This window comes from Xiphophorus hellerii, chromosome 9, assembly GCF_003331165.1.
Source record: "Xiphophorus hellerii strain 12219 chromosome 9, Xiphophorus_hellerii-4.1, whole genome shotgun sequence".
Taxonomy (NCBI): domain Eukaryota; kingdom Metazoa; phylum Chordata; class Actinopteri; order Cyprinodontiformes; family Poeciliidae; genus Xiphophorus; species Xiphophorus hellerii.
This window is the reverse complement of record NC_045680.1, coordinates 23,211,309-23,353,621: the sequence shown is the minus strand read 5'-3', so window position 1 is coordinate 23,353,621 and position 142,313 is coordinate 23,211,309. Positions and strand designations below refer to the sequence as shown.

The 142,313-nt window shown below is 41.6% G+C and overlaps 1 protein-coding gene across 2 annotated transcripts; it reads right to left on the bottom strand.

The window, feature by feature from the left end:
* Positions 1–76,338: 76,338 nt before the first annotated feature.
* On the bottom strand, positions 76,339–131,198 carry prdm5 (PR domain containing 5). Of its 2 annotated transcripts, none has more exons than XM_032573064.1 (16): positions 130,716–131,198; positions 130,008–130,091; positions 127,503–127,625; positions 123,060–123,231; positions 122,787–122,964; positions 122,435–122,527; positions 122,227–122,348; positions 121,514–121,593; positions 115,019–115,103; positions 113,796–113,953; positions 113,210–113,303; positions 108,316–108,476; positions 102,305–102,398; positions 90,256–90,341; positions 84,029–84,133; positions 76,339–78,633 (listed from the first exon to the last, which is right to left on the bottom strand). In XM_032573064.1, the coding sequence occupies exons 1-16, from the start codon at positions 130,812–130,814 to the stop codon at positions 78,469–78,471; spliced, it is 1,899 nt and encodes a 632-aa protein (XP_032428955.1). In that variant the 5' UTR covers positions 130,815–131,198; the 3' UTR covers positions 76,339–78,468. The 2 variants fall into 2 exon arrangements, with proteins under 2 accessions (XP_032428955.1, XP_032428956.1); XM_032573065.1 differs by having other exon boundaries at positions 130,802–131,197.
* Positions 131,199–142,313: the final 11,115 nt, after the last annotated feature.

Genomic DNA, 142,313 nt, shown 5'->3' with positions numbered 1-142,313 from the left:
AAGGGAAATTGTCTGCTAATGGAGCAAGTATACGTTTTTAAAAACCAATTTTGAGTTAAGAAAAATTTCTTGTAGTTTTGTCATATTTCGAGTGTACTGAGACAACTCAGCTAGAAACTAAACCAAAGATTTTGTATTTCTGCAGCGTAACAAAAAGCTTTATTGCAGACACTAACCCCCCCCTGATCCCTCTCAAAAAAAAAAAAAAAACAAGATAAAATATATTGCACATTAGTAGACATTGGAAAAACGATTTATAGCTGTGACTGCAGGGAAAGGTCGAAGACTGAAACATTTTAAAGCCTTTCTAAACTTTTCCTTCCATTTTACTGCTGCAAGGTGGTCTGGCTTTTTTTTTTCTTTTTTTCTTTTGGAGGCAGTGAGTTATCCTTTATTATATTTGCCAAAATGTCTTCATATTTAGCTCTGTTCATGGCATTCGGCGTGTCATCTTTTCTCCAACCGGTACATCCTCCAGAAACAACAACCAAAGACGTGGCGCGGCAATGTCATGGAGGAGGGTGAAATAATGGAAGCCTTTGTCAATGTGACTTCACATAAATCGTGGCGAAACATGATGTAATGCTAAAGTCAAAGTTTTATTAATATTACACTTGGTGACACAAATTCATGCCGAATCACTGTTTACCGCAAACAATGTCGAGGCGTGTGTTGACCGCCGCCTTCCCATGCAGCGTTGGGAACGTGACACAGTTTGTCCGAGATCAAAATAGATGTTCATGTGTGTTATTTTATTTTAATTTTCACTGTACATATAACGGATTTCGCTGTGAGTGGATTGGAGCTGCACAATGTCAGGTAGAAATTAATAACATAACCTGGTAAATAGAGATATAACTAACAAATGCGATGTTTTGGTGAATCGCAGACATAGAAGGCGGCCTCTGGGAGAAAAATAAAATAAAAAAAAATTCTATGTGGCCAAAGCTTTAAAAGCTGTAACAGTAGCAGGGGGGAGTGCCACACAAGATTGTGATTGACAGCGTTAAGACCCGCCTCCTGGCTCTGATTGGTTGTTTCTAGTTAGTGCTGGGAGAAGGCAGAAGAGCTCAGCTTTTTTCAGACGATCTGTCTCGTACCACGCAGTTACGACATGGTGACGGCTTCAAAAAGGGTGTCAATTTTTTTAGATGATAAAATTATGAGTCGTTATGAGAGTAAATAAGCACCGTCTTCACAGAGCAATACGAACGTTAACATTTTCAGGCGAAATGTTACCGCCTGACCTTTTTGTATGTGGATGCCTCAGAGTTTCACGCTGCTTGATGTTCGGATCCGTCTAGTTGACCTCTAACAGCAGCAACTCCTACTGATCCAGGTCCTAATTAGGAGTAAATGTCCTGCTTTATGACGATAACATAATTTATCAAAGTAACAGCAACAGTTTACGTGGTTTTGATGCGGAACAAAAACCTTGAGATGAAAGATTTTAGAGGCTCCTGCAACGTTGTTTTTTATTTTTTTTCAATACAAACAACTAAAGAAGCCAGAGGAAACTGAAGAAAACTAAATCTCAAGAATATTTATTTTTTTTATCAATGTTCTGATCGTCGTATGGTGTGTGTGAATGCGAGTCTGTGTACACAGGGTTGCAACAACGGCAGCAGGATTGTTTCCAGAAGGCCACGGTGAAACACAGATCATTTCAGCGCGTCGTAAACTAATAAAGGAAGACAAACAACGGCTCACGAATGTAATCAAACCCGACGACAAGTGACAGGCTTGGCTTTCGCTGCGTTTAAAAGGAAGAAGAAAAAAAAAGAAAGTGCTTTTTACCTCTCTGGCAGGGCTAAAAGTCACATTTGAAGGGTCTTTGAGTAGTTCATGGAAGCGATTATGATGCCGGCCTGTGGTCCGGTGAAGACCCCAACAGAAACATGAGGTCAGAGGTCACGCAGACCATTAGCAGTCTCATTATGGGGGAGTGGGAAGGGCTTGGTTGCCTGGCATTTACAGCTGGGATAAAGAAAGACGCACAATTAGAGCTGTCAAAGCCGTCGGAAACGCTCAGCGATCGTGTCTGTCTGCGTGCGTGCTCTACACACACACATGCACGCGAACACACACCAATAAAGTTTAAATCTGCAGGGAAGGAGCTTTATGAGGCAGCTGAACACACCACAGTCTTAGATGGACCATAATCCAGCTGATCTCTGCGATGCTTGCGGAGCATTAGTGAGCTCGATTTCACTGATAACCCACTTTCTGGAGGCTTAGATGTGCAGCAGAATGTGTTGGAAAGTGATCTCAGGGAACAAAAAGCTCCGTGAAATGGACGGTTTAAGGAGTTCAGGGCCGAGTGACGTCCATCAAACCAAACGATCGCCTAATGTAATTACATGATCTCCGGTTGATCTCCTGGTAAGTTCACAGGAACGAGCGGTGCGTTTGGTCTCGCTCTAGGAGCTTGCTAGAAGAGTCTGACTCCCAACGACCTTTCCTCTCAGGGCGCGCTTTTGATTGTGTGGTCATCGTCTCTATGCTCCGACTGTCACAGTCAATAAAGCCACATTAGAGAAGGCATTAGGTGAGGGGTGAGGGGGCCGACACAAGGGGTTAGGACCTTGGCGTGGAGGGAATATAAAGCGCCTAACCCCCTCCCAGAGTGGCATTCTGCTGCTATCTCCAGAGCCCCGGCTGTCACTGTGGCCCTTTGTGAGCGCCAATGACTCATTCTTAACTCGGGGACCAGCCTTAAAAGAGTCCCAAGGATCTGAAAAGTTGTGGGGGCGGAGAAAAAAACCCCTCCAGGATCAGCTTCAGCTGATGTGTGTGTGTGCGTATTTGCATGTGTGTGGAGCCATTTTGAATTAGAAAAGGCTAAGCTCCGGCAAACTTCACCACGTCCTTCGTCGGATATCACTTACCTCGTCCAAGGCCCCTTCGTTGTCAGGTAGAGTTCGCTAATGTGTTCAGAACCCACACAAAGAGCGAACCGGGAAGAGACGTGACGTGGCTCACACGCAGCACTAAAAGGGTCTTTACACGCGTGACTGCGGCTCTTATTTTACGCAACTTGCCGCTTTCGAGCCACCCGTCAGCGATAGTCACAACATGTCACCGGAACCAGGCGAGGCGCGCGATCTCCGCGGCGATAACCTCAGAGCCTCGGCCGCCCTCAGAGAGAGAGAGAGACCCGGCTCTCAGCCGTCACTCTCTCTGCATCTGGAGACCACCGGGCTTGTCCCGCTGACCTCTGCGTGACCCTGCTCCACCTCACTGTCACTGACCCCCGCTCAACACAAATCCACCCATCGCTCCACTCGCTTTAAAGAAAAAGAACAATTTCCCAGCATGAGCCTTTATATATATATATATTGAATAAATAAAATGGGGATTCATTTTGGTTAAACGTCCCGTTTTGCCTACAGGCTCAACTGTCAAAACAACGACGCAACGTTTATTGCTCCAACATGACATCTTTTGCTACGCTATGAAATTTTTTGGCAGATGAATCTGGGTAATAAACTAAGTGCATGCACCCACAGCCAGATATGAAGTCACCTACGTCTAGGCATCTGTAATTTAGCTAATAAAATAATTTTTTTTTAAAAGCTAACAGAATAAAAACATTGTATAATGCAATGGCACTCCAAACTATGACACTTAACCGTAGAGGAGCGGGGTTATGTGTTTTCCTGGCACATAGTGACATTTTATAGCAGAATCAAGTAACTATGTTGCCTTAAAATGTGACTTATAACATCTGACTTTGCAATGTAACACTTTGACATTGGGCCTCTGTCTCTTTAAGAACGTCCTAATTCTGTCCAATTCCAACGTTTTTTATTACGTCCCCAAATTTTACCACTGCAGTGTTTGTTCCTTCTTCGTTTCCGTTTGGTCATCACTTTGAATCGCATTGTTGCAAATATGTGCTATGTAAATAAACTGGTCAAAGTCAAATAGCGCCCTTTAGCTGGCAAAGGAGGATAAAATACACAATTATGTTGTTAGACCAACTTGCTGGGGCCTGTGGAGTTTTGACAGAAACCTGACCAAAGCAAATAATCACCTTTTTTTTCAACCTGCCATCATGACAATCCCTGACTTTTGAGGTTTGGTGTTGTTCATTCGCACGCAGAAAAGCCACAGTGTTTCACTTGGGCAGTAATAATTCAATGTCTCTGCTGTCTGATCAAAATTCCTCTTGCTTTATATTTTTCCTCCATACTTTACATGCAAATTCAGCTCAGTTTCGCTAAGTTAGAACAGCGACCAGCGCGATCCTTAATCTTGTCTCGCATCCGACCTGAAGGTTGTTTGTAAATTCAAAGGAACAAAATAAAACCTGGAACAGCTAAACACGAGCCAGATTATAGAAGTTTATTGCTGCCCCTCCCTGCTTTGTGACCGAGAACAAGCCTCCGCTGGACACATAACTCAGAAGTGGTTCTGGACATACTGTTCACTCCATATAAATCCTGTTCATTTTATGAGCCCCTGGCTTCTAAAAGCTGTCCCACTCTCCCACACTGAAACATATGCGCGCGTACACCCACACACACACACACACACACACGAAACTAGAAAACTCTTTGCGGGGTCACTGGCTGATATAAACTACGCCGTGTGGCAGCCTACCTTAACCATCACCTCTAGAAATCAGACTTATCTGAATAATTAACGCCAGCATGTTCTGATGATGTTAACCCAGAAAAACAAGCCCTCTGTTTTTGTTTTTTGTTTGTTTTTTGTCCTGTTGATGACAGCAGTGTTGGTGGGCAAGCTTATGCTGTAGGGTTAGCGTTCCAAACAAGCCACACACACACACACACCCGCACGCCCACGCATTCACCCACGAAAATACAAGTTGAAGGAAATCATCTTTCGCCAAAAACCTCACTCTTCCTACATCTCTAGGGTTACGATTACTCCAAAAATATAACTTGAGTAATCAAACCATAGCCCAAAACCCAACCACCTGGAATACAAACTATATTATTTGTTAAAAGTTAATCCCCCCTCTCCCCCAATTTTCCAAATCTTCCTCTAAGCCACAGAAACAAACAGACAACAGCACTGCTCAGAAAGCCCACTGGACAAAGAACCACCCAACAAGTCATCTTTCCTCGAAATCCTCATTCCCTGACATGTTTGGCTTAAAATCATAACAGCCATAGAAAGCAGCCTAAAATCTTAAGTTTTAGCTCACAGGCTTAGGGACACCAAGCTACCGCCCTGCACAGACACAAACAAATATTCTGCTTGGTTCCTACCTGAACAGTGTGCCGGCACCCGCTGGAACACGACCAGTAAATTCCTAACCAGTGGACGCACCGATCCACATTTTTATTCTTTCCGATACGAAACCGATATCTGAGGTTTGGCTGACACAGAGGAGCAGTGCTGGACTGACTCAAGGCGGTTCTTTTTTTTTTGAACAGAAATGAACCGAGTGGCAAATTTATTTGAGTGCGTCACACTTAAATGCACCAACAGCTTCACAAGCTGTGTCAAATATGTAAAAAAAAAAAACAACCCACAACTTTAAGAGTCAATGTAAAGTAAATAATAAAGAAACTGAAACTGATAGATGAAGTTTGATTTCTTTGGTCAAACACGTAAAAATTGAACAGCAACATAAGCCTTGTTTCAAATGGTTCATGACGTCGCTCAGAGCACAAAGCATAGAATTAGACTGAATAGATCCGCCCTTACGGCCAGGGGCACATTGTCACCGATACCAGATGAAGAATTATTTTTTTCAATATTTGAACCGATACAGATATTAACGTTGGATCGGCGCATTTCTACTGCCTAACACCGACCTCTCTCTAAATTTAGGTCATGCCACCTTGTTGGAGAAATTGTATATATTTATCAGACATTTGCTTAAACATTGTATATTCTCAATTGCTTTAACTATATTTCTGCGTGTGTTTAAGGAGGCCTCACGGCTGGGAGCAGTCGACATGAATGTTTTGCAGAAGGATGCGGTTTCAACTGGTTTCAACAGATAATCGCCCAGCAGAAACGTCCTGACACACTAGATTGCTGTGAAGCTGCCGTTGTGAAGACGTACAACTCGTTTTGCTTAGCTAGATATGTACTGTAGATGTGTTATGAACAGAGTGTTTCAGAATAGATATTGTGTGACTCTGATTCACGTTGCAGCTGCGTGACCAGTTTATCGCCCTTAGAGCTGAAAAGTGCATGTTTAGGGATGTCTTTTTCAATAAAAGGAGGGGTGCGGCAGGGTGTGTTTTCAGAGCGGTGGAAGCACATCTCTGTCCGTTCTCCTCGCGAGTAAAAAAAAAAATCTAACTTGTCTTTTTCTGTGTCTTGTATTTTGATGTTCTAGGTGATTTAAACCTGACACACCTCTTTAGACCACATTAGGTTTCCATAAGGTTCACTGGTCTTCAGAAGGTTGCTGAATATACTAGTATAGCAACATAAACCAGTCCACATGAACACATATATATTACCCAAAGGTAAAGCTGCACTTATTCTCAGTTTCCAACAGTTAATGCAGGATCTGATCTCACCTGAACATAATAACTGCTGTTTACGAGAAGAAATGTCTAAACGAGGTAACAAAAAACCCAACATTTCCTCTCTGTTTTTTACTGCATGGGTTCCATTTGTGTCAAAAAGTCATATGTAGAAGTCATATGTGTAGACGTTGTTGGTCTGTGTTGTTGCTATGTGTCTTTGGTTGATGTCTATGGTCTTAGTGCTTTATGGATGTGTCGGTGTTGCATGTAGATATTGCATATGTACGTATGTGATGCATATGTCTACGTTGCATATGTAGGTGTTGCATATGTCATGTCTCTAGCTGTGTTGTGGTTATTACTCACTGTCATCTTGTCAATTCATTTGCAGTAAAGCAGTGAACCCTTCGCAGTTGTTTTTTGCTGTAACTTCTGTGATTGGTCAATGTCGTTGGTCCTTGTCGTTGGTCAGTGTTGCTGTTGCCCGTTCTCTTCGCCATTAACGAGTGTTGAAGTAGGTCATGCCTGATCAAAGTGTTTATTCGATATTACAAAAATAGTGGTCTTTCAATATTAGGGTTTTCAAAATGCTTAGATTTCTATCTTGTATTTCCTTCGGGCATTCATCTATCGCTCCCTCCTCAAGTGCTCGGAGGTTGACTTGGGGACTGTCAACAACCAAACACACATATTTCATTGCATTTCGGGTGTTTTATTCTTTTGATTTAAGTCTTTTCTCTCTGAGAGAAAACCAAGCGGTTCTGAAAGAACAATAAAGTCCGATTTGTCAAACACACTCTGCTGTGCTATCGAGCGCTAAATAAAAGAGTGAGAATGAAGTTGAGAGACAACCGTCTGCTGACGGGCACAATACAGAGCCCAGAACTTGTCCACAAGCAGACTGACCAGGCCTGGATCAACTTTATTAAGAATTGACTGCATTGTTCTACCCACTGTAACAGTTAAATTTTTTTTTTTGCGTTGCAGCCTGACTTCCAAAGAAAAGGAGCAGAAAAAACACCCAGAATGAGAACAAGTTCACCAGGAGGACAGAGAATGTGTGAATCATTCTGTCTGACTGATGACACTTTCCAGCCGAAAGTGACAAAGAACCCGGAGTTGAACTGAAATCAAGCCGAGATATTTATCAGAAAACCTACATATCCATTCAATAGTTTTTTGTGTTTTCTTTTAGAATATTTTGTTAATTTATTATTATACCACCCCAATTCCAATGAAGTTGGGACCTTGTGTAAAACATAAACGACATCCTTTTCAAGCTACATTGAATTGAATACGCTACAAAGATCAAATATTTAATGTTCAAAGGAATAAACTTTATTGTGGTTTTGCAATTATTCACTCATTTGGCATTATTCACTATTCACTGCGAGTAGCACACTAAGAATTGAATGAAATGTTAAGATGGGTTCAAGTTAAGTTGAGATCTAAGAAAAAAGCTCAGAGGTAAAAAAAAATTAACACATAGAAAGAAAAATACAGAATTTGTGTGAGCGTGATTTTCTTCCTTTCAAATTCCCACATCATGTAAATCTGGAACAGATAACGGACATTTTGTCTTCAGATTGATTAATCCCCCCCCAACATGTAAAGTGGAAATTAAAAGGTCACCTACTTTTCTTATGAAAACGTAGAAAATATTTTTTTAAATAAATCGACTGACAGGTCAGAACAGACCGAGTTTTCTGGGGATTGTAGTTGCTTCACTGTTTATGACAGAAGACAGTCTGATAAAAAAAAAAAAGGTCTTCTGAAGGTCAAATAAGTAAATCCACTCCAGCAGACCCAGAAATTAAATTAAGCTCATGCAGTTTTTCTTGTCTTCACGTGGACACCTAAATCGGCACTCCTGGTCTTTCCATTGTGGTTAACCTTCAACGAATGAACCGGTCTGACTTGTGAAAATGCTCTGGAAAGTTATGGCCACGTTATGTGTTTATTGGTAGAGGCCAATTCTCAGTCTGAGCCTTTTGTCTTGTGTGGCCCTCAATGTAGAGCCCACCTGCCAGAATAATTTACAACCCAGTGATGGGAAACACTGCCCAGGCTCTTGAAGGCTAACTTTCTGGCCCAGGCGCTGCTACAGTATTTCACGATTATCGGGGCCATCCCCTGACGGTGTCATAAAACACCTCATATTACCGCACTTCCACGTCTGTCTCTGCTCGGGTCTTTTTAACGCCCTCTCTGCGGTTCGGTCACAGCTTAGGTCATATTTTCTTGCAAAAGCCAAAAATTGGCAAATGTCGGGGATCATTAAAAAAGGAGGAGTTGGTTAAATAATATTTTTTTAAAAACCCTCCTTTTGTCATTATTTGTTGTAGTTTTAAGAGTCGACTCTCGTGGAGGTTTTTTTTCCTGACAGTCACGCCGACGCAGGAAGAGGTCGCAAAGGGTCAGCCCACAAAAGACTTCCTCTCAGAAGAGTCGTACTGGAAGGCCTTGCACTCAGCTGCACAATACTGGTGTTGACTTTAGCTGTTTGTGGGGGGGAATTAGCCGGCAAATGGTCGCCGCTCAAGGTCTCTCAATCATCCTGTGAAAGCAGAGCTTCAGCTATACCTCATAAAGCTGCCCACATGGCAACACCAGCCGAGGCTGCCTTTCCCACAAGCCGAAAGCAGATACAGGAGCAGGCAGCCAATTTCAATTCAAGTATGTTTTTTCCTCCACCCCCCATCAATGACAACACATTAAGCAACAGTATGTGTAGTAGGTAGGTAGAAGGTTTTCTAGCCAGCTGCAAAGTTCTTGGTTGGACCTTTTTTAACCTGTCTAGGCTGAACGTTGTCGGCGACGACGTAGCCGAAGTTGCAGTACCGTAATTCCGCCACACGTTGCGCTGTCTGAAAAATTCCAACGGTTTTCGAAAGGGCTGTCCAGCAGACATCGGGTTACTACGGTAATTTCACTCCTGCCGTGGCAGGAAGTGAAATTAATCTGATGGTCGCTCTTTTACTAGACGGTAAACTGCAAAAATAACTTGCTAGATATCCAAAGTTCCTGTTGTTATGCATAAATGGGTAAATATATTTACTCACGGGACATTTAAAGAACTGCGTACAATTTAAAGATGCAAAAATATCCAGGCGGAGATTTGAAACTTGAATCTTAGAGGGTTAAGAGGCAGCAAAATTAAAAAGCTACATTCACTGTAAAGTTTTAAAGAAATGTTTAAAACTCTTATGGGTTCCCCCCCCCCCATCTGATTAATAACAGCCAGCATTGTTCACCAGATTAAGAAGTGTTTTATCTTTTTCACCGCAACTCCAGCAGAAGCCTTAAAGTTCTGACCTTATTATGGTAATTGCTTTAGGATGTGGCCCCCTGAATCACGTTAATATGATTTGGCTCAGAGATGAAAATCAAATCAAATAATAATTTTTTTAAAAAGACATAAAGTGAAGAGCTGAATTAAAACCTAAAGACTTGAGATGAATCACAGAGCAGAGGGGATTTAAACTGAGAGTGCTGCACTGGAGGAGTCATTCTGTTGATGTTCCTGTTTTCTTTTGTCACACTTTTATGTTTCAGATCCTCGATAAACGTTAAAAACACACACAGATAAAAGCTGAATCCAAACAATGGTGGAATTCATCAAGGGAAAATGATGTTGCTCCAGTTTCCTGAGTGGAAACCCAGAAAGAACAAAAAGACAAACATTTGACACACAAAATGGTTTGACTTATTATTGTATTATTTATCATGTATCGTGATCATTTTTTGTGAGAATTTTTGATTTATTGTTGTCACGATAAATTCCAGTTAATGATGCTCAAGCTGTCTGTGATGTCGGCTTTACTATTTTCCTCCACTGATTGTTCAACCTGAGCAATAATGCACATCAGCACATTTGAAAGTGTCATTAAATGCAATTACTTTGTGCAGTTTAATAATAAAAATCGCACTTCTTTGTGTGACTGGCTTCCTAAAGAAGTGCATTAGAAATGAACATGTTTTTCAAAGACAGTATTTGTGCTTGTGGGGTTATAATCGCTGTGCCACGAAGTCACAGTAAATACAATCACCCAAAAAACAAAGTAATAAATAGTTGTCTCTTTTGTCATTATGCAACAAAAATATTGTGACAAAACATTTTAAGTCCATTTCGCCCACCCCTACCGATAAGTTTCAGACTGTTGAGACAAAGTTAGTTTTTAACACCCGATGTACTGAAAGGCATTTTCAGCACATTCGGAGTAAAACGACCAACTTTCTAAACCGGATCGAATACGGCGGTGAAACAAGATGGTGGCAATGTCAGGGATTCGGTTTGCCATTTACGCACCTGGAAGACTTGCAGAAGTTGAGGGAACCATGGCTTCATTTTAAATGGGCCCAAATCCGACTACAATGAAGTGGAATGACCATGAAACATGGTTTTAATTCTCAAAAAGCCTCCAATGTGGCAAAATGACAACTTTGTAGCGAAGACTGGGCTGAATTTGATCCACAGACATGAAAAAAAAGACTTTTTGTTGGTTATTGGTGAGAGATTGATGGAAACTATTGCTGCTAAAGGCTCTTTAGAGAGCAATTACTTTAAAACACATGGCCGGTTGCTTTTTAAAGAGGTTTCAGTAAATGAAATATTCCATAGAAAACAGCCTCTTAGATTGGCCTGTCACGATAACTAATTCTGATGGACGATAAATTGCCACAGACGTTATTGCAATAAACGATAATATTGAGACCGAATTCAAGTAAAAATGTTGTTAATGGCATAATAATGCAAGAACACATTCTCAAAGCTCAATAAACTTTAAATGATAATGAGCATTTAACACTGGAACTGGAAGACATTTTGAAGTAAAATAAATAAAACAAGAAATAACAAATAAAATGAATTATAAAGTCTCTATAAGCAAAGTCGTCCTTTTAAAAAAAAGGACAAGTTGAGGCCAAAGCACCAGACAGAAGACTTTTATCATCTGATTTTTGGTAGAAAGAGAAATGATTGAGTCCGTTCTAATTGATCGTCCGATCGATTAATTGATTCATCGGTTATTGTGAGAGGCCTGACTTTTAATCTTATTTTAGTTTATCGTGGTCTGATATTAAAATTTCTTTTGATGATCTTGAACATTCAAGTGTGACAGAAACAGAAGAGATTGCTAACGGAGAAAGTCAGGGTCGTTCTTCTCACATTCTAGCCTTTCTGAACGACCAGATCCTGTCATGTGAAGCGGTAGGAACAGCTGACGAGACCCCGGGACCCCCGGGACCCCCGGGCTGGGAACCTCTGCCTCTGCTTACAGTCAGAATTGCTACAAGTTAAGAAGAGAAAGGAGATCGACTGAAATGTATTATTCTAGTGTCAATCAGGTAAGCATTCCCAAGAAGAAGAGAGAAAAAAAGATGCTTGGGTGCAGATTCCCACCAGGACGGCATACAAACCCAACCCAGGAAGCCAAAGGAAGGGGGAAAAAAAAGAAAAAAAGAGAAACTCATTTTACTGGAAAATTGTTCAATCGAGAAATCTATGAAGCACAAAGTCTGCAGTCGAATGGACAACAAATAAGGCACACAAATGGGGGTCAGAGGTTTTTTGTTTCCTGCTGTGAATGGAGGAACGGTGACCGAGGAATGAAGACAGAGGAGCATTTAAGGGCCCACAAAGCTGCGCTTTTAAATAAACAGAGTTACGTCGTTTTCCTTTGGGCCCAATGAAGTCCATCAAAGAACATGGTAATGCTCCACTGAATGGACGCACGGACTCCCAAACTCCTGCCTTTTCACTACGTGTGAAAGAATGTGACATAATAAACACACACGCATGCACCCCCACACACCCACACACGCCCACACCCCCCCCACACACACACACAACATCTCCGTCAAAACTAACATTAACTGAGCTTTAAATATTTTCAGCCCTAGTTACAGCTTTAAACCGGGGGTTGCCGTGCGGGTCGCTCTGCACCCTGCAGATGTCATTATTTGCTGGAAGCTGAAGAAGCGAAACCCTCAGGTAGTAAAAAAACGATCACTCACGAACCGGAAACTACTGCTGCGGGGAGCCAGATGCGTGCCCGATAATGAGACGTCAGCCCGTAAAGTTGAGTCCATCAATATGTTCTCCTCAACTATTTCTTTTTTTTTTTTAACCGTCACCACTAAAACTCTGGAAACGTCATCCCAAAGTGTTCAGGAACTCATTCTTCTTTTTGGAGCGTTTAATGGTTGTTAACGGTGTTGATGGTGACGTGGGTCTATTAAAGCGTTTTCAGGCAAGAAACAACACCCATTACAAATCCAATAAACCCAAAATAGGAAACCTCAGTGGCAAATTTAATCAGAATTTTTATCCACATTTCCACTGACTGTGGAAATGTGGATACTTCACAATGTGGAGTTTTGCACATCTGGAGATCGTATTGTTTTTTTTCCCCCCTCTCCCCCCTTCTTCTGTGTCAACAGGTGAAGCTCAGCCAGACTGGAACATCAGTTCTCCAGTCTTTCCACAGATTTTCATTCGGGGTTTAGGTCTGGACTTTGACTAGACCATTCTAGCACATGAATATTCTTTGATCTAGCTCCAGAGACAAAAAGGAAATGTTTTTGATTGTGGATGCAAAAAAGAAATGGTCATTTTAGGCGTTTCTCTGTTAGTAGAGGTGGACGAATTGATCCAAAAATATCGACGATATCAGTGTCTGTATCGGATTCAATAGAACTAGCACGCAAGACAGATATTTCAACCTTTAAAATTTTATTTCACTTTTGTATCGTTTCTCAGCTCGACCTCAAAAAAAAATTTGATTCGACTTGCTCTCAAACAATTTGTGTTTTTTGCGCTCTAATTAGAAATAAAATGCACACAAATCATGTTTATACGGCATTAAAGTATTTTGTAAACGGCGTGAAAATTCTGTTCTAGGTTTGAACAAAAATAATTCAGAGGAACAAAACCCCCGAAACACCTAAAAAGGCAAAAGGTTTGACGATATAATCAACTTAAATAAAAAGTATCAGCATCAGCAAAACCGGTAAAAATTAGGTCAATATCAAAATTTGCAGTATTGCACACCTTTACCAAGAAGTTCTTTTGCAAAACAATTTTAATATCTGCAACAGGCTTTTAGAAGGAACTGGCTTCAAACTATGCTACATATCTTTTCTCATTTTCTATATTTGGAGGAAATGCTCACCTCATTCTAGAAAATGGTGTTTCTTTTGCAGCGGAAGCTTGATTTTGTTCTAATATCTGAAAAAGGAAGTACATTTAAGCAAAATTTTGTTAGCTTTTCAATAAAATTGAAAATAAAATTGAATTGAAAATGTTGCTGACAAATGGAATTTTTGTTCAACTATTTGTTGTTTGCTTGTAAAAAAACGGAAAAACCAACATCAGAAAAACAATATCTATGTAAGAAAATAAAAATGGGAATAAGAATCAGACATTATAAACAAAATTATGTTTTATAGTCAGATAAAAAGGGGAGGGGAGAAGCGTGTTAAACGCTCCGATCGACTCGTCGGGGCTTTAAGTTGAACTGCGGCGCTCATGTTGGTGGACTGAGGAAGTTCAGTGGTCTGAAAATGAGACATCATTCTCACAGAACATCGGACCAACTTAATCCTTCACACCAAAACAAGCCAAAAAACTAAGAACAAGTGAAGATTACATGATCCTGAACAGATGTTTTGTTTTTTTCCTCCCCCTTTTTAACCGTTTAGTTGGGTTTAGCTGAGCGCATACGTACGCATTCTGGAAATCTTGTTTACGACGTGGGCTCAGAAGGATTGCGGGGCCCGCTCGGTCCGGTGACAGGTGCGACCCGGCAGGCCCCGGCCGAGACCCAGCTTTCTCATCCACATTCCAACTGCTTTCAATTTTTTACTAGAGCCCAGGGGCCACTGGAGCCGCTCCGACTCGGGGTCTGGGCCCGGATTCTCAGGGCCGAGCAGGGGCCAAATTGGGTGGCAGTGTGCCGCTTCGCTTCCCACTCAAGACATCTGCTCTTTCAGCCGCTATCTGCCATCGTGGCCTCAGGTCTTCTGGCTCGGTTTACGGCAGAGGGGCCGATGAAACTGAGTGTTTTGATCCCGGTTAAAACTCAGCAAAGAAGCCTGGAAGGACAGACAGCGTTTGCTCTCGCTGTAGGTGAAAGGTCAAGGCTAATCTGTCTTCATAAACAGGATGGAGTCAGATGAATTCTTTTGGCTTGTTTTTTGGAAATGCCGCATGCTCCCTGCCTTCTCTCTAGGAGATTTTCCTTTCTGCACACTATTCATTTCATGCCACTGTTTGCAACATTACTAGCGCTGATGCTGGACAGGTCTATGAGAAAGCTGGGGAAGTTTGAAGATGTAATTTCGTTAAGTTATGTAACAACTCTAGACTATGGAGGCCACGTAAAGAGAGGCTTTCAGATAAACAGTTGTGTGCTTAAATATTATTTTATCAATAAAAACCAAAGCAGGTTTTGTCTACATCAATGTGAAAAGATGTTTGGTATTATTGAATACAGAGACAGATAATTATAAATATTTTAACAGGTTGTTAATGGGTAGTTTTATCAATGCATTCTGCCACAACCGGCCATGTTGAAGACATCTGTGACATGGATGAGGCCCAACATGAAAATGAGTTTTGACACCCCCTGGTTTCGGATCAAAGCATGTTCTGCGTTACAACGGCCCAGTCAAAGTAAAGTTGTGAGAACTGGTGTTCAGAGGTCCTCACCGGCTGAGATTCGCAAAGACGAGAAAATTCCTACGTCTATATGACTGAAACCGGTAAAGTCAAAACCCAAAATTCAACTTGAATCGCTGCAAAATATGTTTCTGCAAGGAGGAGAAGTTTATATTTACCAAAGTGCTACTAAATATAAATGCACACCACACTTTTTAGATTTGTTTTCTGTAAAAAGTAGACATTTTATTTATTTTTCTTTCCCCTTTTTATGCACTACTTTGTAGTGGTCTGTCAGATCAAATCTGAATAAAATACACCCAGGTTTTGCGTGGAATGACAAAAATGCATTCCAAAGGTGTCATGGGTTTGTATGAACACTTCTGCCATAAATGAACGTAATACCTACAGGTGACGCACGCAGAAACATCCAATGGTCGAACGGGCTGAACGAAAAGGTGCAAATCGAAACTGGGAACAAAAACCCAATGAAAGGAGCCATAGGAAGCAATTTAAGAGGGGAAAAAACCCAAATAGATGGCTAGAAGCAAGAGGGTGTGTCGATGATGGCAGCGAAACAGCAACGGGGAGGGGATGATGGATTGATTGAGCAGATTTGAAAGTCCCACATGGGAAGACAGCTGTGTCTTATTCAGAAATACGGCGCTGAGGCCAGAAAGGAATTAGTGATCTGTAACGTTTCCCATGCACGTGTTAATTAGACGTGTTTGTGTATCGAGAGCAGAAAGAGGCTCCTGTAACATAGAGCAGAGCCGAGGGTTGCGTTTCTGCAGATGTGAATTGTTACAGAGTCGTCGGTAATCCACTTCAAATGACTCTCGATTATGAGCGAAGCCGTTCCCCTGAGAGCAGGAGCAGACGCCCTCCACACGGCTTCATTCGTCAGAGAAGGGAGCTAGAGTATTCCGCAAAAACGCTCTTTTCGAAATAAAACCTCGTAAAGTTGGGATTTTAACCTGCGTGTGTATGGGTGTGCGTGTGTTTGCTTGTGTGCATGTGTTGCCCACACACCCCCACTCCCCTTCCCCCTCTCATAAAAACAGATGTTACAGCACAGCAAAAATACAAAAGCGCTACAAGTTGATCTAAGTCAATGATTTACGGCTGAGCTGCGTTCAGGAGCCCGGCTCCTGCCATCGCCTGCCATCTTTGGCTCCGACAGTCAACAGCATTTATCTACTTCTGGCCAATAACACCTAAGTGCTGGACACAGTTCCAAGTCCCTGTGGTGATAAGATTAAAAAGTAAATTAAGTCAAAACAAAAAGCTACCAAGAATGACAGACTCGTCGGTTCTGCCGACTTCAACTGGAATATCGGATTGTTCCCAACAGTGATGCACATCATTATTGTTGGCAGGCTAGCAATTGCTGACCTAGAGGGCGATTTGGCTGATATCTAGAGCAACACATCTGAAAACAACAGTAGCTTACAGCGCCTTTGTTTTCACATTACATCACGGATTTTTTATCGTGCATTAGGATTTTAGGCGGTAAACACCTAGTGGTGAATATTTGTAGCGAGGTCATTGCTTTCCTGTGGAGTTCTGCCGGATTCTCGTCTCCCTTCACTTCTCCGTAGGCGATTTCTGCCATTGAAGTGAATTCCTCTGGTCCAATCAGCAGTTTACACTCCAGACCAGATGGTGGCGGTAATGCACACTCAGTTCAGCTGGTGGTAAGTTTGCTTCAAAATGCTAATTAGCTTCGTTTAATTATAAACAGTGCACTACACGTATTAAACCAACTTACAGGCCTCCTGCCTCTGATTGGTTGTTTCTAGTTGGCACTGGGAGAAGGGGGGGGAGCTTGATTTTTTTTCACACATTGTTCGTCTCATACCATACTGTCACGACATAGTGTTTCCACAAATATGTAAAACAAAAAAAAAAGATTTAAGAAAGTTACATACTGCAACTTTAAAGTATGTCCTGCATTTACGTCAGTTGTTGCAGACAAAAAAAAAACCCTCATGGCATCATTATCCAGCTTGTTATGTAAGACTGAAGCTATAAGTCAGTAAGCTGTGGATAAGGGCATTCAGGACACTCTGAGTCAAAGGCCCGCCTCTCCCTGCTTGCTTGTCACAGCTGGGCTGCCAGCGTTGACGAACGGCTGGAAAGTCTTGCTCGGCTCCGCGCTGAACCCTGACCCCGTGACTTCACAGAGCGTCCTGCTACGTGTAACTCTGGTGGATTACTGCAGCCTGTTGATAGTTCCTCCGTGTCCACCGGTCACAGGCAGCGGCTAATGTGTTAACAGTCCCAGAGAAGTAGTGAATGTCCAACGGCATGGCCCGCCGTGGACATTCCCGCCTCTTTCTCTCAGCCCGGAGAGAAAGAGGCGAACGATGGGCGATGCAATCTGAAACGTGCAGAGTGAGCAATTTCCCAGTCCTTCATTTTTAACAAAGGAAACCAATTAACAGCCGGAGGGGGCGCTAATTCTCCTCATTACAGACGCTTGACAGCCGTGGTGGGGCACCACACAAAGGAGGAGATTACACTGGGGTTGAAGAAGAAAAGCAATAATTTTGACTCTGTTGCTATTTCTGAACTGTATTAAGTATTGGTAATTAACTTCAGTGTGGTTGTGTCAAAGCAATAATTTTAAACTTTTATGGACTTTAATAATACAGAGCGGTGCTTTCTTTTTCTTTTCTTTTTTTTGAAGCTGTAGTATTGTTATTGTATTGTTATTGTATTGTTATTGTATTGTAATTGCGTTCCTGTTTGCAAGCAATTCACGATAAATTCCCTAGAAGGTTAGAAAAACACTAGGAATTGGGAGAGCCAAATAATAGGACTTACAGTGTTTCATCCTTATCCTTTACTTATTATTTATTCTGTATATATTATTAGTATATATTATTATATATACTTTTTTTTATTTATTCTTTGTTTGCTTACCTCCTTCTTTTTTCTTCCCTCCCTTCTCCCATTTTTTCCAAAATATCTGTGATGCTTGATTAATTAGAGAATAGAAAAATAATTCAAATTAGAAAATAACTGCCAAGATCAAAAGAAAAATAAAAAGCATATCCTAATTCACATATTAATCAGTTTCATTTTTGTTGTGACACCAACCAGGGGCGCTGCCAGGAATCTTGGGCCCCCTGACAAAAAATTAGACTCAACCTCCTCCCTGAACTACTGTTACTGGCTAAAGTACTGCAACGTTCCGACCAAAACAACCAATCAGAACCAGGAGGAGGGTCTTAGTGCTGTCAGTCAACCTCATTCATTCACTGCTAAATGTGCTAATGGTGGAGGAACAACATATCATTACAGGAAACCGTTTATCTCCCAGTCATTGGTAGTTATGATAACTAGACTGAGCATTCACAACAGGCTGCGCTAGCTACAGCATAGCACAGAGCGAGGGGAAGGAGGATGAGCAGCATCACATGAGATTGTGATTGACAGCACTGAAACTCTCCTGCCACTGACTGGCTGTTTCTAGATAACACTGGGAGAAGGCAGACGAAATAGTTTTTCACAGATTATCTCTCATACCATACTGTCACAAATCTTTGTCTCTATTCTGCTTATGTCGAAAAAACACAATCTCGCAATTGCTGTGTTTGTAATAAATGAATGAAATTAACATCAGATGTGAGTCACTAAAAAAAACAAGGTAGTGATGCCTATCACTATGCGGCATTTTGGGGAAAATGTAGTTGGCGATTTCACAGAAGAGCACGTTCTGCTGAATCCATCAGCTGTTGCACATTATATGGGAAAAAACAAACCATTGTCCTCCTACTACCACTTCCTGTTATCTTCTTTGTCATTTTCGCCAGTAGCAACTTTGGGTTGTTGCGGATGACTCATATGAAGCGAAAAAGTGTTTCCACCGCAGTTTTGCGAAATACACCTATTTTGAAACGGCCAAAAAACAAAAAAAACCCCACCATTTCTGAACTGTGCCTTGATTCAGCCCATCATCCTGATCAAGGATGGGGTGACAGTAGGACGGAACGTCTCCGTTTTAACAAGAAGAAACCTGCAGCGAAACTGGACTCAAAGTGTCCTTAAAAATGGACCTCGTAGACAAAACACTGGTTCCACAAGAGAAGAGCCTGATAACTGGAGTTTGTACCGTCCATTCTTTAGGAACAGCAACAGAATTGTTGTGAAAATATGGCACTGTGAGATAAGATGGCGCTCTGTGATTTAGAAGTCGTTAAACAATTGCAGGCAGAAAGAAGGCCTCTTAGACTCAACTCCGAATTGTTTTGTAGAAGGAGCTAAAAGAGATAGCGAAAGATTCAGTAAAGAAGTGAACACACTATTAAACTAACTAACTAACTAACTAACTAACTAACTAACTAACTAACTAACTAGCTAATTTTGATACAGCAGAAAAGCCACCTCATCCTAGCGGAAAAACTATAGATTTCTTTTTAAGTTGGTGTATTTCTATTGAATTTATTTTTGTAATTCCAATTTGTGCAACTTTAAGGTCAATAGAAAGACAAAAAAAAAACCCCTTAAGGATGCCATCAACCTGTTGTTGGTTTAAAGTTATTTCAGAGACAGTGGTGGGTTTTTTGCTTGTTTATTGTAATTGGAACCAACAAAATTGTCAGCGTCTGCATGTCTCCTTCTCACGGACACTAATGAACGCGGAGTGAAAAAGAAGTCTCCAGGGAACAATTGTCCAACCTAAGCAACGAGATAGTAAAGAGGAAGTTTAGAAGTGCTCTGAAACGCAGTCCTACATCGAACTCTTGGTCTAACACAACATTTAACCACTTCCTGTTGAGACACACCCAATTGTTTGCTCAAGCTTAATGACGACTGCAAGTGGCGAGAAGCTTTAAATAGTTTCGTGAGGACAGTCGAGTCGAGCGTCAGAAACAGAGAGGCTAACACTTTTCTTCTCCTGCTGACCCGACCTGTCTGGTTTCACCTTTCCTGCCTCGGCTCTCCGAGGCTTTTTTTGGACTCCTGTCAAACTTCATAAGCCGGATCCAGAGTTATTTCCACGGGCCTCTCACAACCCAATGCTCATCCATCACTGTGATCTCTATTATGGCGCGAACTTCCCGCTGCGGTCATGGACCGTGATAACTAGACAGCGTGGAAACAGATGTGCGCGAAGGTGACCCGAGCGCGCGCCGAAAATGAAAAAGGTGAGCAAACACCTTTGTTAATTATCCAGGGTTTTTTTGCGGAGGAAATCACTCATGAAGTCCAGGGTTCACGGAGGGGAGGGGGCCGGCCGCTGGTCGCGATGAATTCTCGGCGTGTTATTATTATTATTATTCCCAGCCTTCCTCAGCTGCCTCCCCATCCCCCCCCCAGGGTTTGACTTCTGGTGCTTACAGTGTTTAGTCACAGAGCGATGACCCTCGAGTCGTCTGTCATCTTCAGTCGGCCACGGTCCCGCTTTAAAAGGCCGCCTCACAGTGGCATATTGCTGCCTCACCTCTTCACCCTTCGGTTAATCCATCAGCTTACCCTGAGAGATCGGGACATCTTTAACTCAACGAGCATCGACTTTTCCTGATTGATGCTTTGCAGAGATCCGCGAGCTCTTGAGTGGAGCCCGCTCTGGTTGTTGAGGGGGCAGCGTTATGCGTTTTCCAGGCACTAAGTGAAATGTTACGGCATAATCAAGTAACTATGTTCAGTTGTTAAATAAAAATGCTATGTATGTTAAGTATGACTTAAAAGAAATGTCTCTAAAAACTCCTGCTCTTTCTGAAACTCCGTCTTCAGGACGTCATCACAAGTGGCTCCTCTATTAACCCTTTAATGACATTTTTACTTGCTATAATGAGCTCAGCAGACGCACCGCTCCACCAGGTGTTTGCTACGTGCTGCTGGCTAGTCTGAAGGAGCCGACCGGGGGAGAGCTGCTCTGTGAGGCAGAAGCTTGGAGACTTCAGCTCAAAGGAGGAGCTGCGTCCCGAAGGCGGAGCTAGGCCCACGCAGGTGTTTTGCACAGCTGAATGGTTGCTATGAGAGACGAAAGGATTTCTCATACATGCATGAAAGAATCAGGGAAACACTTTGGGTACATTTTTTGATGAAGGAACAACATAACATGATGCAAAGCTCCAAAAAGTCAATTTTATATAATACTGCCCCTTTCGTCCCCATTGTCTCCGGTTTGTTTTCACTGCCGTCCTGGAGGGAAGTGTGATACAGTTGCCTTTTCTTTGCCCGTCTATGTTTAACCGTCGGGCTCCACCTGCTTACGCGGGACTTCGGGCACCCGGGCGATTGTTTTACACGAGGTTACAGGAAGGTCAGACTCGGGATCGATGGGGAAACGGCTCTGCTGCTCTGAACTCTTTATTTTTGCCGAGCAGGATCCACTCAAGGGAGCCGGGATATCGGAAGCCCCAAATGTGAGGATCGTTAACATGACTGGTGGAGGAGGAAGAGGGGGGACAAGAGGAAGAAGAGAAGGAAGTGAAATGAATAAGGGGGAAAAAAAGAGAGCTGTTACTAGTGAAATTTGAATCAGACCGGTGGAAAAGGCTCTAAAGGGCTTTTTGTAAGATGTTGCTCGAGCTAAGCAGAATATTATCCTGCAGATCCGATTCACAACTCAAATGACAAAATACTGACTAGCCTGTCATTTAAGTAAAGGGATAGTTCATGATTTTTGAAATGAAAATCTGCTAAAAAGTTGTAGTAAAGTTTATTTGTGTAGCACATTTTAGCAACAAGCCAGTTCAAAGTGTTTTACATAATAATAATAAAAAAATCATATGGTAAATTATGAAGCAAGCAAAGTGAGTAAAATTGATTAAAGGATGCCAGTGTTTTGATTCAAAAGTGAAACATTTCAGGGTTTAAATTTTAAAAGAAAAAGGTCAAGATAAGCTAGAATTCTGAGTCAGAAAGATGGAGATTTCTCTCTAAATTTGACTTTAAGATCCAGTATAGTTGTCATATGTATTAACTTTGCTGAAAGCGGAAGTAAAATTGAAAAACGTTTCTTTCCACTTCTGACAATCCGTACCTCATCAAGCCCACCATACGCTGAACTATACAATCTCCAGTTGCAACAATGTTGCTCCGGTATTTGAAAGTACAAAACAATTATATTGTTACTTACACATATCATAGTCACCCTGGTTACTTAACATATTAATTATTAAGTCCTCTGCAGTTTCTTTAAGCCTGGAACTTGACCACAGTTAAAGAAGAAACAACGTTATCTCCAATATTATTGAAGTTTTCAGAGGCAAGCAGAAGCAGCTGCTTCTGTTTCAGTTACTTTTAATATGTTCATATCTTATAAATAGCTAAATCCCAAAATATGTCCAGTGGCATTTCCACCATAGTTTGGGAACCCAGGGAGTTTAGTATAAATCCAGATTATTCTGAATGCGGAAGCTAATGACTAGTCCGGGAGGATTTAGGACCAATGTGCTCTTGTCTTGCACCATCTTAAGCCTCCGATTTCCAAAACGTCAAAGTAATCTTCCTGTTTGACACACGTACTGAAAATGGAACATGTGAATAACCGTCTTAAATATACAAAATTCTCACAAAAACAGTAAACATTTTTAATTGCCTGAAGAAGGGAATTGAAAGCGGAGTCAGAAAACCTCCTGCGCTCTGAAAACGCTGCGCCGCGCAATAATGTTCACAGCGCCTCATAGGAACCTCGGGGGGGTTTGCTTTAATGTTTCCTTTCCTCTCTGCTGCGTTGGAGAGGGGCGGATATTGCAGATTGGAAGCATGTAGGGAGTTTAGAGCGTCTCGCGCCGATTATGAGCAGTGTGACATTCACTTTTTGAAATGCTGAACCAAAACGACTTTAGCTTGAACAAAGCTCTGAAGTTTGGTTCTGGTTCCGCTGGCTGCGAAGGAACAGAGCAGCCTCAGGGCGCTGGAGACCAAAGAGGAAGAAGAAGAAGAAGAAGAAAAGTCTCACCTATAGTTCACTTATGCAAGTAAGAAGCGTTTGATGTTTTTGAAAATGTGCTTGTTTTTTTGTCTTTTTTTTATGTTGCTGCTTTGCTATTAGAGCTCCAGCTGACGAGTAAAAGTATATTTTTTTCATACTTTATTTCAAAATGGAGCTTCACATATCTGCTGATATTCTTTCCCTGCAACTGTCCTGCCCGGTTCCTTCAGACTAGCGGCAGCAATTAGCAAACACCCGGTGGATCTGCTGAGCTCATACGAACTACTTCTCAGTGAAACAGGTAAAAACGTTGTACAAGGGTTAATAGAGGAGCGATGTTACGACTTCCTGAAGTTTCAAAAAGAGCAGGAGCTTCTTAAAGAGCCAGAGACCCAATTTCAAGGAGTTACATTATGAAGTCACATTTCGTTTAAGTCATATTGGATATGCAGCATAATTATAACATAACTGTAACGTAACATATTTACTTGATTGTGCTTTAAAATGGCACTATGTGGCTGGAAAACACATAACACTGCTCCTTCAAAAACAAACTGAAAACTGTGCGCCTTTCTCCTTCCACTGATTAACTATTTGGTGTTGATCCATCACATAAAATCCCATGAAAAAAAAAAAAGATTGAAGTTTGTGGTTGTGACAACATTTTAAAGAGGCATAAATGCTGTTTACATGGCCGTTTTCCTGTCTACTCTGTGCACAGCAAAACAGATCCTTCAGCAGTGCATCAGACGTCTCTTTGGTTCCAGGTCCATCTGTTTGACTCTAGCTGTCACAGTGAGGAGTGGAGTTTCGGCTGACGCTGTGGGAATCAAGCCATCCGAGCGTTCGTCTTCAGGCGATGCGTTGCGTTCAGCCTGCGCTCGAGAAAACATCAAATTACTGCGGATTGTTTTGGAGGCATTCGACTTCGGCGCGGCGGTTTGGCACAAGCAGCAAAGCCGATCCTGAGCGATGCATGTTTAGTGAGCTCTGACACGGCCCTTCCTTACTGAATAATCACATGTCGTTTGGGGGCAGGAAGATTGATGCTGCTCCCAGTGAACTCTAGGATATCCCCGTCCTCAGTCGGGCAACATTCTGGGGGTTTGTGGGAAACGGGGGGGGAGAGAGTGGGGCTGTAGGGAAACCACTTCCCCTGCTTGTTAAACAAGACCATTAAAAAGCATTATGCGCCGGTATCTGGAAAGGCTTTTTTGCGTGTCATTGCTTGCATCTGTTGGAGGGCGTCTCTGGGTTTCGCGTTTCTTTTGATTATTTGAAAATGCTGTAAATCTGCTCCCCAAGCGTTGCGGAGGTTAGTGGAAACAATGAGGCCAAAGAAGAGACGCAGCGGAGGGAAGCCGTGACACCAGACAAGGCATGGAAGCGTCCGACAAACGCCAGGCAACATCAGAAATTGTGTTTTGTTTCTTATTTCCTTTTTCTCGTTTTGGAAAAGAATAAACTGTGTAATTCGATTATGGTTATAGACAATAAATAGCCTGCACAAGCTCAGCGAAAGGCTGAGGAATGGAGATCAAAACTGACGTTTCTCAGGGTGGCTTCAAAGTGCATCTTTCCCAACATGCTGCACATCCCGTGATCTGAGCCATCCAGAGCCATGTCATATACACAAACCCAAATACTGATCACATGCTGGATTAGGAGGTTGAGAGAGATTTGGAAGAGGCCTCATAACATCCTTCCTGCATGGGTCAGCGGCTTGACAGATCACTGGATTTGTGGGTCGGATATCTTGACAGTAATTATCAGGTAATCACATTAGCCTTTTTCCCAGTCCAGACATTTAAAACTCAATACTTTAGTTGTTATGGAAAGTTTTCAATGGATCCAGGGTTGTTTTGTTTTTTTTACGAGGGCTGCACCGATTAGTAAATCCTGGATAGTTTCTGATCCTTGGTTTCTGTAAAGCAGTGACCTGCTGAGTCAAGTGTAATATAAAAACAACATTTTTACTAAAACTGCAAGCAGTTATCAACGGGTTCCAAGCCCTAACCAGCAACTGCAGCCCTTGCTCCGCCCCTCTCTGCACAATCTGCTCCACACATCCCGCCGGCCTGGCGTTTCCGCTGATCATATATTTACGCAATTTCAAAAATAAATTCTCTTAATGGAAACATGCAAATTTTGAAAAAAAAAACAACTTGTCATTAAAAAGTTTGAGGTGGCTATCAAAACTGTCTTAACCTCACAAAACTTTAGTGGAAACACTTTTTTCCGCATCTCTCTGGTCACATGATCAACAACCGGATGTTGCCACCGGGCGCAAAACCACGAAGATGACGACGACATGGAGTAGTTGGAGGATCATGGGGTTTTTAACGACTTCTCGCACGAACAAACTTATTCACATGCGATTTTAATTGCGTTTCTTATTTAATGGCAGCACAGCAGGTGGGAAATTGTGTATTTTTGACATTAGCTGAATACTGACAAAGTTTTCGGTACGTTAGTAATAGAAACCCAGGTAATGCGTCTTTTAGCATGCGGACCGAGTTGGACATCAGTGGGACAGTGTTTACCTTAAAGGTCGGCCCGTTGCACTACATTTAGCTTCATGGGTGAAAGTGAACAAGTAACTCCAGCTTGTGGCCAAACCTTTTCTTGCGCCCTCTCCTCCCCCCAGTCATGGGCGCTCAGTAATTTTTTTTATACCAGGAGCAGAAGTGGATCTGATTCACATCAGATAGAAACCAATAATTTAAAGCTCATCACACAGTCTGTGGGATACTGTTATACTCCTAAAGGGCAAGGTGATGTAGAATTACAGTTCAGTATTATTAGAACACTTTCTTTTTAGCCACAGATCAAATATTGGTTTCCTTAAAATGTTTTTCTTTTGTTTTTTTACTGGCAAGTTGACTATATGCTGATTAAAAAGCCATTTTAAAGACAGATTTATATTCCTGGGGTACCGGTTCTAAAAGCGTTGGAGAACAACAGAAAAGGCCTGAGCTGACAGCAGCTTGTACAATGCAAATGAACAGACACTTTGGAAATTTGTCAGAATACAGGGAGTTATCAGATTTCTTTGTATTAAAAAAACCACTGGCGCAGAAATACAAACTTGGTCCCTTTGAGAAAAGGGGGAGCAGTTGTTTCACTTGCTACATTGTTCAGACTTCTCTCAATAGCTTAATTAGAAACTTAACTTGTAACTAAATCCCTTTCAAACATTTTTTTTGTTATTTTTTTAAAGTGAGATCAGAGCTGTGGCGGAGCCAGAAAGCTTTCATAGAGGTGGCCAGGCTGGGACCGCTGCTCACAGCGGTGGCCAACAACCGATCACGCCAGAACCACAATATACATATTCTCAAAAATAATTGACTAAAGACTGCTGATATTTCCTTGAAGGCCTTGCTGTGCTAATAAATACAGGAGTATGTTAATATTTTCACTGCTGCCACCACATGTTCATTGAGGGGAACTGCATGTTGAGTTACCTCACCATGGGAACAGTCACTTTGCAGGAGAGGATTCAATGAGTGGCCGGGGTCACTCTTGGCTCCGCCCCCGGATCAGAGTGTCTAGGAAACTTTACTTATCCGTGACTTCCTGTTTCTGTAGTGTGTAAACATGACATGACACCCATGTCTCTTAGTCACTCTTCAAAATAGGAAAGACAAGAGGAAATTCTGTTTAGGTATATAAACTTGGCAATAACTACATTCAGATCAATAAGTCAAAATGGCTCCAACTGGATGGAAGAAAAGTTCTCCCTAGCAACTATTTGGAGTTTACGTCTTTTACAACGAGAGCAAATTGTAGTAGATGGAGCTGTATACATGTAAAGCCACGGAGTGTTTGTTCAGAATGCTGTTTGAGTCACGTGGATAAACGCAGAGAAGTGGAAATGACATACCAGGGGGGAAAAAAACCCATCCTGCTGTGTACACTTTATTGTTGTTAGGAAACAATTAAAGTCACTCTAAAGTTGGTGCAGATCCAACTGTGGAAACTCTTCAAGAGTGCGCCATAACACAAAAGCTTTGCCGTGGAGTTTTTTCCACGCAGATGTTTATTTCAGAATTTCATTGCTATTCCATTATCTTTATCTGCCACAAAAGAAAAGAATAAAAGGAGTTTTTCCTAGAACATTTCCGTGACACATTGTGGTCTCAAAAAACCTGGCAGTGCGCAGCGGAGCTAACATTCTTGGACAACCTCTGTTTGGGCTCTACCCAACGCGGCAGAGCCCCGGGACCAAGTTCAAGTCGCAGGTCTGGCACAGAGCGGGGGGGAAAAAAAGAAAGAGGGGGGTTAATATGATTAAAGTTGCGCCTGGATAGAGACTTCCCTGTTAGAAGTCAGAAGAAGAAGGATTAGATTTGTCATATGCGCAGACGAGCCTTTGCTGTGGTTGTCCACACTTCGCTGCTCAGGAGGAATCCGCTGTAGCGAGTGTCCGTGCTGTTAGGGATGTTCATCGGACAAAGTAAGACGAGGGCAGCATCAGCTGGAGAGGTACTGGGCCGACTGCCCAGAAATAACACCCTCGCACGCACGGATATTACAAAAGAAAACAAAAAAAAAAACGCTTGCAAGCCGTTGAACACAGACGGCGCGTTATGCACTTCCTAGAGTCTTTAGGGCCGTGAGGTATGCATGTTAACACATGATATTGTCTCGCATTGTTCCACCACCATTCCAGATCCAGGAGATGTCCCTCTTATTAGGTCAGCTGAAAGTGGAGAATTAGCACAATCCCCCCAGGCAGGGATTTATCCCACATCTCTTCCAATTAGCTCCTAGAGCTCCAGGAGATAATTGCAGTGCACTGGGAAGAGACAGTGGCTCCCATAACCTCTCTGCTGCTGCCGCTGCTTCCTCATTCCTTCTTCTATTTAACGGTGACGTCTGCACTTCCTCATATAGAAAGACGGAAAAGAAAAAAACTTAAGGAACTTAGAGTGTAACTATAGGCTCAACATCTCATCTCTCGTGATTAATCCAGCTCCGCGGCAAGCAAGCGAACCCCCTCCGTCTCCTTCCCCCCAGCCTGGTTCGGCTAAGTACTTACATACGCCACTAAGAGTTTGGAGTTGGGAGAAGTTTTTGCATGTGTTGTCATTTATAGCGCGATCATCTTTAATAACAGGGAGGGATTAGCGCCACTGCCTTTTGATCCTATAATCCGTGCTCCTCAGAAATCCCAAATTCTATCGGCTTGCCTCTCTGCCGGACCGGCTGATCTGCTGGGAAAGACAGAAATTGACCTCAAATGAGGTGCCGTCCTGTGAAATCCCCGACAGGTGACAGCCGTAATTCACGGCGCAGAGGAGAGCAGTTGGTCTGATGCGGCGGCCACGGGAGATGAGCCCGTTGGCTCACACAAGGGCCGTTGTCAAGGGAGATTAAAGGACCTCATAAATATGCCTTTCCATTTTTCGGTGCCATATATCACAGGGCTGCATTAATCATCACTACCCATCCATAGCATAGTGATTGCATGCGAGATGAAAGCTGAAGAACTTCATCTCTCCACCTGCACCATATGTGGCACTGCGGATCCATCACACATGTTTCCCGTCAGACCTGGAAATAACAGAGCACACATCTCTGCTTCCATGCAAGTATATTTGAAACCTCGAAATGTACAGAAATGTTTACTCTGTAGTTACCGATTTGGGAAGACTTGGTTTACCTTTAAGTAGTTAAGAGAAAGAAATCAAAGCAAGATGGAAAAATGATTAAAACACTTGGAGAGGACTTCCTCTGGTCTCTTCATTAAAGTGACACGGACTTCCTTCCTCGGCATCGTCGGGATTGATGTTCCACTCGCGTTTGCGGCTCGCTCTTCTTCCCCGCAGAGCCTCAGACAGAGCGATGGAACGGTTCGGTTTCAGTGGCTCCGGATCGCGCACTGGAACTAATTAACCAGCCAGGCCTCAGTTTATGTTAAACAATGTCTGAGAGCCCCCAAAGCAAACGACGGGAACTGACATTACGTCGGTCTGGGGATGAGAGCAGACGCAAAAAGGTTTTCGGTGGCAAACACTGACTCGGTTGCAGGAGCTGGAAAGTCTCACTGGCATGTTAAAGCTGTGGATCAACTGCTCTGCTGGCAGATTGGGGCGTTTCTTGAGGGACATTTGTGGGATTAGGTACATGTAGTAGAGTTGGTATCAAAACAGAGATGGCGACTCAAGTTTGAGACTCCTACTCAAGTCACACAAAAGTCACAAGTTTGAGACTCGACATAGACTTGTGCCCTAACTAGACAAGTGATGAGTATTGAGAGAAAGGGTGTTTTCACACCTGATAGCCCGGTAGACTCGGTTTGTTTGGGGACACATTTTTGATTGTTATGAATATCGCCATGTTCTACAAACAAGGCGATCAATCCGGTTTTTGTCATTTATTGAAGATCTAAAAAATTACAGCGCCACACCAAAGGGAAAATAAAACTGATAAACAGGCATGAAACAACTTTAAGCTGCTTATATTCTGCTTTTCTTCACTCAGTGTGTCGGTTTTACTCTACATGCCATGGTAACCAACAACACCTTTGCTAAACCCACAGAGGAGGGAGTAATATATTGACCAGAATGCACTGCAGTTAGCTTCCTGCTTTTGGAGCAGTTGCCGGTCCGCTCGCATTCGAACCGCGTCACAGTTCACTTCAACCGAACCGAGACCGAAGTTTTATAGTCCGTATTAAGAGTTCGATTGCGCATTCACACCGCCCCAATGGAACTGGACCTTCTGGATAAACAAACTAGAGTTTGATTTAAGTGGACTAAACTGGGTTTGTGTGAATGCAAGCAAAATCCATCCGATAAAGCTAGGTTGGTGGCATCAACCAACTCGCTCACTCTTTGGTTACCTAGCAACAACAACTTGCTAAGTATCGTGATCAATTTTCAAAACATTACAAAGCAGGGTAAAGCAGAACTTTTGGATGGTGAAATAAATGTTACATTAAAAGACAAGTGTTGTTGTAGACGTCAGGCTCAACTTGGAAAAATTAAATATTTCCACAAAGTGACTTTCTCCCTTAGAGGTCAGCATCTAATTGGGTCGTACAGAAGTCACCTGACTCGTAGCTCCTCTGCTCACAGGCCTGTGGGGACTGACAGGAAGTGAAGCTGGGGTCAACTTGGGGCGCCTTTCAGAAATTGTAGCAGCCATAAAGCAACGCAGACTCCTGAAATTCCTTAGTGACAGATTTAGAAACGTCAAGCTGTGCAAGACGAAGCCGAGCTGCTTGGAGATGCTGCTCCTTGACACCTTCTGTACACCAAAGGAAGCAAACGTTACCTGCAGGAAACTACAGCACAAGGTGAGAACATGAGGGAGTTTAAGGCTTTTAACGAAGGACGTCATTAACTGAGGTTCATGCAGTGAACTATAAGCCTCATTCCTTGTGCCTTCTTTTATCTTCCGACACTTCAGAGGCTTCAAAGCTTCAAACCACTACCTACTTTCGCATCAAAAATCTATGAGTCTTTGATTCTATGCATAATTTCTATTGAAGAAAAGAACAATCTTGAGCTACTTGATATGCGGGAGCACCCAGATATGCCTTTTCAGAGTAAAATCAGTCCCGGTTCTCGCAGGTTGTGGCGTCCGCATTGTTATAATTCTGATATCTGCAATAGGTTATTTAAAATATAGTTCCAAAAGGGAGAGGCAGGTTTTATGTCCAACATGAGAATACATTACCCAGACTCCGGCAGAGCCGACGCTGACAGTTTAATCTACTTATGGAAGCATTTTTGTAACTTTAACCCAGTGAATCCAATGAAAGGCCGACAGTCAGGCTTATTCTGAAGATGTTTATTTGTATGATATACTACATCACGGTAAAACAGCGCGCCATTACCATGGTTTATGCTCCGCCGTAAAAACAAAGTCCGTTTTGGGGGAGAAGACGGAATCAGTTAAAGCGGAGGAATGTGGAAAACTCCGGCCGGTCAACAGAGGCTCACTGGCCCAAAACATTTAGACTTTTTTTTTTTTTTTTGTTATTTATGATGTCGGATTCCGGGCTTTCAGCGTTCCCCTCCATCTCACCTTCTGGGGTGGGAGGGATCCACAGGAAGCCTGAGACCAGACTGACTAACTTCTGGTAACAGGTAATGAGCAGAAAGGAATGAATTCTCCCCCACTGGTGACCAAAGTTTGGTTTTGGGTGAGTAAAGCAAAAGCTTTAGAAGAAAAGTGAGCTCAATAAGAGTAGACGTTTCTTTTTTTGTTTTTTTTTCCTTCTTCTTCTTCTCCTCTGGTTTGTGCTGCCTAACAATAACCATTCTGGAGAAGTGACTGCCAAAGCCGCAGCTCTTATATAGGAAACTGTGACCATCTGTGACGCAGCTGCCATGCAGTCGACACGCCGGGTGGAACCGAACCGCCTGCATTCATCACGGCGTGCCGACCTGGGCATTTAAACCCCTCTCAGTGGACGCGGTCTGCAAGGTCTCACAACCAGTCAGGTCCCATCATCAGCCTCCCGCCATCCTGAAACGCCGAGCCGCTCCCGTTTAGCGTTTTTGTGACCCGTTCCCACTCGCAGCTGTCGCCAGAAAACCGCGTGGAATTCCCCCCGCGCTTCAGGGGTGGGGGTTGGGACGTGGCCTGTGAGAAGGGAAAGCTACTGTGCGGACGGGCCGTCGTGTCATTACGGGCTGCGGCGCGCGCAGGACGCGACCCGTATTTTTGTCAACCCCGTGATCAGCGACCGGCCTAATTACACACTAATCAATCAAGTGTAATGAGACCCGGGCGCTGGCAGGGCGGGGCTGAGCTCCACGCCTGATCCGCTGCGTCTTTTTTTGAAGGGCGATTCCGCAACCACGCTTGTTTCATTCACACACTAAATTTTGTTTTATGTTGCCGTTTTTTTGTTTTTGTTGTTGTTGTTTTCGTAGCCCCGATCAAAATGTTACATGACAGGGGAAATGAAAGATTTCGACCAACTACAGCATAGTGTGGTGGACCGAGTTGAAAACAGAGGAATTATTAGAAAAATAAGGTTTTTCTTTTAACCCCAAAAATTATATTTACAAAAAAAATATATATAAAAATTTAGCTCATAAAAAAGGTATATAAAAAAAAAATCAAGACTGAACTCCTGTAAAAATCTGAAAACACCAACTGGACGTACAAACAAAACACAACTGACCTGGAAATATAAGTGACACACACACACACACACACACACCCACACACACACACACACACTGGCTGATCAGATCATTAAACTAAACGACTAAGCAATGCAACCACTAACTACAACAAACATAGTACAGCTACGTTTGTTAAAAAGAAAATGTAGTGTTGTCAATCGATTAAGTCAAGCAGGTTATGTAGTCTCCCAGTACTCAGCAGCAACTAACAGCACAAGTAGAAGAAAACTTGAAAATCAACTGAAAGATCGATTTTATTTTCTTGGTTGTCCAAGAACTGGATCCTGCACTAATCACTAAATGCACTCGAGTTTACTTTGATTTTATTTCACAGACTGTAAAACTTCCTGCCATCCTGCTCCAGGTCAAGTTTACTTGTGTAGCACATTCCATCAACAAGGCTCTTCGAAGTGCCTTACGCCATGAAAACGTGACACAGTGACCAGTTATGAAAAGGTGATAAAACATTACAGTTTATCATCAAAATCCATCAAGCAAACACACATCAAATATGCTGTTCAATTTTCCAGTTGGCTGCACAGTGGCGCAGTTGGTAGCACTGTTGCCTTGCAGCAAGAAGGTCCTGGGTTCGATTCCCAGCCGGGGTCTTTCTGCATGGAGTTTGCATGTTCTCCCTGTGCATGCGTGGGTTCTCTCCGGGTACTCCGGCTTCCTCCCACAGTCCAAAAACATGACTGTCAGGTTAATTGGTCTCTCTAAATTCTCCCTAGGTGTGAGCGTGTGCATGGTTGTTTGTCCTGTATGTCTCTGTGTTGCCCTGCGACAGACTGGCGACCTGTCCAGGGTGACCCCGCCTCTCGCCCGGAACGTAGCTGGAGATAGGCAGTAACCCTCCCGACCCCATTATAGACAAAGGGTGAACAGAAAATGGATGAATTTTCCAGTTATTATGAATCAAAGGCAGCTCCTAGCAGGTGGGTTTTAGCCTCGATTTAAATGAACTCAGTGTTTCGGGTGTTTTGCTGTTTTCTGGTAGTTTATTCCAGATTTTTGGTGCGTAGAAGCTGAATGCTGCTTCTCTACATTTGGTTGTGGTTCTGGGGATGCAGACCTGAAAAAGTCTTTTGCTGTATTGTGGTGCCTAGCTGCTCTGTGATTCATTAACACATTTTACAGTCTGTTCTCTGAGCTACAGTAAGCTATAATAGGAGGACTTTAGAATGGAATACAACAGAACAAATAAAGATGACACTGGATGGTATAATGGAAAGTTGTAGCTCTTTTTTGTTAGCCACCTAAACCTTGGATATAACTCGATACTTGTATATAGACATGAATATACAACATATAGATGCTGTTTTGACCCGACTTGTTGCAGTAAAGCTTTATTTCTGGACTCGGGAGCCAAAGACAGACTTCTCCCAACACAGAACTTCTAGAACTGTAAACCATCTGTCCGTGAGACGGTTTCATCACCGGACCAATGGTAAGGTAGACTGGCCTGAAAACAATGAAGCCATTTACCTCAAACATCCCAGATCTGGATAATAAAGATTTCCTACACCGACTCGTCTTTCACTCTACTCCCACAACCTCTCTGGGACAACCTCTGAAACATTTGTCCCTTCTTTCAGCTCCGCGGCGCTGGCTGCGGTTCTTTCATGACATTTCGGTAATTAAAGCCAAATGGCACGTTCCGCGATTAGACTTGCAGCTGCTTGCATTTAATTCCATACAATCAAAGTGTCCCGTTGAGCTGTCACAAGCTACCAAAAGCCATTTGTCACAGTGGCGGTAAAAGAAACACGCACGTCCAGCGGAGACGGAGCTGCTGTCGTTTTTAAACAGTTTTGTTGTTTAGAAGGAAAGGCCGTCTCAAAAACCCAAAGTAGCTGTTGAAAATGAAGTCATTGCCGTATAAACCATATTTTACATCAATCTCCCCCAAGGCTGAATTGTTTGTCAAAAAAAAAATCCAAAGCAACAGAGTCGGGGGGGAAACTTTTAGCAATCAAACCCTGTCAGAGACAAGAACACACATACAAGAGCTTAACGGTCCCAGAGGTGACACGTTTTGAAAAAAAAAACAAAACCCAAATGTTACCTGATATTCTGTGTCATAGGTTCCTCCAGATGGGCTTTTTTTCCCCCCAATACCCTGTGACCTTTAGAGAGCGGCGATGGCGTTTGATCCAGTGAACATCCCCTGAAAGGCCTGAATGCGAGCTTGTTTTGTTTTCAAATCTGTTTCCTTGTGTTTTGACTGTGGTGCATGTCCACCAGCGATGGGCTGATCTCATGCTTTTAGACATTACGCCAACCAAAAACACGCAACGTACGTGTTGGAAAGTATTCAGCCTCCTTTGCACTGATACCTTATGTTGTTATAAGGCAATGTCTGAAGCTCTGATCATCTCACTGCTCTGAATTTGAAAAGAGCAACGACTGGACTGCAAACGAGACCTGGCAGTCCACCGAAGCCGACAGGTTTTTAGATCAAAGCGTCTTTATGTGTTAGAATGGCCTAGTCAAGGTATAGACCTAAATCCAATTAATAACTGGGAGGTTTCAAAATTGAGCGCTTTTTTTTTTTTTTTTTAAACAAAGAATGGCGAAAAATACCAGGAAAGGAGTGGAGACATACCATGATATTAGGACAAAGGATCCCCAAAATCTGAATAGAAATACAACCCACACTTTTCAGATTTCTTTTGAAAAAAGAAGGGGCAGCATTATGCGTTTTTCGGACACATAGTGCCATTTCATAGCATAATGATGATATCGGGCCTCTATTTCTTTAAAAACTCCTGCTCTTTCTGAAACTCCGCCTGCAGGAAGTCATCGCAACATCGCTCCTCTATTAACCCTTTAAAGTTTTTACCGAGCGGCTCGTATAATGAGCTCGGTTCCACCAGATGTTTGATCATTGCTGCCGCTAGTCTGAAGGAGCTGATTGGTGGGGATTGCTTTCTGAGTTGAAGCTTGGAAACTGAAGCTGCTAGGAGGAGCTGCGCCGCGAAGGCACCAGGCGTTTTGCACGGCTGAATGGTTGCCATGGAGATTAAAGGATTTCTCAAACATGGATGAAGGGAACAAAGCAACACTTCAGGTGTACTTTTAGTGAGGGAATAACATTATAACATGATGCAGAGCTTAACAAAAAGTTACATAATACTGTCCCTTAAAAAAAATCATTTAATTTTTTTTTTCATATGGAAAAATAAACATTACTTGTTAATGGACAATAAAACATAATTAGATTTGAGGTTGTAAAACGTCAAAATGTAAAAGCGGTACAAAGACGTTTGCGAGGAACTGTATGTGAAGTCATCAGTGATGCTCTGCTCATTTTTCACCCTCACAACACATCTGCTCCTCGGTTGAGTAATAATGTAAGAATAGTTCTGGGGTTTTTTTTGTTTGTTTTTCATAAAAATTTCCTGGCTTTGTTACAGCAAATCTGAGAAATAAAATAACTCAGGGGTTATAGGACAGAAAAGCACATCGCTGAGGTCTGTCTGTCAGAATGAAATATATTCCTTTTCATAAAAAGAAACTTTCCAGTCCCGTCTTGTCTTTTCTCGACTGTGGGCACTTACATCCCACTGGGTGTGTTATTTCATTTCTTTGGATGCAAGGCGTGAAATTTTAACGCAGTTTGAGAAAGTTGTTCCAAAGCGACCCCGTGTTTGGAGGACGATACATCGGGAGTCGGTACTTCAACGTCTTCTGGAAACCGAATGCTCTGCGAATATCGCCGCTTTTCAGATCCTCTTTCCACCGTTTGCACTTGCAAAGACACCGACGGACCGTCCTTCCGAGGGAACCCTGTGAAGAAACTCTTCCACTTCAGCACCGAGGGGGGGCCCCGTGTCTCCTGCATCCTGGAGACGAGAGGCCTAAACACTTCAGCTTGAATTTAGTGCGACTGTTAAACTGTTCTGATGTAATTACGAGCCATTAAATGAAGAGTGGGATTGCCCTGTCGCCAGCGGAGCAAAAAAGTCAACCCACATGAAGGTGATTTCAGGAGATGCGGGGGCTTGTCCGGGGGGGGGCCTGCCGGACCTCACACGCTCCCAACGCCAAACTGGGACTCCTGATGACAGAAATGTTCACCAGCTACAGCATGCAGGCGCAGACCCGCGCACCACGGGGCGACTTGATCGCGCTCCAAGCTCTAAGAGGGACCAGAAGATAATCCCAGAGTTTACAGAGCATGATGATTTGATTTAGCATCACATTAAGGGAACTCGCTCGCTGCGCTGCCGCCTCGGCATCAAGGCCCTCAACAGCAGCTGAAAACGTTTCTTCCTACTCTCATTTACGATGTCAGATTCAAACTTCTGTGTGATGGTGATGTTTCTGAAAAAAAAAAAAAAAAAAAAACAAACCCAGAAATGCGCTTCTTCCACAAGGATCAACAGCTCCGCAAAAGACCAAGCTAAAAATACAGATTTTCTCAAATTACTTGGGAAGTCTGACTTGGCAGCGGATCAGTCCGGAGGGGTAAAATTACATGGTGAAAATACAGAGAGAAAACTGAGATAATCACAAGAAGAAGCTGGAGAGAAGGCAGAGCGGAGAAAGCCACCAGGGCAGATTCATTTACCAAACCGACACACATTTTCACAACACGCACAAACATAAACACGCACGCCAGCAAGCACTGCTGTAAGGTGCTAAAAGCAACAAAAAAAAAAGGAGAAGTGTTACTTTCTGCACCTAATTTACAGAGAATTAGAAGCAAAGTGTGTTGCGTTTTTATTTCACAGTTGGAAGAACAATAAACAAAAACATCCTCAGGTCAAAGTGTGAAAGGGAGCATTGGTGTTTTGTCGTCATCAGCTGCTGTTCTGTTTGTTTTGCTGCTTTTGCTCCATGTTCGACTGTCCAATGAAGCAAAGACGCACACGAGTTGTCTTCAACAAGTCCAAGTCAAGTCTTGACTGAAATAAACAGAGTATCTCATCTGACGCATGTCGGACCTTACAGGGCTGCGGCTCTCGACTTCTGTTCTGTTTTTAGAACATTTAACCAAACAGATAAAAGCTGTTATGAACGGTTATTAAATGAGCAATATGACTATATGGAGCAATTCAAATAAAAACTATTGACAGTTAAGTTACAAACAAAAAGCGACTAGGCTTATTAATAAAGTGTGATATCATGAACCAACTAATAAACTTTTTATTCAGAGAGATACTTTAATATTTAGACACTGTGAATTTACAAATATTGGAAATGATGTATAATGGATTGAACAAAACGTTTTCCTTCTGGACTTCATAAATTAAGTTGAGAGTGTATATATATATATATATATATATATATATATATATATATAATTTATGAGGTTTGTTCATTTTTGAACATGCTGAAGAGAAAGTAAAGTAAAATCTAGATGCATTTCAGTTATTGGTCTGAAACTTTGGAAAAAATTCAAAGATCTGAAATTATGTGCTTCTGTGGCGAGCTTTAAACGAGTTAAAATGTAAAGTTCTAAAAGCTTACACTGTTATATAGATTTATATACGCATTGTGTAGCCATGCATATATGTAATGTGTGTATATTTATATGTATAAACATGATATTTAATCAAAATTCTGTACTTTCAACTGGATATTTTTGGCCCTTTACCAAAACGTTTGAACACAATGGCCGCACGCCGTTCAGACAGACACAACTGACTGTATGATTTCATTACAGGATCCAGTCTGGAGTGTAGATTTACACCAAGATAGGAAGTGAAATCTCATAAACTGGTCTCATCTCATGGTTCGTTTGACCAAAAGCAAACCAGGCTTCGCAATCGAAGCGTCAGGATTGTTCAACCTCAGTGATCTTATCGGGTTTCCCCATCATCCCCCGCTGTCAGACTCACAGAGGAGTAAGAGCTTCGGTCATTCTGCTCCTCATCCTCGCAAAAACATCCCTCCTTCGCCCTGTGGGGAGAAAGAGGTAAAGCTGAAAGGCTGCAAGTGTGACGGGTGTTACTGTGTGCTTTTAGATGTGTCCACACAGTGGACAGTTGTGTTTGGTTTTGACTTTACCTGCATTCTGGAGAGAGCCTTACACAACAGCAGAAAGAGGCAGAAACACTAGATTCAATTCTGAACTCAGAATTAGCTAAATTAGCCAAGTTAACTTATACAACTTCCTTTACTCAAGTCAACTGACTTTAAGATGGCTAACTTTCAGTTAGTTAGCTGAAAGTTAGGTAAGGTTTACTAACTTTAGCCAACTGACAGCTAACTTTCAGTGGGCTAAGCTTGAGCCCACTGAAAGTTAGCTAAGGTTTAGCTAACTTTAGCCAACTGAATGTAGTTGGAGAATAAATTAATCTTCATGTTTTTTCTTAAAATTAACATTTTGATTAATTTTTTCCTGGCGCTCAAAATACAAGAACATTTGCCTCAGTGTAACCTTTTAGCCACAACTTCTGCATGGCTTTAAGGGCCACGTCTTGCTCCACCCAAATATGCCAGTAAAACTGTTACACCTGGTAACCTTGTTAGATTATTGTATACATTTGCTTATTGTGTGAAGTTGTAACCAAGTATTTTCAAAATAAAACACATTCCTGTGAGGGCCGAAATTTAGTAGTGTCAGATTTATACATGGTAACGATGAAAATATTAGCTTCAGGATATGTGCAACAGAATTTGTTAAAAATTCTTGACATCTCTTGACCAGAGTGACATGTTGCGTATGTCTATCTTGTCCTGTCCGGATGGGGGGGTATGGTGATGTTGTATTTTGACGATCAACATTTCTGCCTTCACTCTAGTAGCATTGCTTCCTTAGAAACCAGTTGACAGGCTCAGCTTCTGGCAACAGGGACTTGAGCAAACTCTGGCATGAATGACGCTGAGTGGTCATTATTACAGACAGGGCAGATGGACATATGGTGGTAAGTGGCAGGTAGTAGAAAAGCAGGTCAACAACTACTGATATGCTTCTCTTTTGCCTAGGCAATGATGAAATGCCCCCAATCTGTCATTTGTTGACATGGTGGCAATCTTGACATGCAGAGATGTTTGGGAACCACAATACAGATTCTGAATCGATAGTTTTACCTGATTTAGGACCAAAGGTTTCACTACCAGAGATGTAGCCACCAATTGGTTGTTCCTGTAAACAAAGGCCAACAATCAGTAGCAATATTTTGTTCTTTTCAATAAAATCCCCAGAATGCTATTTGGCAAGCTGACGTTCCCTGAAGGGTCATACGATGCGTCACAGAAGCCTCATACTTTATGTCCGAGCTATCCTTCAAAATATTACAAAAGCATAAATCACTCCTCTCAGTTAACTCTACTGTTAGCTCACCAGAAAAACAACTAACATGTAAATTCAATCCTAAGTAACCAGCCACTAAAGTTTGCTGGATTTCCTGGAGACGTCTGCATCCACTCCAGATTGTTGTGATCATGTTGTCTCTGTGACAGTCTGTCCATTTTCTTCCTGCTTTAACCATAATTTCATTCCAACAAAAAAAAAAAAGACATTGTGAAGCAGCCCACTCTTAAAAGTTTGAAGAACAAAAATCATAAAAGTACAACGTTTGACCTGTAATTAAGATTGGGCAACTTGGTGCAATGAGTTCAGATGATAGAAACGGACATTAGTCGTGTTCATCACACTTAAACCGATTACCTTAAATGGAAGTCTCCACGAGTCGCATCTTACTTGCCTTCTTGCTTGTTAACGTTTTTTTTTTTGTTTTTTGTTGTCCTTACTCTACATTCAGAGCTCTGCAGGTTACTTAGCTTCTCGCTGCTCTGTTCTTGCCGACATAGAAAGGAGCCATCTTGCATATGTATGGCGATTTGTCCTGAACAAGAGCTGACCTGTAGCGCTCCGACGTGGTGAAGGGAAGTGACCCTCAGCCTCCCACCGACGACTCCCTTGCTGGTCACCCAAGAATATTGCCCTAATTGAATTCAATGAAGACAAACGAGTGTTAATTGGGAGGATAACGATGGCCGCGGCCAATTATTCACAGCAGAAGCAGCCTTCAAAAAGAGACAGGGGCTGGGAGGGGGTGGCCTCCTACCAACCACAGGCCTGTTCTTCCCAGCAGGAAGAGGAGGAAGAGGAGGGAGGCAGTGAAGGTTGTGGTGAGGAGGCTGAAAGGAGGGAGAGGAGGGGAGGGTTTTACAGTTTGTCGTGCTTCTTTTCTTTCGAAGGAAGCAATAAAGCGCTAAAGCGCATGGTAAAAAGGGATAGTGTAGAGGTCCCCAGTGTTGTGACTGCCCCCTCCATGCCGATGGTAAAGAGTTGCAGGTGGGGGAAGCTTGGGTCGGTGTGAAAGATCATCACTGCGAGGCCTCTGTGGGTTTGAACTGAAGAAGTGTTGGACTTATTTGAAGTAACGAAGGAAGTCGTAACGCAACTCTTTGCGGTGACAAAGACGCCGATTAAATGTATCCACCATTAAACAAGCTTGTGACATCACTATGAAGAAACCAAAACAAAAGTAATGCCTTACTAATAAGAAGAAAAAAAAACAGGTCAGGTTTCATTTTCGACAGTGTATGAATTACCCTGTAGACAAACAATATTGCATACGAAGAGAGCTGCAGGATCCAGATATTCATCTTTTTATTGCAGTCCAGCAGACGACTCTCAATATTTAAAAAGTATGAAAGCGAAGGCCTCTGCTGCAGCTTGGCCTTCTTACATTTCTTATTGCTTTGCCATAAATTCTTCATGAGACAATATGATCACAAAGTGTTTGGAAACAAACAACTCCGAGAGGCTTTTCTGATTCATTTTTTGGACGCCTTTGAGGCATTAACTTCTGAGTAGAAGTGAAATATTTAATGGTAAAGTTTAAAAGATAAAAAGAACAGGCGGCAATACTTATTTTATATACACTTATTCCTGATGGTACTTTTATGTGATTTGGACTACGAGTCTGTGATAAAATCTCATACTTTCAAAGGAATTTGCTCAGATATTTTCTTTTAACATCCAAACAATGTTCTTGAAACTTTTCCTGTATCTCTTAAACCTATAAACAACTAGTGACACATACGTTTTTACCATTTCAATTGGACATTTTCTTATTTTAAATGTATTCCCACCTCCGCATCAAAGTGAGGAAAGCTAAGCTGCACGCCGCCCATCTTCAGCAGACCATAGCCATTCAAATCCAGAACCAAGCAGACGTAGCAGGTTCATTTGACTCCTAAATTCTAAATATTTTTGACTTTTATATTTGCAGTCAGACAGCGACAGGAAGAAAAGGCTCTCAGACGTCACCGTCATGTCGTGTCGTTGTCTCTACAAGTCAAGTATTCGTAGTGCCATCGGTTTGCTACTCTCGTGGAAAATCTGCGCTTGTTGCCCCTAGAGATTCTATCAAGAAAAGTATGATTATTTTTTTTAATGTGCTACAATGATGAGAAAAGGATATTGAGTCATTTGCTGGCAGGAAATAAACTGGTGGGTTTTGTTTTTGACAGGATTTAAAGCAACATCTCTGCATGTAGAACATAAGCTAGCATCTTTGTTCTGTTTGGATTTCGGTTCCAAATGTGAAAGAACACAAAGATATGTTTTAATCCTATTTTTTTTTTTGGCATATTATGCTTTTACAAATGCTCCCATTTCGCAACATCTGCTGACACGTCTGCCGCTTTTGGAGGATTTGAACCAAGCATTTGTGTGGTCTTGTTTTGAAAGAAAATGAGTCGGACAGAGAAACGGAGGAGTTGCCAAACAGTCTGTGCTGGAGCGCGTTCGGAACAACGTGTATCGCAGCGTGTGGCATTTTGTATCTGGATAAAATCTGTTATGAAGCAACCAGAGCTACTTGGGAATGAAATGGCGAAGGGGAAAAGAACAAGGAGCAGAAACGGTGGCAGCAGCAGTTTATCGATGCTTATGGAGCTGGCCTGTTGCGTTAATATTTGGCCTGTTGCGTTAATATTTGGCCTGTTGCGTTAATATTTGGTTCGTTGGAAAAAGCCAACATGAGCTCAGGTCACGCTGGTGTTACACTACAAACAACTTTGATTTTGTTCTCTGATATGTTTAAATGAAAAACAATTTAAATCGCTTCACAATCCCTTTCAACATAATTTAAAATAAGCTCTTCATGGTACACTTTTCAGGCCAACTTTTAGGATTTATTTTCTGTAATTTGAATAACAAAAATAGAAAAACATGCGACTGCGAGAAGATTTTTTTTATCCACATAGTTAAAACTGTATAGAAGGACAGCATAGAAACAAACATAGATTAATGACCAGAAGCCATAAATAATACGCTAATGGACACTTGGCTTCAACAACCAAGGCTTTATTTATTTTTAAAGACCATCTTAACCCTCCTGTTATGTTCCGGGTCAAATTGACCCGTTTTAAAATTTACAAATTAAAAAAAAAAAATAGAAGCATTTTTTTTGCATGAAACGTTTTCTATTTGTCTTAATAGGTGCACTCTAGACATAAGTTGAAAATTTATTCATGTTACACATTTGTACCAAACCCTAGGTCTACTTTTTACATCAATACTGTTCGGGTCAATTTGACCCGGCAGTCAGGTTAAAGTGCAAAAAAAGATTTTAAAATGTCCAATTCTATATGTTTCCTTGCAGTTATGAACCATATTTCACCACACACACACTCACACACCAACACACGCAACCACACACACACAAGCCCACTTTCTCACTATTCTCTTTACTTCACTAGGAAACTGCGAGAAAGCAGGTGTTCACACAACTTTTGACGGGAATCTTTTCTGTTCCTGTGGACAAACTCCACCCACACTGAGTGACACTCAGCAGAAGTGGATGAAAACATAAATACTCTCTGCATGACTCATTTATCTTGATTTTAATCAGCGGGTCAATTTGACCCAGAACAGTATGTGTGTCTCAAGTTCAATTATAAAGATCACCCTTTGGTAAAAAAAAAAAGTATAATATAAAATAATTTACCAAAGGTCAACTTCAAGGAAATTATTGTTTTTTTGTGTCTAGGTTTTTTTCAGTGGACATTAAAAATGTAATTTTTTATGTCCAAATGAGTAAATGAGCAGGTTGTCGTCATTGATCCTTAATTTCTGAGAAATAATAAAACATCATTGCACAAATATTGATTGAAATGGTTAGTATTGGAGTTAATAATCAGATACAAAAATGTTTTGGAGGAATTTTTTGGTTTCTGACACTATTGCATGATTAAACACTCCCCGGGTCAAATTGACCCACGAACATTTTTGCTGTACCCTAGAAACGAACATAACAGGAGGGTTAAGAACAACTGATAAATGGAGGCAATTGTGTCTAATTATACCCATACTTTTTTATAAGATGCCAGTGTTTTTCAATTTAAATGCATTATAATCAATAATTAGAGATATGATCAGTGTTGATGATGATGCTCTACAGCCATTTCTGCATTGATTTATTGGAAACTGGAACGTTGTGGCTTTCTTTTCATGCTGTGATTCATTCAACCAAGAAAATCCAGATGCAGTCGAAGATAAAAGTCGCCACTATTTAGTTACGTAGGAAATCCTGAAATAAATGGCTTTTAGCTTTGATTTTTATGACGTACGTAAAAACAAAAATGTGCACACCAAGAGCATTCTCGTCTTATTAGTTAAAGCAGAAGTCAAGTTAACAACTCTGGCCATTAAGATCATCTCCTGTCAGTGGGCTCTATGGAAACAAGTTCTCTCTCTCTCTCCTCCGGGAACGCAGCGGCACTTAATCACCCTCGGCGTGACCCCGGACAGTGGCACGAGTTCAAAGCTGCACACAACCCCTGCATCACCCAGAAGAATCCTGTCCAATCACCTCTGCATCCCACTGCTTCCCTCATTGGCATCTGTCCTCTTTCCATATATCACAGGTGAGCCCCGGCCATAAAGGGGATTACTCTGCGGGGGAACCGCGCATCCATTTCCACCATTAAACCCGATTCAGGTGCGCCTTCTCCTGCTCTCCATAGGCGTCCGGTGAGTAATGGATACCCTTGTGCCTCTCGCTGCCCTTTCTTATCTACTGTGGAGCCTGGAGACACTCACTGATTCACGCAGACAGACGGAGACAGCCACACACCCGCGCACTAAAATAGAACCAGTCGCTTTCTGTCCCAGTCTGGATGCTTTTATACCAGAGGAGTGTGTTCAAAAGAGGAATTCTGGATCGTGACCCACTGCGTGACCCATTGGCCTTTTGGACCGCACCGCGTCCTTCATCCCCTGTCCTCCGGGGACTCATAGACGCGTAATGTGCTCTCCAGAGTTCTGCCATCGAGAGCTTTTCCACGTTTTAGCGTTCTTTCATTTCAGCAGGACTCTTTCAGGTGCCGATTTCCATCTTTGGAAACAGGAAGGGCGGTTTGACTTTGCCATCAGCAGCGCGGTACGGAGCCGCTCTGAACTCTGCGAACACGCTGCAGGGCCATTAACGCGTCGCTGCTCTCGCAGTGCTAAAAGCCCATGTCACAGAGCGAGGCCTGGACACAGGAAGGGTTTTCGCGGCTGCGAAGACGACGAGTCGCCCAATAAACCTCTTTGAGTGGATGTAGCTCTCTCCGATCCGAGGGAGTACGGGACAGAACCGAGCCAAAAGGTTTTAACTTTCATGAAGAAAATGGCTAATTATTGAGTTAAGAGAACATTAAGAATATTTTAATAGCAAAGCAACTGTTTAGATCAGGGCTCAAAACGCTTGGCACTCAAGACTTTTCTAGACAATTTTGCAGATTAATCACAATTTCAGAATTTTTTTTGACGGAAATTTACTCGTTTTTTTCCCCTCTGGCACGCTGTCATAGTCACAGCCTACACAGGCATACAGTCAGAGTCTTGACTTGTGCGTTAACTGCCGGGATGGCCTCCTGCTAAGTCGCCATTATGGAAATAAATGGAAACAAACAGAAGTGAACAGAATCTCAGACCAACAAATCCCTTAGATCATTAATCGAGAAGATAATCTTACAAAATCTGCTCAGGACTGCCGGAGTCATTTTTTGTCAGCCATCTTGCTCAGCATGGCTGGAATGCTTAAACCAAAAATATTTGGTGCTCACTCAAAACGAGAGCACAGCTTTAACACACAGAGCAGAAGTAAAGCAAAATTTGGCAGCAGGTAAAATAGAAAGAGATGCACAATAGCACCCATGACCGCTAACATACAGTCTGTAGCATGATGCCAGGTCTGTTGGACTCTATATGTCTGCATTGGCCATGATGGAAAAACCTGCTGTTATGTTGCCATGGTTCCATAAAGACTGATTAAGTCCAAAAGTACCTACAAAATGTTTTGTACCACTCAATGCCACCCTGTAGCTGTGTAGGACTGTGAGAGCAGAGTTCAGGTAACAAAACTGTCCTCTGGAGGAGGACCGCCATGTTTTATGACAGACATGAAATGCTCCAGGAGAGTTAAAGGGGCAGAATTATACGTTTTCCAGCCTCCGGTGTCGTTTTATAGCACAATCAAGTAACTATGTTACCTCCAGTTGTCATGAAAATGCTTTATATATCAAACATGACTGAAGAGAAATTTGACTATAATTTAGGGTCTTGAAATTGGGTCTCTGCCTCTTTAAAAACATCTGCTCTTTCTGAAAGTCCTCTATTAACCCTTTAACAATGTTTTTATTAGCATTTCACTGAGAAGTAGCTCCTATAATGAGCTCAGCAGATGCTCAGTTCCACCAGGTGTTTGCTAATTGCTGCTGGCTAGTCTGAAGGAGCTGAGTGGGGGGAGGGGCTGCTCTGTGAGGCAGAAGCTCGGAGACTTCAGCTCTGAGGAGGAGCTTCGTCCTCGAAGGCGGAGCCAAGTCCAAGCAGGCATTTTGCACAGCTGGATGGTTGCCATAGAGATTAAAGGATTTCTCAAACAAGCACGAAGGAAACAAAGCAACACTCCAGGTGTGTTTTTGATGAGAGACCGACATCATAACGTGATGTGAAGCTTAAAAAAAGTCCATTTTCATAACACTGCCCCTTTAAATTATTCCTGCACAAAGCTCCATCTGTTGCCCTGTCATCACTACCTCAATTATATTCAACTCTGCCAGCTCGGATAAAAGCGTTGCCCTTACAGGCAGCTGTTTCGAGTCCCCAACTCTGCTGCACAATTACTAACCAGCCACCATTATGGTTCTTCTTCTGCTTGTTGCGCACAGACTCTTCACGACTGAGGCAACGCCACGGATTCCCCATCAGACGGCTTCTATCCTTCATCAAAGACTCCCAGCAGACCCATAACCCCGGCGTCTTGTTCGAACAACACGAGGGGAAAGCTGAGGGAACACACTCTCCATTAAAAGCATTTTCGAACACCTGGAACAGCAGGCTGCTCGCAGTAATGGGAAATTCCCGCCTCGTCAAGAGAGGTACGGCGACGTATCCTGAGGGTCCAGGGGAGAACCTGGTGCTGTGTAATTACGGGAGTGGAACACATCGCTCAGCGCACCACTCAGACCCCACACACTGTATCAATGTCACCACACAGATGAGAAAATCAGACGGCGGCTTTTTTTTTTTTAAATGACAAATGAGGGAAGGATTTGAAAAATGGCATCTTTTCAACAAAAAACCCCGAAAAGAAACAAAAGCGAGTCACGTTGCATCTATTCAAGATGTGCCTTACTTTACTGAAGGAGAAGCAACAACATGACAATACCTTTTTATTTTTGTATTTCAGTGATCAAATTTTAATCGCAGCATCGGTTACGGATGAACAAAATGTAATTTCAGCCACTTCACTTTTGGTGCCTTGAAACTTCCTCCTGTACTTTTAGTCAGATTTTATCCTGATTTTGTTTAACGCTAAACATTACAAAACTAAAATTACAATGACCGAATGGAAAAAAAAAAAAAAAACTTTCAGTAAATGCTGAAATGTAGTGGATATGCTCAACTTTAAAAATCTGAAAAAAAAAACTCTCCGGGATTGAAAGCAAGTTGTCATGGCAACACAAACATCTTCAGGATGTCTTATTCTGCCGCAGATCAAACCCTCATCTGTGTGTTTTTAACTCTCAAAAACACTTTTGCTGTCATTAGAGCACAGCGTTTAATAATTTGATGGCTTTGTAAACTACTTCCAATCTAATCTATTTATTTGCATTTGAACAGCGTTAAAATCCCAAGACCAACTCAAATTAGAAAAAAATAAAAAATTAACTCAGTAATGCACTGAGTAAATAAAAGTAGGGTTAACCAATTAGCTCCTGTGTTTTAGTATTCCCAATCCTGCATTGCTTTGGTGTGGAGTGCATTAGATATCTTTCTACATATTTCCCCATGAATTCGGATAACCATCTATGTGTTTTAGTGGCGGAAAAGAAGAGCTGTTCCACCTGATATAAATAGGCGTGTCAGCATAGCTTCGTAAAAGTCAGTGGTTGATCATACTGTCCTAAATTGAAGTTCAACATTTCTAAAAAAAAAAACAAAAAAATCAGCCGGTTCAGAAGAACAAGCCCAAGCCTCAACCGTATTAAAGTCTGGCACGACACAGAACAGTCGTAGACAAAAAGGTTCCAACGACAAACCGTGGCATCGTCTCTGCTGACTTCAAGAAAACACTAAAGTGCAGTCGGCGACGACAGAAGCCGTGTTTGTGTATCTTGCGGCGACTTTGGGCCTGAAAGCTGGGACGCGGGTCGCCTCATGACACGTATGAGAGCCGGCTGACTGACAGACGCTGACGGCTGGACCTTGTGCAAACATGCATGTTGGAGACAGTGTCAGTCAACAGCTCCGATTAGCGCTGAGGCTATTAGTCAAGTCAGACATCCTCCATCTCTCCTTCAGCAGAACTTGATCACAACGGAACTTTAATTGAAGAGTCGACAACGTGAAATGACCCGCAGCCAGCCAAGAATAGCGAGCAATATTAAGAATCGTAGATACCAGAGTGGCTATGTTGCGTGCAGGAAGGATCGACAGACGTGTGAAGGTGAAACAAGAAAGTTCTTTCATTGAGATATATAACTCGCATAGAGAGATTTATGTCTAATTGAAATCAAAATATGTTCTTGTTTAAAGAGAGAGACGTTGTAGCACCTTGTGGGACGTTTAGGTGTGGTCCAGAGGAAATGGTGAGAGAATGGCATAATGGGTTTTTGTATCTCGTTAAAACAAGAAATGCTCTCGTTCTGAGCTTTATATTTATAAACGAGAAAGTTTCTGATTGTAACGAGATACTGCACCTGAAATTATCGCCTAAATCTGGAAGTTAAATGTTTCCGTAAAGCGTAACGGAGGCCGTTTGCGAGAGCAATCTTCCTCACCATCTAATAGTTCTCTTAATTCGGGCACCTTAGAAAAACTGAATCAGTTCATCAGAGCAGGTTAAATGTATCTCAACACCAGTAGCACAACATTCCTCTCTTCTGGTCAGCCAGATGGAGCTTTGCGGCACAAGTCGAATTCAAATTCAGAAATGCTTTATTGATCCAAAAGAGAAAATAAATGTTGTTGTAACTCCTTAATTCAAAGTCTTCAAAGAGTTATTGTGGACAGTGGCAGGAAATATTTCCTGTAGCTGTCTGTACCACAGTGAACTTGAAGAAGCCTCTGACTGAAGACGCTCTACCTTCCTCTTCTCATGAAGAGGAAGGTCAGGGTTGTCCACTCCAGCCAGCATTGTCACAGAGTGGGCAGGAGCGTCTCTGTTCTGTGTTTGCGTGTCGAACCGTCTAGTATTTCTCTGAGGATGTGTAAACGGTTTAGAACGGTAGATCAGTTTAGGCTTCACTTCTTCCACCGTCTACATAACAGTAAAGTTTGGAGCAAAGGAGGTCTTGCTAACGTCGACGACAGTGCAGCTAAAATGATTTAATTTGGCCTTTACTTTTTTTTTTTTTATAGCTCCTAAAAATATTTTGGGGTTTTTCGCGTTAGTTTCACTTCATTGAACAATTTGATTCCTTTTTGTGTTTAACAACTTTTTCCTTTCAACAAATGAAGTACAATCAGCTGGTGAAGGACGAGCTGCAATTCATGTGTTTTATCTCGTCTATATCTGTCAACCGTCTCTCTGCCCAACTGGTAGTACATATTGATGATTTAAAAAAAAAAGAATGTAGAATTTGTTTCACGTTGTTGGAAATTGATGTGTCTCAGGATGTAAATATGATAAATGGACTGAAATTAAGTAACGCTTTTCTTAGGAATGCTGAAAACTCAAAGCAATTCACTGTCGAGACACATTCATCTAATAACATTCACACACACTTTTGGATTTTTACTTTTCCCTTTCTTTGCTAATAACCAACAACCTTTTAGTTTTTTTTTGTTGTTGTATTTTCTTTGCCCCGTTTCTGGGATGAAACCGAATACCTCAGTGTAACACGGTGATTGCAAGGAAAATCATTTAATCTCTCAGCCCACCTTGCTCTCACCCCATTGCTATGGTTACATAAAATTCACAGCCTTTCAATGCATTGAGCAGCAACAAATCAAGTCTAACTGACCCCTACATTTTTTGCTCATGTTTTGGCACTTTGCTTGAATTCCATCTCACTACTTGCCCTCATGACTTAGTCTTACCTCAATGTTTTTTGTGATTGTAACTCGGGCGTGGAGGCGTCTCAGCTCCTAATTTTCAAGGCACGTTTCAAAACAAAAAGCTACAACACGAGCCCGAAACCAGAGCAGCTCAGTGCACGATTCGCTCATGCCAGAATTTTTCCACTGGAAAGGTATTTGTCATAACTTCTGCAATGGGGCATTATGGGATACTTTTTAGCTTTCCTAAAAAATACTAAGGCGTCAAGTTTTGTGATTCCACTTTATTAAATATTCTTCCTTAAGAAGCATAACAAAATATCCGTACTGCCAGTGTGAAAATAACTCGTTCTACAACATATTGGAAGAGGGGGAAAAAAATCACCCGAAGCATGTCACCCTTTTATTCTGAATGGATTGTGAATAGTTATTTTTGTTAATATCAATTTCTCCCGCATTCGAATGGATTACCAATATTATGTCTTTCAGTTCTGCTTGTGGTGAGAGTCGTCATTATGTTGTATGAATTGTTAGTGAGACAACTCTGGAGCGAAGAGGAACCCTGGGTCAGCCACAGAGAATCCAGCAAGTAATGACAGATAAAAAGTACTGAGGAGTGATCACTGAAATGCTTCGCAATGGCAGCCAATGAGGGGAGCAGCACTGAGAGAATGAGGGAAGCTGAACATTAAATGGAACAAATACATGAGGATCTATGGAAACTAAAACAAAAAAAACCTGCAAAGAAAAAAAGTCTGCTACACAAACCAGAGTCTAAATTGACATATAAGATATACTGGAAAGCACAGGACTTATTAAAGCTCCACAGATCATGACTGAAAGGACAGACATTAGCTGCTACAACTGAATGCGTCATGCAGAGCTACTGGTGCATTCACTTTGTACTCTTGTGTAGGATTTTCTGAATTCAAGGTAGGAATTGCAGCAATAATGCCTCCTTAAGATGAAAGTCCGGAAGTTGGACATGGCCATATGTATTAAACATGACAGCCACATATGAAATATAGTGAAGACTGCAAGTTAGAAGTGTATACGAGCACTTACTGAGCATGCATCACATTAAACTACAGGTCAGTGTTGTGCATAAACACAAAAAGTAGAGATGTCTTTTTCAAGATGTTTGAACTCAACAGTGATCTATTTTTACACGGCAAACGTGAAAGTGATGTCAGTTCATCCTGACATCTTTGATTTTTGCTCCATGTGAGCAAAAAAAAAAAAAGCTGCCGCCGTCGTCGGTGTGCGACTTTTCAGGCGCACACTGAAACGACTGAATGTTTTGTTTAAAGAATTTGCTGGATTTTTTAAGATGGACACCTGCCTCGTGTAAAGCGCTTTAAAAGTGACCGCAGTTACAAAGGCAGCCCAATGTGACTGCTTTTCATCTGAAGTTACAACTGATCGATAGTCTGATGACGGATGGGCGACAGCCGCTGTTTTTGAAGTTTCATCTTTACAATAAAGTTTATCTTAACTAAGGCAACAGGATTTAAATCTATCACAGATTGAAATGGATTTAAAATGAGCTTTTTTTAAATCCAGTTACGGGTGAACTGGAACAACATTGTCAGTGGGACACAAGTTGTCGTATTGGTATGTGAACATACTCCTTTAAAGTCTGAGCAGAAACCATGGCTTAAAATAATTTGTTTTTCAGCTTACATTGCTAAAAGATGTTAGCATGAAGAGATAATATAAGAATCCTGCAAGTCCCTCTTTTGCTGTAATGTGTTTCAAGCTGAAATTGAGTTTGCTAGCACATGCTACTGATTAGGAAATAACATTCTGTTCAATATTTTCTACCTCATTCGCCACTTTATGCATCTAGAAGAACAAAAAATAGCAATATAACTGCCTAAATGAATTATATTTCAATATCGTGCTGGGGGCATCTGATATTTGAGCTGCGGAGTGCAGAGCGGAGGTCACACTTCGCATCAACTGCAGTTTATAAAACCTGCATGGTGTGCTTTTCGGGGTAACGTCCCTCTCCGACTGCCACGGCGCGTTAAAATCTCCGTTTGGCTCTAGCCGTTTAAAACTCCCCGCTAGATTAAACGGAATGAAGGCGGCGTCGTAAAGCCATGCCGGTGGCTGTGGAGTGCCCGGGTCTTTGTTTGTGTTGGAGCGACGGGGCATGCGTGACCTCGGGGTGGGGGGTGGGTTTGGGTTTAGCAGGAGTGAGGCCTGCTGATGTTTTGAGAGCGTCAGAAAGTGGCCGGGCGGACGACGTCGTTAAACACAAAAACAGCCAGCAGAAGCGTATCGGCTTTCAGTGAAAACACGGACAAATCTGGGAACACGAGCTACCAGCACGAAACGTGCGAGACGCTTCGACGGGGCGGACGGACGAGGCCCGCAAAGCACAATACAGTCGAGCGTGAAAGTGCACATGTGACGTCCACTGTGCCAAACAGTTGTGTTTTACAGATCCTGTCTTGCTTGTGAACCTACAGCTGGTCCTTGGGAGTATTTCTGCAGAATGAAATCACCCATTTTATGTATTTATAGGTCAAACTCCTGTGACACCAGTAAAAGCAACCTCTCTGTGTGAGGAGCTTTTTTTGTTGTTGTTTTTAACTGTGTAACCTGATGATTGGCTGGAGAAGCCAACAACTGGGTTCAGATTTTAACATGAGAAAGCAAATGCTGTGTGAAGGACGCTGAGCTGTGCAGCCTGGACAGGAAAAGAGGACAAAATACTTATCTGGTATTTCTAAAAAGTCGGATACAGAATGGAAAACATTGTCAGTGGGCTTATAAAAAGAGTTTAACGATTAAAATCTTTCTGTCCACGTTTTAGTGCAGAGTGAAAAATCTCACTGTTGTGGTAGGAGAGAAAAAAGAAGCAGCTTTAGAACTGATTGTGAGGTATGGTGGCTCAGAAAGGCATTGATACCTTTAGGTTGGAGTTGTTTTTGCTCCAACCTAACTCTAACCCTGGCAACCACAAACCTCTGTACATCTTAGGTGGTTTGTAAGACAATGCAAGAAAAAAAAAAGATAGACTTCTCTAAACAAATTTAAAAAATAGATCCCCCCCACCGCCCCGTAAGTGAAACAAATCTGCTAGTAGAACTAGTACTTTCTATCCATATTCAAGAACTGACTTAAAAACAAGCTCCTACGTCTTGTTGAAAAGTTACTAGTAAGTTTTTTTACTTCTAGTGTGCAAAGACATTTGCTCTAGAAACTAGACTAGAAATACTTGGTCAGATTTTGTGTGTTTTACAGTGAAGGCAAAGTAGGTCATGTTTTCAAAGTGAAGGAAAGTTGTATTTTGACTTTCCATGTAAGTTTTAAAGAAATTTGGAATCTTGTTTTTGGACGGCAGATATGAGAAGTACTGTTTGGCTGTTTGTTCAAGACATACAGAGACAGAACAATGGTCAAGAACATTTCTGGGCCAATTTGGGGCCGATCATATTAGCAGTACAATATTTAAAATACAGAAATTACAATACATTAAAACTCAATGGACATGCCATACAGAACAAATATTATAATTTCAGAGCTAGTGATTATTCCTCAATCATAATTTTACAATTAAGGTTTACTGAAGAAGAAGAAGTACCATAAAAACGACGAACATTTTCAACCTTTTGAAACTCAAAAAGGTCCTTGTTTTTTCTAGAAATTTCTAAGATGAGATGTCTGATGTATTTGGCGGAAATTTAACCGCCCTGATACATAATTGTTACGGCCAGTGGCCTTGTATGTTGTCTTCTCTTCCTTTTCTGTATATCTGCAGCTTTCTAATCAAATTGACTCCACTGGGAACTGGATGTCCTCCTGTGTCACTCCCTGAGGTCTACAGCAGAGCTGATTGGCTCACCAATTGTCAGCTCCACCAATCTGTGATGAGGCCTCCCTTTTTAAACCCAAGACTTCCTGGGAGAGGTGCAGCCTGCCACTTTGTTGGGTGTTTGACTGCTGTAAATAGCTTTGTCTTTCTGTGAGCTTTTGTAAACTTTGATAGCTTTTGTCCCTGTGTGGGTTTTGTATTGCTACTAGAGATTTGTAGTTTGTTTGCTTAACCTTGTTTAACCTGGACAAAAGGTGCAGTTTTGCTTTGTTAAGATCTTTGGTTTACAACTCTGATTGTTTTGTGGATTTTGTTTTATTTGGTACTTTTGGTTGTAAGCCCCTAAGTTTTGATTATTGTTGATTTTTACCTTTTTATTTTGTTAAACCCAAACAATAAACCCCAAGCTGTTCAACCTTTAACATCTAGGTTTCTTTAACGTTACTTCTTCTTTCCCCCAGGATGAGCTGGGTCGTAACAATAATCCTCACAAATGTATTGTTTTTTTGTTTTTTTTACTGCAATAAATATTTCCCAATTTAGTTTAGTTTTGTCCGGGTTCCCAGTCAGACTCGTGTAGAAGGTCGACCGACCCACATGGGAATCAGAATCAAAATGAGTAAAAGCAAGGTGTAATACAAAACCTGCAGATACTAAATAATATTAAATAAAATGGACAATTTCAATGAAAACAAACAATGGGCGATACAAAATGGACCCTGCGCGGACCAAACAACGGGGATGAACCGTTTCGTGTGAAGCTGGCCGGTGGAACTGGTAAGGCCTGTTGATCGATAAACGCCTGATGTATTTACTTTGACCAACAGCCTCTTGGCGTTTTGCTGGCCTAGTTAAAGGTGTCTCGTCGGAGCGCACCTCATCATCAGCGGGCGCTGACGAGGGGAGGGAGATAGTCATGGGCCAGACTTCTTCTGCCAGGAGGGGATCAGACTGCCAGCCCCGAACAGCTTCTGAGAGATACACGATCCACTGCTTATTAAACAAAACTGTACTTGTGATTAAATCTCTCAGATGGGTTTCGCCTGAGGTTCGCTCCAGGTCTCTCTCTCTCTCTGTCTGCCTCCTGAGAAGTGAGGAGTAATAGGTTTCATACTGCGCCACAGGAAAAAAAAATAGAGAGATGGCCTTGAGAACGCGAACTCAGAAAATCTGAGTAAGGCAAACGGGCAATCATCATCATCATCATCATCATCATGTAGATCTTATCCCACCAATGGCACGGTTTGAAAGATCCTAGGAAAGAGCTCCGAGGGGAAAGCACACCGACCGAAATGATTACAAGGTGGTAGAAAAGCTCAGTCTGGAATTCCAGAAACAATTTGCGTGTGGTTGGAAATACCGGCTCGAGATGTTTAATCACAGACGTCAAAACGTGCGGAGGGAATCTCCAAAATGCCGAGTCATTATGTAATAAAACTCTGGGAATAAGAATAAAAAAAAAAAACCTTTTATATATATATATATATTTTTTTTTATGTATGTTTCGCTTCTGTTACGTACGACGGACGGACCGGCGTGGGTATAACGTAGCGTGCAGCTGTGTCCAGATGCGCGTGAAACAAGGAAGCCAGGTGTGCTGGCAGAGAGCGGTCCGGTCCGGTCCAGTCCGGGGATCTGACGCAGGCCTCCGACACCTCAGTGTGTGAGGAGCTAAGTGCTTTCACAGAAACATCTGGCGGGATGGCGACAGGTCTTCTCTTGCCAATTAGTGTTTCCTCACACTCCTCTATACGTTTCCTTACAGGGCGCGCACCCACACACGCACACACACAACCACACACCACACTATATACACTCAGACTGTCGATTGCCGAGCGGCTGGCCACGCAGGGAAGCAACGACATGAAAAGAAACCAATTTAAAAGGGCTTCTCTACCGATTTTAAACATGGGAGTTTATTTTTACAGTCTCCAGCTGGGCTTGTTGCGAGTGTGTGGAAGTAATCAGGAAACTGAGGGAGTGAGGGAGGGGAAAGAGAGAAATTGTGTTCACAGGTCTGAGAGTCACTAAAGGCCCTGTGGATGAAGTGCAGAAATGTGTAAAAAGCCAAATTGAAATGTTTGGTCTGCTTGATGCGATTGCCTCCAAATAGATGTTTTGTCTTCGTATGGTCAAAAAAAAATTAATTAATTAAATTAAAACAAAAGGAGGGAAATTGCAGCTAAAACAAAACCATTTGTGAGTGTATCGGTCATTGGTTCTGAAAAGCCTCTTCAAAGTGCAATGAGTGTGTTGATGAAACGCAAGAAAATACCTGGAGTGTTGGTGTGTGTGTGTGTGTGTCTTGGTTTCATTCATCGGGCCTACAAAGTGTTGGTTTGCAACTATGAGACCCGTTGGTACATTTTAATGTACGAACACATAAAGACACAGCAGAATGAAAATGTTGTATCGTGTGTCTTTATTTGAGCAGAGAATAAAGTTTTTCAGAGAGATTTAGCAAACACTGGTAATCTATCTCCATCATGAATGGAGAAAAAAACAACCTTAAAGGGCAGTTATGTGTTTTACAGCCACATAACATTTTACAGCACAATCAAGTAACTAAGTTAACTTCAGTTGTTGTAAATATGCTATATATATACATCAAATAGGGCTAAAGAAATTTGATTTCATAATTTAAAACCTTGAAATTGGGCATCTGTCTCTTTAAGAAACTCCTGCTCTTTCTGAAACTCCGCCTCCAGGAAGTCATCACAACCCGGCTCCTCTTTAATAACACTTTTACCAGCGTTTCACTGAGAAGCAGCTCCTATGATGAGCTCAGCAGATGCTCAGTTCCACCAGGTGTTTGCTAATTGCTGCTGGCTAGTCTGAAGGAGCCGAGTGGGGAGAGGGCTGTTCTGTGAGGTGGAAGCTTGGAATCTTCTTCTCAGAGCTGCGTCTTGAAGGCGGAGCCAGGTCCAACCAGGCGTTTTCCACAGCTGAACGGTTGCCACGGAGATTGGAGAATTTCTCAAACTTGCTTGAAACAATCAAGGCAACGCTCCAGATCTGTTTTTGGTGATGGAATAACATTATGACATGATGTAAAGCTCGAAAAAGTCAATTTTACATAATACTGGCCCTTTAAAACAACTACTGTGACATTAGAAGCAGCGAGTTGAGAAAGCAGTAGACTGCAGGTTGGCAGTTAGATCAAATTAGTTCATGTTTTACATTTTGCTCTTCAGTCATTAAGGCCGTACTATGACAGAGTGAAGCTTTAGTGGTTTTACTCAGGATTTTCAGACTGGCACTCTTAGGACATGGTGAACATGTTTGTAAAAGACTTCGCATAGTTCAAGGTCAACGTCATAATTATCCCATCCCAACATCGTCATGTTGCACGCATCGTTTGTACTCCTGTGATGGCTCTAAATGAAAACTGCAAATATCCAAAATAAGATTAAACGCGGTCCACTAGCAGAAACATTCGCCAGGCGTAGGAATCTGACGGAGCCAGTGGCCTTCCTCCACCCAGAGCATGACTCTGCGCTGCCCTCCCGGTTTGACATGTTGCTCTCCTGATTGATGTTCACCTTCTGGGGAAGGTGGCTCGGCGCTTTCATCACGTCCTCAGCAGGCAGGCAGGGAGGCGTTCAGGGGGGAGAGAAGAACGAGCATCACCCGACTCCGCACCGAGAGATAAAACAACCGTCCCGTGTCACCGAGCGGCACATAAAACAAGGCTGCGCTTCACAGATCGTACATCAACGTTATACCGTCTGACGCCAGGAAGCAGCGAGGCATGCTGGGTAAGTGACATACCTGGAAAGATGGATTTCTGTAATCTTGATTAGCGAACGCATAAATCTTCAGGGAATACGTTTTGAGCACAAGTGCTGGGAGGTCGGTTTGGTTCTAGCTGAGGTGAGCCAATAATTTGGTTTGATAAAAAAAAAAAGAAAATTCACAAATTGTATTCATGCGTCACGTAGCAACGAAGTGGGGGGGGGACGATATGTTGGTAAGTATCTAAAATTAATCTTAATCTAAAAAACCCTTAGATATGTTCCCCCAAAATAAAAGCCAACGTGACCGACTGCCTTTGAAAGTCACTGGAATAAAAAGAAAAGTTTCTACCTGTTCTAAATATACTGCCACAATGAATCCAGCTGTCCTTTAAATAAAAAAATGTATTTAAATTCAAAAATACTTTATTGGTCCCAAAGGAAAATTAAATGTAGCTCATATTAATTAAAAAATTCTTCAACAAGTTATTGTAGATGGCGACGGCTGCGGTCGGGGGGGATCTCCTGTAGCAGTCCGTATTGCAGCGGTATTTGAAGATAAGGCCTCTGAGGTATATTAGACAACAGCATCTTAAAGACAAAGGGAGAAAGCTGTGGAGACGTTTAGGACAGGTTATTAAAACAAGACTGCAGCTTTGAAAATCACATAGGGAACAGTCCAATTCTTCAAACCTGGAACAAGTACAACTCTACTACCAACCTACCAAGACACGATTCGACTGCAGAATCTGTTTTCAGGAAAAGCTCTGGTCTTTATGGCAGAGAGTCTGGATGGTTAAAAGAAAGATTTTAAATGGTCACCCTTCATGTTTCCTACAAGTTGCAGGAAATACAGGGAGGAAGGGCAGATGAAACCAAAATTTCATTCCTCGGCGTGCATGCAAAATATGCAAAATATATAACTTCAAAAGCACCATCACTTCTGCCAAACATGGTGGTCATCATTCGGTATGGTCGCTTTTCTTTAGAAGACGAGGAAGCTAGCGGTCACGAAAGAAAACCGACTTAAGACTGGAGACCAGAAGAACATGGTTTAGATTAGAGTTTATTCATGCCGTTCTATGTGTTAGAATGGCCCAGTCAAAGCCCAGACCTAAATTCAATTGAGTATCTGCAGGAGGACTGGGAAGCTGGTGTTCACAGTCGCTCCCCGTCCAATCTGACCGAGTCTGACCAAGAAGCAAAGGCAATGATTTCAGACCAGATCTAAATACAAATGTACAAATCATTAGAAAAAAAAAAAATCATTTTTATTTGAGCAATTGTGTTTTGGTAAAAATCTTTTACGTTCATGTTTATTTTGGATTTCATATACACGGCTCAGCACCACAACACATTAAAGATCTGCTGTTGTTGTATCAACCTTCCAGAACCTCTCAGGTCTTCTGGTTCTGGTTCTGCTCTGCATCCCCAGAACCAGAACCAAACGAGGAGCAGAAGCTTTCAGCATCTATGCACCACAAATTTGGAACAAACTTCCAGAAAACTGTAAAACAGCTGAAACACTGACTTCTTTTAAATCTCGACTAAAAATCCACCTGTTTAGGATTGTATTTGAAATGTAATCAATTACAAATTTATTGATGGAACTTTACTTTGTTTTGATTGTTGATTCTATGTTGCATTGTGTTTCTGTGTTTGTAATGATGTAAAGCACTTTGAAATGCCTTGCTGCTGAAATGTGCTACACAAATAAAATTTGATTGATTGATTTGAACATCTAGAAATGAACTGGAAGCCAAAAGCGTTCTCGACCGTTTTGCCCCTGGGTGGGACTTTTTGCAGGGTTTGTGTGTTTGTGTGCGACGGCAACACGTCATCGCCTCTCTGACCCTTTGGGACCGGAGACCACATACTGCAGCGTCCCGCTTCAATCTGGGCGTCTGAACGCATCATCGTCACATCAGCGTCTTTCCCACGTGCGGCGCGTGCGTGTCCCTTTAAAAATGTTCAAAACGAAGCTTTAAATTCAAGAATTAATATGTTAGGACCAAACTACGACTTTTAAATTAAAATCTACTCACAGAAATGTTGGATGGAAAACAAAGTGATGATCTTCTTCAAGCTTTCTGGTTTTCTTCCGTTGTCATGGTAAGTAGGACCTCGTTTATTTCATTGACTTTTGCTCTAAAGCACACACTGGTTGCAAATCTGCTTTTAACTGCGGTGTTAAAACTTGGCTAAATACAAAAAAAAATGTGTTTTCAAATGAAGACTGACCTAGATTCTGTTTTTATTGCTCAGAATAGAAGGACTTTCTTCAGTTTTCTTCAAAACCATAAACAAACTGGATGCCTTTCATTTAAGGAAACACGCAAAAATAATTTGAGGGTTTGGATCGATAATCCCATCTCTACAAAAGAAAAAGAAAATCAGATTATTTCATATTTTCAATTAAAAAAGGTCATGCTTATTTTATTGTAAAAAAAAATATATATATTTTTTGTTGGAAATTTTAGTTTAGAAAAATTACATTTCTTTTGGCCCGCAAGTATATTTGCACTGCAATAATATAAAATCTTACCAAGTATTTTTGGTGTAGTTTCTAGTTGAAATGTCTCCGTACACGTCAAATAAGAAAAAACAAACTTTTCAGCAAGATATGCAACATGAGAGGAATGTCTGTCAATCAATATTAAGGAATTATTGACTTAAAACAAGCTCCTAAATCTTGCTGAAAAGTCACTTATAAGTTGGTATTGTCTTATTTCAAATGCCCAAAGATATTTGCACTAGAAATTAGACCAAAAGTACTTTGTATGTTTTGATATTTCTGAAGTTAGTCGACAATTTTGAAGTTAGTGACGAATAGTTTGGAAAGCCCTGCTTTAAAGGATCGATTTCACTGTTATTTATTTATTTTGGGTTCTTTTGTGGGAGACGTTGCAGGGGGGGAGGCACAGTGGGATGACTTCAGAGGTCTTCATCCTTCACCTCAGCTCACATACTATTCTTTTTTTTCTCTCTCTCTGCCCTTTGCACATCTATTTCTCTCTGCAGGATAGCAGAAACACATTCGGCAGCTCGCCCTCACGGACACTTACCCCGAGTTTGATCCTTCACCGATGCGAGCGGTTTCCAGTCGCGGCCTGACAAACGCTTGACATCGGCGTCTCATTGTATCACTCCGCAGTTCCTCCTCGTGTTCTCAACCTTTCAAACCCGATTACGCCTGATTGTTCTGTTACAGTCGGAACATGCCGGAGCCACCTGTCGTCCTCCCCGCCACTTAGCTAAATGTGGTTTTCATCTCCCGAAACGTGGTTTTGATCTCTCCCACCCCGAGCTGAAGGGCCTTCTCCATATTTTGTTTTTCCTTCCACCGCTGTGGAGGAGATTATGGCGTTTCGCGTACACCCCACCGGCTGGCTAAAGGGAGGGGGGGACTGTTTATTTGCAGAACCGGGCGCTCGCAACTGTCTCAACAACCTCTCAGTCAAGTGCAACACACTCGCTTTAATTGCAGGGAGTTTAAAATGAGGCTCCATTAAAATGAATGAGCTTCATTAAACCGGTATTAAGGGACAGATGCCTTTACTAGCAGGGTGAACTGGGACTTGTTGGGGGGAAGCGGGAGCACTTGTCCTGACTCCCAAGTGCTTGAATAAACGGCTCTGCAGGTCTTTCTTGCCTTCGCCCTGCTCAGAGCGAAGCCCCACTGCGACCGCCATCGAGATTACAACCACCTGGCCGGGCGTCCCGCTCACTCCTCCAACCCCAAACCACGCATTTTAATCATGGATGAAATTCATTTATATGTTGCGATAATTGGTCCTAATTGTTTCTTTGAAGGGGGCCGAAGCCGACAGCATCTGGCGGACATCTGGCCTGATGCCTGTGAGAGAGACTTTGTGCCCAGCAGGAAGCCGACTGTGGACCTGATCTGATCTATACACAGCCCATTTAGCCAGAGTGTGTGGCGGACCAAGCTGTGCGACTGACAAAGTAACGGCTAACACATGAGGACGCCGATGCCCCCGCACGAGTGTTTTTCTCCTTTGGAAATTTAGTGACATCAACGTCTTCGCTAGCTGCGTTTCCGTTGGCCGTGTAATTGCGCAAATTGGAATTACGAAAATAAATTAGCGTGACGCTCAAGAGGAGAGCAGCAGATGTCACGGTCAGACAACAGCGAAAGGGAGCGAGGGAGTTGTCCTGTCAGACTGTCAGTTCCCAAAACCACACCAACAATAAAAACCTTGTAAGTCAATGGGACCCGCAAGGTAAAAACCTCTTAAGGTCCAATGGACCTTAAGAGGTTCATCGTCTCTTAGGAACATGGGAAGGTTAACGGAAACACGGCAATTTTGAAAAAAACTCATGTTTTTCTATTAAAAGTTTTTGCACTAGAAAAAAACTTTTTAGTTATCAAATTTTTTGTATTTCGCAAACCTGTAATGGAAACACGTTTTTTTTGCATCACACGAGTCACGTGACCAACAACCGGATGTTGCCACCGGCGGAAAAGATGAAGCAGAAGACAGGAAGTGATAGGAGGACGATGGGGCAACATTTTCTAAACGGCTTATTGCACGAACAAACTTAATCATGTGTGATTTTAATTGCGTTTCTTATTTAATGGAAACACTCCAACTGTGAAATTGTTTGGGGTTTTTTTGCCTTTAGCGGAATGTTTTGTGCCCATTTCTACTGAAAAAGCAGCTAGTCCTGCTTCTTCCCTCCGTCTCTAAAACTACTCCTGTGCTCGTTGCACCAGATGTTTTACATCATGACTCTGGTGAAAGACTCAATGATTGCCCATTTTCAGTTAACAGGTAGAGGGCGTCGGACTTTTTTAGAATCTGCTCGTATTTCAAAGATCTCTCGGTCCCTAGGGTCTCTGGGAGAGAAACAGCAGATCCCCAGATCCTCCACCATTCTTTAGAGATATGCAAGAGACGTTTCATCTTTTGTATAACCTGGACCGTTTGTGGAGAAAAAGCTTAGTCTGAAACATGCATGCAGCTGTAGTCAGAGCCCTAGTAGAGGCTACCAAACTCCATGTGATCATGAAAGTGACGGTAGAACAGAAAAGGCCACTAAATATCTCTTGTGTCATCATGTGCCAGGTACTTTCCAGTGATGTTATTACTGTTATATATGTATATGTTTGTTTTTCGGTTTTGTTTTCTCTCTGTAGGTTTAGGGGCAGACTTGAAGGTTGTGATCTCTCCATGCTGCTCTCTTTTCTCTGCTCCTTTCCTTTTCGTCTTTGTGTCCATTACATTTGAAATAAACACAAGCACATTTGTAATAAAGTTCTATAACTCTAGCAAATGGAGCATCAGCTTGTGAAAGTGGATCTGTCGGGCCTCAGCTTGACAACAATTCGGATCGCCGCACGGCAGGACAGGACTCGTAAAACAGATCAATAAAAATGTACTGAACTGGTTATTTAGCTCTAATACATTGCAGTGAAATTAATCTTAAACTGCACATCTGTAAAAACTGTCCGGAGTTGCTTTGAGTCATTGACTTTGCAGCAATCCCCCCTCCTGAGCAAAGCATGTGGCTTTCTTTCAACAGGAAGAACCCTCCAGTAGAACCAGACTCACCAGAGCAGCCAACCTGGCCTGGACACAGCAGGCACACAAAGAACAGAGAAGCACCGGTCCAGGAGCGCATTCCCAATGTTCGAGAAATAACAGCTGGTTAGGGTACAAACCAATTACTCAGTAATTGACACGTAGTCGATTCCTGCTGGGTAAACTGGGCAAAACACAACTGATCCCAGGCCAATCTGAATTCAACACAAAGGCTGGTGTTGAAGTCGTTTTAATTACATTGACACACATAAAGTCGGGGTTTTGAAACAGTGGCGTGGAAACAGAAACCAGGGGAAAACGAAAACCCGGTTGGGGTCAGGAAAAGGATAGAAGAGGTGTAAGAATGTGTGGCGTTATGATCATCATCATAACTACGGCCATCACAACCCCAAGCGGTTTCATGTCCAATGTGGAAAATCAGATGTGAAGTTTCTGCGAGCTCATCATGACAGTCGCAGAGATCAGAGGACTAGATTTTTGGTTTTCGCTCCTAATTCCCTGCCTTTTTTTTGCTTTTACCTTTTTGTTGATACATCTGCAACTTTCCCTTAATTTCTACTTTGTTGACTATTTCTTTCCTCCTCTTGTCGCGTATACAGCAAAAAAAATGTAAACCATTGTTGTAAAATGCCCAGATGCTTACATCCATATCCTTAACAATAACCGTTTTGTAAGATCTAGAAACTCAATTTTACCGTTGTGGGAAAGCGTACGCAAACTGCCGTGCAACACCAAAAGTCCCATTATGCCACATGTTTGCTACTTGTGAAAGTTTGTGCACATGTATGAATTGTAGAAATTGAAAACAAGTGCTACGCATTTTCGAATCATACCTCTTACATTCCGATCAAGCTTAAATTTCCCACTTGGACTAATAAAGGACGACCTTATCAGAAAGACATATTGTGTTTTTAAATAGAGTTTGTGTTTCATTAATGAAATATGGGATTTTAAGAGGAAAATTGACAATTTATCCAGTTGTGTGATGTAGGTGTGTTGCTGTATTAAACGTTTAGGAAAGGTTTTCTAAAAAAAAAAAAAAAATTGGTAAAGGCTTATTAGCTTCTGAGTTTTGCTCCATTGAATAAATACACTATAGGTAAAGTGTAAAAATTTTTTCTACACTTTTTTAGTGACAACACGCTGCTGCAATAAAATATTTTAGGTATTTTTTTTTACATATATCTTTTCCAGATGTCCCCACAACTGTGTCTTTTTTTCTGTCCCACAAAACCTTTGACTGCCAGCACACACACACACCCGCACACCCACCCACACCCACCCCCCCACACACACACACCCCCACTTGCATAGTTACACAGTAGTCTGCATTTGTCGTGAATGCACAAAGTTGCATGATTTAATAAGACATCGTATTAACTTTCTGGTTTATTACTCTTCGCTACAGACAGTTCTGAACCCCACATTTGGTTCCAATTCGGTTTTCAACGCCCGCAGGTACAAAACATACTGAGGCAGAGCAGTGGAAACAGTTGTGGTTCCTTACTTTGCAAAATGTGCCAGAGAAATATTAAACAAAATGTTTGAACAGCTTATAAATAAACAGATGTTTGGGTGTGAAGTTAAATGTGTCTGTGTAGCAGAGAGTCCTGACGTTTGCCCGTTAGCTAGCGTGTTCACGGTCGCTCACTCCCACAAGATGGATTGGCGCGTCTCTCATTGTTTAGCATGTTGTCAGTCTAGCATGAGACAAAGCGCTTTTTCTAGAGGATGCCGTTTCCTTTCGGCCTCATTTAGTAAAGTCAAATTCATTACAGTCGGAAGAGGGAAGTGGCGAGCGTGGCGATCAGTCCTTCGTAAGAGCAACTCAATGAGGCTGCTCCTTCCTTGGCTCAACGCTCTCTAGCGAAAACCGAAGGCCATCAACTGACTGTAAATTTCACCCTCGTCTTTCTCGCTAAATCACATTTTAGACTGATTTTGGTGACAAAATAAATTGTTGAAGAAAAAGGAATAGAATGTTGTGTTCTTTTTTGTTGGCAGCGATAACAAATGTTGGCTTTGCATAGACATGAGATTCTTACAGCATGATTACCTTTGGTAAAATTATTAATATTATACTAGAAGACAGTACACTGTTCCATGGCGCTAGCACATTTAAAACAAAAATACAAAACACCATCTAAGTAATTTATTTCAAACAGAAAAGCTACACAAAAAAAAAAAAATTGTGTTAGTGTCACAGCAATATAATGTGATTCCTGCTATAATAATGTTATTTGTTGCTCTCAGAAATAGCCAGATTTTGATGTTTTATTCTTTGTTTGAGGGAAAGATGTCGTTGTGGATTTTTTTCAGTCGACTGGCCAACGGTGTGCAGCACTTTTTTGGAGCTTGTTTTAAGTCAATAACGCCTTAAGTTTGATGAAAAAGTATTTGTTCCGCTGGCAGATTATTTCATTTAGAAACTGGGAAAAATGTCTTGTTACAAGTGAAATAATCTGCTAGTGGAATTGGTACTTTTTCATCAATGTTACAGGAAACATTGACTTCAAACAAGCTTCCATTTCTTGCTTAAAAATGACTCATAAGTTACTTTTGTCTTATTTCAAGTGTACTAAGATATTTGCTCTAGAAACCAGACCAAAAAAAGATGTAGTAAGATTTTGTGTTTTTTGCAGTGCAATGCACGGACACAATCCTGAGTCCATGCATGAGGAGGCGAACCCAATCTTCTGCTGCTGGAAGGTTTCATTCCTGATACTCTTGCTGACTCGGTAGCCAGTCAGTAAGTTAACCTCCCCGCTCCTCTCCTCGTCATCGAATGCCGTTGACGCCGACACGTCACATCTGGAAGCTCTTCCCTGCGTCTGGCGCTCAGACGTTTCCCCGCTCTCTGTCCCAGGAGGCCAGATTGAGAAGCCTCGACAACGATGAGAGCGCCAGAGCTCTGAGGTGTCTCTGCAACTGCTTTGAGGGCAAAATGGAATCGGTACCAGTCGCATTACTCCACCTGCTGTGCAGGGATCACCTTTCCTTTAATGATAGGAAGAGAGAAAAGGATAATAATAATAATAAAAAAAAAAAGACGGGTGAGATGAAGAGGGTAGCAAACCACTTCGTGTCCCGGAGTCTTTGACAACTCGTTTGGTGCGAAAGGTCAGAGAAGTGGAACCTGCTGACAAGGATGAGGGGCTTTCTGGCGAAATGCATCGGCTTTAAGCAGATCCAGAAATGTCTGAAGTGTGTTTTAGAAGCTTGTTAGCTCAGCAGGCAGCGACAGAGCCACTTCAGGCCTGTTTCCTGTGGAAAATGTAGGCTAAGTGTGCTGCTGTGTTGCAGCGAGGGTGTCTCCTTGGCAAGAGGAGCGAATGAAATAATCATTAATATGTCTGAGGGGTGAATGATGTCATTCCCAGTGAATACGTGTTGCTGTGAGGCCATGTGGGACGCTCGCGAGGAGAGACTGACACTTTGGGCTATGGCGGTACACAAGGACAGATGTGTTACACACACACTGCTCGCAAGCAAAACTCGCGCTCAAGACGCACGTACATCTGCAGGCCAGTTCACCGAAACCTGGAAGCACGATCTGCTTCCAGTTAGAGCGCGCTCGGTTCCTGTTCGGCAAACGTACAAAGGAGCGGCTCCGGTTTCAGGACGTGCTTCTAATGAAGCTCAAACAGAAACACGTTTCTGATTGGAGAACAAAGGGCCAGAATCAAAAGCTGTTGCGGAGGTAACCTGGGCGAAATCGTGCTCCCAACTCCAAACACAGACTCTCCACGAAAAGGGGCACACTTCAAACGTTTGAGCCTCCTGTTGCCGAAAGGAGCGCCAAGCAACCTCGACAGATGCAGCCGGCCCTCGTGCCGCTGCGATGCGGAATGCTAATTTGTTTTGAAAAGTCCGTGGCATATAGGCAAACTACAATTTAGCTTGTTTGGGACTTTCAGGGACGCAAGGACGAAAATCTGAAACTACTGAAACCTTGAAACGCTTTGAAGACAAGAAGCGTTATAAATATTAGCTGAATGAGCCACAACTCCTTCATGAAACGCACACATCTTAGCCAGTAGGATTTATTACCTGACGCACCCAGAAACGGTCTTTTGGAGAGGCTTTGTGCACTGAAACATAGACATTGATCACTCCAGTCTAAAAAGAGTTTCTGGAGTGAAAGTTAATATTTGTTCAATGCTGTGTTTACTGGGAGTTTAGAACTAATCCATCAAATTGCTCTTTAAATATGTTACAAAAACAACTTCTAACTAACTCAGATTCATTATTCCAGGATTCTCAGACCCGTGATCTACTGTCCTGCAGGAGATTCAGTTGTCCTGTATCCACACAACTGACACACAACATACATTTTCAACTTTTGTTTGTTCCAATTATAGAGATTTGAGACAGACGCAAAGCAAGACGTAGCCGTGAAGTGGAAGGAAAAGGGAAGATGAGGTTTTCATCAAAACCTGAGAACAGGCACAGGAAAGCTGGTCAGAGTTGAGACAGATGGATCTAAATACATACAGGACAATCCTCCAAGAAGATATTTGAGATTGCATCCAATCTGACTGTTTCGAAAGAATTGGAGAGACACATCCGCTGTGCCAAGCACTCCGAAAGACCTGCAGTTGTAACTGCAGCTAAAGGTCCCAATGCAAAGTATTAACTCAAGGATTTATCGTAAAAACTCGAGCCACACTTTCTGGAGTCGTCCTTTTTTTTTTTGTCAATAGTTTGAAAAGCATGCATCAGTCTGCTTCCACTTCACACTTACTCCCTGTGGGATTGTTTAAGACGTGAAACACATTGAGGTTTGCTGACAACATGTGAAAACATTTGCTTGTGTGTCATCAACTTCCAGACTTTCACCTTCAAACAACTTTTATCTGTTCAGATCTTCCCTAAAACTCGCTGAGAAGTGCAAATCTTATTTATTGCCTCCATCGTTCCACCAGGCCAGGTCAGCTTCTCCACTGGGACCTCCGTCTGGTGGTCCCCCCCCCCCGGGAGTCTTCTCGCTCAGTCTGCACCTGCAGCTGGTTGTGTTCCCGATTGAGGAAAAGAAAACAAATACGGAAAATAACTCTCCCCCCTCAGCCTAATGGAGCTTAAGAGTGCCCTCGATCATTTACCGCAAGAGTGTTTAAAACGACTCTGAGCACAATGGCTCTTGAAGAGCGGCCACGAAGCGCGATGGGGCCTCCGCTGCGCATGAGTGGCCCGGCGATAACATCGGCCTGAGCTGTGTGGTAGGCGGAGGGCGAGATGTGAGGTTTGGCGAAGAGGTTAAACATACGGGCTTGCCCACATTTACCAGGAGAAACGAGCGGAAAGCCCAACGCAAACACCATTGTGTGCTACTGCAGCACACAGACGGAGGGCGGCGGCATCAAAGGCGGCTTCAAGGACGGACCCGCCACCACGTGAAACCTGAGGATTTAAACAAAGTCTTTCATTTCTCTCTTTTTTTTTATGCTTTTCGTTCAGATATTGTCCTGAAAACAAACAAAAAAAGACAATAAAACTCTGCTGTAATGTTAGACAAAGGGACGGTTCTCTGCCTTGTTCCGCCTTGACTTTCATTGTGCTGACCGGCAGCTAGATTTCCACCCGCTTCGCCGACAGCGTTTTATTATAACTGGAGTGTAATTTATGGAGAGTCCGACTGCGCGGTAACGTGGGCCGGACTCACTCATTCCTCAGAGTGACGGGGCCCGGCTCCCGGAGATACGGGATCAAGGCTGATGCCTGACAGAGCACCGCTTGGGGGTGAGAAGGGGGTGGGAAAGTTAGCTGCTCTTCCCCATTTTATCCTCTTTCCAACAAGTGAACATGAACGCAGACTCCTATAAATCACTGGCTTCTGTCGACAGGCAAGGAGGCAGAGCCGGATGATGTAGTACATGTGTGCCATCTTGTTTTTTTTTGTTTTTTTTGTCCTCTTAATAAAATACAGGACGACGGGCCGGGCTGCCGTTACAGTCCTACAGACTCGGTATATTTACAGACAGTAAACGTAGCGGCTCTGCAGCGCTGCAGTCGGTTCTCTTGAACCAGGAAAGTCCGCGGCTCTTTCTGCATGCACGGGCTCGCATGTTTACCTCGTGTATGCGTAGGTTCTCTCCGGGTACTCTGACGTCCTCCCAGTCGTGTGTGTCGCCCTGCAATAGACTGGCTACGGAGTGACGCCATGGGCCCCCTTCTCTAGCATCAGGTTCCTTCTGGCTGTGAAAAGAGATCCGATGTATTAAAGGCATCAGAGTACAGCAGGAAACTCATAGAAAAAGTGAATGTAGAGAGTCATTCAATACAGAGACATCAATAATTAGCTAAATTACTAGAGTTGTCAGTTTTTTACTACAAGCATGGAAGCATGGTGCTGTTTTGGCTAAAGCTGCAGTATGTAAGTTATTTAAAAAATGTTGCTTTTTTTTTTTTTACATATTTGTCAAAACTGTATGCAGTGAAAGTATAGTATGAGACAATTAATCTTAAAAAAAGATCTTCTCTGACTCAGCTCAGTCAGAAACATCCAAGCAGAACCGAACCAGGAGGAGGTCATGCTCGTGTACACGCTGCTTAGTCCTGACAGCAGAGCCTGTCATAAATGCTAGGGCTAGTTAGCATGTCCACCGATGACGGCAGCTGAAACAGTTTTATGCCATTGCATAAAAACTGCCGCTAGCACATTTAGCAGTACACAGGCGGATTGACAGCGCTAAGTCCCTCCTCCTGGCTCTGATTGGTTGTTTGTGAACAGGAGAGGTGCATTTCTTCAGACGACATCAGAAGTACCACGAGGAAGTAGAACTTGATTTTTTCACAGATTATCTGTCTCATATCATACGGTCACAACATGGCTACAGTTTGAAACAAATACGTAGAAAACATTGTTTTTTAAATGAAAGTTACATACTGCCGCAGTCCCCAGCCAGTATGCGACTATGGAACTGTACACAAGTGCTTCCTGACTGCACGAATACACAAAATACATAAACGAAACCAACTACGTAAACAAGAAGTCGGTATTCCATTAATATTTGCGTGAATTCACCTCACCCTTCTGCGGCTGCCTTTGGCTTTCCCTCACATTTCTGTGGCTGAGCAGGAAGGGACACACCTCATGCCTCTGCGCACCCGACTCTTCCCTTCAGATTACAGACCTCAGGAATCCAAGAGTGAAATCTGCGCCCAACAGTCAGCTTCTGCCTCGCTTAAAAGTTGTAATCAGAACCAATTTAATTCTATGCAATTCCACGGGCGGCTTCCAAAACAACAGCGTGTGAATGCACGCACGCATCCATCCATCCATCCATCCACAAAACTGTGTTTATCTAGCGCTCAACCTAAACGGGTGTGTGGGAGTGATGGGGCCGTCTATTATTCTGGAGACCTCGATCGTCTGTCCACGCCGCGCTTCCTGTTAACGAGGGGAAGAGAGAGTGAGTGCTTGTTGTTTACTGTATGTGAGAGCAGGGAGGCAGACCGACGGTGTCACGGTCAGCAGGCCAACAACAATAGATTCACTACGTTTGTTTGACCAATAACTTCCTGTGGAAGATGGATGCGTTTTGGCCGCAGCAGCTGTTCTGACAAACAGGCGCTTCCCTCGCATCACGTCCCTGCATCCAGAGATTATCATTCTGAGCATGTCTGCTTTATACATGTGCAGCTATGTGTGTGTGGCTGATTCACAGGGCCCAGACAGAATCCCCCCCACACACACACACACCCACACACCCGATCCAACCAAACACTTTTCAGGAGGGCCAACAGACACTGGAGCCCTCTCTCTCTCTCTCCCTCCCTCTTTTTTCAGTAAAGTTTGCATCCTTGTGCGAGTTTGGCCGCATGTGTGTGTGTGTGTTTGTTCACTGGACCGAAACCCAAATCAGCACATGAAAGGTGTGCATCCCAGTGTTGCCGCTTCTCCCGGCGCTCTGACAGGAAACAGGCGCCGGCGGCGGTGTACGGTTTCCCCGGGACTCGATTTTAAGGCGTGCTGCAGAAATGTAAAACAGAAACGCAGCATGAGCGGGGCGGGGCGGAGGGGGGTAAGAGGGGGACGACAATAAAGCCAATGTTATGTCACTGGCTCTGTTCGAACGCCTGCTGGTCCAAATGCAGCGATGGCGAGTGATTAAAAACAGGTACTGGAAGGTTGTTGGGTTTTTTTTTATATAAAGCAGCCTAATGACTTAATCCTCCTGCTCTCGAGTGTGTTCAGAGCGAATCCTCGTCTGAGTTCACGCTGTGTGTGTTCTCCCCGGTCTTTCCCTCCTGATTCTCCAACCCAGCGGGAGTTTGGTGTCATTTGTGCTGTGGCATGTAAAATAGGTCCTCTCTCCCCCCAAAGATTATGAGGGCTAAGACAATAACAGAGGATGGGATGGGGAGCAGAGGAGGGGAGGATGAGCAACTGTCTGGCAAATGAGGGGGGAGAAAAAGAGGAATTGCGTCTGATCTTTCACCACATTTGCACTAATGTTTTGGCTAGTCCTGTGGAGTCGACTCCATCGTCACCGCTCACCTGAAAAACAAATCCCTACCTGGAAAGGACAAGAAAAGCGATGCTAGCTGCCGGTTTGTGCAGTATTATTTAAATGGAGAGTGATAAAAAAAAAAACGGCCAGGGTTCAGTTTCTGGCAGCTCATCACAGGCAGCTTTGGCAAAAGTCAAAAAGTTTTTGAATTTTGTATTTTCTTGTTAACCCTAACCCTCTGAAGTCAAAGTTTTTCCTTTTCTCCTTTGGCTACATTTGTTGAAAGGTCTTTGCAGCATGTGCAGCAGTTTTGCACATCTACAGACTTTCTCTGCAAAGACAATCAGCTTTCAAGCCTCGTCACAGAGTCGCAACTGGATGAAGATCTGCTCTTTGACTGGGCCACTTCGACACATGAACACACTTTAATCTAAACCATTCCACTGCAGTTCTGTCTGCGTGTTTAGCATCGTTCTTTCTGACAGAAAGTCACCCTCCCACCTCGTCGCACGTCTTTGCAAGTTAATGTTATGGAAGTAAAGCGGTCTTTTTGAAGACATTTCAGATTTCTGTTTGTCACAGTTTTTGAAAACCATTAGTTATTTTCCTCCAAATTCACAACTCTGCACCACTTTGTGCTGGTGTAGTGCATGAAAACCCCAACAGTACAATAAAGTGGACGCTTTTCCAAGGCACTGCAGCTAGAAAACGTGGGGCTATTTGCTTTTTTTCCTAAGGTTTAAAAACTAAAGGAGACATTTTCAGTATTTCTAAGTGTCTAATATTCAGTGTTTTACAAAGATAAAAAGTTTTGTTCACATCAGCAGGTGGGGAAACTGTTGTTTTGACAGAGGTGCCAAAAACACTGCATGGCATTACTCCATCCCACAGTGTTACACTATTATAAAATACCCTAAATACATGGTTATACATGTCATCGTGAACATGAATACGGATATAGTAATTACAGATTTATTTTAGCCATAGAGAGGCAGCAGAAACAAGCTGCAAAGAAATCCGACGGGCTGCGATTGAAGTCAGGGTGGGCAGCACCTAGCTGCTGTCTAATGATAGTTCCTCTCCCAATTTCCTCCTAATGAAATAATCTCCGTCTACCTAACCTAATTCCTTGCTGTTTTGGCCTGAAGTGCAGTCTGAAGATCAGATAAGAACAATCTTTGTGAAGTCACCAAAAGAGAGTGCGGGGGGATATTTGTAGGGAGAATGAATGTTTATCTTCAGAAGATTCCCCCCCCCCGGTTTGGTCTCAGACATTTTATCATCGCCTATTTATCAGTCAGAGGTTGTTTTTTTAAGGTATTCCAAAAGTAAGGCTTTTGACAGAATGTCTGGCAGTGCAAAAAAAAAAAGAAAAAAAAGTGAAAGCCCAGAATACCCAAACACACCCTGTCCCATATTATTGAAATCCTTCGACATGGCGCTCCACGCTGGGCACACACATTCCACATCACTCCGGTCCGTCTGGGGGGAAACCTGCCTGTTGCCCCGCAACGCCGGCCAAACACAAGGGTCAGACAAGCGTGTCTGGGCAATTCCTAACGTGACAGTGGCTCACCAGAAACCCGGACTGGCGTGGTAATAATACTCCTGCGCGGTGGGCGGGGCCGGCGTTCGCCTCCGCGGACGCTGGTCGGAGCCCAGTCTGGCCCGCACTCACAAACGGGGAGGCAACACAGGAAACTGGGGCTTCTAGTAAAAACATGTAATTAGAAACACATTGACTGGGAGCCTTGGCATGATACACCCATCACAATGGAAGAGACACATGCAGGCTGGGATGCACACATGGGTTTAAGAAAGGAGAGACTGAAATGAACAATGGACGACTGAGAATGAGAAGGCTAATGCTGCTAAGCTAACATTCACACCTTGGGATATCTGCTTTGGGTTTTAAGGCAGGAGAAACATACTCTGCCTTAAGCTGCTATCACATAGTTACATCAGGATATGTTTGCTTGTGAATGGAAAAACACACAATTCAGGTCTAAACATCAGGAAATCAATGGGTTTTGGAGAAACATGAAGTCCGGTTGTGTTTTTGAACCGTGTGTGGAAGATGCACTGCTGTTCTAGTCTGTGTGTATTGGGATCAAAGTATTTAACGCTTGGAAATTAAGGTGCATTCGCACCAGCTGTGGTTAGCCTGCTTTAATTGAACTCTAGTTTGTCTGCCCAGAAAGTCCGGTTTGTTAGTGTGAACGCCAAAAAAAGTGAGCTGTGGTCTTGGTCGGTTGAAGTGAACTCTGGCGCAGTTCAAATGTATCCATAGCGCAGGGAACTCTGGGTAAATACAACCAAAACAAACACGCTAGTGGGAGAAAGAGCTTGCGGTCTATCACAAAGACAAAAGAGAAATCCCACAACCCTAAAACATGACAGCATCCCAGTTTTGTTTACATTTCGTGAAGAAGGAAGCTGGGCTCTCCTTGTACGATTTTTGTGTCGTTTCCTTTAGTGGTTCTTGAAGGAACCACAGGCGAGGAGAGGAACAGGTTTTTCAAAGGGTTTGCTTTGTTTGACACAGTGCAGTGTGAAACTGAACCGCACCAGCTGAAAGTGTAGCAAATGTTGCAATTTTGTTCCCTGAATGAACCGAATCGACCGGACTATCAGGTGTAAGAAAGTCAAAGTCTAGCTTTTGAGTTTCAAGCATCCAGCATGCTGATCAGAGTTAGGCTTCTGAATAGCATAGATTGACAGCAAACAACATTATTATTGTGTTATTTATGAGCTGAATTTTGTAACCCTGGAATGCCAAACACAGGAAAGTTAGTGGACACTCTATAAAGGTCTTTCTGTGTTATATGTGGTTAGAATAACGGCACCAGATATTACATTTAACTTCTCGTGTGTGTGAAAATGAACAGAATTCTAATGACGGCTATGTGAACTGGTCTGGGGGGGAAAGAGAAAACAATGGTATGGTTGGCTCACCTTGACCTCCATTGACTTGGTCGTCCTGAAAGCAACATGTGACCTGGTTGACCCAACAGCTCCATCCAGTGCCTCACTGGACAGCCAGCCTAATCAACGGTGATCAGTAGAGTTTGATCTAAAATGTGGGTTTTCCTGAAGGTAAAAACATTTGCGGTTTAGCTAAAGGTGGTTTTCTTCCAAAACACAAATACTGTGTGTCCTCGCTTTGGTCTCTTCAACTGTCCGTCCTTGTTTGTATGTCATCAAGCACAGGTGAAGCTCATCAGCCTAATAATCAAGGCGGGGTGCACTAACATGGTGCGTTTGGTGCTTCAGGACATTTGAGAACCAGAGGACGGCTGCACCACACATTGTTTCTCACCCAAAAACAATCCAAAACTCGGGGAAATTTTCCTCAGACATGTCACAGACTGGCAGACAGGTATGAAAAGATTCTCACTGAAGTTATCTCACCCAAAGGTGGTAAAACTAAAATTAAAGGTTAGGGCGTCTTAACTTATTCCACAGCCAGAAAACAATAGGACACAGCAGAAAATTTGGCATTCACCTGAAACTGAATCTCCTTCGCTTCCAGAGACCATATAACTGCGCAATTTGACATTTCAAAAATAGATTTGCTTAATTAAGACACATTAATAAAAAATGTAAAAAAAAAACGTATTTATTGATAAAAAGGTTTTGGCACTAGGATGAGGTGGATATTTTTAGCCATATCAAAATTGGTTTATTTCGCAAAACTGCCATGGAGAAACATTTTTTTTATTGCATCACACGAGACACATGATCAACAACCGGATGTCGTCACCGGCACAAACCACAAAGAAGACAACGACACGAAGTGGTAGGAGGATGACGACTTATCGCTTCAACAACCTTATTCACGTGGGATTTCATTTGCTTTTCGTAGATGATGGAAAGTCCAGTTGCGAAGTTGTGGTTTTTGGACATTAGCGGAATATAGACAAAGTTTTGTGCACATTCGTAATGGAAATGCAGCTATTGATATCTAAATATTTCTTTGGAGGTTACTGAACATTTTATGGTGTCTCTTAATTGTTTTATTCTAATGTCATCAAGGTACATGATGACATTAGGACTCGTTGCTCCACAAACTTCCTTTCCTCACATTTAGCCCCACATAGCATGGGTTCATCGAAATGGGATCCATTACTAACCAATTCCTGCTTCCGCAGCATAAAATGCTACTTTTGAGTTTGAAATTGCTTCAGTATGGCCCGGAGCCCTCTTTGCTAGAGAGCAGTAGCTTGGTGGCACAAGCGGGCAGAGGCCCGGTCGCCAGGCCGCGCCCTTCACCGCCATGCGGTGAACCCAACTCCAAGGGAACGAGGAGAGCCAACCGTGTTCCTGGCACGAACACCGGAGACGTCCTGCAGCTTTTGTTTCTGGCTCATAAGCTCGGATGTAATTGAACATGAGAGGCAGAAATGAGTTAATTGTTGAGCAAACAGTCACACTAAAAAACACGCACCGAAACATGCTGTAGCAGTTAGATGTTTTTAGGAAGCCAAAAGCGCGCACGCACGGCAAGATTTATTAAGCATGAACAACCGGGCCGCATGATGAGAACAGCTTCTCCCCGCCGCTCGTGAGAATCTCACAGATTTCCGCGTGGAGATACCGAAAGGAGCTGGGGTGGGGAGGAGGGGATGGACGTGAGAAAGAGTCTCCGCATCCACAGAGAGGAAACCATCAGAGGCGCTCTTTAGTGTGTGGCTTTACAGATCAGGCGAGTGGTGACTGTGGCCTCAGAAAGAGAGGAAAGAAAAAGAGCCTTAATTAGCCTCCACTCCCGTCAGACTGCCAAACTCAGAATAGGGGTTAGATTAACGAGAAATGAACGCTTTTAATCAACTCTCAAAAGCCGATCTTTTTTTTTTTTCTTCTTCCCCCATTTCCTTCCCCCCTCAGTGTCAACAGTTCACAAACACGTAATTAGAGTAAGTGGGGGGGGAGAAATGGCCGTTTTGGTAGGTGATGAGGTTTCATAACATCTGAAAACACAAAAAGTGTGAAGTGACAATTCACATTTTCCAGATGCAGGACAAACAGCTGGATTAATCATGAGGACGCCGAACGAGGAAGGAAGAAGGAAGTGGGAATAGCATTGGGAAAAGAAGAAGAAGAAGAAGAAGAAGAAGAAGAAAACGCTCCTGAAACATTTTCTTTTAAAAAGAAACACTGTATTGAACAAGGATTAACATAAAAGCACGTAAACATATTTTATAAGGCACAACATCTTGGGCGACTTGCACATGAAAGAGAGATTAAAGAGTCTCTAATGAACGTAAACAAAAACTTTGGTGCTTCTTTAGTTCCTTTGTAGGAAACTGATTCGTCCACAAATGTGTGGAGAAAAAAGATCTTTTGAACTTTTGAAATGACGCCAATTCATCGAACTGGCGTAAGATGAATTGGCGTCATTCATCTTACGCCAATGACGGAGTTCAAACAGCAGAGTCTGCTGAAAACGGAGAACAAAGAGTACCTTCCTAAAGTATTCACACCCCATAAACATCACGACAACAAACCTCAGTCGATTTTTATTGGGATTTCACGTGTTAGATTGAAACACAACAGAACTATTAAACCGATTGGACGAGTTTAGTTTCCAAACTGTTACAGCAAGAATCTGAAAAAGGGAGTTAGGTGCATTAGCAGTCAGCCACCCTTCTTCTGATTCCTCTAAGTAAAATTCAGCACAACTAATTGATGAATAGTTAACCAAAGTGCGATTTAAACTAAGTGGACATACAGCTGTTCCTTTGGGCCTCGGAAATTTGTTACACTATATCAGTGTTGGCAGGATTTTTAGTTGCGTTCCCCCCCCAAAAAATCTGAGCCTTGTGTAAAATAGAGGAGAAAAAAACTACTGATGAAAGAAAATCATGAGAAGTCCCAATAAACGTTTGGCAAAAAGCAACACGTGGAAGAAGGTGAATTTGTGTAATGGGGCAAAATTGAATCTACACGCTGAAAACACAAAAGTATTTTTGGTCCAGTTCCTGGTGCAAATATGTTCGCACAGTTGAAATAAGGCAAAACTAACTTACAAGTAACAAGAGATAAGAGCTTGTTTGAAGTCAATATTGATGAAAAAGGTCTTGTTCCTTTGGCAGATTATTTCAATTACAAGAAGGCATTTTTCCCATTTGACAAGTGAAATAATCTGCCAGTTGCACAAATACTTTTTCATCAATATTAAGGAATTGTTGACTTAAAACAAGCTCCTAAATCTTGTTGAAACCCAAGTAAGTTGGGTTTTCTCTTATTTAAAGTACACTAAGACACCTGCATTAGAAACTAGACCAAAATTACTTGTTAAGACGTTGTGTTTTTGCAGTGCTATTCAGATTTTCCTTTTGTAAAAGAAAAACACCGTTCAAAGTTCTGTGCTACTTTGTGTCTGTCTAACTCCAAAACAATCCCACTAAAATGCACTGATGCTTGCAGTTGTAACAGCAAAAACAGAAAAGAAAAAGTTGCAGGACTGCTAATGCTTTTCCAAAACCCTTTATGTCAAACATGGAGCGAACTTTAACCCCCCTTAAAACAGTGAAAGAGTAAGTAGATCCAGAACAACAAAGCTGCAGATCTGACTGATGAAAGCCTGTTTCTACTTTCTGGGTTTTACGTAAACAAAAGCTGAAAGTTGTGAGTCGGTGCAGATCGCGCAGCGACTTCCTGCTTTCACCAGTACGGTTCCATCGCATGTACAGTAAGCTGCAGAAATAAAAGGCGCAGATCCGAGGAGGTCTGGACGCCCCCTAAGAGCAGGCGTCACTTTAAACAAAAGCAGTGTGAACGGATGCAAATAAAACCAGGAGAGGGAACCTAAAGGGAATCGGATCACTGGTTTCCTTCAGATCTTGGCCGCTGGCCACAAAAGCAAAAGTCGAGGTACAACGAGCTCTGGTTGAAACGGAACAAAGAGAAAGAGGTCGGAAGGATTTGACGTGAAATGCAAGACGTTCCTGGGAGCAGACACAGCGGCTCCGGAGGCATATATAACATATGGGAATCTGTTTGTTCGAATATTAAAAATAATGCGGAAACAGGATGACGAAGAACTTCGGGGAACGGAGGGGGGGGGGGGGGGGGGGGGGGGGGGGTAGAAATGTTCAGCTTCCACATGCCTGCCTTAATGTTTCCCATATTCTTACATGGGTCTATCGGCAATGCCAATAAGTCCAGCTATCTGTTCATCTATACATGTTGGTACTTTACTGGTGCGTAAAACGCGAGACAGGGCTTTATCTCGGGGATCTCGCTTGTGCTCCTGTAATTGACTTTAGCTCTCCGTCTCGCCGTGGACGTTCTCCATGTGGACCTTGAGGTAGTCGTTCCGAGTGAACTTCTTGTGGCAGAGCTGGCACTCCGCCATGGGCCGGTTGGGGTTGTGGGTCAGCTTGTGTCTGCTGAGCATCTTCTTCAAGCTAAAGGAGAGATCACACACCTGCAAAACAGGACAAATGTGGGCTGATAGGGATCATGACAGCAGCAAACTGAAGAACTAGAAGAGCTACCAGTTTGCAGAAGTATTCGTATCCATTGAATGTTTTTGAATTTTGTCACTTTACATAAAGAGTTTCTTTATATTTTATTGGAATTTTACGTTACAGGTCAACACAAAGGGACGCATGATTCTGAAAGATGTTTAGAGGTAAAAATTGTAAAAGTTCGACATGGGTTTGTGTTACATCCTCCAGTTTGCCCATTTTTCTTTGCTCATCATTCAGACTACAAGGAGGGCATCCTTAACGATCATTTTTAAAGTCACAGTCGGACTCAACCCGTTGCTATTAAACGTCCCTCGGACTCGACTTAAGAGCAAAGGAAGTCGTGCTTCCTCTGTTGTTGCTCCCGTTCTCTGGAATAAGTTACCCTTCAGATTAGATCTGCCCACAGTCTCGGTCGTTTTAAATGACTTCTTAAAACTTTTTTTTTGATGGCATTCAACTGAGGTCTGACGCTGTAACTTTTCTCTTTTCTTTTCTTACGTTTTCTTTTCTTTTCGTCATTTTATTTTATTCAGATTTTATGTCTTTCATGTACTTTGGTGCAGTTCTTACATTTCTTCAACCTTCCTGTCTCAGTGTTTCTTAGTTAACGTTAGTTATGTTTTACATTAAGCCTCTGATCAATATAAAGCTGCTGGATTTACACTGAGATTACATTAAACACAAGTGACATATTTTAACTAATTAGATGATTTACATACAATCTACTGCACTTTATTTTATTTAAAGGCATCTTAGTATCCTAAGTGAAGTTGCCCTCCCACACTCACCTTCTTCAAATTAAACAAAAGCGTTTGTGCAGCAAAATTATTTCTTTGTGCTGCTATCCTTTGAAAGATATCGGTGAGTGTTTCCAGAGGTCATCAAAGGTCAACCAGCTCCCCCACATTTACAAAATGAAGCATGTTTGGTGTCAATAAACTAGCGCTACAAAGGAGGACAGGTTGATCTCTGGTGACCTCTGGAAACCTTTTCTTTTTTTAAATCTTAAAAATGACAGCGCCGCAAACTAACGTTTTTGCTGCTCAAACGTAGCACAGTCGATTGACACCATATTTCATTTGAATTTGCAAATGTGGATTGGCTTGTTGAGCTTTATCGACTGCTGGAAACATTTACTAATATCTTTAAAACAACAGCGGCACAAATTAAATTGCTGCTGAACAAAACATGGACACCATGTTTCTTTCATTTTGTAAATATAGCTGGGTTGGTTGACCTTTGATGACCTGTGGAAACATAGAGATATCTTTAAAATGATAGCGACACGATTTACTTTTTTTTTTTGCAGCACAAAAGTAGCACTGTTGATTGACACAATATTTAATACGACTTTGGCCTGGCTGGTTGACCTGTGATGACCCCTGGAAGCATTTATTAATATCTTTGAAATGATTGCGGCACCAATGAACATTTTTGCAGCACAAACACTTGACACCAATTTAGTTTCATTTGAAGAAGGTGACGAAACAACTTCAGACAGGTTTGACAGATTTCATCTGTATCATGTAAACTGTTAATTATGTTCCACTCTGTTGGTCTGTTGTGTAAAATCCTCATTAAATCACATTGAAGCAAGTTATGAAGCAGTTCAATGGGTTGGAAAACGTTTGTGCTTCCACTTACTGAGTTCTTTGGCTGACAGTGAGGTTTGGCTTTAGAACAGTGACATAGGCTCATTTATAAAGAAGACATAAAGTATGAGAACTCCCCTCCCTCCACCCCCTTCAGGGATGGGAGAGATTGTACGGCACTTTAACATTTATCCTAAATAAGTCATTTTGCACTGATGACTCCTCGCGCTCCCCTCTCTCCCCCCCCGTATCAATCAGGATAATCCAGCATTGGCCGGAATACCGTTTTGACATAAAGCTGGGAGAATCTCAGCATGCGTCCTCGGCTCCATCTGCGAATTACATTTAGAGAGTCAGACAGCACACATCTGTGGCTCTGCGGCATTAAACAGCCGCTCTGATAGCAAAGCGGATCACATCGGATATCTACATCGATGCGCTACCTGGCTGTTGCTAACCGCGGCTCGACAATCCGCATAACAGACCCAGCGTCGGCGGGCTATTTTTACTTTTTACAGTGACAGGAAGCTGTTGAGCAAAGAGCCTCGGCGTCTCCTGCCTCGACAACGTTTCGGCAGTTTTGCGACGGACGCCGAATCCGCAGGCTCTCTTTTCACGTCCGTAAAACGTGTCTTGGGAGCGTGCGATCCCTTTCTGTCTGACTCGAACATAAACCGTCTCCTCTAATAAAATCCAAATGTCATTTCTGTTATTTCCACTGGTTCTTAGGATCAAGTTAATGACATGGAAATATCTCTTTTGAGGCTGGAGAAAAAAGCAGCCAGATGAGTGTTTGATATCTTTGGGGGGTCAGGAGGGAGCCTTTGTGGCGATGCTTAATTGTCAGTGAATGGGATGCTGATTTTATGACGTTTAAATAAAGCTGCAGATGGGTCTCTGGGTAGATGGGGTTTCTGCTTTAAAGCTTTCTGGGTCTTAAATTTGACATGTTTATTCAGGAGTTCTTCTGATGGTCACTCGTTAATAAAAACATGCAGTTTCTATGTTTTCTGCTGTATATGGTACAGAAATAAAAGACCAAAAGACACAAAAAGAGGTGGAAGGCAGTATTCTACCTCTTTAATCCCAATATGAAATCTGCAAAAATACTAAATCTTACCAAGTATTTTTTGTGTAGTTTTTAGTGCAAACATCTTAGTACACTTGAAATAAGACTAACTAACCAACAATTAGCTCTTCATCAAGATATGAAGAGATTAGTAAATCCTGAATATTATTATATTATTATTTTTACTAGTACTTTTTTCACTTATAAGAAAAGTGTCTTATTGTAACTGAAACAATCTGCCAATGGAACTAAAACTTTCTCATCAAGTTTAGTCTTATTTCAAATGTATTGAACTAAACTAAACTAAACTTCTAGTGTCTTGTTTCACTAGAAAGAAGATACAAATATCTGGTAATATTTTGTGTTTTTGTAACGTATTTCCACTGGCAGGTTATTTCAAATCAATATGAAGGATTTATTGACGTAAACATGTCCCTATTTCTTGCTGAAAAGTTACTTGTAAGTTACTTTTGTCTTATTTCAAGTGTACTAAAAATATTGGCACTAGAAACTAGACCAAACAAACTTGGAAAAGGTTTTGTGTTCTCACAGTGTGGAAAGTTCGCAATGAGCCGGATGAATGGATGGATAAGCATTTTGTTTTTCAGATCCACTTTTTTCTCCACAGATATCAAGCTAGGAAAATGCGGAAATGAAATTCCCGCTGATGATCTGCTGTTTAGCATCAGTGAAACGAGATAACTGCATCTGAGCAAACTGTTCCCTGTTTGTTTAACAATTTCTGGTTTTCTCGTTTTGGTTCAGAAGCCTTAAAAACTCAAAATTCAGAAGAATCAGATGTTTTAAGGTTTTACTGGCTTCGGTTACTCGCTTGCTGATTTGTAACCCAAACCCATTAGGGAAGTTTGGAATTGTGTTTGGATAGTGGATAAGTGTTTTTGGCAAGGCTGTTTGCAAAATTTCATTTGGTGGAGCCAACTGAAAGAAGATCAAGCCTGCAAAGGTCTTCTTTGATCCTCTTTCAATGAGGGAAAACTCTCCAGATCTCATAAACAGTAACTATCTCCATTAACATCAACGCAGAGCACCACTGTTGTTAGTCATCTAACCTGAGGCCCAGCCGCTCTCTCTCTCAAGTGATTGGTCCTAGCACCTCCAGTGCAGTGCCTTTCAGAACTGTTCATACCCCTTGAACTTTTCCACACATTTACCACATTAAAACCTTGACTTATGATGTATTTCACTGGGATTTTATGTGAGAGACCAAAAGACGTAATGCAGAATGCAGAAAGAAGAATTCCACACCCAAGGACCCAAATAAGACTAGAAGATGCAGCAAAAATTGGTCTTGCATTGACTTTAAGGGAAGAATACAGACACTCATGCACTACTTTTTCTTGGTCCATCACCTAGAATACCATTAAATACAATGAAGTCTGTGGTTTTAACGTTACTCAATGTGAAAAGGTTCAGGAGACCTGGACAGTTTTGCAAGGAACTGCAAAGTACGACAATTATAATCCCCTAAATACAGCAGGAATCCAGTATCTCAGCGAAGTAAACAACATTTGGTCATATTTTAGCTTGGACTATTTGTTCTTACTTAAAGAAACCAGAACATAAGCCGTTACAGGTATTTAGCCTTTAGCCGCTACGCTCGTTAGCCGTGAAAAGCTACGCTACTTAGGAGATTCCTCCTCCGGAGTTTTAGGGAACATCTTTTTTAAGATTTCAAAGCAAAAAAAAAAAAAACCCAATTCACCCGTGATATATATCAGAGATAACCGTGTCTTTTGGAAACTGTTAGTCACACTGAATATAAAAAACATGTGCTTGTTCAGATGTGACGCCAAGCAGAAGTAGTTCATCACAGAACTGATGAGTAAATCAGCAGTAGGAGCTCAAAGTCACATGGCCACATCGTCAAGAATCATATTTTTGTCAAATTATCTGAAATTGTGCCCCTGCGATTTCTTAGAGCTGCTTCCTACAACTGAATTATTGTTTTTGGTTTCAGTAACTTAGCAAAAGTTAAGAGACAGTTTTCAGCCTGAAAGTTTGGTTGTAAACATGTCACAAACGGTGATAAGGTTTTGGTGGGGGTGGGAATTTATCGTATCATTTAACATTTATCGTGATAAATTTCTTATCGTGATAGGAATTCTGATTTATCCTTGTGACGATAAATTCTAATTACCAATGTTAAAAACTGTTTGTCGATTGTTGGCTTTACTATTTTCTCCACTGTTTGTTCAAAGGCAACATCAATAAATTTGAAAATGATTAAATGCATATCACTAAACTGTGTGCAGTTTAGTGATATAAATCATACTGTTTTATGACTGGTGTTCTAATGAAAACCTAAATAACTGGTTCTTATTGTCACTTTTATCACGAGCACAACATTTTGTGACAAATCTTTAAGTCCTTCCTAAAACAGCTACAAAACACTGACAGGAAGTTCTGTTGCGTGTCTCTGCGAATAATTATTACTTCTGCAGTATTATAAGCAGAGGGTAATTTATCCCTCTGATCCTCTCAAAGTGTTTACGTGAGATCTGTTCACTCTGCCCCTCCGGAGAGGCAAGATCCCTATCTGGCTCGAACCGAGCTCCGCATCTGGCCTCGTGCCAGAACTCCATCACCCCCCCAAAAAAAAACAAAAACAAAACAAAAAACAGACGAAAACAGGGAGGAATCGAGAAATGAAGGGCAGCCTGCACTCACGTCGCACTGGAAGGGTTTCTCTCCCGTGTGTGTCCTCATGTGCTCGTCCAGCCCTCTTTTCTGGCTGAAGGCCTTGTTGCACTCGCTGCATTTGTACGGCTTCTCCTGTGGAGAGACGGAGAGATTAAAAGAGGGCACTTTGTATGACAGAACGCGGCCAGTTTTCATCACATATGGACAAAACCTGGAGGGGAAAGGAAGAAAAGGGAAAAAACAGTAACGACACACACATGTTGGAGTGTATACGCAGAGAGAGAGGAAAACAAACAGGCATGCAGGAAAGATGTGGAAGTGTCCCAGGTTAACTTTCACACCCGGACGCTCTGCCTGTACGCTCGTGGAGATGGGAAACGGCCAACATGGGGACCATCAAAAACACATGGATTCCTAAAAAGAGTAAAGGAAAACAAGGAACAGAAATTCGCTTTGAATGTGTTTCTGTAGCAGATTAATCCTCTGTCTCCACACCTCATCAGTTCACCAAAGAACATTTCCTCTGCTGCTTTTGGAGGCCTTTCTTAAGTCACACTGCGAAAACACAACAGCTTACCAAGTATCTTTGGTCTAGATTCTAGTGCAGATATCTTAGTACACTTAAAATAAGACAAAACTAGCTCCTAGGTAGCTTTTTCACAAGATATAGGAGCTTGTTTAAATCAAAGGTACTGGTTCCACTGGCAGATTATTTCACTTATAATAAGACATTTTTCCCATGTTATAAGTGAAACAATCTGCTAGTGAAACTAGCATTTTTCATCAAATTTAAGGACTTATTGATGTAAAACCAGCTCCTATATCTTGTGGAAAAGTTACCTATGATCTAGTTTTGTCTCATTTCAAGTGTACTAAGATATTTGCACTGGAATCTAGACCAAAAATACTTGGTAAGATTGTGTGTTTTTGCAATTCAGCCAGAAGCAGCTATCTCGCCGTGGGTGTGTTGTCACAACTATACATGTGTGTGGGCGTGTGTGTGTGTGTGTGTGTGTACAGTATGCATGATGAAGAGGGACGACGGTAGGCGTGTGCTGCTCGCTGAGGGGAAACGCCACTGACACTTTAAAGACTTTCAGAAAAAACGAGAAGGAGATAGCGAGGGGCTGGTTCCCACTGCCGCTCTTTCTGACAAGTATGGCTGATAGCGGAGGCTCTGCCCCATTTTGGGCTTAGTTGTCATGGGAACAGGGTGAATGCAGGAAGCAAGGGTCCTGGGAAAGGCGCTATCATGTGGGCTGGGCAAGGAGTGCCCAGTGACACAAGAGACAAAGGGAGGTAAAGATCAGGTTCACTGCGTATAGCGCTTGCGAGCGGCTTTAAGGATGCGACTGTTTGTGCGTATGTGACAGAGCGAAGGGGAAGCGGGGGGGCGGAGAGGGACAATGGAAATAAAGCCCCCTGTGTGTGAGAAGCCCTGCCCGCCCCACGGAAACGGATTCTGTTCCGATTAATGTAATGCTAATTCCCACTGAAATCCCTCGGCTTTCACCAGAATCAGAAGTTTTCCACAACTCCGAAAAGTTAAAAAAACACTAAAACATAAACGCATGGATGGACTTTTTAAGTAACACCCACAATGCATCACTGTGACCCCGGTAACATCAAACATCTGTACCTGGTGACCTCCGGCCTTCGAGCAGCTGTTCGCGCTCTGACCCCTGACCCGACCTTTCACCTGAATACGACCGGTCTACAAAGCGCACATCCAGCGAAGCGCGGACCGAGTCTTGTGTGTTCAGTCCCAGAGCAGCAGATCTTCTCACGTGACGCATTAAATATGCAGGTATTTGTAAAGCGCCATGCGAGCAGGAAGCCGCTGTGCACCGACGGCCTTCAGGTCACCAAAAAACCAACAACCAAAAGGATTTTTTTTTTTTTTTTTTTAGACAAGCTGGCAACATGGCTTAAGGCGGTATCAGCCTGTCAGGAACCCTGCAGGATTGATTGCCATGTTATTGTAGGAGAAAAGCTGACTGGTCAGAGTGATGTAGTGCTTTTTCTACTGGGAGCGCAATGGGATCAAAGCTGAAGTAAGTACGTTTTTTGAAAAAAAAAGAAAGATTTTTTACATATTTGTTAAAACAGTCACTTTGTTACGACAGTATGAGACAGATAACCTGGAAAAAACTGAACTCTTCCACTTCCTCCTTGTGCTCCTACTGCCATCTGCAGAAAAACACAGCTTGGTCAGAAACAACCAATCAGAGCCAGGAGGCTTTCAATCATCCTACCCCTTCCACTCTGCTACGTTAAAGCTAGTTCCCCACAACGAAGCCTGCCATGAATGCTAAGGCTAGTTAGCATGGCCACCGATGGCAGATGAACAGTTTACCTGGAAACCGTTTATCTGTTTGTCCACCACATTAATTATCCCGTACACAAGGGTGATTGACAACGCTAAGACATTCCTCCTGGATTAATTGGTTGTTTCTGACCGGGAGCAGTGTGTTTCTTCAATAGTAGCGCTCGGCAGAGGAACTCAAACTTTTCACAGATTATCTGTCACGACAGAGTGACAATTTTAACAAATATGTAAATAATGTATTTCTGTAAACTTTGCATATTGCATTTTTAAGGTAAAGAGAAACGTTTCAACCATGACAAAGTTCAAATTATAATTGTTTACAATGATTTGTGTCTCTGTGAATCACATTTGTTTCAATCCAGGTTCTCATGTAAAGACGTGATTTTCTGGAAGAGCAGTGAACAAACAGAAACTTCTCAGCTGTCCTATTTTAGCTCGTTTCAGGGTAAAGTATGCAGATGGAGAAAGTGCACTGATTTGTTTACAGCTGATTAGGAATGGCTGACACCACATCGTCAACAATCAAGTTCAAAAAAGCTTTCAAATTCGCAGGAAATGGTACGATGTAGCGTCTTTGACCAGCATGTAGGTGAAACTGGGAGCGCGGCACATTGATGAAACTGAAGAAGTCTGTGAGCTCTATTGTTTTTTGGATTAAAAAAAGACTTGGAGGTCTGTTACAGTAACACATTTTTTTATGTACGATAAATTGTCCCAAAAATTATAAACGATAATATTGTCATTTTGAGACAATTTTCAAGTAATAATAATGCAAGTTTGCCCTGCCAAAGACTAGAAAACTTTAATTTTGTAGAGATTACTTCATCTTGGAATCAATCAATCAATCAGTCAAATTTTATTGGTATAGCACATTTCAGCAGCAAGGCATTTCAAAGTGCTTTACATCATTACAAACACAGAAACACAATGAACATAGAATCAACAATCAAAACACGACATCAAGTCAGGTTCCATCAATAAATTTGTAATTGATTACGTTTCAAATACAATCCTAAACAGGTGGGTTTTTAGTCGAGATTTAAAGGAAGTCAGTGTTTCAGCTGTTTTACAGTTTTCTGGAAGTTTGTTCCAAATTTGTGGTGCATAGATGCTGAATGCTGAAGTCGGAGACATTTTAAATATGCAAAATAAAACAACATCCAAACCAAAAACAATAAATAAAAGGAAATAAAAACCACACACAACAGAAACTATAAATAAAAGGGATTATGAAGTCTCTGTAAACTGAATAGCTTTGCAAAAAATATTAATCATGAAAATGGAAATTATCAAACTAATTGATTATGCAATTAATTGATGAATTGCTTATTGTGACAAGCTTGGATTTGGTGTAATTCTTTATTTGCTTGTTTTTCGTATGAGTATCTCTAAATTTATGTTACCATATTGACTGTATTAATACAGAATAATTTTCAGTATATTTAGAAAAAATATTTGGATATTTATAGTTAAAGAGACATCAATATAGGGTCTCAAGAGTTTTACAAAAAGCATGGATCATAAATTGGCCATAAAGTGACTAAATTGCGGCACGTCTACCACTAATTCCCTTAAACCGTTGTTGTAAGTTGTCAAACTGCCCCAAACGATTAAAAACTCTGTTACAAAAACGTTTCATCAGTCAGAAGACCTGATTGAATAACATCCATTTAAACGTGAAATTTAAAAATGTGAGAAAGTAAAACCAGAAGCCTGATATCTGCGTCTGACATGTTCCTCCCAGGTTTGCCAGAGATGTGGTTTGTTGGATGAAACACACGAAACCCCGGCCTCATCCATCTGAAATCATGTGTTCATTAACGGTGAGCTGCGGCTCCTTCGGCCAAATGACATTAATTTTGGGGGGGGGTTTTTCCAACAGTGACTTCATCCGGCTCTGCTGTTTGTAACTGTTCAGCCCATATTTTAGAGAACCGTGAGCAAAGGCAGGTCTGGGAATATTCAGAGCAAAAACATCAGTCAGTCTAATCAGCAGCACACCGCTAAATTACATCTGCCTGTTTCTACGGAGACGGACGACTTGAGTGGGATACCTCCGCTGTTGACGCGCTGCAACAGGCAGGGCAGCGCGCTGTACTCTGGACAGCATTAAAAACGGGAACAAAACGCTTCAGTGAACAACGCTGACAGGCTGCAAATGTCACAGTCAGACTGACGATGGAAATATTATATAAAACACATTTTATGTCGATTTTGTCATAAGTAGCACACATGTTCAGATGCTTAGATGGTTAGAGAGTTTTGTTTTGGCTAAAAGCTCAATAAGTTGAAAACTGATGCCGAGGAAGGAGCAGCGTGTCCCAGCTCTGGAAATAAACTTGTGAGAAATGAAAAGCCTGCCTTTAAGGCTTTAATTTTTCCCACCCTGAACACTGCCTCACGTTATGTTTACTCTACATCTTCATTTAGCTTTAAAACCAAAGGAAAAGCAGAGGGGAACAGCAGAACTGCTCGGATATCCCATATCGGTTTGAGGCATCTTTTTAAATGGCAAAACTGCTGAGGGTGTACAGTGTTTCAGCCACCTCCAAAGTGATGCGTGCAACAGTGCTTGCCATAGTAATTTGAAAAGAAATGCTGCATATTTTTGTATACATGGCCAGAAAAATGGGTGTTTATACTGTTGTACTGATTAAATTGTTATTTTGTTCCCGAAAAAATTAGCTTTTTACCCATAAGAACAATTTTCCCAGTAAAAGAGAATACTGCAGCTCCTGTGTACGGATAGCTGTCGACGTAGAGGATAAAGATCTCCAGAGAGCAGCTGAAACTCTAGTCATTAAAGTTTACGATGTTCAAAGCAAATCACTCAAGTTGCCTTGCTTCTAGCAGACAGCGTTTTTTTTTTGTTTTTGTTTCTTTCAAACAGAAAGCAAGTTGTTAAAGTTTGTCCATAAGTGATTACCTGGAGCTACACTGACATGTTTCGAGCTGAATTACCAATGAGTCCCACTGAAGGTTACATGTTGATCCATAACATAAAGAAAACTAATTTAATTGTTTGCTATTTTCCACTTCACTAATGTGTTCAACCCAGTATAAATAAGTGGTCTTCTTTTGCACTTGTTCTTTAAATTTTACTAAGTTTGGAGATTCACTCATTTAGCTGAGGATGAGTTCACACCAATCGGCCATAACTGTGAGTCAGCAAAAAAAAAAAAAGGACGATAATGCTTCATCTTTCCATAAGAGTTTAGGTGTGATTATTTGATTTCTGGATTTTGGAAATCATTTAACACTTTGTGAATGGTACTGGCCAACAAGGTCTGATCATGCCCGGACACAAAGCTGTATCCATGACAACAGAAAGGACAGGACGTCCATTGATTAAAACCTGTGAAAGTAGGAGGTACTGAAATGGGGACGATTCTTGTTGTTGGAAACACAAAAGTCCAATCATTTTTTGAACAGTGAATCCATCCTGACTCTTTGATAAAGAAGCCGTCGCCGAGAAAAGAAACAACATCAGGGAGGTGTTTGAAAAATGAAGCCAGGGGAAGCAAAGAGATGTAAATGTTTTTAAAAGTCTCTGTGTTCAGGTAAGTGTCCACTTTCTGTACAGGAGTTACACAGAGAGATTGCAGTTTACACTAGCTAGCTAGCATGGGTGTGTTAGCATTGAGTTAGCATTAGCCTCAACCATCTCCAGTCACACTCAATGAAGATGTATGAGAAAGTTCCACAAGAAAAAAAACACACAAAACATACAAAATTAAGACAAAATTTAAGACCTATGATTATTAACGTTAAAAGTCAACTTACTTTTTAAAAATGAAATGAAGACATTTTAAGGCCTTAACTTTATTAGATGGATTTAAGGCATTTTAAGACCTTTGAAGGACTCACGAATACCCTGTATAAAAAGCGTGACGAAACTTACTGTAAGTGGTGAAAACAAACATACCCGAGTGTGGGTGCGGATGTGCATTTTCAGGCCGTCGTTCTTGCTGAACGCTTTGTCGCAGTAGGGGCACTGGTACGGACGCTCACCTAAGACATGAAAATCAGTTAGTAACACTCGAACTATAAAAGACTATTTTCGGCCAAACATCAACAACTATTTAAACTACAGCTTAAGAAAAAGCACATCTCTTAAACAGCTTTGTCTCTTTCTTTAAATGGAGTTGCTAAAAAGTCCCAAAATAAATGTGACTGAGCTGGATGTGTGGAATAGTTCATTCTCTCATCAACTTTCCACTGTGGATCTGAAGCCTGTGGTGGTTTCACTCTGTGGCTTGCTATCTGAGCTCCAACTGGCCAGGAGTTTCGGAGCACATTCAAAGATATCTGGCTTCTCCTGGCCGGATCAAAAGCACTCCAGTCGAAGTCTTATAGATCCTATCTGAGCGCACGCTGCAGATGACAAAGAGAAAGTGACGGGCTGTCAGTCAAACGGTCCGCTGACACATGGATCTGTTTACTATGTGCTGATCCACCGGCCTGATAAGAGTCCCAAGAGTTGATTGCTTATCTATAGAGGAGAGCAGAGGTAATAACCTACAGAACTGTGCAGAAATTAAAGCAACACGAAGCTGACCCCCAAAACAGAAATGACTTAATGATAAGAAAATGTTGTTTCAATCTTTCCAAACCGATGTTCAAATCAATTCCTCAGTCAAAAGAATAAAAAAAATAATAAAACTGGAAAACATTCATCTGTCGAATTTACCGTTCTGGTTAGAAATTTGCATCGTGGCCAAGAATATTAAGGTAATTTACGAGTTTGATTTTTATACCTACAAACTGAATTATCATGTAGATTAGAGATTATGAGACTTGCCAATGTTTGAACCGCGTATGTTTGAAATTATTGTTAAAGTTTCGCTCGTCCAGCTGCATGCATGCAGACAGACTCAAATATCAACACAAACCCCAAATAAATTTTGGATGAATGACGTTTAACAAGTTAGGGGAAAAACTACACACTTTTTGTAGAAATGAGAATAGCTCTGTCTGGTTATTTGACCACTGAGACAAAATGGAGTTTATTTAAGCCAGCCGGTTTACAGGCGCAATCTAAATGTTTTTGTGTAGCCTGCTAATATTTGAATACCGTTTGGAGCATTATCATTCCAGATGCTTAACATTAGCCTATTTATTCACTACAATAGCAATTATAACAAAGGTTGTCTCCCACAAACTTTTATTCAATCTGTACTTTGAGAGCAAAGTGAAGCTAACGTTAAACGTCAGTGTCAACAAGAATGGTTAACGAAAGTGTGTCACAATTACACCGGCAGTAATAACCCAAACAGAATGATGTCATCAAAATAAATAAATAAGATGTGCAGAAATGTAGAAGTAGGGTACACCCCAGTAATGAGGGGTACAGCGAATGCTTGACCACCTCTACAATTTACCTTTGACCTGGAAACATTGAGGAAAAACTGGCTGGTTGACCTGAGTGCGCTCTACAGTGTGTGGATTACCACTATGCAACTACCAAGCATAGTGGTGGCAGCGTCATGTGAAGGGTCTGTTTCACTTCCACTTGTACTGGGGAGTGTCACAGTGTCAAGAATAAATAATGACAATAAATGTTGTAGCTCCACTTCAAAACAAGAGCGACATGGCAGACAATGGTCCAAACACTCAATCTAACTGGGCTTGTAAATGGATAAAGGAGGCTACCAGTGGGCTTCAGGGGAGGCTTTGACCTCAGTGTATGGACTGGGCCAACAGGTGGGTGTGTCCCCACATACAAATCAATTCAAACCAATCCTGCCAATTCTGACAAGACCTTGGGTTGAACATTTTAATTTGGATGTGTATTGAGCTTGGGTATATAAATTTGACTTTACTGATTAGAGAAAAGTCAAGGTTAAATTCAGAACTTGTGCACCTTTTAAAGTAAACCACTGAATTAGCGATGAAACCACCTCACCCAGCGAGAGCAATGGTTTAAGTTCATCTTTAACAGCACAAAATTAAAAGATGAATTTCTCACTGGTACCATGTTCACATACATAAAATTAAACACACTGACATAAACATTTCCTTAAACAGAAACATAATAACCTATTGTTGCTTAGTCCTTCCCTACAACAATTTAATCTCATGCCTGCTTTGCCCGACCGTAATCTGTCTTCTGTGACTCGATGTTGAGGAGGCAAGCAAGTAATTTTATTGATGGGGGACATGTGCTGCCCTTTTAAATAATAAGGTTAATTAGCTGTGTTTCTTTGGGATTCAAAATGCAAAGATGCTTATTGGATCACAAAACTCATCGTGGGAATATAAGGGAAGATTGATATTATCCCAGGTTATAAACACGGTTGTTCTAGAGGAACATTTTTTTCTCCTCAGGTTCAGATTCAATCCAGATCCAATCCGAAACCCTAAAAGGTTGATCCGACAGCACAGAAAATATTTAGTGGAAGTTTTGTTTTTTAATCTGTTTTATGAAAAGGTCAGCTCAGGAAAAAGAAATCATGTTCAAGGACTTTATCCTGACACTTCATATTTACGTCCTACAAAGCGCGTCTGTCAACGGAAAAGTTACAACAGCTGTCATGTAGCAGATATACAAGTCGACTTCTAAACCCACCCACCATAAATCCCCCACAAGAGGGCTTCAGAGGAGCAGCACCAATGACACCGGGTAATAAAACGTGCAACCTCAGGTTAATGTGGAAAGGGTTAACGTGACATATGCGGTCTGATCACACGTAGTGAAACATGCGCAGGAGGACAGCTTGGAAATCCGTCCCAAATCCCTCTTACCCCCGCAGTTCGGCAGGAGGGTTTTTTTTGTTGTTGTTGTTGACAAACAGCAAAATCTGAATCCCAGATGTGTTTTGAGAAAGAAGAAAGCAAATCTTCGGTTATATGTAGCATGTGCGGTGTCGGGTTAAGGCCCCGCGTTAGCCTCGGGTAGTCCTGTTGGAGACATTACCGCGCTAATGGCATGGTGTGGCAGCATACTCTGCGGCTTGGAGAGCGTCCCTCGCAGGAATCTGGCTATTGTCAGCTAATGCAGAGCACACACTCTAGCCTGCAAATGCAAGACTACACACCAATTCACCTACTTAACCTATACACTCTCTGGTTCTGAACATGTGTGACTCATCTGGAAAACGCAGGGAGACAAAGTGACGGAATTCGGTGTTATATAAGGAGGCCGTTTCCGTAAGGAGCGTTTGAGTAAACCACTCAAGGCTACTTGAGTTTATGGCTGAAATGGGCAAGCTTGGAATAAAACTCAACCTCTTAGTTGAAATAGGAAACAAACAAATGCTACTTGGAAAACTGCGGTGTTCCTCCAGCGTCGGTGTCTGTCGAGCGTGCCAGACGATGCGTGTCTGTTCTGCTGAGTGTTACTGTAACTAGAACCCACCCACCCCCACCCCACCCCACTTATTCTCCAGATTGAGCCAGATTGTTTGGGGATTACGAGGGGTGGCTGCGAGCGCTGAGCCGGGGCTTTATGTGGGCCGAGATGGTAACTGATTTAGCATGTGCTGAAACTGTACACCGTCTCTTTGACCCTGGGTGTCTCCCCCTCCTACCTCCCGCCCCCCCGCTGTGGCCCTCACACCCCTAGTCTGCTAATCGATCCGTTTGGCACAGACTTGTGTGTGTCGTATGCGTGTGCACGCTTGTGTGTGTCTGCGCGTCTGGTTAGCAGATGGTCGGCTTTGTCATTTTGCCTGCCGCCTTGTGTTCGTGTTACGGAGAACGCTTTGTAGCTCCGAGGCTCCGGATCTGAAAGACATTAGCGCTGTCCGTCAGAAATTAATTCTGGGCTTCCTCTGGTTGAAGCAGACAGTGACCCTCCACTGTCCCGGTCTCTCCGCCCTCTGCCTCATGCCGTCAGGGGCCACGGAGGTAATGCGATATAAGCGTCCTGAAGATGACAAGGGATTCCCATTGTCCCAAAACCTTCACACTTGACCTTTCTGATGAGGTCAGGGCATCAGAAGATTTCTCCGCTTTCTGAAACTGCCTGTTTAAAGTCGCTTTGGTGGAAAAGCTAGTCACCTTTGATCTACATATAAATCCAGCTGTTCTCTGAAGGCTCCAGAGGTTTGTTAGGGGAAAGCATGAAGACCAAGGAGCACAGCAGAGAGGTGACAAATAGAGCTGTGGAGAAACTTAGACCAGAAGGCTAGGGGCATGAAAACAACATCATCTCATACAGCACGTTTCAGTCCATCTTTTGAAACTGGAAAGGGAATGACACATTTGAAAACTGACTAAGAAAATGGCCACCCACCTAACACTACAGGCCAACAGGGCTATTGTCACTCTCAGAGAGCTGCAGAGATCAAGTGGGAGAATCACAACACTTCTGTTAGCTAAGAAATCCTCAAATCTAGCTGCACGAATGCCACGGTTGCCTGGGTTGTCACACTTCAGTTTTTCGGAACATCAAACCAATGTAAGTATTAGTCAAAAACATCTTTTAAATGAAGGCGTTTATTACTAAGGGAGAAAAAAATCCAAATCTACATGGCATTGAGTGAAAAAGTGAACCTGATAATGGCTTGTGCCGCCCTTAGCAGCAACAACTGCAACCAAGCGTTTGCAGTGAGACTTTTCCAGCTGTGGAGGAGTTTGGAGCCACTCATCTTTGCAGGACTGATGTAATTCAGCCACTTCAAAGGTTTTCACAGCATGAGCGGTGTTTTTTATGCCATGTCACAGCATCTCAATAGGATTCAGGTGAGGATTTTGACTAGCCCACTTCAAAGTCTTCATTTTGTTTTCCTTCAGCCATCCAAAGATGGGATTGCTGGTGTTTTGAATCATTGTCCTGCTGCAGAACCTAAGCTGGTTTCAGCTTGAAGTCGGCAACAGGCAGCCGGATGTTCTCCTTCAGGATATTTTGGTTGACAGCAGAATTCATGGTTTCATTTATCACAGCAAGTCTTCCACGTCCCGAAGCAGCAAAAAAAGCCCCAGAACGTCACAACACGGCCATCATATTCTAAAGCTGGTGTGATGATCTTTATCTGAAATCCGGTGTTACTTTCACGTCAGACGAAACAGGACAAACACTTTCCAAAGAGTTCGCTTTTTGTCTCATCAATCCACAGAATCTTTTCCTGAAAGTTTTGTGGGGTCATCAAAACTTTTAGAAAAACTGAGATGATTTTGCTCAGCAGTGGTACCTCTGTCATGCAGGCTATCTTTGGGAGCAATCACATCTTCACACAGGATCATGTAGGTTTGGATATTTTTCCTTCGTAATAATGAACAGCTTCATTTAAAAACTACATTTTCTGTTTATTTGTGTCGTTTTTGACTAGTAATTAAATCAGTTCAGTGTTCAGGACAATCTAGGGAGCGGGCCTGTTGGAAGCTGCAGAAACCATGCGACTGCGGTGGAAGAAAACAACCTTAAATATACACAGAGCGCTGCAGTTTAACCAAAACATGTCCCTGTGCTAGAATGGCTGAATACAAAGGCATTACCGTACTGCTCGGATTTTTATTTGTAAAAGAAATATTGAAATAAAACTGTGATCGTTTTCCTTCCGCAACGCAATTACGCACTGGTTTATGTTGTTCCATAACAAAAACCCGATACGATGCGTCGAAGTTTGTGGTTGTAACATGAGAATTTGTGGAAAAAGTTCAAGGTGCATAAATACGTTTACACGGCACAGTAATTACTGCAGATCTGCAACAAAAAAAAAAAAGGGAGGGGGGTTCTCAAACTCAGTACACAAAACAAGCCATAATCATCAAAGCAACAGCGAATAATTCAGGATAAGTTGCTTTTGCTTCAGAAGATTGTAACCATGACCACAGCTAAGACAAACAAAGTCATCTGTGAGTAAATAACTCCAGAGTTCTGCCAGATGTTAGTTGTTTTGGGGCAGCTGTTCTGTTGCAGACTCACTTGCTGTTTCAAAACATTAAAAAAAAAAAGTGCCGTATAAATAGCCGCCACAAATACGACACGCAAATGACGCATTGCACAACTTGTAGTGTGGCTCTGCAAATACGCTCGAAACGATGATTACCGCAGTTTTTCATCCGATGTTTGGACAAAGAACAGAGAGCTCCTTATCTCAGGCCACAGAACAATCTCAGCAGAAAATGCACAAAGAGCATCATTTTTTTTTCTTTTGGGTCATTTCTATAATTATACAAATATTTCAAAATTCACATGGCAATGATTTACTCATGTTAAAAAAAGGCTGCACCGCTAGCCTTTGGTTCGCCGAGGCTCACATCAGAGCAAATGTCAGTGAACCACCCCTCATTCAAACCGGGGCTGAGGAAAAGCAGACGCCGGGATTTCCCCGCCCGCCCCCCCCCGCATGTCAAAAAAAACCTACTGTAAACAACCTGTTAATAACGCAATATAAGGTTTGTCTATAATTATTACCCGGTGGTTGGTACCAGTGGGAATCCGGCCCTTTCCACTTTCTGTTTGGGTGTGAAACAATGTAACATAAAAGAGTGTTTACATTCGCCAACATATGGCTTTATTCAGACATGTCAGGACCTCGGTGGTGGAAAGATCAACACGCGAAGGCGAGCGCTGCTGCGGGGAAACTGTAATAAGATGAAGACTTTTAATGATCGCTTATGGATTCTGAACATAAATTCACCACCGAATCTCTAGCCCGCCACCGTCATCGAGACCACAAAGACCCCCCGGAGCATGTTTTTTTGTCTCGTGTATCCTTTTTAACCCCTGTAATCAGTTTCACTGTTTCCCAGTTTGAAGTCAGATATGACCCTTTGAACCACAGACAAGCACCGAGACTCGTTTTCACCGGAGCTCCTTCCTTCGCTCTTGCAGCTGGCTTTGACTAATGCTGAAAACATTGAAGAGGAGGCAGCGGGTGTGATCATTGTTGAGGTTGTCTAATGTTTTTCTTTTTTAGCCAGTCAGCTGTCTCTGTTTCATCTCAGGGGCTAAGTGTTTTTATTGGCTAATTCAATATTCAAAGCATTTTCATAACAGGCCTAAATTCACAGCCTGAGCTGTTGCAAAGTGTTCATACCCCTTGAACTTTCCACCTTTTCTCATGTTGCAAACATAAACTTTGATGTATTTCTTTGGGACTGAAATGTCTGAAAAGTGTGGCGTACATTTGTATTCATTCCTTGAGTCAAGACGTTGTAAAATCAACTTTCAGAGTAATTAAAGCTGCAGGTTGCTTGAAGGCTGTCTCATCTGGTGCATTCGGTGCATTTAAGGTGACCTGCAGTTAGTTTTTTTTAAATTTTATTTAATGTTTATGGTAAAAAGTTCAGTCTTGGTCAAATCTGACCAGAGCACTATCTTCCACATTTGTGCTGACTCCGCATGGCTCGAGGTAAACTGCAGCCTGGACATTTAATAGCTTTAGTTTTAATGATGGCTTTGTTCTTGCCACTTTTCTAGTGGGTGCAGAACTAATAGTATCTCCTTCCAGAGCTGTGCCGCTCCTCCAGAGACACAATGAGCCTCTTGGTGGTTTCTCTGATTAATGACTCCTTGCCTCTCAGATTGGATGAATAAGCATGTTGTAGTAGGTGTGAAGTTGTACTGGACTCTTTGCAAACAGGTGAACTCTAAGGAGTTTAAGTAAAGGTGCGACACGAATACAAATGTACACCGAGGACTGCTGTAATAAGTAATAAATCATATTTTCTCAATAATTTTCATTCTGATGATTGATATTTCTTGATTGAAATTTTTAGAGACTTTATATTCCATTTTATTTATGGTTTCTGTTGTTTTATTTTGGATAATTTAAAATATCTTCTGGTTTCTATGTGAAGTGTTCTGTACAAAATTAAATATATTCATCTTTGAGAGGGCAAACTTCCGTCATTATGCCATTATTATCAATATATTGCTTGAAAATTGTCTCAAAACAACAATATCGTTTATCGCGATAATTACAGGGACGATATGTAATCCATCTAAATTTATTATTGTGACAGGACTATCCATGTTCCCCATTTTATATTTGTTAAAAATGGAAGAAAAAAAACTCAATTTTTTTCATTTATCTCACATTTATGCATGTTGGTCTACAACAGAATCCAAGAAAAAAAAAATCTTAGTAGTGGAAAAGCTTTATGGATTTATGCTGTATGCATATTTTTCACACCAAGCATCTATCCATGCTGACCCACATTGGCACATCGCAGCTCTGACAGCTGTTAACAGTAGACGTGTCCTTATTCTGTTCCTGCTCTCTCAATTTGTAGGAATCACTGACATAAACATCTATAAGCCTCTAAATGCTCTTTCTAGACGCCGAATATGGGCAAAGACATTGAAGTCAAACTGGGACCCGTCCCCAGATTAATTTTTCCATGAGCTGAAACACACACCAGTTTGTTGCACCACGGCTCACAGACTAACAATGATGCTAGCTGCCAACATGACATGTCCTATGATGTCAATGTGACGGCGTGTCACTAGGTTCTGTCAACATTTCCCTTGGCAAGGATCGCTTTTAATGACCCCGCGACGGTTATTCACCACAACGTGGCACACATGGTGGGAAAGTCTGCTCTCACCGAGCTGTGATGTGAAGTAGTTGATATCTGCGTTGCCGCCGGGCCAGAAAGAATAATTTAGAAAATGATAGAAACATCCATCATGAGCGCTAAGCTCCACGACGCCTCGGTCCAGCGTTTTCTGACAGCTCACACTTTATGGGTTGTCAGTGATCTCATAAAATCGACTGCTTTCTCAGAAGACGCCAGCCTCCGTGGCACTTCGGCTAATTTGTTCGAGCCCAACACGATGTTCCCTGACCAAATGAAACTGAAACGCGATCCAACTCAAACACACATTGCGTGCCTTTCTGTACCGCTCCATGTATTGGTGTTGATGTTCTTTCAAATTTCCCTTTAATCTGTTTCACACTACGCGAACATCGCTTGCCGACTCTGCCGGTGAAGCGCCACGGTGTTTTGCGTAAAGTGATAGGGGTCGGAAGGAGATCTCTGGGGAACCCCCAACAAAGTCCTCAGTGTTTAGCAGGTAAATAATCAATGCTGACTTGTTCCTGTGAAGCAGGAAGATAAACAAGATTAAGCTTTCCTGTCTGTCATACAGAGGAGCGGGAGAGGTGAGGGGCTGTAACTCTGAGGGTGCACTGCAAAAACACAAAACCTTACCAAGTATTTTTGGTCTAATTTCTAGTGCAAATGTCTCAGTGCACTCCAAATAACGCAAAATTAATTCGCAAGTGAATTTTCAGCAAAAAAATAGAAGCTTGTTTTAAATCAATAATTCCTTAATAATGATAAAAAGTACAAGTTCCACTGGCAGATTTTCTCACTTAGAAGATGGGAAAAATATCCTGTTATAAATTCAATAATTTGCCTAGGGAACTAGTACTTTTTTTTTTTACATCTATCTTAAGGATGAAGTTTTTTTTTTACTTAAAACAAGCTCCTAGGTCTTGCTTAAAAATTACTTGTGAGTTAGTTTTGCTTTATTTCGAATTGTCTAAGATATTAGCTCCAGAAACTACACCAAAAATACTTGGGTTTTTGAATTGTGGTCTAAAGGAATCTTTAAGCTTTATCTTCTTTTATTAGACCCATTTTTTACAATTTGGGTCAAATTCAGGAGTCATATCTGCAATATATGTGTTTAGATGTATCATGATGTATATGATAATATGATGTCAGGGTTGTCGCTTTGGGAAGGAGCAAGTTATTTCTCCCCTCATATAAAAAAACAACAAACAAACAAACAAAAAAACCCCCAACAACTACAGAACCAGAGGACAGATTTACAGCTAGTCGGGGTCGAAGGTCGTGCGGCTGGATGCTTTCTTGGCGTGGTCTTTTCTCTGTTTGCTCCTTTCTTTTCCTTTAGGTGTCTCTTCGGCTCCCACCCCTCCCCCAGCATTCCTCGCTTTTGTTTATGCCATATAAATACAATCAGAGCGGCCTGCAGACCACACTGGTACACATTCTCTCTTTCTGTTGGTTTGTCCTTCACACGTACACATGTACGCAAACACACGGATCCGCCGTTGGCACGACACAAAAAGGAGCTGTTGACAAAGTGCGGTGGGCTTGTTAAGGGACCACCAGTCAACACACGCAAACACTCTGACACAGTAATCTTACATGCAGCTGCAACGAGTGTTTAATGGGCTTTTATAAGACTTATTTACATGTGGAGCTGTGCATGAGGCTAGCTGATGAGTAAGTTTGGTCAGTTTTTTTTTGTTTTTTTTTCTGTTGATAAACTCCATGCAGCAACATAGAGATGCTTCATCAGGCCAGTCTGTGGCCACAAATGGAGAGAAGACGAAAGAGGGACGTGGCACAACGAGGAACAGAAAAGGAAAAAGTTTACAGAGCTTTGAAAAAGTATTAATTCTGTCTTCTTGTGACCACAAGTTGTACTTTATTTTTATGTGAAACACAAGTTGTAATCGGAAAATCAGATTGCACATGAATTAGGAATCGCTCTCAAATATCATCTGGAAAGTAAGGTGTGCATTTTTGTTCAGCACCCCTCTATTATGGACGAACCAGGGGCAGATACTACAAGCTCTGCTCCGTTTCATTTGTGATTTCTTTTAGTTTTTACATCAACTATTCATGAAATGAAATGAAAATTACTGGTATTACTTAACATTTATTTCACCTTAGTGTATGTGTGTCCCATGTACATAAACTAAGGCACATATGACGCACATGTGATGCACATGTGATACCCATGTGAAAACATGGGACTCACATGTAAAAACATGGGGATCACATGGGTTTTTTCCACAAAGTATTCCAAAATTACACGTAAACGTGTGAAAATTTGTGTGAACCACATGTGCATTTGTTTATGTGGTACATGATTTTCAGATGGGATTTTTACATGCAAAATTAATGAGATTTTTATTACATATTCAGTATAATCACTCAATCTTTACGTGGAAAAAAATTCTGATCATATGTGGTGCACATGCGAGAAATATGTGATCCCACGCGACACACGTGATTCCATGTTGAATAAACCATGGATCACATGAACGAAATACTTTATCACATGTGGAAAATGGGAACCACGTGTGAATTTCATGGGATTGTTTTGCAAGGCGAATATTTTGACTGTGCGAAGTGTTGCATGATTGGTCAAAATTCGGTTGCCGTGTTTTATGCGGAAATGCGCTCGGACAGCAATGTTGATATTTCTCTTCAGCTAGTCACCAAAATCCGGTTTTGGTATCCGCGGAAGACATGATTACTATTGAGAAACGTTTATTTGATGCGTTGAGAAATTGTGTTAATTAGTTCATCACTAAATAACCAATATAAACTCTGCCTTGCCGGCAACCGCGTGACGGCTCGTCGTCTGTTCGGTCATCCGCTGGTCGTGTTTTTGGACTGTGACAAAAAACCGGAGTTCCCATGCAAAAACCGGTCTCGAACCCAGAACCTTCGTCTTGCAGGGCAACAGAGCAGCCCCAGACGTGTTTTTCAAGTTTCACCAATTCGCCATGATGTACTGCTTTCTGTTGGCCTGTGACATAAAACCGCAATAAAACACAATGACGTTTGTGACTAATTGGGGAAAAAGGTCCAAGGGGTATGAATACTTTTCCGAGGCTCTGTAAGTGGGAATAAATGAGAAAAAGGAGAAGACGGCCAGGAGGCAGGCGGAGAGACAGAGGGAAGAAAAAAAGAAGGGGATGGAAGCCAAGAAGCGTCTGTGTGGCCGAGCCAGGCCTCTGCACCAGTCTGTTGGTAAGGAAACACACAGGAATGTGTAGCTTTAGTTTAAAGCAGGCGGATGAACATCCAGGGCTCAGAACTGTGGGGGTGCAGGAAGCTGATGAAAGCAACGCTGCAACATATTGCATCTTTCTAACGTCTAAACACGATCCAACCAGATTTGATGTACAGGAGAGGTGCTGCGAACTGAGATGTTTAAATCTTTCTGTGCCAAGAATGGCCACTGCGTTCTTAAAAGGATTGCTATGCTGCACAAGTGTTCCATCATTTCATGACCAGATTCATTTGACACCAACCTGTATGGCTGCGGATGTGAACCCTCAGCGTGCCGTTGCTGGCGAACTTCTGTCCACAGTAAGGGCAAATCTTCTCCTTCTCCCCTGTGTGAGTCTGACACAGAAATGATAAAGAGAAACATGTGGTGGATGGGAAGACAACATCAGAAAAAAAAAAACATTCAATCTTTGATCCTTCCAGTGTTCTTAAAATGTGATCCAGTGTGACTGATGGATTTTAATATCAGAAAGTGTATTTGTCAGATACTCATCTATTTGTCGACACCAAATCTGCTGTTTCATTTCATCACAAAAAAGCTGTATGTGCAGGTTTTAGCCAATCACATGCAAGACTTTTTAAGACATTTTAATGCCAGCTTGAATGAAAGTTAAGACCGAAGAAACTATAAATATCGGGAATGGTATTTTCCCCAATAACCCAGCTTGAGGTTTTTTGGTACAAAATGCATCCAGCCTCGTGTGGGTTCGCAACAAACATGAGGATGTAGCAAAAACAAACGTCCGTAACTGGCAACAAATTTGTGCTTGAAGTGCAAATTTGAGCGCAAATAACACACTGAAGGCGACGTCGCTTCATTTCCTATAGAGCTTCCACAATGAGAGGACAATGGACCTTACCAAGCTCCGCCCACAACCGACTAGTGGCCGCAACTCTCTCAAACAAAGCCTCGCAGCGCCTTGTTTCTATGTAAACATGGCGTCTTCCACTTCGACTGATTCTCTGCAGTGTATTTCTGACTCGATTAGTGCATCATTTCTACCGGATTTTCACAATATATCAGCTACTACGATGGACAGAGGAACTAAGAAGTTCATGTCATCTTTTTTGGATGAGATCAAGGTGTTTGAGCCACGCGATGCCTCCAACATTGTGCACGTCACAGCAAAATGCTTTCGCTCGATGAGGAAAACAGCAGATCCACACACCCTCTACATCAATAGAGGATGCCTATTGTTCTTGCAAGGCTGGGTAAGTCGGGCATTCATCGTTTTGTAGGCTACTTTTGAAATCAGTCGGTGATTCCCGTGGTTTGTTGGCAAACGTTTGAGTGTGCCTAGGCCTGATACACTGTACTTGGTGCTAGAGTGGCTAACACAAGTAACAGTTTAGTCCAAAGCCTTTTCTGCTAAAATAAAATCTTTAGTGTATGTCAGATACAGACACATTGCATATTGATCTGGTTAGCTAACGTAAGACTGTGCAGCAGACAGGCTTCAAGGTGTAGAAGTTGTATAAGTTCTGCCGTTATGCTGTACTTAGCTAACGGGAAGCTAAGTGTGTTAGCCCACGAATGGGCATCAGCCAATGAAAAGCGGCCCCTCTGGTAAGGTCCATCGCTTGCCTTCCTCAAGACAACTGACTGAAGTGCTGAGCTCCTACAGGCAGATGTGCACTCGCATTGCGATGTGACATGAGAAATGTGAAAAATGATAAACTTTTGTCACGCTTTGTACATGGGGTTTCACCCCGAGTGGTAACAACTTTTGCCTGCTCATTGCTCCCCATTTGACGAACCATGACGGACACAAAAAAGCTAGCTGGCTAGCACAGACATATTAGCAGCTAGTTAGCGGTAGCCTCAATTGACTCAAGTCACATTTGAGTTGTCTGTATGGGACTGAAACTAAGATTAAACAGTCTCGTCAGAGCAAAATGTAAGACTTTAATTTTATAGATTAATTTTTATTCTTAAAGAGTTTGTAGTTAGCTTTTTCTTTGCAGGAGAGATGCACATTCTGACATCAGCTCTGCAAGATCACAGACGGCACACAGATGATGGAAATTTGCCAGGATCCAAAGTCCAAAGATCCTTCCAGCTAGGAGGCAAAGGTTTGTTTTTAAACTACTCCTCCTTCTCCTTCCCCTCCTTTCACTTTCAAAACCTGAACGCGGCTGAGCGCTACGAACCAAACCAGGCTGCACACGCAGCTCCCACAACTCTGGGTTCCTGCTTCCCAGGCTGCTGTAAATCTTTTGAAACAACAATGACACTGAAAGGTCCAAACTCAGAGCGACAGCTTCAACAGCCGTACGGCGGCGCAGGAACACCTCCCCTCCGGGGCCCCCGTCCTTCTCCCCGTCGCCCCACCGCGTCCCTCTTGACACCTCAGGTGTTTTGTTACAAACCCCCCCACCCCGTCCTCCCGTCCACACATGCTCAGAGAAAAGCTGACACAGACGAGCAGGCTCACTCTCAACAATGCACAAACAAAACCCACTGATACGAACACATGGGTTCCAGATGGATCAATGCTGCAGAGCGCCGCTCGTACAACAGACGAAACCTCACCGGTATTTTTACCTTCACACACCGACAGCCCGAGGGAGCGTCGCCTGTGTGGAATTTATTGACGGTTGTTTCTAATTACTGCGTGTTTTCATTATTTTTATTTTTTTTTTTTTCACATGAAGAAACAAAACAAAAAAAAGCAACCCAGTAATTTTCAATCATTTGTGCATTCTGCACATTCTTGTACATACGTGCAGAGAGGACACGGCGCCCGTGTTCACGTTGACAAGAACACACACGTTCTCATATAACGTGAATCCAGGCTCGTGGTTCGGGATGACTCATCGCTTTATTCTGAAGTGGCACAAGAGGACTGTAAGTGAGCCTGGATAATGGCCGTCACTCAAAGCCATCCTTAGCCATGATGATCTTGTTTTCTTCTCCTTTCTCCTCCTGGAGCTGCTGCTCGGTAAACCGACACTTGATTAAGCCCCCAGAGGCCATCAGGCGCTCGACTAATGCCTGTGCATGTTGACAGGAGGCTTTACCCACAACTGTGGAGAAGTCGCATACCACTTAATGGTTTTATTTGTTCAACTGCTCCAAACGGAAAAAAGCTACGACACACAATAGAACTGGTGCAGCTTCCAATGCCAGGGAGATAAAAAAAAATATACAATCACACATTGCAGATGTATTTCCTAGTAGGGATGAAATGATTAATCGGATTAATCGTGATTATTCGTCTCATCTAATTAAGTAATTGATTAATCCTTAACTTGAGCATAGCGGCCATTCTATTCTAAAAGAGGCCATTCAGAGAGGCAGTGATTAAGACAAAACTGTACATCTTGCATCTAAGGTAAATATTTTCTTCACAGAACTCCTCAAATGGCAGTTTTAGTTTCACATGGTTCAGAAAAAAACCTTCCATAAAGCACCTTTAGTTATTTAATTATTAATTGGTAAATACAAAAGAAATAATCAGCAGATCAGCTCTGCACTGTGTTAATGTTAGAAGTATTTTCTTTTTATCTGTAGATGCATCCTTCGCCTCAAAAAATTGAGTTCACATTATTGCATTTTAGGAAATACATTTTTTATTTTCTTATTAAGAAACTAATATTAGAAATACATTTTTTTAAATCTATTTTTAAATGTATTTCTAATATGTTTCTTGCTTTACTAATTCGGTGACATCTGAAATCAGTTGCTTTCCCTGGATTTTCTTTAGGGGCGTCGTAGGGGGAATCACAATGGAAAATTGTACTATTTGAATTCTCATTTGTAAAGATTGTATATCTATTTGTGAAAATCTTGATAAATACACTGAAGTGTACAGTTGTAAAGTGAATATAGGTCAAAAACACAAGGTTATTAATACTGTTTCTCTGTAGAGATTTACTTAAATATGTCAAATATTTCATCAATATCAAATTTTTTCTAACAAAAAATATATGAAGAATGGCTTTATGTAACTTGTAAAGTTTGACTTTAACCCTATTGCATGTTAATGTAAATCCAATTTTTCTTCGTCTCATGTCGAAAAAACATTCAGAAATGTATGGAAATCTAACGCCTTAAAGCAAAAAGCTGAGCTTTCTTTGTCAAATGTTTGGTTTATAACGATACTTATGCTTTTTTATATACTTAATACATTTATAAAATATTTGTTGACCAAATTTGGGGCAAAGTCACATTTGCAATGACAATTTGGGAGAGCACAAAGTTTCCAGAAGCAACTGAAGTGTTGTGGTCAAACGGGGCGCATGTAAACACAGCCAGCAAGTCGTCGTCTCCTCGGCAACCTGACTTTGATCAGGCCCGGGCCCCAGGCGGCCTCCAGACGTTGGTCAGCAGCGAGGCAGTTCAAGAGTGGCTGTCTTCGGGTCCTACTGTTCTGGGACTTTTTCCCTTTTGCCGCGTGCCAAGAAGCTGCTTGGTTTCAATCTTGATCCACAACCGTCCCGGGCGGCGTCAGGTTTGGGGCTCGTAATCTGCAAAGAGATCTTTTTTGGAGCTGTGAAGCCCTGCAGAGCTAATGTACTGACTGTCGTTTTGAATCTATAAAGGAATCCATTTGATAAGCGGCAGAAATCAAGATGGATGACTACACCGAGTTCGATAATCTGCGATATTGCTGCAGATGGCCGCATCGCTTTATGATGACAAGAGGCCTGTTCGGATTTCAAACAGTGAAAGCTTTTTGGAGGAGCAACAGGGTCAGCTAGCAAAAGGTTTAGGTTATGAAACAGCATCACAAGTTTTGACCATCTCACAGAGAAACATTTAACCGTTAAGAGAATGTCAGAACTGAACACATACTGGCTGCAGGCCGACAGGGACTACACTGTAACAACACAAAATCAAAGTATTTTTGGATGAGTTTCTGTAGTGCAAATATTTTAGTACATTTGAAATAAGACAAAAGCAACTTACAAGTTACTTTTCAGCAATAAATAGGGGCTTGTTTTAGGTCAATAGTTCATCAATTGTGATGAAAAAGTGCTAGTTATAACTGAATAGTAATCTGCCAGTGGAACAAGATAAGACTCATATTATAAGTTCAAATCTTTGTTCCACTAGCAGAATATTTCACTTGTAATTTGTCATTTTTTATCAATATTAAAGAATTATTGACTTAAAACAAGCTCCTACATGATGGTAAAAAAGTTTCTTGTAAGTTATTTTTTTCTTATTTCAAGTGTGATAAGATGTTTGCACAAAAACTAAACTTTTGAAAGATTTTGTGTTGTTGCAGTATAAGCAAGCGCATGGAAGAAGGCACTCTTGCATGCAAAACATGATGGAAAATGAACACTGAACATCACCCTGTCATTGTTATATTGAGTAGGTCATTCCTATGCCAAAACATGGTGGTGGCAGCATTTTGCTGTGGGGCGGATTTTGCTCAGCAGCTGGATGGATCTAATATGAGGGAATCCTGGAAGAAAACCTGTTACAAGCTGCAAAAAAACTTAAGGTCCACCTTCCAACACGACGATGACCTTCTGTTAAAATGGCCTAGTCAAAGTCCAAATATAAACACAACCAGATTTGAAGCTATTTTGTAAAAAAAAAAAAAAGAGAGAATAAAAGAAGTTTTCCATTAAGACTTGAAACTGCAATTGTACCTATAGCTGGTTCTACAAGCTAATGACTCAGGGGTGCATTCCTATTTTTCAGGTTTTTTAATTGTAAAACCTAAAAAAAAAAAAAAAACATTTTCTTTTCACTAGTTGGTTATGAACAGAAGCCGAGAGAAGTTTCCCCATACACTTTTTCCCAGTTGTTTTCTCGAGATAACGTGTGTTAAACCTGATTCTTCAGATGCCACCACAGCATGCCATGATTTCTAACTGTAACTCATGGCATCTTTATGTAACCATGACTCTTCATCTTGAGAAAACCATTGAGGAAAAAGTAAGATAATCATCTTGTTACCAAGAGAAAGGAATTAATGTCTTCTCCTGATAATGGAAGAAATGATCTTATTATTGTGAGAAACCTGTCGATGTTTTATGATAACATAAATATCTGGTTATATTGGAAAAAAGAGACTGCAACCGTTCTCAACTTTTGTAGCTATGCCCCACTTCACATCTATTAAATAAAATCCCAGACAGACTAAAAAACTCTCCGATTTACGGTTCCATAAGTATGTTTTCTTTCACTTTATATAGTTTGAACTTTACGTGTCACGACAATTTCGTCTGAACTCAGTTTAAAGAGGCTGCGGTCGCGTAATCACTGCGTGCGATTGAAGCCCGCTCCACTCACCTTCTTGTGGCTCTTCAGGACCGACGGAGTGACAAAGGCCTTCTCGCACAGGTCGCACTTGTACTTCTTGTGGCCGTCGTGCACCACCTGGATGTGGACGTTCAGCGTGTCCTTCCTCTTAAAGGTGGCGTCGCACTGGTCACATTTGAATGTCCTCTCACCTGCAGTGAGGACAGGGAGCCCGCTTTAGAGGGAGCTGCTTTGTGTGAGCTATTGTTGTCGCCTCTCTACACCTAAACAGCTAGCCGGAACACAATTTCACCATTGTGTGGGCAGAGAAAACTATAAAGAGAGGGCTTTTTCAGCTCCACACAATGGTTTTTCAGAATGGTCTGGCTGTGCTTTACTCTTTTTTTTTTTTTTATTATTCTTTTACTGAAAACATACCCTGTTTTAATAGTTGTTCTGCTAAAAGAGCTGAAAAGGGCTGCAGTCAGACAGCATGCAGACAACCCGAGCAGCTCCCGGCGCGGAGCCCGATGTCTGCCTCGGCTCTCTGCCTCCGCACAACAGCCTCTATTGTTGGGGAGTCCGTGTTTCCATTATATGGAGATCATTCAATTTCCACAGCCTTCTTCGGATGGAGTCTAGCGAGCGGTTTCAAGCCCGGTGATGGTCAGTTCAATAAGACAGAACACAACTTGGAAACCGAGGTTCGGCGTGTTTTCGATCAGCCGGAGACGTTCGCCTGCCGGTGATAAATGTCAACAGCGGATCGCGCGCAGATTCTATTAATACGCAGAGCCAGGGTTTTTTGCTGAATCTGAAGCTGTGCATGTTTCCACACAGTAACACACACGCACACACCCCCACATGCATCCCAGTAATATACACACGCACATGCATACTTACAATGAGTTATTCTCAAAGCCTGGAAGTAGTAAAAACACAGGTGGTGTAAAAAAGAAAAAAGAAAATCATCTTATGCAAGACTGAAAATGTATGTTCAGGAATTTTCCCGAATTTGAAACTGGACTGGATGACATGAATATTATCACTGGTTTCTTCTGTCATGCTTAAAGGGGCAGGATTATGTATTTTCCAGCCACATAGTACCATTTTATAGAACAATCAAGTCAACAATGTCACCTTCAATTGTTATAAAAATGCTATATCAAAAATGACTTAAATCTGACTTTGCAATTTAACACCTTGAAATTGGGCCACTGTCTCTTTAAGAAACTCCTGCTCTTTCTGAAGCTCCGCCTTCAGCACGACGTCATATCAACGCATCAATCCAGTTTCTCAGAGTGCTGGATTGAGAAATAGTTCACATCGTGAGCTCAGCGGGTTTGCTAATTGTTGTTGCTAGTTTGAAGGAGCTCAGTGGGAGAGTTCACAGCTTTGACCACAATGCCAAAATTAACTAAAGAGTGCAGCAGAAATAATGTCCAACCAGATTGTGACGTTGACCTCAAGTGTACTCAGGTTATAAGGCACAGTAATGATTCAAAGCACACCAACAAATCCACATCTAACTCGCTAAAAGAAAGTTTTGGAGTGCCCTAGTCAAAGCCCGAACATAAATCTAATTGAAGCGGCGAGGCATGACGCTAAATATCTGGTCAGCGCTCTAAATCCTTCCAAAAGTAGCTGAATTAAAACAATGAGTCAAATGAAAGTGGAGCAAAATTCCTCCACACTGATCTAAATGACTCATCGGTAGTGATTGCAAACGTGATGGCAGTTATTGATGATAATATTGGTGATCAGCACAGGTTTAGGGGATCAATTACTTCTCTTCTAGTTGGTTGGGATAACTTGAAAGAACCATTTGAATTTGTATGTATTTAGAATATGTGACCTGAAATGTAAATGTGACAGAAAACAATAAAACAGAAGATGCATAAGGGAGAAATCATTTTGTGCTGAATACAAATATAAACCAAAAATAAACGTGTAACATTCACACATATTTAATAAGTAATACTTGTCCTAAAAAAGCATCCATCACATACAAAGCGGCTGCAGCAGCATGTTGCTCCAGTTATTTTTGCTTCACAACATAAATGTTCAAAAACCCCAAGTACCCAACGTCTGCTCTACGTTCTGGAGCGGATTTGTTCCAGTTGTAACTCGTCTGGACTTAATACTTTTTATAACTTGATTTATGATGGATTTTAAATAATGTGACTTCTTTTTTGGCTGTATATACTATGCTGTGATTTTTGGGTACCCGTCTGCAATAATTGATTAAAATAAAGTTCGTGTAGCACACTTTCTTTCTAGTTTAGTTTTAGTTTTAATTCTGCTTCAGTGTAACCACTGTGGAAAAAAATAAACTATCGCTTGCGGACGCAGAAAAGCAAGTTGCAATCCTGATCAATATCGTTCTCATTAAACCTTTGCAAATACCAAAAGGGTTTAAGTCACGGAGTAAGTTGTTACAGTTACCCTTTAGGAAAGTTATAGAGTGAAGGCGCTATGAGAGAATTATTTATTTTAGTTTCATTATTGAAAACAGCAGATTTTTCTTCATGAGGAGACACTCTTTGCTTTCCTCTGTACCATAGGAAATAAATGTAGATGAATTCTTTTTCTATTTGAAGCACTTATGCATCAGTGGAAGGAGGGAGCCGTCAGAGTCGATACACATCATTTGCCCGAACAGCAGGGCTGTGCACAGCAGTGGAAACGCACAAAGCAAACCACCAGGATAGATTAATAGTTCCAGGTGAATAAGTTTGGGAGGACGAAAGTTTAGGGCAGAATAATGGAAATGTACCTATAGAAAACAGATTAATAATGTAATTCTCCCTCCCACAGTGCGGTGAAATCTGTTAGTATACTGCCTGCCACCTGGGACAGCAGCAGGAAATGCCTCCAGTTTTACAATCTCCTTTGTTATCTGGCTCTGTGAGAGAAATGGTGCTGCATCCTGCCAAGCCTCAGCCACAGGGTGTGTCAGCCTGACGATCTCTCAGAGAGAGGACACATGTTGTTAATCAGCCACAGGGACGAGCTGATAACTCATAACAATATGGGAAATATGGAAAGAACTATAAAACCCACAAGGAGACTAGATTCAGTGGGAAGGAGTAACATTTCTGGACCAGTTCATGGCAAAACGCATCGTATCTATCTGTCTGTCTGTCTATCCAAGAATACAAATATCCATCCATCCATCCATCCTCTTCACTTAAACTGGATCTCTGGGGAACAGAAACCCAGACATCTCTGACCCTGCCACCACTCTTGAGCTCATTTTTAGTTGACAAAAGTCAATCCAAATAAAGAGCATTCACACCAATATATTTAGATTTTTTTTGGCTTGTTGAAAGGTCTACAACAAATAAGCACTTTGTACCAAGAAGAAGCCTCAACAATGACGTACAGTGAGATTATGCTGCTTTTAAGAGAGGATGCAACAAATTCTTTCCCTCAGTACAGTTGCATTCAGACGCAATTACATGCCTCATTACTCTGTGAAAATACACTCCAGAATTCTGCAGCTGCAGCCTTTATGGGTCTGGTATTGATAGTACCATTTGCTGGCTACTGTTTGCTAAAGCTGGTTGATTTAAAGTCAGCATAACATCTATAATTTTTTTAACCAAGTTATTTATCATAGTTTTTAGGCAGCCTCTCATTTTTTTTAAACTTGTCACTACAGCTCTGTTCTCTTAAAGAGAAACAGATAATAAGATAATGTCCCGCTGCAGTGACAGGCTCCTGCTTCAATTCAACCGTTTTAACACTTTCTACTTTTAACTGCAGACAAAAATGCATAATTGATGACGTTGCAACAGCACTTCAGTAAATATGGCATTGAGAAGGAAAAAGTAGAAGATCCCTTTAAGTGCTTTATTGATTTTTTTCCCCCTCTTCCTTTTGTTCTTTTTGGTATTTCTACAGAAAGCAGAACTTAAAACTGGTTCGGTCTTAGAATAACTCTTTGCTGGGTCAGAGCGAATCAACTCTTGTCAGATGCAGGCGACAATCTGCAGCTAACATGGAGACCAATAACAAGCAATTATAAAGTTTCAACTTCCCATACTGTAAATTTCCCCACGTTCTTTGATTCACAACTGGAAAAAAATAACTATTAACACTAAAAAGAAGATGAGCAACTGTCTGAAATCTTCCAGCAAACATTGATGTGAATGCAGACCGATGTTTGCAGAATCAATTAGACTTAACAGGACATTGAAAATGCTGATCAGCATTGCAAAGAGCTTGCAGAAACACTGACTAATGCTTAGAAAACGAGCATACAGTCCTTGAATTTTTCACATTTTATCAACTTATAACCACAAACTTCAGCTTCATTTTTATTGTGATTTTATACAGATGCTCAACATAAAGTAGTTTGAGACACTTTGACACTCGCGAATAAACTACTTGATTGGGGGAACCTTTGTGGAATTTAATCCAGGTTTGAAAGTCTGATGAAGGCCTCCGAGGTTTGTTAGAAAATATTAGTGACCAAACAGCTTAATTAAGACCAGTGAACACAGTAGAGAGGTCAATGGGAAATATGTGGAAAACATTATAACGGAGTTGGGTCATAAGACTATAACAAAAGCTTTGAGCATCTCTAGAGCATTCTTCAATCTATCATCACAGATCCACAGCTCTGGTGGGGGAAACTGTTGACAGGACAAATCTTGGTGGATCAGTGGCAAGAAGAAAGATTGGGCTGAAAGAAAGTAGTAGTGAAAGGTGGAAGGTCACCTGGCTGTATGACCCTAAACATACAGCCAGAGCTACAACGAGAACAGAGCCAGCCAGGTTTCCAAAACTGAGAATCACCGACTTTCTAAATCTGCCTTTGCCTAATTAGGGAGTGCAAAGTTGGTTGAGGTTTGTGGCTGTAAAATGTGGAAAAAAATTCAACTTTTGTAAGGGACTGTGAATGAGCAAGCAATTTTTGAAGAACATGGTCCATACTTACTGTTGTGGATGAGAAGGTGGCGCTGCAGAGAGAAGGGGGTGCGGAACAGCGCCTTACACTCCTCGCACTGAAAGGGCCTTTCCTCGGAGTGGGTCTGCAGGGAAGAGTCGGGCAGAGTCAGCGTTTCTCCTAATGAGCAAGCTGAGCCGCCTCCTGCCTCAGCTTGGCCTTTAAGACGGCTTCATAAACTGATTTTAATGGATCGTACATAATAGAGTTTCAACCCAATTAGGTCTGGTGAGGTGATGAAGACAAGCGGCTTAAGGGGATTCTTGTGCAAAATGCTTCTGTTTCACCTGACCATGCCCGCACCGCTCCGCCCCGCCATCCACTCCCCTATCAATCTGAATGACACCTTAATCCCTAAAGTAAACACGAGGAACCCGGAGGGCTGGAAAGGGCCAGAGACCCCACAGATAACAACCACCAACGAGACCCTGATTGATTACAGCCTTGCTAATGACTAACTTTGAAGTGACAGATTGTCTCCCCAAAGAAAACAATGAATCTATAAAGAGAAGACCTCCTACTCTAACTTAATTTGCTAAAAGACAAACAATAGAGCTCTGATTCTGCGTTTGCTCACCTTCTTGTGATTCTTGTAGACGTTGCGGTGAGCGAACTCTTTCCCGCACAGCTTGCACTTATACGGTTTATCTTCGCTGTGGATGATCTTGTGAGCCGTGACCTGATCCAAACGCTTGAATGACCGACTGCAGATCTCACAGGTGTAGGGCCGCTTCTCTGAGGGACAGATTGATGCAAGTTCTGCTTAGTTAGCAGAAATAAAACTTAAGAAAAGTACAAAAAGTTGAAACTAGATTGTCTAAAAACCACGTGACCTAATTCATCTCATTGTTTGACATTCAGTCAGACTAAAAGTTTCCTGTGTTAGGCCAGTTGGGATTTCTAAAATAATTTCTAGCTCCTAAATTTTAGAACAATGAGACATAGAATTTCTTCTATTGTTTCCTATAAATTCAGAAGGTTATATGTAGCAAGCTGAACTTGCCAAGTGTAGACATTTTTGGGAACAAAAGCAAAAAAGTGAAGATATGAATTGAAACAAATCCTGTAACCACATGGGCTGAAAGACTACTCTGAGGCGAAGTAGCCATTATTCAAAAAATAAATGGAAAAGGCCTGATTACACCTTTGCAAAGGCACAGAGGGACAAAGACTCTATTTTACGGAGACATGTCTGATGAAACTAAGCTTGTAGTTTGGCCATAATGACCATCATTATACGTTAGAGGTAAAAGGAAAAACATTACCAGTTTAAGAACTTCGAAGTAAAAGCTGTTGCAGCGTCGTGTTGTGGGAGTTTGTGCTTCACAAAAAAGATGGCATTCATAATGTTGGGATATTGAATCAACATCTGAAGACATCAGCCAAGAAGTTAACGTTTGGCGGATGACCCTCAGTGTCCAGCCAAATTCATTACAAAGTGTCGGATGGAAAACAAACTCAGTGTTTTGGAGTTACCATCACAGAGCGCTGATCTCAGTCCCGTAGAAAAGGAGGCCTACAAATCTGGCTCAGATACTCTAGTTCAGTAAGAGGTCCGGGAAACTCTTATGAGAAGCTTCTTGATACTCGAAGTATAATACCAAAGTCATACCATTCAAAAAGGCAATGCTACCAAAAACGATCAAACCTGTACGTAATAATGTAAAGTATTACAAATTCTCATTGTTCTGGCATTTAGCAAATAGGAAATTGAAAATCCCAACTGACTTTAAACAGGGCACGTTTACTCGTGTAATAATCTGGTTTCCACTGTGCTCATTTGATGGAGTGTTTTCTTACCAGAGTGTGTGATCATGTGGCGTTTCAGCTGGTTGGTTGAGATGAATTTTTTGTCACATGCATGACATTCAAATATTTCGTGTATCTACAATAAAAAATAAATGACAATGAGTTTATGTTAAAGCCATGCAAATGTTTTTTTTTTTTTTTCCTTCCTTTAAAGCCAGGGCCGACGGGAGCTCGGGGGTATAATTCTGGGATGGTCAACTGTTGCAAAAATCTTGACTGTTTTCATTAGACTGATGTCCACACACAGAAAAGCAATTAAAGTGATGAAAAGTCTCAATCTCTTCATTGCTTCAGTGCGTGCTTCCAATAATAGCGCTTTTAATAGTTCCCACAGCTACAATAGCATATGCTAATGCAACACAGCTCCTCTTGTCAGTGCTGCTTCTGCAGAAGCTTGTTCAGCTAAATGATGATAATGGAAGTCTTAAGCTGCTTTTCAGCTAAAGTGTCATTATGGAAAGTTTGATTGCTCCTCGGCATGAAAAATACTTCATGCTCGGGCGGAATTGATTGAAGTTGTGAGAACATGCCACATTACGCAGTCATAAATGTGCCATATTTATAATAACACTTTATGTTTTGGTAGGGAAGGGATTCTTTGGAGCGTTTCCACCTTCCAGGGGAAAAGTAATTTGTCAAGATCTGATTCGATGGTGACACAAATTCTGCCTCTCTGATGTTTGTGTTATGACAGGCAACAGATCACTGTGTGTGTGCGTATGCGGGCGTGGGTGTGTGTGTGTGTGACTCAATTTAAATTACTGCCTCGTTTAATGGCTTGGTCTGCAAAACTGGTCGAGGTACAAGCGGCATTCATGACAATCTAGATTCACATCTGGATTTACGTGCATAAAATAATTTGGAAAAAATTAATGAAAGAAAATACAACGCTTTCAAAAAGTATTAACATTCTCTTAAAAACTTGTGCCCCATGAAGTCATAACAACCACAAACTCTAAAGTATTTTGTTGGGATTTTCTGTGATAGATGAACATAAAGTATCATGTAATTTCGAAGTTGGAAAAACTGGTGCATGGTTTTGTACAAATAAAAACCCAAAAAGAGTGTCAACCATTTAAGATCAGCCAGGGTTAAACTCCAGCAGAAAGTTAACTCTAAACATAAATAGTCACAATTAAACAGTTTAGGTCAAAGCATATCCATGTGATGTAATGACCGAGTCGCAGCCAGGAACTAAATCCACTCCAGAATCCATAGCAAGACTAGAAAATTGGTGGCAGCAACGGCTCTCCATCTAATTTGTGGCAACTTTAGTTAGTATGAGAGTGCAGAAAAAAGCCAGAAATAAGTGCATGCATCACTTTGTGTTGATCAGGTCACAAAGAATCTCAATAAAATGAAACAAGGTTTGTGGCAGTAATTTTTGAAAAGACTCATGGGACAAAACTGATGCATTTTAACGTTATATTAATCTATGTATGAAGTTTAAATACTGGAAAAAAGAATGTCTTTTGCTGCTTTTTAACTGCAGTGAAATTATTCTGTCACAACTTTGTCAACTAGAAAAAGCTGTTATAGTTCTCCTAAAACGTTCTTGCATAAAATCCACACATGAGTTTGGCGAGGTCGCCGTACTCCGATCGATTCATCAAAGTTTAATGCTGTTTCCTTAAGCTAGTTATATATTTTACTGTCTCTGGTTTTGTTGGTGCAATAGGATCAAAACACTTTTCCAGCATCCGCAGTGAAACAGTGATTCTCTGTTTCAATGGCCACACAGGAACATCTTACTCTTACTGCAAAACACAAAGGAGATTTGAAACAAGAGCGCTCCGAGTCGAAGATAGCTGAGGTAGATTAAACGCCCCCCCAGAGGAACAACCGTACTGTAAATCCCAGCTTCCAGGTGACTATAAGTCTTACAAAGTGTGGCATCCGAAGATGAACAAGCCAACAGGGGTTTTGTCTGTAGCTCGATCTGAGTGATGGATTTTGACAACAGAAAATTACAATTCCCAATTACCACCATTTTTAATGAAAGCTAAGCGATGACAGCCGCTGGGGTGAGTTATCGGAGACGGCCAGGATGCTCATATATAACACCAAAAGTCTCCCAACGTGCAGCTTTGACCTGGCTGAAGAGCAGCTAGGATAACAACACGTCCAAAAGAAACTCCTCGAACATTTTTTATTTGGTTTTACAACGGATGTCATAAAGAATAAGAATAGACTGCAAACATATTCAAATCTCCGTAAACTTTAATATTCCCGGGTAATATTGCGAAAGACTAACAAAAAGTAGTGAAAAGGAAGGAAAATGATACAATATATTTTACAACTATGAACAGTGTGGCCAGAGAGTCCTAACAAGCTGTCGGCCATATTGATAGAGACCAGTTAAATAATGTAAATAAACTCATTTGTAAACATAAAAGGACTCATGTCATGCTGTATATTTCACATGCACTCACTCACTTTTGCAGTACATGATGAACAATTACTCTCATTACTACCTGTGCAGATGGTTTTTTTGAACTGCTGAACTCTCAAATGTGCGTTCATCTTCACAATGAGGTCATGTAAAATCATGTTCTGTATAATATTTCAACATAATTGCTGACAGCTAATAAAGTCTGATCCCATAGTCCATTCCCTGGAAAACATGAGTGTTTTTTATGCCATAGCTCTAAACTGAGAGCATCAAAGCCATCAAATGTTCACTGTGGATCAAATTTTTTCTTCTGCAGATGTGACTTTATTAACGACGAGTCGTCGTTTCAGACGACTCTGTTGTGCAAGTATTGCTATTTACATTTTTTGAATTAGAGGAAATTATACAGAATGGTTCGTCTTCAAGTACGTTCACGAGCATAAACTTCGACGAGCCAAATCTCCATGTGTGAAATCACTGAGTGCACCACAACAACTCTTGATCATGTGGATGTAGTTACTAAGGGAAGAAGACTCACATTTTGCCTTTATTAAGCATCAGTGAGATGTTTAAAATGAATTCTAAATGGTTTTTCTACAAAACACTAAGACATGTTGACGGTTTATTTAGGTGAGAGATTGAGACTTTCATCAGAGTCTCAATCTCATCAGAGATATGGAAATGTTGACAGCGATTTGGAAATATCAGATTAAAATTTCTACATTCTGTTGGGATTATATCCAAAGACAGATGTTTACAGGTAGCCATGCTAACTGTGCTAATCATGCTAATCAGTAAAACTAGATAACAAAATTAGAACTCTGTAGTCATTTCATCATTGCTTGACAAAATTAGTAAAACTCTGTTTTACCACCTCTGTTCTCTCATACACCCAGTGTGACATCACCTCTTCCTGTATATTAAATACTCTCACCAGAAATGCTATAAAGAAATTTTTTGAACACTTTTACAAAACTTACAGAAAGTGGAAATTGAATGTTGTCAACGAATTTTGATTGGTGAATCTCTCACTATTAATTTAAAACCAGTAATGATCTTTTCTTGTAGTTATTTGGACATTCACTTGGAGAATGACAGGACAAAAAGCTAAAAGACTACACATCGGATCCCTGGTATTTGGAGATGTTAGGGATTATGGCTGCCAGCAAATAGATAAAACTCCGCAAATACTTCCTCTGATGTATCCTCAAGTGGTCTTCCTAATTTCCGTCACTTGAGGATACAACCAATCAGCGCCAAAGGAAAATGAATAGTGCTCCGGGATTGGCCGCTTTGCAAACACCAGGCCATTGGGCCTATAAGCTTCCCAGGCTGCATTTTCTTTTCAATATTTTAGATATGCGCTACAAAAAAATCTGAAACTAGACAAATTTTCCGGGAATAATTCGGTAAAATCTGAAAATAACACTGCTTTTCTGTGACTACAAAAGCCCAAATAGGCAAGTGTTAAAAAAAAAAACAAGGCTACACAACTGTGAACAACATTAACAAATATATGTAGTAAGTGCTGAAAACATTTACTTGTGATTCTACGCTGAATGCCTAACAAATTAATGTTCCTTGGTTCATTAGCTGAAGTGACCGGGTAGCAGTCAGTAAGCTTTTGACATCAACAGATGGTCTGAGCCTGAATCAGATCTTTGTCTGAGATCTGACTGAGGTATTACACAAAAAGTACATTTTAGTATTGTATTGTTTTGATGCTGGTGATTAGAAGCCAAAAGCAGATCAGAACCAGACTCTTGATGAAAGATGAGGATTAAATCAAAGACAGGTGACGGAAAGCTGGACAGGAACAACAGAGGAACCACGAAACCAAAGAGCTGAAATTCTAGGCGGAGTGATTTCTGACATGGAAACCAGGTGACTACAATCAGCAAAATGAATGGCAGCTTGAGTGAAGAAACTGTGAAAACTAGAGCAATGGCAGAACAGAAACGCAAATAATTAAAAGCGCACCAGTCCGAAAAGGGGTAAATATAAAAACTAAAGAAATAATTTGAAATACTAGAGCCAAAATACAGAAATCTCAGCTACATTTTCAAAGTTTTTCCTTAATATTTATCACTAAACTCAATGCATTCAGTGACCAAATGAGCAATTTACAGCATTACATAGGAGAAAAGCTGAACATGACATTGCCAAGTAAGGACTTGAGCTAAATGTTCCAAAACTTTGTGAAGTAAATCCCATACTTTCAGTGGAAAGCATTGCACTTGGGTTGTTATAAATGTTATAACCGATTATTTAAAATGATTTATGTAATAGCAGCTAATTGCGCTAAAATTACAGCTGTGTGACTCAGAGGAATGCAGTCTGATGAGTACTTACCCAAACATGAGTGACCAAAAGCGCGAAACAAAACTAGGAAGATATCCACAGTAACAAAAGCAAACATTTGTCTGCATAAAAAAAAATAAATTGTGGGGGGGAAATTATTTAAACAGCTGTGTTCAAATCTGCAATCCATCAATAAGAGGGAGAGAGGATCCTGACGCCAAAGTTAAAATCTTACGGTCTGCCAATAGAGGCTCTTAAATTTCACAAGACCTGTTTGGATGAGCCAGTGAAAGAGGAACCAGCCCACTGCTCTGTGTCGCCCAGCATACATTTGCAACAAATTGATCATAAAGTGGGGGAACAAATGATCACAGGAGCACATAAAGCACTTCAGAACGTGAGATAAAGAGGTTAGAGTGCGTTACAGACGGCGTACGGCGGGATGGAAACGAGCGAGCTGGAAGAAACGGCTCCAAAGAGAGACCGCTGTAAAAACTGAGCGAGCTGAGTAAATCCTCAGCAGATCCAAGCCTGTTCTCCGTCAGGCTGCATGAAGAGCAGCGATATTTAACAGCTGTCACCGGTCCGGAAATGTATTTAGATCTGGACTTAGACTAGGCCATTATACCACCAGACCATGCTTTTTTTTCCCCCCCCGTATTGCTCTGGTGGGGGTTCCGGGGTCGTTGTCGGGTCCCGGTCTCAAATCTTTCAGCAGTTTTTAACCGGTTTTATTTCGGGAGAGCGATTTATATAGCTCCATAAACTTTGCCCTGTCCATGCTGAACAAAAACATCCCCTCGACGCAAAGCCACCATCACCATGTTTCATAGTGAGGACGGTGTGTTCAGGATGATCTGCAGTTTTAGTTCCAGTCACTCAAGACGTTTTGTACCACAAAAATACATTTTAGTCTCGTTTCACCAGAGCCCTCCTCCACAGTGGGGTGGTTTCATTTTCACTGAACACACAGTGAAAAGTGGCATTAGTTAGGGATAGGGATGCAAATATTCAACTTACAAGTAATTGTCTTTTAATATTTTATTAGATTAAAATTAGTTCCAATCAATTAACTAGTTAACGTCTGCTCAGACCTTCTGTTTTAGTTGGGCTGCGACCTGGAAGAGGGCGCCGCTAGTCATCTTTAAGCGGAGCCAGTCGATACCGAAACAAAGATGGCAGAGCCATACCAGAACGGGAAAGAGAAACAGTCCAAACAGAGTTCAGTGTGGGATACAAAATGCTCTTTACGCGGTTCTGTTTTGAAATGTAAACACTCGACAAGATCCCAAGGTTTCATTTTCATAGCGCTCATTCAACCGAGCCACAATGACGGAGCAGCGTCAACTTTTCAACCAAGAACTACTGATGTGATACGAGGGTGAGGATGTGACGGCAGAGGAGTAGAGGGGGATAACGCAGAAAAATTGAAACATTGTGGGGGAAACAGCACGATGAGAATAATCAAGGTTGATTTCTGAGGGTTGCCGTGAGTTAAAAGGGAAGTTTTAACATTTCTTCAAGAGCAACCGCAGACTTAGCATCTCTGTTACTGGGGGGTTAAGTGTTTCATTTTTTATTTTTCTATTCAGTGACCTGCGAGGTTCTTATTTTGCTACATTTTATAAATATCTCTTATGTTTGATAATGTGAGAAATCAGTATTTAACAGAGTTGACTTATAATGATGTTACAATTTAATAATGTTTTTTTAATTCGCCAAATGACGGGTATCACAATAAAGACCACCAACCTGAGTACGTTTGCAAGATGCTGTGTTTGAGAACGTCTCACCTTTCTGTGCTCTTGAAGATTCAGAGAAGAAGAACATTTTCTGTTGCATATGGTGCAAGTGAGTTTCCGTCGTGCACTTCCTTAAAAAAAACAAACATAAATGACAAAAGCAGAGCCAAATTTATGAATGAGCATGGATCAATAAAAAAAACTGACCAGTTTATGATTGCATGTACACTGTTTTGTAAAGCCTTTATCCCCATTTAAATTACCAGATCAACATCTGTTGTGTCTGATCCGCTCCCTCCCTCACCCACACACACACTCTCCCCATCCCCACCACGTTTTTGGAAAAGAATGAAGGCCCGACTTTCGGCTCCATCAGCCTCTCAGATGAATATCTTAATCTCTCTTTGATACGCGATTCACATCCGAGGCTCTCGCAGATTCCGTGCTGCCCTACATCCCATCATAAATAGCTATGAAAGCTCAATTATCTGGCGGAGCAAAGCCGCCCCAGAAAACACAGGTCAGCAATTACGGAGCTCATGTAATTAGAGACGGGTCTTAACACTGGAGAGGTTTTAAACTGATCGAGGTCACGTTCGTTTTTTGTCTTTTTTCGTTCCTTGAGCGTTCATGGGCAAGCGCGTTCGTTACATGAAAACAATAATTGATGGGGCGGTAGTTGTATGTGAGTGCATCGGGAGGAGCAACAGACGGAGAGCATCAAAGACAAAGGCACCGCGCCGAGCGCAAACACAGATTCCCACCTGTGTGAACGTTTCCTTTATGTTTCTTCAAAGCGTCCTTGCTTTTGAATCGTTTCCCACAGCTTTCCGCTTTGCATATGAACCTGGCGTCTCCTTTGCATGCTTCCTTGTGCTGTTCGAAACTGTGCAACGGGAAATATGGAAGGGAAATTAGGAGGAACGAAATAATTCAGTTTCACACGCAAGAAGGGGTGTGTGTGTGTGTTACCTGGATTCTGAGCTGAAGGTGTTGTGGCAAAGGGAACACTGATGAGCTTTGGAGTCGCCCGACGGGTCAAGCGACTCAGAACAATGTAAAACGCTGAGGAGGAACCACAAATGTAGAACAAATCAGATGCGACCATGAAATAAAAATAAAAAAACAATATAGCAACAAGAATTGTGCAACCCACAGCTCTGCATCTTAACTCTCTCTGTTTGCTGTAACCTGAAATGTTATAAAAGACTAGACGCCGTCCTATTCCATGTATTTAAGCTAAACACAAGATTTTTCTATATTTTTCAGTCTTTGATTATGCTGCTGCCTAACAACCAGCTAAGTGACAGATGAATAAACCCACTGGCGCTGCAGAGCTTGTTTGACGGGGAACTTCTTGCCACAGTTCCTGCATTTGAAGTCCTTCTCCTCGGTGCTGGGCCTCTGGTGCAGACTGTGGAGGTGCGCCGCCAAGATCTCCTCACTGGGGAAGCTGCTCTCGCACAGCAGGCAGGGGTGGTCCTCCTTCTTTATGACAAGTTCTACACAGATATGCGAAGACGTCACTCACAGAAGAACCCAAACGGGTTTCCTTTCTCGTGGTTTCGTACACCGATTGAGAGCGATTCGAGTTTACCCATTTCCACAAGATGTTTGGCCTGTTTGCTGTTCTCGTCCTCGTCTTTCACGACTTCTTCCTCCTCCTCCTCCTCCTCCTCTTCTTCCATGTCACTGTCCAGGTAGCCAATCAGGAGCTCTGTGTCTGTCTCTATGTCATCCACGGCCAGGTAGAAGATGTTCTCTCCGTCCTAGCCCAGAAAACAGAACGTCGTCGCGCTTGATAAGGCATTGCGATAAAGTGGGAGTGTATCGTATCGTATTGTTTCTCATTTATCGTGATAAGATTTTGGTTTATTGTTGTCACAGTAAATTCGAATTAGGGATATTTAAAAACCCCTAAAACCGTCCTCATTATCAGGATTACTTTTTTTTTTTTTTTTATCCACTGTTTGCTCAAGAAGAATATCAATAAACATAAAAAATAATAAATTCTGTCTGTTAAGGATTAAAAGGTTTTGTTAGAAAACATTAGCAAACAAGGAATATGGACTGAGAATTTCATCCCAATATTTTTTGGTAGCATTGTGATAGCAATAAAGATTATAATGAAAAAAAAAACTACTAGGGTACGTTAAAAAGTGTGATTTATATCCCTAAACTGCGCACACTAATTGCATTTAACCATATTGCAGAATTTCTTGATTTTTATTGGTGATGTTATGGAAAAAAACAGTGACAAAAAGCAAAAGAAACTATTTCTGATAATCCTGTCTGTTTAGTTTTTTTTTTGTATTTACAATCAGTAAATGAAATTTATCATGACCACAATGAATCAAAGTTACTGGAAGCTAATCCCAGTTGATGGGAATACGGACGGAGTCACATACGGCAGCAAAGCTTTCTGTCTAGGGTGGAAGTTTACTTTCCAGAACAGCGCGAGCTAAAAAGTGCACCCAGAGATATTTCTACACGTAAAAATGGCCTAGTCAAACCTCAAACGGTCTAAGAAGCATCAAGACTTGCAGAACACGGTGGAACGTAGAGACAGAAACACTCTGACCCGGTTCTAGAACATTTTATTTTACAGTCAGTCTACCGAAGCCTGCCGGGGGCGGGGGGGGACTGAACCCATTACACCCAGATAACACTCGTTTAAAGCCTGATTGAGGCCACAGGTCAAAGGCATGGAACCTTAAAAATGTGTTCATTTACTCTGCTTGTCCTGAAAGGTCATGTTAATAAAATCAAACCGTCATTTTGTTTTAATTATAGGATTCTAAATGTACATAAATAATGATTACCAAGAGGAAAACCAAACAATAAATGTCACTGTTGATGAAACACAGAGGTCTAACTCACATGCGTGACCTTTAAACAACCAATCACACTGTGTGTTCCAGCATTAAGGACAGAAACTTGGCCCTAAGACCTAAGTGTTCATGTTCTTTTCTTTCCTTCTCTATTTTTCTTCTGTCATGGGAGAGCTATCTTTTTTTTTTCTTTTCCTTTTGTCTTTTTACAATAAAGTGCAAGAGGTGAAGTTTATGAGCCAGAGCTCTGACCTCACATGTTTGTCTGTCCCTTCAGAAATGTTGTTTATGTTTCTCTTTTCTTCTTCTTCTTCAATTCATCTGATTTTTATTTATTTTTTTTGCTAGGAAGCTGCAGACCTGGCTACTGTTGTTGACACATCATTTATCACAAGAGTCATATAAAAGATATGTTTTCTCAGCCATTTAGGAATACAAAATTGAGATAAGGAATTTTGCTTCGTATCCAACTTTACACCCCAAATTACACTCGTAATGGTTCCAACATCTGGCTGCAGAGGGACGCGGCGTCCAAGGAACATATTCAGACCATAAGCATCTTTTAAGCAAGCGATTGTATTTGTGAAACATATTTTTATAATATAAAAAAAATAATAATAATCGTAGCTGTCAACGAGGATTTCCTGTCAGTTGTCAGTGTTTGCTCCAGGCTTGTCTGCTCCAGTTCGTATGAATGTAAATTAAATTCACATGACCTCTTGGTTGTGTTTCTCGGTGCTACGCAAAAGTATGTCAATTATTTCATACTTTGTCCTTTCACAACCACACATTTCAGTCTATTTCTGAGGGATTTTATGCGATGGATCAGCACGAAGCGCTGCGTGGCCGTAAAGTCCAAGGAAAATAAGACGTGATTCACTAGGCCTGTCGCGATAAAGGATAAATCGATTAATCGTACGATAAATTAAAACTATCGACGTCATTTCAATTATCGGCATTATCGTCTCTTCCGGCCTTTTTCTCTTTCTGTTGATGACACTGAATGAAAAAAGGCTCAACTGCGGTGCTCTCCACTGACCCTCCCTTCCTCATTTCCTTAGTGTAAAGCCCAGCGCACACGACACGATCTTAGAGCTGGCGGCCGATTGTCGGCCCATTTTTAAAACCTGACAGACCACACATTAGCCGTGTGGTGTCCAACAATGGGCACAAAATAATGGCTACAAGTCCAGTGAACTAATTTTAAAACCAGACATTAATCAATGCTTTACTACAATCTACCTGCAATGCATGTAACTAGTGTCAGCGTAAAGTCCTGACCGAATGAAAATCATTATAACCTATTTACGTCACGTTAACGAAGAACAGCTGAAAAGTTACCGGGTTTATAAACTGCGGTAGCAATTTCGCTCCAACTCCTCCTCTTGTCATTTCTATATTCTTTGCATGTTGAATAAACATTAATGTTGTTTCCACATCGGCTGGACTTCGGGTTGCGCCGTGTCAGCTGTTTGGGATTCCCCGACGTAATTTCCCCTCAAAAAACACAGAGGAGAATCCTCGCTTTCTGATTGGCTACCTGTCACATTCAACAGGCTGCGTTAAGATCCCAGTCGGGGAAAAACCCTGATTTAGATCGGAGCGGCAATGACGATCTACCGTAACACACCACAATTTTAGAAAGACCAACGTTTTAAGATTGTTGTAAGGGGAAAAATAGGAGCAAAAAATCATGTAGTGTGAATTATTGCATCAGGTAGTCGATGTGCCCATTTTCTCTATTTAAATCTAATTATTACTGAAGGGCAACATATTATACAGACTTCATAATCTGCACTCTTTTGGTTGAATGCAGTATTTATTTCCACTTTGGCTTTATGTTGTTTAGTTTTTATCAAGTACATTTTTTGTTAATGGAGACTGAGAATCCATTTTGTTTTTGGTTGTTTTGTTTATTTTGTTTATCAGCTCCAGTGTTAAATATTTTTTTGAAAATAAATTGTATCTATTTTTGGCAGGAAATCACATGCATTATTACGTCATTTCCATTAAATCAGTGTAAAAAGGTCTTCAGACAATATTATCGTTTATCGCAATAATTTTTTGAGACAATTAATCGCTCAGCAAAATTTGCTATCGTGACAGGCCTATGATTCACATTTTATTAACAAATAGGTCATAAAAGTGTCTCGAGCGTTTGTGTTCAGCTCTGAGTCGACACTCTGTAAGGACTTCCTCTCACGGCAATAACAATCTTTTTGTGGCATTTCGCTAACAGGTTTCTACGTCTATATACATTTTTGCATAATAACACAAGCTAATATTAATAATGTTTTCGTGTTCTCACAATTAGTATTTTTAGGACTATTCTAATATCCTATTTTCTGCTTATGAATAATTTGATTGGCAAAGTTTTGATGGCTTTAAATAAACCATGACTTTTTTTTTTTTTTTTTTTTTTACTTTTTGCAATTTTCTAAAATTGAACTACAGTATTCATATTTTTACACATAACCAATGGTGTAAAGTTTAGAGAATATGTGACATGGCTTAAAAGATGAAAAAATATGAATTTGGGAAAAATAACTCGCATCTTACGGCGCTTTCGCACAAGCAAATATCCTTCTAAGCTCTAATAAAGGACACATTTGACATCAGAAGTTTAAAAAATTTGTTCATAAATGAATTACTATTACCGCTTGATTAAAGCAGTGGGTTTTTTATATTTTGCGACCCATGTGGCCCAGGTGTGAGCTTCTCCTCTCCCTTTCACTTATCTTTACATTGTAGCTTCCAAGCAAATCACAATCATTTTTCACTTCCAAAGGCAGCTGGCTGTAATGGATTTTATTTAGCTGCACCAGAGTGAAGCGGGTGGAATACAAAACCAAGCCACACTTTAAAGATTTTTGGAAGGAAACATTTTTTTTTTTGAAAGCCATGTAGTCACTTCCTTCCACTTGACTGTTACGGGCTACGTTTGTTTGAGTCTGTCAGGTAAAATCCAGACGAAACACATTAAACTTTGTGGCTGTGACGCGATGAGATGAGGAGAACTCGGAGGAAAATGGACGTATTTGCAACGGCAAACGTCTGCCCAAAACTACGAGGAAAAAGCGAACATTTTGGATTATTCCAGGAAAGCGCTCGAGGCAAAGAGACACGTTTCTTTACTCCCCTATCCTGCAGCCTGTTTTATTGATCGCGTTAAGGCTGAGGGATTCATTGTCTGCTGAGTGGAAATGTACCTGAATGGCTGCCAAGTTCTTCTGCTCCTGTGAAGGCGCCTGATGGACAAACCGCAGCCAGTTGGCATGGCGAGGATTACTTGCATCCAGAATATACAGAACATCCCCTTTACTGCCACGAACCTGAAAAAAACAGAAAAGGAAAGAAAAGAAAACAGAGCGACTGTGAGAGCTTTCAGAAACGAACAACTGCTTCTTTTTTTAGCTTCTTTCTCCTCCCGGCTTGATGCCTTGAAGATTGGTCCTCTGCACAACAAAGAGCGCTGGCCTTTCCCGTGAACACCTGGTCACTGAACGCAGCTCCGCGCCTCACAATGTGACAACAACAGATAACTGCAGCGTTTTCGCCGCGGGTTGTCACCAGCTACTTCGCACCCAACAAGTGACGAGAGTCAGCCTTTACATCGGCTTTGGCTCATTGATCTGCTACGTAATTAAATGTTTCCTTTATCACACAGAAGCAGAGAATCTCTTTGGTTAAACCTGCGTTTTTGAAGACACCTGTGTTTTCCGATAAAGGATGCATTTTTTCTTTCTACTTAATTCCAATGACGTTTCCGTGCTAGGACTGCGAACTCTGTTCACTTTTTAATTCCAGATACTGTTAATTATAAAACGTTTACACATGATCTGTCATAGCTGTTAGCTTAACCTCACATCTGTACTGTTATAGTTGACGTTTTTAATAAATTTGTTTGTGCAATAAAACTAACAAAAAATAAATAATTTTCATTGCACAAAATCAGCTGAAAATTCAAACTTTTCCTTCTTTTTTTATTATTTGTTTCTACACAGTTAGCCCTTTATATTCATGGCTAGTCTTCCTCCAAAAGTTTTTCTCTTGCTCTCATTCCGCCGATCTTAAACATGCCAACATCTGCTGACATCTGGCTTTTGAACGCACAGGGAAGCAGTTTGATTGGCATTGGGATAGCATGAAATTTCTCCCCAGCTGTCATGGGTATTTGTCAGCTCCGGTCAGCGTTGATGGAACAACGACCTGGAAAAGGAACAAAACAATCTGACAATAACATATTTATAATTGACAGCAACGAATTGGGAGGAGTGGGGGAATATAATAATAATTTAGATCAATCAGGTGTATTTCTCCCAACAGCTGCTCGCTGTATGTGGCAAATAAAAAGGTATGTAGCATTAGGTGATGTTTCATCGTTAGCTTACTGATTTCTGCTCTGCCCCAAACTGAGCAGGTCGCCGTGACAGCTTGAATTTTAAGTTTTTGAAGATTGTGCGCTGAAAAGTGATTTCTTCGGCTTATTATTGTTATGAAAGGAAAAGGTCCGTATCCGCTTTTGCGAAATGAGAACGATCCAAGCGTCTCATTACAGTATTACGGCACACGTCAGTAAAACAAAGCTCCAATGTGATCAAACGCTCAAATACAAAGTTCTTGAACAAAATCTATCGTTCCAGGCATCACCTGAAACTAAATAATTAGTGCCACTCTGACAAAAATATGTCTTTTTATATATTCTTATGGCAGTTCAGTGGCTGTCCTACGTAAAAAAAAAAAAAAGAAGAAAATATTAAAGACAAATACTCTATTTTCTGTCAATTCAAGCACATTTTTTTTCTTTGATGATAATAAAAATTCTTACACTGCTTTTGAAATACCAAGATCACGTAAGGAAAAACAGATTTCAACATCATATGTTTATTTTAAAAATCCGATGTTTAAAATAGATATCTGTGCATATTTTAGGCCCAGATTGGACAGAAAATAGCGACACAGCTGATCAAGAGCAACACTGTTGTGTTCGTTTAAATGAAAAAGTAAAACACATACTTGTCAAACTAAAGAAAAAAACCTAGTAATAATAATAATAATAATAAGCTACATATTGTTTGTAAAGGAGTTAGTATTAAAAGATTTTGAGCATTGAACTTATTTTATGAAATACAAAATAAAGAAAATATCTACTTGTTTTTTAAACAAACATCAAATTTGAATGATATTTCATGGTTGTAACTCTGGTTTTATATAAATATGCGTGTCTTCCAACATGGGATGTGGGTCCACTGTAAAAACAGACATGGTTACAGTACGCACCAAAGCATATTTATGTGGTGGGGTGGTCCAACGAAAGTCCAGGCTTAAGTCTAACTGGCACCATCTGTTCAATGTGACTGGACTATTTTTGCAAAGAAGTAAAGATGTGGAACGCTGGAAAAACACACCCCTAAAGACCTTCAGCTGTAAACGTACTCAACTCAGCAGGGTTGAACACAAATGCACACCACACTTTTCAGATCGAAGCAGGAAAACTGATTTCGAAAATAATTTCTCCTTTTACTTCAGAACCTGGCTGATCCACTACTACATGTTCCAACGTCCAAGTTACCCAGATGTTTCCATCGTCGCGTAATGATAAATTTTCACTTATTACAACTAGTGGGGGCGTGTTGGCTTTTTGTTTTCTTGTTTTAGTGTGTGTGTACAACTGAACGGTGCGCAGCACAGCATATAGTGAACGGTTCATTCACCTCCCACATCAGCCTGGTGTCCGAGCTTTCATCCAGCTCACTGGGCAGCTTTTTCTCACCGGCGAACGGACCAAACTTTTCCCCCTGGAGCATGAAGAGAGGGAATAACTTCAGTACAACAACGAAAACAAGGTCATGGGAGACTTACGTCAACACGTACACTGTCAACGTGATATAGAAGTATAGTAAAAGACATTTACAAGGGGCGTGGTTAAAAGTTGTAACATTGTATTCAGCTACCACCTCGTATTAACAATTTGACAAAAGCGACTCCATCCCCGCTGACGCATGAACCCCGTCATCCTCTGACACGTTTCAGAGCTTTAGGAGTCTCCTCTGCATATACAGGAGCGTAATGGATGTGTGTGTTTTAAGTAAAATGGCGCTAAAAGGTTGGGGAGGGGGGGAAAAAAACAACAAAAAAAACCAATGGATAAATGATTATGAACGCGGAGGCGCGAGACAGCTTCCTCGCGGACGTGACTCCATGGAGGAACCGCTGCAGTTACTGTAGCTACGTGGCATCTAACGTCACAGCAGCCTGGAGCTCACAGCGAGGCTTTGACAGCGACTGAGAGAAACAAGGCGAGCAAACAATCTATCTACAGCGCGACGAGAGAAAAAAAAAAGCTTCTTAAAAGTAACTTCAAAACGCCTCCGGTGTACAAACTCAAACCCATTAGTCGTCGCAGTCGGAAAACCACAAACCTTTTTCACTCGCCTCGCCGTGTAAAGACCGATTCCATCCTGGACCTTTGACGATTTCAGAGAAAACCTGTCTGGCACGTACATACCCAACATTGTCATCACTTGGAAACGTTTCCTTCAGTGATCATTAGTTGGTTGTTTTGTGTGTCAGCGGCAGTGGAGGAGCTTTTGGCGGTTTTGAATTGAAAGCAGAGAGTTTCTTCTCAGAGCGGGTCCAGGTTGAACCTCTCTGTTGGTCCTGCTTGTAGAAAGGCAAAGCAGCGTCCTGATTGGTCCAAAGTTCTGCAGCCGGGGGGCTACCTTTCTGCCCTGCTGCACGCCGCAGCCTGCGTTTCTCCCGGGCTGCACCGAAGAGGCTGCTGCTTCTTAGCACAGCAGCTGGGTTGTACACACAGCTGCAATGTTGACCGGTCTCAGTGGCGTGGTGACTTCCCAAAAAGCAACTAAAAACAGGAAAAGTTAGGGGATGGAAGAAAGAAGAAAAAACTGAGTAAGAGTCCAGTAAGCAGAGTTGGGTGGCAACTAGTTACATTTTTTTTTAAAATTATATTTACTTTTATTTGAAAAAAATTGCTTATAGAAGTTGTTTTTTTTACTACGCTGTACTTTTTACTTTTACTCGAGTAATTTTATTATGACGTATCGCTACGTTTACTTGAATACAATTTCTGGATACTCGAACTTCACTGAATGAGGAACAAACATGTTTTAGCCAAAAATCCACCAGACAGACACACACGCCTGCAGTTTTTGTTAAAGTTTCCTATGTTCTTTTATTAAAAGAAACTAATTAGATTTTTTTTTACCCTATTTTGTTTGTTTTTTTTTATTACTTATATTAATTATTGTCTTTCCCGCCCTTAAAATACCGAAATTTCCACTTAACTTTATATCTTGGTCAGTCTGATGATGTCATTTTTAAATATTAAAGAATTGATCATTTCATCAGTTACTCGGTACTTGAGTAGACTTTACTATACTTTTTTTACTCTTGCTTGAGTAATTTCTTGGACGGCTACTTTTTACTTTTACTTGAGTAAAGACATGTGGAAGTACTGCTACTCTCACTTGAGTACAATTTTAAGCAAAATGTCTTTGAAACATTGCAAATTGAAACTGCTGTAGCATTATTATTGGTTTTATCACTGAGTAGCAATTCAATATCACATGTTAAAATCTTAATTTCTAAGCTAAAACTTAATTTATTTATTTTTTTGCATCAGAGAGCCATAATTCTTCAGTTATCTGTAAACAACAAAGGAGTGGTGTAATGGCAAGTATATAACCCCATATGTTTTTGTTTTGGTTTGTCTTTATGACATTAAATCAGAATAAACTTTTTCTGTTTTAGGTCAGTTAGGGTCGCAACATTTCTGTTAGCTAATTGTTAAAATAATTAATAGATTTTTAAGATTTTATTTTTTTTTTTCAAACTTTGAACTGTACATTCCAACATAACTATGCCTTCAACCCATGTGGGAAAGCCCAGATGATGATGTTGTGACTTTGCAAGCTTATTTAATTTAAATGAGGCACAAAGGTCAATGTATTTTAGGGCAATGCTTCTTCCTTTTGCGATATCATTAAAAACTCTGAATGAATCAGCTAGTGTGAATAATTTTGTGATAACACTTCTAGATTCCTCAAGGTGCCACATTTATGAGTTCAAACTATTACATGCAAATGTAAACACGTCCAGCCGTACTCAGAGGTGAACGCGTTTTGATCCCAAACGTGCAAATCTACGCCGGAACAAAATCTGGAGAAGTTGTGAAGCAGCCAAGAGGATGTCAGTATTTATAGCGAAGCTCCCTGAAAAGCCGCTCAGAGAGGAAGAAGCCATGACTCCAAAAGCAACAGAAAAGCTGGCGTACAATTCCACAAAGACCATTCTTGCACTTGGAGGAAAAAGGAGAGAAGCTTACAAACCTGAGAACTGTTGGTACAACTTCAAATGAGGCTCAATCTGGGATTATTCTGCAGAGTTTGCGTACTCTGAGCCCCACAGTCCAAACACAGCTCTGTTAGGTTAACCCATCTCTCTAAATTGGAGCAAGTATGAATTTGTCGGATGACGGATGGATGAAATCCTGAAATCTTGCTGAACTGTCACAGTCATACTTTGAAAACTTTGTTTTTTACCTGAGGCAGCACTTTCTATAAAAAGTTTGCGAACCCAACCCTCCCTCAATCCCTTCTAAAAAAAAGCAAATAAAACACAGAAGCAGCCATTTGAAACAGAACTGATACGGGGGGTGTCCCAACTACATCCCAAACCGGAGCCTAATGAAGGACCTCCAGAGATCTGAGCACGGTTTTGCATCGGTACGTTTTTTGGCCGAGCTCGTCAGCTTTATAAAGAGGAATTGGACAAATGTCAAAGAGAAAGGTGTGCAAGGAAAGTCCGATCATTTCCAAGAAGACTTGAGGTTTTTTATTTTCCCCAGCGGTGCTTTGAAGGTGTACCAAGGACTCTTTGACATAGATGAGAAAGAACTTCATGTTCACTTGCCCCACTTACCTTTAGCGTGAAATCATAACGTTTTAATGTTCTGTGTGCCTTGGCTTGAATTCATCTGTGATATTGTGGTTCTTATGGTTCTGGCCTGAAGCCTGCAGCAAAGCAGCCTTACGGTTGGTCCCACAGGAAGATACACGACAAAACAAAATCATACGCAAACAGAAATATACTAAGCTGAGTGAAATCAGGAACTCATTTCTTCTTGATCAAACAGAATAATGAAAATAATACTTCTCATTGTGCTTAATAGCACACGTTTGGGTGGTAAATCATCCCTTCCATAGTTATTGTTCAGTGTTCAGAATATTTCAGCTGTCTTGTTCATTAACACACATTTCTCCTGGCATAATTCCACACTTTTCCAGACTCTGGTTTCATTCCATTCCTAAAATAGTAATACAAAACTTTGCTACGATTTTCTTATCATATTTCAATAGGCCGGGCTTTTAAAATAAAATCTGGAAGAAAGAAAAAAACAATCACAAATTGAGATGGACAAAATGGATGAGAAAAAATATTTTACCACATTTTGTTTTCTTTCTACGTACTCGGAGGAATCTAAGTGTGCTGCCACTAGTATGTCACACATACTGCTACACACGCTTGAAAAATATTTCTTTTCATGTACCACTTTCGTATCACCCTTTTCAAAATGGCGATGACCAGGAGTCTCAGCTTGTGTTCTCTTTTTCTGAGTCCCAGCAGTTATGAGCTTATTAAAAAATATGCAAAGAAATAATGTTGTAGTTCATCCGTTTTCCCCTCTGTGCACCGCCCAGGTCCGTTTACCAGTTCCAAAACCCCTCAGTGTAATGCCCAAAAATGACCAAATGTTACAAGCCATGTAAGTCATACAAATGGAAGACAAACAAAGTGACATTCACCGTCCACTCAGTTCACCTTGTGGATGTAACCAAGTGAGGCAAAGATTGTGGTGTGAATATATTTTATTCTCCTCCTCATTCGGTACCCTCCCTGAAGGTTAGTCTAATCAGTTTCATTTTGTTCATGTGTGACTGTCGCCGGTCTTATGTGATATGGTTATGTAAGCGGCAGAAGTGTGTGTGTAAGCAGATGAAAGAGATAGAGGAAGAGACACAGAATCCGTAAACAATAGTATTGTTTAAACAGAAAACAAGTCAACGATCATCAGGACTTAACAAAAAAAAAACAAAAACACATTTCAAACAAACTTTTTCTATTGCATTGTTTATGTGCACACAGATACTCTGCTACTCTGTTTCTGGCCTTACCGTGCACAAAATGTACCGTATTCTGTGGAACATCATGTTGCGTCACAACTTTAAAGAATCGTGTTGCTTTAGCTGCGTCGCTATCTGTATTGCGCATGCGTACTGGGAAAAGTGGTGTGGAACTTAAAGTCGCCTACTGCCTACGTTTGCGACAGATGTTGCTTCTTATTTTATTTCTTGAATAGTCATTTGCTGGATTAATCAGAAAGTAGGTCGAGCTGCCTTCAGTTGGAGCCACTCCAAGTATTCGGTTTCCAGGTGAGTCTTGAGTCGCGTAGACCACAAATCTGCAGGCGTTTGATAGAGAGGAATATTTGGTGTGTGAGAAAATAAGTGAGCATTCTGAACACAGATGTCCTCACTGTGTCACACTTCCTGTAACCACTTTGTATTATAGTGAGGCGGGGGGCGGGGGGGTTTAAAGCCTATCTCAGCTGTCAACTGGCGGGAGGATGGATTATAAACAGTGAATTAGTAAAAAAAAAAAACATTAAAAATGTTTTTTGCTAAGCTTATCTAAAGCCTCTAATAGCTTAAACAAAACACAGAGAGATCAGGTGACTCTTAAAAGCAGGGGTTAATGGAGCCGACATTGGACAGAAGAGTTACACTGTTGTTCTGACTGCTGTCTTCATCCTCTGCGACAAACAGTTTCAGCTACCAAGGCTGGCTTTGTTGCGCTAACCTTTCTATCAGATTGAGCATTGAGCATTACAAACTCCTCCTCCCCGCCAATGAAAATGCACAGGGGATTCAGTAAGTGTTCACTTCCTTTTAAATCACAATGATTTTCAAATAACAACACAATGCTAAATCACTTAGCCTGGCACATCCTGAAAAAAATTCTATGGAAAAACAAGCTAATCTGTTAGAGGGAAAACTGTTGATTGCAACTATCATAACCTGGAGGAGAAGGCAATTCAATTGCACTCAAACACACATTAGCCTTGTTTAAAGCAGCACACAAAATGTGTTTACCCTGCTAGTTACTTTCCGATGTGAAACGTTTGAGGGCTTCCTTTCAAGCTCCATGTTAAGTCACAGCATCTCAACGAGATTGAGGTGAGCTCAGACTCAACCCAAGACTTTCTGTGTTCTTCGTTCTCAGCCAGCGTTTGGTGAATTTCGTGGTGTATGGTGGGTAATCAGCATGATACGGGGCCCAGATCTGCTTTAGCTAAGATACCTTTACAAACGGTTTCAATCCTTACGCAAGCGTACATTCACACTGTAATAGTGATACAGTAATAAGCAGCTCAATAGGCAGGTTGGGGTTAAGTGCCTTGCCCAACGACACATCAATAATTTGAGTTGAATCTACAACTTTTTTGGATGACTACTCCCAAGGGCTTGCTGTTGGACCAATGATGGCGCTTTAGGATTTTTGGAGACTTCTTTCAGCATCTTGTCGTCTGCTTTCAGGGTGAACTTCCTTGTACAACCAGACATTGAATACAGGCAGTAGTTTGGAACAATCTCCACTTATAGAGCATTTTACATACAGTGTAGAATCGCTGATCTCATATTTATACACCGATGTGTGACTGTAGCAATTTCAGTGGAAAGAAAATTATGGGGTGTCCTAATTTATTCGGCATCAGGAACTGCACTTCACCTACTTTAAAAAGTATATCACTCAGTCTGATTGTTAATTTTTCTTTAATTTTTTGATATTGAAAAACACGGCTTGTCATAAGGTGTGCTAATTTGTTTTTCACGTGAATGATACTGAAGTTTTGTGGGTGAAACCTCTTTATGAGGCTTGAAAACTTTTCCAAAGCACTGTTGTATTAGGCCTATTTAAGAAAGCGTAGGTTAAAACCTTCAACAATTTTTTGTTTGAAGAAGTCGAAACTACCTTGTTCAGTTAAAAAGCGAAGAAAAGACCCGACAATTTAAAGGATGTAAAAGAAAAGCGCTTTAAACACTAAAGAATGACCGAACAACTTATAAATACATTGCCATAAATTGCTGAAACTCTCAAACGGACCTCACATGTTCTCCGCTATTGTCGATCTGTCTCCGCTCACCTTGACTTGTTGACTTTCGCTGTACGGACAGAGATTAGCATCATCTCCAATCACTCTCTGCTTCTGTATGCTCGGTTTTCGGGACACCTCTTCCACAAACCTCCTGCTCCTCTTTAATCTGCGCTGGCTTAGTGTTCCGGCGGTTCTGTTTACTGCGTTCGGACCCTGTGTTTATGCGAGTTGCTTCCTGTTGGGCCGCCTAACTGCTCCGCGATTGGCCCAAATGACGAGCGTTGGTCGGCCATTTCGGCGAAGGCCGAGTCACGGTGCGCGTGCTTACGAACCGGTGAGTCTGAGTGCACGAGCTGCTGTTTAGGAAACGTTTCCATTTTGAAGTGGTGGTAAACAAGCCCTATCATTCCTGGGACGGATGTCTTTATCTCAAACAATTACATGTGAGCCGCCTGGAGTCACATTTCTGGCGTGTGTGGCGAGTTAATCCACAGCAGAGGGAGTCCCACCTCGGTAACAAGTCTTATCGCGGTGTTTTGAAGGTCTTTGAGTGCATTCACAACACCTACGTCCTGCTTGGTCCGCTGCTCTGCCAGTGACTCGGCCTTTCAGGGCAGAACTACTTAATGTCATGACCTCCCTTTTTACCTTTAGAAAGACCTCTAAAGACCCTCCAAACCATTAACTTTCACTCTGCTTTCTCTAAGATACCGTAGTTATTATCTCTCCACCGCTGATATGTAACACCTGCACAACAAGACGGAGAAGATCCCACAGGGAGATCCTTGCCGCGCTGCAAAAAACACAAACTCATACCGAGAAATTTTGATCGATTTTCTAGTGCAAATATCTTAGTGCGCGTGAAATAAGACAAAGATTACTTTTCGGCAACAAATAGGTGTTTTAAATGAAAGATTTCCTAATATTGACTGAAAAGTACTAATTACATTGGCAGATTATTTCACTTACGGGGAAAATGTTATGAGTGAAATAATCTGCTAAGGGAACAAGTTCGCATTCTACCTGAATTGGGATATTTTGGCCTTGTCTTGTCTGTTGTGAAGGGGACTTAATGGGTCTGACTAATTTTTCACTTTCCACGAATAATAAATGTGTCAGAGCTGCAGTTTTATGCTTTTGCAAGCCATACTGGTTGCAGCTGCTGCCCTTTATTGTGAAATTGTTCACGTTTTATATATTTCTAATGTCTATTTTTGTTATCTTTGTTTACTTGTTTGCCTTTTATGGCGTGTGCTAATAATGCCAGTTTGCCCTTGTGAAAGAGGTCTTGATCTCAATGGGTTTTTATGTGGTTAAATTAAGGTTTAGTAAGAAAAACATTTTTAAAACTATTGGGGTTTTTTTTATTAATAATAAAGAATTTTGATTAACCGACATGTATTTCATGTAGTTTATTAAGGTTTGGCTCAACGTGTAGCTAATTCCAAAGAGGTTTTGAATACCACCTCGTCGAATTTGAACCCGAACCAATCGAACGCTGGAACCGAGCCACTCGGTGGCTAAGCTGTAAGCGTCTCAGAGGACCAGGAACTGCAAAAAAATAAACAATAAATAAATTTTAAAAAAACGCATTGGTTTAGGACACAGCAGAGGAATGAACTGCGCTGAAATAAATAGTCGGGACTTCTTCTTTTCTTTCTTTTTTTTCAAAGTAAATATTTTCACTGAGGGAAAACCTCACTTTGGCCAACATACAAGTGGTTTCATACGAGATTTTTCCAAATGGATCTGTGCATTCTTCTGAAATCTCCCAAACCTGATACTGTAGATTGAAGGGCCAGACCACCTTTTGTTTCATGTTTCAGAAACCCTCACCGCAGCTCCCTTTTTCAAGGCTGCTGCCGCTGGATAGCCGGCAAACCATTTCCTGAAGCTTCGAGGCCACTGGATAAACGATGTTTTCATTTGACAACCTCAGGTCGCCGCTGCAAGGAGGGTCTTCAGAGGGAGCCCTTTGAAATTACAGTACTGATGAAGCATGAGAAATTACAAGCACTTAGATGTGATTTCACCAGCACAAGAGAGCAGAGGGGGGGACCACCCCCTGGGCAGATCAGGCGAGAGAGAGCGGTGGCAGTAAGTGGACACACACACACACCCACACACACAATCTGAAATCCCATTTATGTGCAGACATCTCTGAACCCCAACCATGTTCTTATCCCTTAATTTTTCTCATGTGTACAGGATTATTTGGTTACGGTGATAAAACGGCGTAAATATAAAACCGACCTTGCATTTTAATATGCAGCAGAACCGAATGAAAGTTCCACTTGTGAAGTCAGTCGTTTTTTTTTTTTTGTGAACTGCATGAATTATCTCAATGGTAATCAGCAGTGATGAGCAATGCCCCAGGGCCACTGGTGCCTCTCCACCCTTCCTGGGAATGGAGCTCTTGGTCAGCACTGGTTTGGAAGGAAGCCTCGGATTTCTTTTTTTCTTTTTTTAGCTGAAACCTCTAAAATCAGGGCTGAGTGGAGTCGAAAACTGGGTTGGACTTGATACTTCAGTAATTAATCTATCTCCCAGAGAAGTTGAAGTGAAATCATTTCAGTTTTGCTCTCCTCATGCTTCCTATTTGTGTGGATGTTCAAAATTTATAAGCTCATGATCGGTTTTCACACTTTAGCTGCACCAATTTAAACCAATTTGATTGCTGATTAATGTTATTTTTATTTCAAATCCCCTCTAATTCACCTTCTCCTTCAATGCCAGTCACCCAATCAGTCCGACAGTGCGGGTCTGACCCAGGAGATTTACTTAGCTCTGTCCCAGTGTGTCTGTCTGTTCCTTGCCCTCTTTTCACAACTTGCGCTCGAAAGCATCGCTCAGCTCTCAGTTGAGCCGCAAGTGCATTTTATGTTCATGTACACAAAACACACTCACAAATGCCAAAGTGCAAATGCTCTTTAAATAGAGCGAGTGGGTGACCTTGGGCTCTCTGGCTGCACTAACGCATACATTTCGCAAAGCAGAGATTTTCTGCTACGTTAGCCCTAACTCAGTCTAAATATTTGGAAAGAAACAGATCTTTAAAAGTGCTCCTTTATTTGTGTGCTGGCTTTATTTCTTGGCTGCACATCGATGACGCAACCTCCCTGTTTTACCAGATCTAAAGGTTCTCTGTTGGATTAAGATCTGGTGGCTGTCATGTCACTGGAGTACAGCGAACCAGTGAAACCAGCGTGAGAGACTCTGAGCTTTGTTACGTGGTGCTTTATCCTGCAGGGAGCAGCCATCGGGAGATGAATTTGTTACGGTCGTGAACAGACGGACATGAGCAGCAGCGATGCTCAGGTAGGCTGTGAAGTTTCGTGAAGTTAGCATCCTCAGGTAGCAAGATGTCGTATCATAAGGAGGTTGTTCATGTGAATAAATTCCACAGACTAGTGAAGAACTAGTCAAGATATATTCTGTTTTAGCTATTTCAAACAACTCAAACTGTTCGTGTTAGTTGAAAGTAATGCTATATAAGCTAATTCTAATGCAGACAATTATTCTCTTGTTCAGTCAAACCTTCACTAGAACTAGTCAAGACGCTTTCTGTTTTAGCCAATTATAACTACTTCAAAAAACACAAACTGAAAGCGTTCATGTTAGTGGGATATAATGCTATGTAAACTGATGCTATGTAAGCTAATGCTAATTTAGAGAATAATTCTGTTGTTTAGTGGAACATCCGTATTTCTGTGTGGCGTTTTGTGGGTTGAGCCTTCTGCTTGTATCAGTCCACTAGGTAGGATCATGTCTAAACACCTGCAAGACCCAGAACGTAATTTCCATCTTTAATGCTTCTCCACCACTGACATCATGTAGCAAAACCTAAAGGTTTTTCCCATTGGAGGAACTAGAGAGGAGTAACAGCTAATCTGGCAGAATAGCTCCATTTCCATTAGAAATATGCACAAAGCTTTGTCAGTAGTCCCCTAATGTCGAAGAAACAGGAATGCAATTAAAATCGCATGTAAATAAGTGTGCTCGTGTGATAAGTCATTAAAAAAACATGCCATGATCCTCCTACTACTTCCTGTTGTCTTCTTCGTGGTTTGTGCCAGTAGCAACAACCGGTTGTTGATCATGTGACTTATGTAATGCAAAAACAAGTGTTTACGTTTCAGTTTTGAAAAATAAACCAATTTCAAAACGGAAAATAAAAGCACCTCCTCCTAACAGCAAACCTTTTTATCAAAAACATTGTTTTTTTCAAAATGGCCATGTTTCAATTAAGCAACATATTCCAAAATGTCAAATTGTGCCGTTATATAGTCAGTGGGAAAGCAGCAAGAGATACACATCCCTCAGTTTTAATCAGGATAACTTTGTGGAGGAACATGATAACTTCGTGTTCCTCCACGAAGGAACATTTTGCACCACAGTGGGACTGTTAATATCTGCTGCTAACATGGAAGTCAGATGAAAAATAGTCTACTTAAACACACATAAATCTTAACCCTTCTCATAATTACACACTGCTTCACTATCTTTGTCAAGCACTTTGAAAATTGATCCTGCTGCTAAAGTTCCAACATGTGTGACACCAGGAAGTCTGTTCGTATGTTTATTGAAAACAGAACAGACCCTGTAATTAGATCACAAAAGTTGTTCGGACATACACTAAGGTAACTTAAGAAAAAATAAAATAAAAAGATTTATTTCTATAAAGTATTTAAGTTCAAAGTAAATCTAGGAATGTAGTCAAGGATCCAGATTCTGCAGATTCTACTAATTTGTACTTCGTGAGCTTTAAAGAAAAAAAACAAGCTTTAAATTTGAATAGCAGTCTGTCTAATCCAGAGTTGGACACATTTGAACTGAGTCCTCCGAAGAGGAAGGTCAGGCCCACATTAGTCCACATATCCACACGTACAGCGCCGTCTGCGGCGGATGGAAAAGCTCACTCTTGTCCGACGCGGCCAAGAAAAGCAGCTATTTCTCAAAAAAGCGGCCATGTTTCCATCCTGACTCTGATTTTGGGTAGCTGCGCTCCCAATTTACCGCCACAGTTTGCTGTCAGTCACGGGGGCTCCTGGTTGCAGGAAATGCGCGGAGGCCCCACCTGGCTTCCATTAACCTGTCGTTGCCCTGGAATAATGCGGAGGGGCTTTCAGAGAGCTGTGGGAGTTATGGGTATCCTGCTAATAAAGCCGGCCAGCTCTGCTCAAATGCTTTCCCCTGCATGTGTGAAGGATATCAGCTGTGAAGCTTTTAGAAATGTCCCGCTTTTAGTTCGGCCCGAGAGGAGGGAGGCAACCAACGTGCTGCAGGAAATCCACTGGCGAGCCTCCACGTGAGCGCCTACATCTACAGTGTTCCCTGTGTTTATCCTTCCTGTAGTAACGAGAGCCGGACTTTGATGCATGGGTTTTGTATATATGTGTGTGTAGATGGGTTTGGACAAGGAGCGGAGACAGACATGCAGGGGCATGTCACCACTATAGGAGTAATCACTGCAGCGCATGAAAGAGCTGACCGACTTATGATATTTTTATGGAATTAAGGATTTATATATTTGACTATGGTTCCTTGCATTGTATATATCCTATTGTACATCAATGTATCGTTTTAGTTTAAAGGATGCTTTGCAAATTTAGCGGAAAAGGACACCACAGCTAGCATCTGCGCTTAAAAGCAACATAGAGGTAGAGCTTATGAAAACCGCAGTATGTAATACATATTTGTTGGAACTGTCACTATGTTGTGACACTTTAGTATGACAGTATAATCTGTGAAAAACATCGAGCTCTTCTGCTTTCTCAGCGCTAACTAGAAACAACCAATCAGAGCCAGGAGGCAGGTTTTAGCGCTGCCCCTCCCTCGCTTT

What these genes read in the sequence shown, in the direction of transcription:
- prdm5 (XM_032573064.1), bottom strand. Translation starts at nt 130,814, where the DNA reads ATGACAATGTTGGGTATGTACGTGCCAGACAGGTTTTCTCTGAAATCG. An exon ending in CAAACATCTTGTGGAAATGG is followed by an intron (nt 122,965 to 123,059) that starts GTAAACTCGAAT and finishes ATATCTGTGTAG; the next exon opens with AACTTGTCATAAAGAAGGAG. An exon ending in ACATCCGCACCCACACTCGG is followed by an intron (nt 84,134 to 90,255) that starts GTATGTTTGTTT and finishes GTCTCTCCACAG; the next exon opens with GAGAAGCCGTACAAATGCAG.